Source organism: Rhinolophus sinicus, chromosome 14 (assembly GCF_057876585.1).
Source record: "Rhinolophus sinicus isolate RSI-liver-muscle chromosome 14, RSI-T2T, whole genome shotgun sequence".
NCBI classification, from domain to species: Eukaryota; Metazoa; Chordata; class Mammalia; order Chiroptera; family Rhinolophidae; genus Rhinolophus; species Rhinolophus sinicus.
The window spans coordinates 84,651,696-84,776,879 of record NC_142514.1 but is presented as its reverse complement, the minus strand read 5'-3'; the positions used below and the strand labels follow the sequence as shown (position 1 = coordinate 84,776,879).

The 125,184-nt window shown below is 39.1% G+C and overlaps 2 protein-coding genes across 2 annotated transcripts; one reads left to right on the top strand and one right to left on the bottom strand.

The window, feature by feature from the left end:
- Positions 1-7,497: 7,497 nt before the first annotated feature.
- Positions 7,498-92,212, bottom strand: ELOVL2 (ELOVL fatty acid elongase 2). The gene is made up of 8 exons (XM_019752346.3): positions 92,091-92,212; positions 34,289-34,352; positions 29,364-29,551; positions 18,029-18,106; positions 14,106-14,277; positions 11,379-11,503; positions 10,762-10,896; positions 7,498-8,513 (listed from the first exon to the last, which is right to left on the bottom strand). The coding sequence occupies exons 1-8, from the start codon at positions 92,091-92,093 to the stop codon at positions 8,385-8,387; spliced, it is 894 nt and encodes a 297-aa protein (XP_019607905.1). The 5' UTR covers positions 92,094-92,212; the 3' UTR covers positions 7,498-8,384.
- Positions 92,213-98,667: 6,455 nt separating this feature from the next.
- On the top strand, positions 98,668-99,180 carry LOC141572404 (small ribosomal subunit protein eS17). Its single transcript, XM_074337112.2, has one exon. The coding sequence runs from the start codon at positions 98,709-98,711 to the stop codon at positions 99,114-99,116; it is 408 nt and encodes a 135-aa protein (XP_074193213.2). The 5' UTR covers positions 98,668-98,708; the 3' UTR covers positions 99,117-99,180.
- Positions 99,181-125,184: the final 26,004 nt, after the last annotated feature.

Genomic DNA, 125,184 nt, shown 5'->3' with positions numbered 1-125,184 from the left:
GGGACAGCAGCAGTGCCCCCTCATGCAGACCCCGCTGACTGTCCCACCCTTTGGCCCATGCCAGCGGTGGATCATGCTCACCCCCTTTCTGACTCATTCCTGTTGGGCACAGCCCCAGACCCACCCCAGTGGACTCCGTATGAGCCTGTGGCCTCAGGCACCTCCGTCATTTCCCATCTTCCCCTGTGCTCTAACCTCCCGTCCTCCACAGTTGTTCTTCCCAATATTTACTTCCATCTTCATGTTCCTTCCACAGCAGACTATCTCCTGGATTTTGTACTTTTAAACACGATCCAGTGGCATGAACAGCCCTCCTTTCTGTTCCTCCCTCCCAGCCCCTTGGCTCCTTCCTCACCCTTCCTGTGACAAGAAAAGATTGAGGCCAGTTCTCTTCAAGGTTCAGGGCCCCAGTGGGCTGCTTTCAGCGCGGGATTTGTTTGAAGCCATAGAGACTATAGGGTGATTCAGGAGTGATTTGTGTTCTGAGTATCTTTCCTGTGGAAACAAAGGCCAGATCCTTGGCCTCAAGCTGCAGGTTCATTCAGACTTTTCCTTCAACTATTCGAGACACCCCCTCCCTCTCCCCTACCTCCCACAGGGACACTCATTCTCTCTTGCTCACTCACTCACCTGTTTTAGCAACTACTGTAGCCATTCCTTCAGATCCCCAGTTCTTAGACATTATTTTCATGTGGCTTGATTTTTTTTTTTTTTTTTTTTACTTTTCATTCACTCTCAAGCCCCCTGCAATGTGCTAACTGCCTCCCCTTGACCAAACCTAATGCCTTTTGTTCCATAGTTGTCTACCTGACCTCCATGGAGCATTTGATGTAAGTATTCTCTCTTTCCTTGGCTTCTGGGACACTGCTTTCTCTTCTTTCTCTGGCTGCTTCCTCAGCCCCAGTTTCTGGTTAATTCTTTGGAAAGTGCTGCTGGCTTTCTCGTCTCTTTCTCTCAGCTTCCTGAGCCTTAGTGCATTTGCACGTGCCCATTAGACAAGCACCAGCTGCAATTGTGCACGCACCTGAGACTGAACGTGCCCACGACTAGCTCATCCTGGCTGCTCCTGCCCGCCCCAGTTCAGACCCTCCTCTGCTGAGCTCAGGGCATCCCCATCCACTCCTGTCCCTAACTCAGAATCTTAACTTTGCCTCTTCCCCCTTCAAAGTTTTGTGGCATCTCCAGAGCAGTAAAGTCTCCTGTATGATCTAGTCTAGATTTCCCCCAATCTGGGGGTGAAATGCCACAACGGTGCTTCTACCTGGCTTCTCCCCGCTCTTCTCCTTTCCCCAGTAACCCTAGGTCACCTGTCCACAACTCCCATCTAATGCATCATTCCCTGCTGACTACCATCATGGCTCCTTGTTAGCCTGGCACTCAAGGCTGTCCATGTTCAGCCTCATCTTCTACCCGTCACCCTATCCTGAAGCCTCCTCTTTACTGATAGAGGTTTCTGGAATGTGCTATGAGAGCTGTGCCATTATGCTGCTCCCTAGCTAATATTGCTGCTCTACTGGAAGCACTCTTCACCCAATTCTGCCCCTAGTGAGCCCCTAAATGTGTTTTAAGGCCTAGCTCTGGTTCTGTTTTCTTATATACAGTCCTCACCACCTCCCAGCTCAGGTCACAGCTGACCAGCCCTCCTCTGGGCTTGCTCAGTGATCACCTCTGAGCTCACACTTAGCTTGTGGGGTGGTGATGGTTGGTTTATAGGTCTGCAGCCTGGCCTGCTCCCCATGTTCTTCTCAAGCATGCCTCACCTTTATGCCGTAGCAGAAATGGAAGATGACCTAATTAATTCACAATCACAGGAGGAGACATAAACAAGAGAACCTCCAGGCTCCTTCAAGTTCCCAGAAGCCAAAGGACAAGAGAATTTTGAGAATGAGGCTATTAACCCTTTTGTGTGGCAATGAAGTCAAGAAAGGTAGGAACAAGTCCTACCTGGGGTCTTGGTCATTTCCCAAGGAGCGTGTGACAGTCAATTTTAAGTGTCAACTTGGTTGGGCTGTGGTGTCCAGTTGTTTAGTCAAACACTAGTCTAGATATGTGAGCTATTTTGTAAATGTGATTGACATTTAAATCAGTAGGCTTTGAATAAAGCAGATTACTCTTTATAGTCTGGGTGGGCCTTATGCAATCAGCTGAAGGCTTGAGGTTGCCTGAAGAAGCAATTCTGTCTCAAGATGGCAACACGGAAACCTGTCCTGAGTTTGCATCCTATTGGCCCACCCTGAAGATTGCGGGCTCAAGGCTGCATTATCAACTCTTCCCTGAGTGTCCAGCCTGCTGGCTTTCACTAGATTTCACACTTAGCAGCCTCCACAACTGGTGAGCAAACTGCTTAAAATAACTCTCTCTCCATATCTATTATCTATATCCATCTATCTGTCTGTCTGTCTGTCTATCTGTCTATCATTGATCTATCATCTATCTAGATTTAAATAATAGAGATATGGATATATCTTTTTCCTTCTGTTTTTCTGGAGAACCCTGGATAGTACAGGGTGTCTCTACGCCAATATAACTGAGACCTCTCCCAGGAGCCTAAGAAATGAAGCATGGTGTGTGTATGGCAGAAAAGTGGGTGGGTAGAGGGTCACGGTGGTGAGACATGGGCAAAAAATATGAGTCCAGAATTTCTGTGCTTTTTAGAAAATAGTATAAGCAGTAAATTTCCAAGGTGAAAAAACTCAGCTTTGCATTAGGTCAAGGATAGCTGTAAAACTTATTTCCAGAGGAACTGAGATTTATTAAGTAAAAGGCCCAGATGTTCTTGGTCAGGCTTTTAATTTTCTGGGAATTTAATAGTTTGATTCTTCTGTTTATGATATAGTCGTTATGACTAACCAGATAATGGAGAGACAGATGCTTTTTGGACTCCTGAAGACTGGTCACTATTGGCCGAAGCCCTTTTTACTGGGAATTCAGGTAATGCAGGAGCTTGCCTTTCGGTTTTTCCATTGGGCACTAGATTTCTTTATGTGGCACAGGCATTTTTGGTTGTTATAATAGGCTATATGGTGGCTTTGGAATGTGTTGACTTGGCTAGGTGGAACTACATTTCTCAGAATCTTTGCTCCTTTACGTTTCTGGTTAGAAAGGACCACAGAGTCCAGTGGGTGATTTGGAGGGCACAGTAATGAGACTGCCCCTTTGTAGCACACCTGAGTTGTTGCTCATCTGCTGACTAGACTCCATGCTGTGGGGCTGCAGCTGGGCCTATGGCTGGTACGGCTTTCCCGAATCTTCTGTCAGCTCCCTTTCCTGGGCCAGATGTGTGTGTAACTCTGGGACATGGGCCTGTGGAATGTCCTTGAGCAAAGTTCCTGCCTCGTCTGTTTGGAGAATTTCTCACCCATTAAAACTAAGCTCAGCCACTGCCTCCTTCAGGAGTTTTCTTGGTAAGCTGATTTCAATATTTTTATTTTATAACTAAATGTTTCTCCATCTATTTTACTAGACTATGAACTCTAGGGCAGATATTTCATCTGGGTCACTTTTGTTCTCTAGTGTAATACACAGCCTTGGGCAAGGTAGATTTGATGAATTTTTCAATTAAACTTTACTATTTCCATAGTTTATCAAAGCCCACAGGACTAAACTAGCTTAAAAAAAAAAAAAGCTAGTTCTACACAAAGTACATTAGGTAGAGTGCTTAAGTCCTTCAGAGAAATTTGCAGCTTCTAATTTTGTTACTAAGGTCACAGCCAACAAGAATGTTAAGTTCATCTCCCTCTTAATATATATATGACATCAACCTGGGAAAAGTGGTTTTCCTTTTGGTGTTCAGTGCTCAGGAGTCACAGAGTCACATGCCTTTAGGGGGTCAGCTCGGTTCTTGGGCTCAGGGCAAAGGCTGAGCAGTAACAGTGGCAAATACAAGAGGCCCCATCTCAAGGCTACAGACTGTGGTGCACAAACACATGCGCCAAGAGCTGGGGGGTTGGGGGGCACCGAGCATAGCTGGGCCTGGCCTGGGTGCCAAATGTGATGTGGCCTCAGCCGCTGTCCTAATGGGCTCCCGGTGGGTTGCTCCTGAGTCATAATGGCTGCATTTACAAATTGCTCAAGGAGGGTGTGCATTCCAGATTTACTTGTCCTTTTGGTGTCATTCCAGTGTTCTCTCAGTACAGTTTCTTGAGACAGAAAAATGACCTACAAATCAATAGCTTTTACTCCTTTTTCCCCCCCATGACTGAAAGTCATGTTTTACTGAAGGTCAAGGGATATTTAGGTGACTGTAGTTAGTCTTGCAAGAGTGATCATTTCTTTGCGTGCCCTGGAGTGGAAATCTTCCTTAAATACATGAATGTAATTTGATTTTGAAGAAAGTCTGCTGTAATAAAAACACACACTGAACTTTATACAGATACTAAGTCACTTATTTGGGTGAACATTTATCATGTATAAACAGCTTTTGATTTGCAACAATAGTTCCAAGGCCTTGCCATAGAGACATAGGATTTATCTTTTATTTTTAAGCACAAAGTTTTAATGACTTCGGTCCACTGACTTCAAAATAATGCAAGTCCTGAAGGTTAAAAGGAAGCTCTTTAAAATGTCTACTCTTCTCCTCAAATTCTATCCCCCACGCAGATAAAATAGTTTCTCTTCTTCAGTGCTACCTCCTACTCCATTTTCTTCCTCTCCTATTCCCTTTTCCCTTCCTTAACATATCCTGCCCCATCTCCATTACTATCCAGGAATTTAAGCAACTTCATAGGCAGACTTCGAGCTCATCTTTCATAGCTTTCTGTGTCTTACTCTCCTTAACATCACATTCAAAACTCTACTCTCTACATTGACACAACACTAATCTGTGGTCCAGCCGCACAATCTTGAAAGTCTCTCAGGCTTCACCAGGTCAAGTCTCAGCTCACACACCCACACCTGAGCTGCAATAGCCTCCTGCCTGTCCAGGTCTCTGCAGAGGGAGAGTCCGGGCCTCAGGACCTCACACTGCGTTTGTGCCTAATACAGTCTCCTCAACGAATACGTAGGCATCGTTTGTTTGTTACAACTTTTATATCCTCTGCTATCTAATTGGTCTTCAATTTTTCTTGTGAATGATCATTTTCTGAAATAGTTTAACTTGCTATATGAATACTCCGTAAAGGTAATAATGTTACATAAAACCTCATTGCTTTCTGAAATAAGAAAGAATTAAACGTCTGAAATTAATTGCTAAAATATTACTTTATTGTAAAAAAAAAAAATCCTGAGTAACAATAGGTCATTTGGAATCTCATGGAGACACACATTTTAATTTCTTTGAACCAGATAAGAAAAATCACAATATGCTTTACTTTAGTGTAAAAATCAGTTTATTATACAACAATCATACAGAATGCTTTTTATCTATCTACAAAGAAAAATGGCTTCTCCTGCCTCCCTGGCCACCCCAATCATGATACTATGTTCTTAAGGTACAAGTACTTTCAAAGGAAAACCAAAAAAGTGATATCCTTATTTTCCAAATAAGGAAGCCCCCAGAAACATCATAAAATGATAGGGAACTATTAGAAAGAACCAGAATGGTCTCTACACACAAAGTGCTGTTCTACCCATCACAGTATATGTCACTTTGCTTAAAAATAAAAATAAATACCTTCTTGATGGTGGTGGGGAGCATTTCACCCCCCAAATGCCTAAATAGTTCAATATATAATTTTGAAGGGTTGAAAATTTCTCTCTGTTTAATTCCATTAAGTAAAAATTCTATTTTGTTAGTTTAAAAAACTGGGGGAATTATTAACAGATAGTCTTATGGTTTCATTTAAATGTTTTCATTCTTATGAATAAGAAGACTTTTGGGAAAAACTTTTTCCATTTTTCGTTATAGATTATATAATTTTTTTTTATTTTACAGTTTTGTTTTAGGAAAATCACATAAGTAGACAGTTTGTTTTTCAAAGTTGTAACACTTAATGACAGGTTAAAATATTTACCTGATTCATTTTTTGTGGCTAAGATTTCTTAGCTCTGTGTCTTTTTACCAGCCCTTGAATGGTTTAAGGCGATTAGTGTTTTATTAAGCTTCTCTAGAATTAAAGACCAACTGGAAATCATCCTCAAACCTTTAAATTGAGCTTGAAAGTGTAAACTACCCAAGTTTTCGCCTTTGATGTGGGAGGTTTCAAGCTGCTCTGTAAGTAGAACTCCTCGGCCTTGGCATTCTGCTGAACGACGGCTTCCCGCCTTGCTCTGTGACAGCAAGCCCATGAAAGCGCCCAGGATGGAGGGTATGGTGCCGACTGGTGAGACTCAGGGACTCACTGACAGTTACGAATAAGCTGAATACAATGAATGACTAGTGATGTGTCTTCTGAGTCTCATTTTTACCTGGATTTTAGCCCATGTTTGGGACTTAAAACTGAACTACAGTCTAGTTGCTCCAAGGGCTTTCTCCTCACTCCAAGGTGTGTTTGTCACAGGGGAGCAGTAACGGTCGTGCTTGAAGCTAGCCCTTGTTTTATGATGAGTTTCTAGGGGAGAACAATACTTACAGCAATACAGTTATACAGTTATAATGTGACGAAAGTGGGGATTAAGCACCCTGGCACAAGTCAGTTTTAGAAAACTATCTAGAAAAATAAATCCAAGAATAAGTGGGCATCAGACAGAGATGTCTGTCCAACAGAACTGGATCAACTCCTGCAGAAGGGAAGTTACAGGGCACAACACTTTCATCATGAAGACTAGTTTAGGATCAGTCACCGTTCAAAAAGTGGGCCAGAGTCCTGAGTGGGTAGTTTACATGAAAGAGAAGTTAGAAAAGTCAGGACATTGTCAGCGTACATGTCAGTACAAAAGTCAGTGTGGTGGTTTTTCTTTAAATAGAAAAAATAATTTGAAAACTAGACCTCAGGGGGCAGAAAAGGCACTCCCAGGCATACTGGGACATGCTGGGGCGGTGGTGACAATGCCTTTCTGGCACTTAAGCATTCGGTATCAACATTATGACCTAAAAACTTATTTAAAAAAGAAGGGGTAGGGTATAAATGCTTTTAGAGGGTACAAGTCATCAAATCTTCAGAAGCTTTTCTGTTTCCATTTTTGGTACAGTATAATAGTAAGTAACAGTCCCACCCTTAGGGAGAAAGGAAATACTCATTAATGCCTTCCTCTGCTTTTGTGCTTGATTCTCAGTAGATACAGGTTGTGTTACCAGAGCAGCGAAAGGATGAGCTGAGTTTGCGCAATCGGCACTTTTTAGTGCACCTCATGACCAGCTCACAGCTCAGCGTTGAAATCTTTCCACAGTCCTCTAATTTTTCCTTCCAATTTTCAAAAACTTAACCCGCAAAGAGTGATAGCAGGGATTTGGGAACAATATTCACACACAGGCTCACAAGAACTAGTTGACAAATTCAATGTCTATCTGCCCCGATTGCTCTGTTAATTCTGATTTGTAAGTATCCCAGTGGCGTATTATTCTAAGGAAAATGGCAGAGGGGGCGTGAGTCCTTGTTCAGAAAGAAATGAGCAGCCAGGTTGAGATTTTGCTTTTTAATACTGAGTATTGTGTCTGTCTATTATCTTAACTGGGGCAACTGAACACAAGAGGTAGATGTGAATAATTAAAGAAACCAAATTAAAACTGAGGAACAACTCCTATTCAAGACCCCTGAGCTATGAGGGTTTGGCAGAAGATTTTTTTTTCTTAGAAAAACTAATCTTCAAAATAAAACAATACAAATTTCATTACCATATCACTAAGTTGAGAATTAGGAGTGGCTATTGGAATTTGACAGACTCTAAGAGACAGAAAAGTTTTGCTACATTTACCATTTATGATGCCATTCTAATATTTTCTGGGGTTGATTCCTACCATGTTTCCCCCCAAATAAGACTGGGTCTTATATTAATTTTTGCTCTGAAAGATGCATTAGGGCTTATGTTCAGGGGATGTCATCCTTAAAAATCATGCTAGGTCTTATTTTCAGGGAAACACGGTAAAGGAACAAAGGGACTAATTACTTTATACACTGACAATTATTGCTTAATATAGATTAGAACATACCCTGTATTTAGAAGATAATTAACATTGTTTTAAACATTTTAATGTTAACAAAACTCTTAACTTTTAATTTGAAGACTTGCTGTGAAAAACAATGCTTCATGTTTCCTGGCTTTGATGTATATAAGGCATTGTAAAGACAGTTTTTGGTGAGTGGTTAAGTTTGGGGGGAGGGAAGAGGAGGGGGGATGGAGAGAGAAATTGTACCAGTTCTGAGGTCTACAGAGTTCAGCCTCACCTCAATGCTAACAGAAGCATTCAGTTAACAACCTAACAGCAAGATATTAATACATTCTGGGTACAAATGATTTATAAACTCAAAAGAAATTAGTTTATGCTAAAACATATGTAAACTCGATGTTTACTGTGCTTTCTTGCTTATTACTACTCCGTTAGTTGCAGTGATGTAGGCTTTGGAAAAACCATTCTTAACTTGTTTCCCTGCTGGTGACTCTTCCATCTCTTTCTTCATTGGCTTTTTTCGATATGTCTGTTGGATGTGTATAGTTTGAAGAGAAAAAGAAAGAAAAAAGGATTCTTTAATAAGACCTTGTCTTTAACATGGCATATAGTATAAAACAGTGCATGATTTTCTTGGGTACTGAACTTTCTAATAAAAATTCTTGTTTTTAATATGACAACTTTTAAGCTTCTGGTTAAAAAAATAAATAGGGTAAAAACAGGACATGTGAATGAATTTCAATGAAAGATTGTTTCTTTCACCTTATCTATAATAGGATAGTATTTATATGTTATATATTATGGAATAGCATTCAATTTATTCTGCATTAGTTGCTTACTTAGAAAGGATTTTTTTGAGCTTTTTTTCAATTGAGGTATAATTGACATACTTTAGTTTCATGCATACAACATAATGATTTGATGTTTGCACATACTGCGAAATGATCACCACAGTAAGTTAACATCCATCACCACATTAGACATTTTTCTTGTGATGAAAACTTTTAAGATCTACTCTCTTAGCATCTTTCAAATGTGCAGTACAGTATTAATAACTATAGATACCTCTCATTACCATGCTATACATTACATCCCCATGACTTATTTAAGGATAATTTTTAAAACAATTCCAGTAAAAACAGTGCTGTTATTTTAAAAGTACTAGTACCTGGGACTTGGGCTTGATATGAGTTTTGGCATATCTTTGCTATTCTGACAAAATACCTGATCTCATCTCATTTTTACCTTTTTAAAAAAATTTTTTTTAAAGCAGTGGTGTTAAGGGTTAAGACTAACAGAATATATTCACCTTTAAAGGACTAGATTCAGTTGACCCAACATGTAGGGTTAAAGCTGTGAGTGCCACGTGCCGACCCCTGCTGGGCTATCTGCTTCTCTTCAAGTGCCAACAGTAAATGACTCCCTTAGCTTTCTTTTAACATTCAGCTTTTATTCCTTTTTGTGGCTTTGTTTGGTTCTATCAATGGTTATTTCTTTAGAAATTCTCAAAGGAAATGTTTATCTCTTATAAAAGACAAAGCCTAGCCAGTCCAATTTCAGAAACACAAGAGCTGAAAAGCTGTCAAAAGTTCAGTTCCCACAGTTGTACTCTGTATAAAACCACTATGGGTTGACTTTCAGCAAATGCAAACTAAAAAATCAGAAGGCACTTGTTGTTTGTCTGAAGAAGAAAATGCAGTTGAATACAATTTCAAAAGTATTGTTTTGAATAGAAATGTACGTTCCCATTTTTTTCATGAAGCTTTCTATGTCTCCAGCCCACAAAGGAGAGCAATTTCAAGTCTACATCTACCCGAGGCCTGTGCTGTTACAGCTTTCATCAGTTCTTGTGTAACAGTTGCTCTGAAATTGTATTTTGAAACTCTCTCCCATATAAATTGTTAATTAAAAAGAAAATGATGGGAGGCTGGGTGTCTCAGTGGTTGGAGTGCGGTGCTCACAACACCGAGGACACATGGACGAGTGAAGAGCAATGGCCTGAGCTTGGAGCTGGGCCACCAGTGGGCAGCCAGTTGGCTCTGGTTGGAGCACGTTGCTTATAACACCAAGGTCGCCAGTTCGAGGCCCATATGGGCCCATGAGCTGCACCCTCCATAACTAGATTGAAAACAATGATTTGTCTTGGAGCTGAGCTGTGCCCCCCCACAACTAGATTTAAAAACAAGGACTTGACATCCTGGAGAAACACACTGTTCCCCAATATCCCCCCCCCAAAACAACAACAACAACAACAAAAACACTTAAGAAAAAGTCAATGGGAACTTTCCACGCTGCTTTGCCTTAAAATAATTTTTTTTTTCCACATTATCAGTGAGTCTACAACATCACAGTAGCTGATGTGGAAATAATTTTTTAATCTTAAATTCATTTAGCCCATGTTTTTCTCCATTCATATAAATTTCCTGGGTCTGCTTACTATACAGTGTTTAACTTTCGGAATTCAGACCTTGGTAGCATGGTACAAATATATGATACCAGTGCATAATATTTCCGATAAAACTTAATATGCAGGCATTGAGAAATGTTGAACAGAATGGCCACCAGACTGTTACCAGTGGTTATCCTCTGAGGAGGAGGACCTCCTTCGGGAGAGGAGTTGGAAATGCAAGTTCCACTTTTTACTTTGTGCACCTCTATCACTGGAATTTACCAACAAGCCTGTGCTATGTAATATTTAATCGGTAAAATTAAACACATATATAATGCAAAAGTGCAGTCTACTAGGCTTTACTGCTGACGACTGACATTTAACTTACCTGGAAATAAAAATTTAAGAAGAGGATGACGAGTGTAAGCATGTAAGAAGACTGGAAGATGAGGCACCCAAAGGGGAAGCCACACGGTTTCACAACGGCGCTCATGGTATGCGTGATGGTGAGGACGAACTGCACCTGGGGGGGCGGCGGGAAGGGTGTCACTGAGCGGGACGCGGCCGGGCACACAAAGCCACTGCCAAGTTTTATGCTTTAGAAACCAACTACTCCTACTCCCTAAATTTTGCAGGAATAAAACAAATAAGAAAACACCAAAGCAGCGCACTATCCCATCCAGAAATTTTATTTAAAATTATATGAGTAAGTAGTTATAATTGCTCGTTAATTTTCTCATGGAAAAGTAGTTGAAATGACTTAGATAAAAATGATTTAACATCAACATTAATTTTAAAAGTATTCGTCTACATTTCAAAACAAGGAATAAGCTAACTGCACAGAGGACATTTTAACACATGAGGTTTCATTTAGGGGTAAAAATAGGCATCCTCATCACACATGGAAAAGCCTCTGGCCTCTGAGAGGGCTGAGACTGCTTTCCCCGCCCACGAGAACATTTATGAGCTTCCCAGGGAGAAGAGCTGAAAGGAGGGAGAACATACCAGTTGAGCCTGTGTGAGATATTTCTTCCACCAAAGGTACTTGTGCATTGATGGAAACACAGACAGTCCATAGTAGGAGTACATAAGAATGTGGATAAAACTGTTCAGAGTGGGTCCAAAGAAACCTGTGAAAGTACCATGTAAAAATTAATGCTCTTCTAGAAAGTAAGACTGTTCATTCTTTGTCCAGTGAGGTCCTTCCTGTGTGTCATGAGGACGATAACAAATATGGCACTAACAATCACACGGATGCACTCACCCCAGTTACTGGGCCATCGCTCCAGGATTCAGCAAATGTTGCCTAGACAGAAGCACTAACCTGGGACAGTGTTTCAGTCAGTGCCAAGCACACAGGTAACTCCTGATGTGCAAAGCTTTTACTGTTCCTTTAACTCATTACTATCAGCTAATTGGGGAGAAAAAGAAATGTTAGCTTAAAGCCGATGGCAGAATTTCTTTGAGAGGTGTCTTTGCTTTAGCTAAACCTTTGGTGAGCCATTTTGATTATAGAAAGAGAGCCTTCAGTGCATAACTGAGGAGCGTGCTCAAGAGTCAAGGAAAATAAGCTGCTCTTCATAATTATGTAAATAAAATCTATCTACAAGAAACCTAGGAGCCAGGATGCTGGGGAGGGTGAGAGAATATGGGGGGCTGGGAGGAGAGAAGGGCTGGCAGGATGAGAAAGGGCTGGGACTGAGGAGACTGGCCAGAGAGACCTTCCCAGTAGCTGGCCATCTCATGGACTGAGGACAAGGGACATCTGAAACCTAGTTGTAGGGTATTTGCTGTGCTGAGCTGTGCTGGGGCATTCCTCCCACCCGTCTTCATGAAATCTCCCCATAACTCAGCGTGGGTGAGTGGTGTTTCAGGACCCCAGGGAAAAAAGATGAAATTCTATGTTGGGTCAACTAAGGGTTGGAAAGACAGAGCTGCAAGAGGTAAGATGTCAGAGACAGATTATTTGTTGGAAACAGGGAACTCCCTGTTGAGGATTAAATCACTAAACATGGCAAGTGCCCGTCAGCATTCACTTTGTGTTGGGTACTGTTGCCTGTTAGCTTGGGATGCAGATGGCTGGCCTAGGAGTAATCAGTCCTTGAAGAGACTGCAGCTAGAGGAGCCCTATTAGCTATGGACCCCGGATACGTTACTTTGACTTCGGAAATTTTGATTTTCTCACCTGGAAAATGGGTATAATAATAATTACCTCTTAAGGCTGTGGTAGGATAGGGATAACATAATACTATATAAACTAAATTAAACATTTGCTGGCTAATTAATCAATTTAAATTCTCTAGCCTGGTTTTCCAATCCTAGATTAGAGATCTGGATAGATAAATGAAAACCAATGAATAGGAAACAAAGGAATAACGCCATGCATCTAGTGAGTCCTTAACAAACACTGGCTGAAATAACTGGTTCGGGCACTTGAATTTATATAAAAACACAAATACGGTTCAGAGTACCAGGGAGCACAATATTAGTGATTTTTTTTTTACCTACCTGAGTTTTCATTTCCATCGATTAATGAAAAATGAGTGGTTGCTGCTTATAATCTAGACTGAATAGAAATTGTCACACATAGTATTTTATTCATAGGAAATTTCCTTACATAGTGATTGAGAGTGACTTCTAGATCCTTAGTAATTTGTAATGAAACTTGAAAATCACAAAAATACTTAACCTTGATAACCGTCCTTTGGTGTTGATTATAATCTATATATTGATAACAGTGTAAGTCTATTATTGTCTTAATAACAAAACTAAAGAGACTAGATTCTGTCAGGCTAGGAGAGATGTGAAAGGCGTCTCTTTTTGCCCACTGCATTTCTTGATATTTCCTTCTCCACACTGTAGTTTAAATTTGCATTTCACCATCACTGATAATTCCAAATATCCTTGGTGTTTCAAAAAATGTCATTTCTACAAGATCCTAAATCCTAGGACAAAATCATTTTGACTTAAGATTTCACAGCTGTTCTGATTTTTCAAAAGTATTTTTAGATTCTTGGGTACAAGACAGTATCGAATAGAAAGTACTGTTCTCTGTAGCTCAGTGTTTCTCAAACTGCAGGTTGTAATGGACCCGTTAGTAAATCAGTGCAGTGAGAGTTGTCATCAGCTTTTTGAAAAAGTGAAAGAGAATGAAAACTAACAGTGCCTCATACAGAGCCAGGCTAAATACTGTCTCATGAAATTTTCGTTTCATACAAAATATATACATATGAGGGGTGCACTGGGTTGTGATGTATAAAAATATATTCCTTATTGTAGTTCTTAGTAAAAAAAAAAAAAAGAAAAGCCACTCTTCTGGTGACTTTAATGTGACTTTAATTTTTCAGAATGGAAAAAGAAGCCCTAAAAGTTGAAAGGACACCATCTGCATCACAGCCAAGTAGTGATTGTGGAAGGTGCTGTATTTCTCCAGCCCCAGGCGTTGGAGTAGCACTGCTCCTGTGGGGATACTGCTTCTGGCCACAGGAAATGCGGCGAATGGACAAGAAAATATTTTTAAATTTTAAAGTAATACTCTGATTCTGCCAGTATCAAAGACCATAAGCTAAATGGCCCCTGGCCAACCCGTGCTTCCCGGTGTGACAGAGCAGGCTGTGCGCTATGCGCTATGCGTGGCCTCCCTTCCCGCTCTGATCTGCTCAATACAGGAGACCCCTGAGGGGACTTGCAAGATTCATTACACAGAACTGACAAATTAACAAAATAACTTACTTTGCCCACAAGGTATCCAGTTCAAAACACACCACCAGATGTTAAACATAGAGGCATGATGGTATACATGAAGGAAAGTAATCTGACCAGTTTTTTTCCGCAAAACAAAGAAAATTGTGTCCAGGAATTCTATTAATTTGGAGAAGTAGTACCACCACAACACCTTGGCTACCTGTAAGAATCGGGAAAAAGAAGAGGTGAGCACGGAGAACGCCCTCGTGCTGCCCTCCCTCTCAGCATCCTGCCTGTCCTGTGCTTCGCTGGTGGCGTCTGTCTCAGACTACCGACAAAACTCGTTTTTCCTTATTCCCAGCAGCCCACTCTACTCTAGTGTTATCTTTCCAAGGTACATATCTGATCAAGTGGCTCCTCTGCACCTACAGAACCGAGTCCACGGTTCCGTGCTTCATGCAGGATGGTCCTTGGACTTGTGCTGGCGCCGTTCCCACCCTCCTCCCAGCACAGCACCCGGCACCCACGTGCTTCTCAAGTGGTGTCTGCTCACTGTCCCTGAGCCCTGCTGCCGCTGTGCGCTCTGCCTCTGCACACTCTCCTCCCTGCGTCCAGCACTCCTTTCCTTACCTCCCATCTGGCACGTTCCTAGTCATCCCTTATGAACACTCCCCTTAAAGACCACCCTTTCTCTGGAACTCTACCCAACCCTCTCCTTTCTGAATCAACCACTTCTTCACTTATATTCATTCCCAAATTGCTTTATGCCTCTATTTTAATACCCATAATGTAGTTGGTGTTATGAAAATATCTTTTCCAACAGATTGTAAGTCACTTGAAGGCAGAGACTGCCTCACCCTTGCTCAGTGCCCAGCACTCAATAAAGCACTACGGTTTGTTACACTAGATTTTTATTTTTCTCTATTTCTCCAATGGACGTGTTTTGTCTCTTAAAATTATACTACCCATGAACAGCCTGTGACTACTTCTTTCGTGTCTCTTCCTTAGAAGATTAAAAATCAAGACGCTCTGCTTCCTCATTGACAGTAGGTCATGATAACCACTTCCATTCCCTCCTAAGTCCTTAGCACTAACATATAAACATAAGAGAAGACACTATGTAATAGGAACTTTAAAAACCAGAATATATGCTCTACTGTCTACTTCTCAAGAAGATAAGGTATAGTGGCATCCATCTTAACATTTAAGGGAATAAACCTTCAAAAATATTAAACCAAAAAACTATTAAACCATAAATACATACATACATACAATGACCTTTAGAGAATTGTACGGTATCCCAAAGTGCACTGGTCTATGATAATATATTAGAAATACAATGGATATAGAGAAATCTATATGTCCTACTTTTTTGTATGTTTACTTTCAAGATGTTTTAAAAACATACATCTTAAATATTTTAATGAAAAGTTTCAATCATCTTCTTTATTAATAACCCATGTTTTTTAGTATGGGAAATTTCAAACATTCCACAAATGCAGGGTGAATAAGTATAATGAACCCTCTGGTATCTATTGCTGAACTTCAAAATTTTCAATATGATTCCAACTTGTTGAATCAATTCTATTTCCCACCACTTTTTTAGGGGGAGTGTAGCATATAAAAAAATCCAAAGTATTGTATTATTTTATCTATAAAAACTTCTAATAAATAGGGAGACTTTTTTTTGTTTGTTTTAACATAACAACCATGACATTATCTAGTAAAATTAGCAATTCCTCAATACTTTCTAATAGCCTAGTCCATGTTCAAATGTCTCAGAAATGTCTCTTTATAAATGATTTGTTTAAATCAGGATACAAACAAGGTCCAGCTTGCATTTGTGATAATGGTTCTTAAGTCTTTTCTAATCAACAGCAGCCCCTCTCCTTGCTCCCCTTTTCTTTCATGTCTTTTATTTCTTCAAAAAGCTAGATCAGTTGTATAGAATTCCACTATTATGGATTTGGATGACTATCTTCCTACCATGTTTCCCCGAAAATAAGACCTAACCGGACCATCAGCTCTAATGTGTCTTTTGGAGCAAAAATTAATATAAGACCCGGTCTTATAAGACCCAGTATTATATTATATTACATTATATTATATATTATATTATATATTACATATATTATATTCCCGGTGTTATATTAATTTTTGCTCCAAAAGACGCATTGGAGCTGATGGTCCGGCTAGGTCTTATTTTGGGGGAAACATGGTAATGTTATTTAACTTTTCTATCCCCCGCATTTCCTGTAACTAGCAATTAGATTTAGAGGCTTGATTAGATTTAGGTTTAAAAATACTTCATAGGTGGTTCTGTGTACTTCCTATCACATCACATCAACAGGGACAGAATTGCTGATATTCATGAATACCCAGTTCAGGTGTTGTCAGTCTAATCCAATCATTATGAAATTTCCACTCAACATTTACCCAGTAGTTTTAGCATTTACAGATCACTGCTATCTAGATCCTTTATTTCACTAGGAGTTGCAAAATGGTGATTTTTATTCTTATTTACGTAATTTTTTTCTTGAGAGAAGAACTGTTCCTCTTTGTCCATTTGGAGATTCACATATGAAAGGCAAAAAAAAAAAAAGTTTGCTTCTTTAATTTTAATTTTTTTTTTTTTTTCCTAGAATGAGTTGGTGTTCTAGCAACTTTCAAAGGGTAGCCATGAGTTTTCTTTTAGGATCATTTTAAATTTGTGCTTTTAAAAATAAACTTAATACATTTCTATCCACTCCAGTCACTACTCTTTTTGACAATCAAATTGTTCCATATTTAGCAGTGGGAGCCCCTTCAAGGTGGCTCTTACAACTTTTTCTCATGATCCTAGCAGTCTTGGATAGTTCCCTTGTTTTCTGTCACAAGAAGTCCTAGATTCTTATTATCTACATTTCCTACCCAAACCAGGAATCAGCCAATTCTCTAAGAATCCTAATCTCCTAGGTGGAAAATTATGGTATTTAGAGAACACAATCTTGGGGATTCATTGCTCACTGTACTGGGTTGTCGCAGACTAAGCCTTTTTTATAGAGAGAGCTAAAAATAACACGTTTGTTTTAGAAAGAATAAAGTTCTGATATTTCCAATTTGAATCTATGATTACTGGGTTTCATTTAACTTTTTTATTGATAACTCCTTTCTTGTATGTTCAAATATTAGTCATGATATTAACATTATATACTTTATCCTACAGTGTACCTGTTGTCTCAATAAAAGCAATACCAACATTTTTATTAATAGCAACCAAAAAAATTACTGAATACTGTTAAGATATACCTCACTACGGATGTCCAGTCAGAACACTGTTTTAATGTTACTTGAAATAATTCTTTGTGTGGTTATGTCACCAACTTAATATATAGGTATATTCATTTATTTTGGTTTATTTTCAAGTTTTTTTGGGGAGGCTGCCCTGCTTTCTTTTTAGATTTAATTTTCTTTTATAATTATGTAAAAGACTTAATGGTTCCCAAATCCATTGTAAGACAAGGCACATTCAGAGAGTTTAGCTTCCATCAGTGTCCCCTCTGCCTTGTTCCCTGCCCGAAAAGGAAATCACTTAGTTAACTTTTGATTTACTCTGCCATTGTATCTTTTTAAAACCAAAAGCAAATACACACACATACAGTATTTATATCATTTCTTGCACAAAATGTACGATACTATTAAAACTGTCTACACAGGTTGCTTTTTTTCACATATCCTGGAGATGATTCTGTAACAGCAGAAATCTTCCTCATTCCATTTTGAAAGGGATTCATTACATGGATATCCGATGGTTGATTCAGTCAGTCTCCCATAGTTGGACATTTGGAAAACATTTTTGTTACCATTTCTATTAGAACAGGAATCCCTTTCTTATCTAATCCCAGCCCCCACCCTCATATCTAGAAAGAGAAAGCTTTCTCCTTTCCAATGAGAAATAGTTACAGGTGGTTGACTTGCTTCTCATGACTCACCCGGGTATCGGCTTCTCCTGCACTGGCAAGATTCTGACACTGTAAGTTGTAGCCTCCTTCCCAACTGGACAGAATAAGCTGCCAAAGAAACAAGAAAGAGGGGAGGGAATCAACACAAGAATTTGGACAAAACTAAATTTCCCATCCATATTTCTAACTGGCATCTATTCAAGGTTTGAGTAGAAACTTCCCAGAACTTGACTTGATCCCGCCCTCAAACATTTATTATCAAAGGATTAATTCTTGCAAAGAACTGATATCAATGGTTATATTCCTTAATTAATATAATTTACTTCTAACCTTTTTTCTTTCTAAATTAAATCTAAAAGAAACATGATTTAGCTATGTTTTGAGGAACAAAATATTTTATGTTAGTAACTATCTAGTTATATGTTTCTATCAGTAAAACGTAGAATTAAATGTAAACAAATGTGAGGAAACTATACTAAAATTTTAATAATACTTTATATTGGCTTATACATAAATATTTCTCTTATTTATGAAGTACATATTATCATTTTTTTCTTTTTTTAATTAAAATTTATTGGGGTGACAATGGATAGTAAAATTACATAGGTTTCAAGTAGGCAATTCTGTATTACATCATCTATATATCACATTGTGTGTTCACTACCCAGAGTCAGTTCTCCTTCTATCACCATATATTTGACCCCCTTTAACCTCTTCTACTGCCCCCCTCCCTCCTTATCCTCTGGTAACCACTGAACTATTGTCTGTGTCTATTAGTTTTTGTTTCTTTATTTGTCTGTCTTGTTCATTTGTTGCTCTCAGTTTTATATACCACATATCAGTGAAATCATATCGTTCTCGACTTTTTCTATCTGACTTATTTCACTTAGCATTATAATCTCAAGATCCATCCATGTTGTCCCAAATGGTCCTATATCATCTTTTCTTACCGCTGAATAGTATTCCATTGTGTATATACACCACAACTTCTTTATCCATTCATCTATCGAAGGACATTTTGGTTGTTTCCATGTCTTTGCCATCGTAAATAAAGCTGCAATGAACATGGGAGCACACGTGTCTTTATGGATAAATGTTTCAGATTTTTTTTGGTAGATACACAGGAGAGGGATTGCTGGGTCATATGGCAATTCTATTCTTAATTTTTTGAGGAACCTCTACACTGCCTTCCATAGCGGCTGCACCAGTCTGCATTCCCACCAACAGTGTATGAAGGTTCCTTTTTCTCCACAGCCTCTCCAACACTTGTTACTATTTGTCTTGTTGATGATGGCCATTCTGACTGGGGTGAGGTGATATGTCATTGTGGTTTTCATTTGCATTTCTCTGATGATTAGTGATGCTGATCATCTTTTCATATGTGTATTTGCCATTTGTATGTCCTCTTTGGAGAAATGTCTCTTCAGGTCCTCTGCCCATTTTTCAATTGGGTTGTTTGTTTTTTTGTTGTTAAGTTGTATGAGTTCCTTATATTTTTTGGATATTAGCTCCTTATTGGAGGCACTGTGTGCAAATATCTTCTCCCATTCAGTTGGTTGCCTCTTTATTTTGTCAACGGCTTCTTTTGCTGTATAGAAACTTTTTAGTTTGATATAGTCCCATCATTTATTTTAACTTTCACTTCCCTTTGCCTTTGAGGTCAAATTCATAAAATCCTCTTTGAACCCAAGGTCCATAAGTTTAGTACCTATGTTTTCTTCTATGCAGTTTATTGTTTCAGGTCTTATGTTTAGGTCTTTGATCCATTTTGAATTAATTTTGGTACACGGTGACAGATAGCAGTCTAGTTTCATTCTTTTGCACGTGGCTATCCAATTCTCCCAGCACCATTTACTGAAGAGGCTGTCTTTTCTCCATTGTATGTTTTTGGCTCCTTTGTCGAAAATTACCTGTCCATATTTATGTGAGTTTATTTCTGGGTCTTCAATTCTCTTCCATTTGTCTGTGTGTCTGTTTTTCTGCCAATACCATGCTATTTTGATTATTGTTGCTCTGTAGTACAAGTTGATGTCAGGGGGAGTGTGATACCTCCAGAATTATTCTTTTTTCTTAGGATTATTTTGACTATTCAGGGTCTTTTGTGGTTCCATACAAATCTGATGATGTTTTGTGCCATTTCTTAAAAAAAAATGCCATTGGGATTTTTGATGGGGATTGCATTAAATCTGTATATTGCTTTGGGTAATATGGCCATTTTAACTATGTTTTTTATTTTTTTATTTTTTGTCTTAATTGGGGAATATAGGGGAACAGTGTGTTTTTCCAGGATGTCAAGTTGTTGTTTTCAATCTAGTTGTGGAGGGTGCAGCTCACTGGCCCATGTGGGAAACGAACCAGCGACCTTGGTGTTATGAGCACCACACTCCAACCACTGAGCCAACCGGCCAACCACCACGGCTCAGCCCCAAGCTCAAGCCGTTGTTTTCAATCTAGTTGTGGAGGGTGCAGTTCACTGGCCCATGTGGGAATCAAACCAGCAACCTTGTTGTTAAGAGCTCGCGCTCTAACCCACTGAGCCATCCGGCCGCCCCTATGTTGACTCTTCCAATCCATGAACACGAAATGTCTTTCTATTTCTTTGTGTCTTCTTCAATTTCTTTTTAAAATAACTTATAGTTTTCAGTGTATAGGTCCTTCATCTCCTTGGTTAAGTTTATTCCTAGGTATTTTATTCTTTTTGTTGCAATTGCAAAAGGAATTTTTTAAAAAATTTCTTTATCTGAGATTTCATTGTTAGTAGATAGGAATGCAATGGATTTTTGTACATTGATTTTGTAGCTGTCAACTTTACTGTATTCGTTTATTGTTTCTAATATTAGGTTGGTTTTTGCAATGTAACCTTTTAAACCGTAATTACTTTTGCACCAACCTAATAGCTTTTTGTGGAGTCTAGGGTTTTCTATATAAAGCACCATGACATCTGCAAAAAGTAACAATTTAACCTCTTTATTCCCAATTCAGATGCCTTTTATTTCTTTCTCTTGCCTGATTGCTCAGGCTAGGACTTCCAATACTATGTTGAATAACAGTGGTGATAGAGGACAGCCCTGTCTTGTTCCTGAATGTACAGCGAAGGGCTTCAGTTTTTCACTATTAATTATGATATTAGCTGAGGCTTGTCATATATGGCCTTTATTATGTTAAGGTATTTTCCTTCTATACCCAGTTCATTAAGTGTTTTAATCATAAATGGATGTTGTATCTTGGCAAATGCTTTTTCTGCATCTACTGATATAATCATGATTTTTGTCCTTTATTTTATGTGATGTATCACATTGATCAATTTGTGTATGTTGAACCAGTCTCGTGCCCCTGGTATGAACACCACTTGGTTGTGATGAGTAATCTTTTTAATGCATTGTTCTATTTGATTTGCTAGAATTTTGTTTAGAATTTTGCATCTGTATTCATCTGAGATATTGGTCTGTAATTTTCTTTTTTTGTGTTATCCTTACCAGATTTTGGTATCAGGGTAATGTTGGCCTCATAAAATGAGTTAGTGAGCTGCTTCTTCAATTTTTTGGAAGAGTTTGAGGAAGACAGGTGTTAGATCCTCTTTGAATGTTTGGTAGAACTCACTAGTGAAGGCATCTGGTCCTGGACTTTTGCTTTTGGAAAGGTTTTGGATGACTGATTCAATTTCCTTACTGGTGATCAGTCTATTTAGATTTTCCCATTCTTCGTGATTCAGCCTAGGAAGGCTATATGTTTCTAAGAACTTTTCCATTTCTTCTAGGTTATTGAATTTGGTGGCATACCGTCCTTCATAGTATTCTTGGATGATCCTTTGTTTTTCTATGGCATCTGTGGTAACTTCCCCTCTTTCATTTCTGATTTTGTTTGTCTGGGTCTTTTCTCTTTTTGTCTTAGTGAGTCTGGCCAAGGGTTTGTCAATTTTATTCATCTTTTCAAAGAACCAGCTCTTTGTTGCATTAATCTTTTTTTCTATTGTCTTTTTGTTATTTATTTCATTTAGTTCTGCTCTGATTTTTATTATTTCCTTCCTTCTGTTGACTTTGGGTTTCATTTGTTCTTCTTTTTTTCTAGTTCTTTAAGGAGTAATGTGAGGTTGTTTATATGGGATTTTTCTTCTTTCCTGATATAGGTCTGTAATGATATAAATTTCCCTCTTATTACTGCTTTTACTGCATCCCAATAATTTTGATAGGATGCATTTTCATTCTCATTTCTTTCTATGTATCTTTTGATCTCTCCTCTTATTTCTTCTTTGACCCAGTCGTTTTTTAAAAGCATGTTGTTTAATCTCCACATTATTTCTGGTTTTTCCTTTCTTTTTGCAGTTGATATCCAATTTCAAAGCCTTGTGATCAGAGAATATGCTTGGTGTGACTTCAATCTTCTTACATTTGCTGAGGCTAGTTTTATGTCCCAATATTTGGTCTACCATTGAGAATGTTCCATGTACACTAGAAAACAATGTATAGTCTGATGTTCTAGGATGAAGTGCTCTATACATGTCAATTATGTCCATTTTGTCTAATGTGTCATTTAGGGCTGATATTTCCTTATTTATTTTGTTTGGATGACCTATGCATTGCTGTCAATGATGTACAGTATTTAGGTCCCCTACTATAATTGTGTTTTGGTCAATTTCTCCCTTTAGTTCTGTTAGTAGTTGTTTGGTATATTTCGGTGCTCCCTGACTGGGGGCATAAATATTGATGACTGTTATGTCTTCTTGTTGTATAGTCCCCTTTATCATTATGAAATGTCCATCTTTGTCTCTTGTTACCATTTTTTATCCTGAAGTCTGTTTCATCTGATACCAGTATGACTACACCTGCTTTTCTCTGGATACCATTTGTTTGTAGTGGCAATTTCCAACCTTTCACTTTGAGTCTATGTTTGTCCTTGTAGCTGAGATGTGCCTCTTGGAGGCAGCATATGGTTGGGTTTTGTTTTTTGATCCAATCTGCTACTCTGTGCCTTTTTATTGATTTCAGTCCACTTATATTTAGGATGAGACTTTCCTTTCATTCTATCTTTTGTTTTCTGTAGGACAGTGTCTCCATTGTTTCTTTGCCTTTTTGTTGCTGTCTGTTATTTTAGTGTGGTGATATTCTATGATTTTTTCTTCTGTTTCTTCTTTTTTTATGTTATACATTTCAGTTCTGGATTATTTTTGACTGGTTACCATTAAGTTTTTGCAAAAGAAAGTTTCATATTTACAGTGGCCCTTTTTCTTGAGCATGCTTTTTATCTCCGTTCCCCTTTGCAGGTTCAGATTTTGTTGTCACAAGTTATCTTTACTTTTGCTGTGAGTTGATTTCTGAGTTACAGTAGCAAGTTGTCTTTTTCTTCTTTTTCCCTTTTTTTAAAAAAAATGTTTTCTTTATCCTGTATGGTATGCGTAAGTGTATAGTGCCCTGTTTTTTGTAGGGGTTGCCATTTCCTGCTTCTGTCTGCCTGTTCATAATATTACTCATGGTTTTGTATTATTTTGATTTTTTGTTTTAGGTTGAATAGCCTCCTTCAGTATTTGTTGTAATGCAGGTCATGTATTAGAGAAATCCCTCAGCTTCTGTATGTCTGGAAAGGTAATTATTCCTCCTTCATATCTAAAGGATATCTTTGCTGGATATATTATTCCTGGCTCATCATTTCTCTCTTCCAATAGTTTGAATATTGGATTCCACTCCCTCCTGGTTTGTACAGTTTCTGCTGAAAAATTTGATGATACTCTAATGGGCTTTCCTTTGTAGAGTACCATCTTCTTTTCCCTGGCTGCCTTGAGAATTCTTTCGTTATTAACTTTTGACAGCTTCAATACAGTGTGCCTTTGAGAAGGCCTCTTAGGATTGAGGTAACTAAGTGTTTTATTTGCTTCTTGGATTCAAGGATCCAGTTCTTTCCACAAGTTTGGGAAGTTCTTGTTGACTATTTGTTTGAATATACTCTGTTCCCTTCGCCTTTTCTGCTCCTTCTGATATACCCATTATTCTTATGTTGCTCTTTCTGATGGAGTCAGAAAGTTCTTGTAGAGTTCTTGCATTTCTTTTAATTCTCAAGTTTCTCTCTTCTTCCATCTGTGTCATTTCCAATTTTCTGTCTTCGATGTCACTAATTCTTTCCTCCATTTGGTCAGCTCTATTACCTAAGCTGGCTATTTCATTCTTCATTTCTTTTATTGAGTTCTTAATCTCCAAAATTTCTATTTGGTTCTTCTTTAAAATTTCAATCTCTTTGGTAAAATGTTCACTTTGTTCTTTGTGTTTTTGAGTTAATTAAACTGCCTGTGTTTTCTTGCATCTTGTTGATTTTTTTCAGAACTGCAATCTTGAATTCTCTGTCATTTAAGTCACATATTTCCATGTCTTTAAGTTCATTTTCTGGAGATTTTTCACTTTCTTTCTGAGCTGCCTTGTTATCTTGGCTATTCATGGCAATTAATGATTCATTATTTCTCTTCCTGGGCATCTACAGGAGTGGGTTCTGCAGCAAGTTGATACGAAGAGGTCTTTCTTTTGCTTTCCAGTAGGTGTTTGTGGAATGTTTTCTCTCCCCCTGCAGCCTTTTATTCTCTCTCATGCTGTAGTGTTGTATTTTCTCTTGCACTGTTACAGCTTCTCACATGATGGGGAGGGGTTCCCTGGAAGGTGGGCTTCTCCTCTGTGAGCAGGTCGCCTGGGTCTCATGGTGCCGCCTCTGTGGGAGGATAGAGATCTGAGCTTCTGAAGTCCCAATGCTCTCCCTGCAGCCCGAGGCAGAGCCTGTGTGTCTCAGCACTCTGGTTGCCCCTGCAGGGATCTATCCAGAAAGGTGGGCGCGGGGCACGCTGTGAGAGGTGGCTTTGAGCAACGGTGACTACCAGTCCACAGTTGTCTTGCTCCTACAGTTCCTTCCCTTTTGCCGGAATTAGTTATGCTGTGAGTCTGTGGCTGCAGGGCTGCAGTTCTCAGGGTTGTAAATATTTTGTTTAATCTGACTCTGCTACCGTTTCTTCTGGAGCCTGCTTCTAACCCTGGGAGGGTTGGGGGGTGGGGAAAGCTCTGGGAGGGTTGGGGATAGGCAGTCAGGCTCCATGTCTGTTTTGTGCCTGGCAGTGAGGGCTTAAACCACCGTTCTCACTGTTCCATATTCAGTCTTTGCTCCAAGGTCTATGCTACGAGCACTGAGTTTAGTGGTATTATATGCTGATCCCTCAGGCGGGACTATGGGCATAGGGGGTGCACTCGCAGCCTGGATTCTTCCCTCTCTTGCGACTGCTCTGGATGGCAGTGAACTCTGGTGTTCTTATCCGGCAACTCACCTCATAGTCCATTTTCCATGTAGCAGCCAGAATGTATTTTAAAAGGGAGATCATATCACTCCTCTCATTAAAATCTTCCAGTGGCTTCCCATTATACTTAGAATAAAAGCCAAATGCTTATAAGGCCCTATGTAATCTGCCACCTCTCCACCTCAGCTTGAATCATTCTCTCCTCCGTCTACTGTGTTTGAGCTATGTTTTTTGTTGTTGTTGTTGTTGTTTTTTTTTTTTTTAGGGTCCTTGAACACCTCAAGCTTGTCCTGCCTGCCACTTTATACTTGCTGCTCCTTCTGCATGAACACACTCTCCCCAGATCTTTATATGCCTGGTTTGTTTTTATCATTCAGTCTCAGCTCAAACATCCCCTCCTTCAAGAGGCATTCTTGCCGCATACCAGCCCATCACTCTCCATCGCACTAGGGAAAGGCTGTGTTCTATTAGGTTGGTGTAAAAGTAATTGTGGTTTTTGCAATTTTTTTTTTAACCTTTTAAACTGCAATCAATAACTTTTGCACCAACCTAACAAAATCCAGAATAGAGTCTGACATTGTATAGGTACACCATACCTACTTGTTGAAAGAGTTAATAATTTAAGTGGTAATTTCCTGGACTCAGCAAACATCGGGCCAAGGCATAACAAGTTATCAAGGTTAACTCAACCTATCACTCGCCTGGTGTCTATTAAACATACCCCAAAAGCGCTAAAGGAAAGACCTTCTCCCTGCCCTAAAAGAGGCTGCAATCAGAGGAGGCTAGGAAGGCCATCTACAGTAGCGATTTTGAACCAAGAGATGTAAAAGTGTGAGAAGAAAAGAGGTGGATAACATTCGTAGAAGGGAATGGGCTCAGCGTGGATGTTCTTCCTAAAAGACAAACCATTTACTTGGTTGTTCACACACTAAACTGTTGTCCTTGTTCCGGCTGATGGTGACTAATATTCCCTTTAGAATGTACAAAGCCTTTCGCACTTACTAACTCCTACGCATACCGTTCTGTGAGCATCTCAAGTACAGAAACGCTGCCTCTCCACCTCCGCATCCCCAGGCTTGGTAACCTCCACAGCGCCTCCGAGTGCTCACTGTGTGTTGGCTGAACAGAACCCATTAATCCTCACATCTGACTGAGTTCAGAGGGCAAATACCATATCTCCATTTCAAAGATAAGTTGCCTAAGGTTCAGAGAGCCTAAGTAACTCCTCTGAAATTACAAAGTGACAGAGCTGACACATGAATTCAGATCTCCTGACTCCACTACACCAAAGCTTCCAGCAGGTACTGGAACTTTCAATGTAGTTAGACCTTTAGGCTGGCCCTTCCGATGCACCTGCTACTTCTGACAACGAGCCAATGTTGAGTATCTTTCCCTTTGTTATACAGAGAAACTAATTCCATAAATTACTATCTCGCCAGCTCATCTAGTGACCTAAAATTCACTTAGTAAAAAACCTAAAATACAAATTCCCCTTTCAGAGTCACGTAAATTAGTGAGCTCACCTATGTGTACGATTTTAGAGCCACTGGCATGGCTTTTCTGACCCCAAATCCCATTTCCTGCACTTTGATGCCTAAAATTCCATTATTAGTGTTTTATTGCAGTCATTTTAGATAATGGTTGTTAACAATTACTAGAATGCTGCATATTAGACTAATGAACAGATTGAACTCTATAGGAGAGACAACCTGTATTTTAGGCAAGGATTTACGTATTTATTTTAGAATTCAAGGACACCAGGAAGGCAGCTATACTTGTGCCATTAACAGCCATTTGTAATTTATATGAATGATTTTATCCTAACTTTTCCCTAAAAAATATTTTGTTCTCTCTCTCTCTCTCTCCCCCCCCCCCCCCCCCCCCGGTGGTTCTATAGGCTCGAGACTTTTTTGTCCCTAATAAAATTACTTGGGTTTGACACTTCACAAAGGAATGGAGAGTATGTGATGTGATGAGGGCAGCTAGAACTGAGCTGGAATGTCAACTCAGACCTCTAAAAGTCAGTCCTGAGAAACAGCTATGCCACAAATATTTGTATTTCAGTCAAACGAACTGCAGTGGTATTTAATTTTAAAAATACTCTGTTATTTAATAGCTGTCTATTCTCAGGCAAATCATGTAACTTTTCTAAGTCTCAGTATTATTATGTGTAAAAGGAGAAAATTATTATTATTAGTTTCAGGTTGCAAAACAACAATGAGTAGACATTTACACCCCTCACACAGTGATAATCCCCCAAGTCTACTACCCCTCTGACATCATACATAGCTATTATAATACCATTGATTATAGTCCCTATGCTGTACTTTATATCCCATGACTATATATATATTTAATTACAGTTGACATTCAATATTAGTTTCAGGTGTATAGTGCAGTGGCTAGGCATTTATATAATCTATGAAGTGATCCCTCATAAGTCATCTGACACCCTACATACCAGTAGTCTTTATAACATTATTGACTGTATCTCCCATACTATATTTCACATCCCCATGACTATTTTATCACTACCAATTTGTACTTTCCTAATCCCTTCATCTTCTCACCCACGCCCAATGCCCCTCACATCTAGCAACCATCAGTTTGTTTCTTTTTATATATGAGTCTATTCTTTTGTTTGCTTGTTTATTCTGTTCTTTAGATTCCACATATAAGTGAGATCATGTGGTAATTATCTTTCTCAGTCTGACATTTCACTTAGCATAATACCCTCTAGGTCCATCCATGTTTTTACAAATGTTAAGATTTCATTCTTTTTTATGCCAGAGTAATACTCCATTGTATAAATGTACCACAATTTCTTTATCCAGTTGTCTATTGATGGGCATTTTGGTTGTTTCCATATCTTGGCTATTGTGAATAGTGCTATAGTAAACACAGTGGTGCCTATATATTTTGAATTAGTGTTTTGGATTTCTTTGGGTAAATACTGAGGAGTGGAATTGCTGGGTCATAAGGTAATTCTAGTTTTAATTTTTTGAGGAACCTCCATTCTGTTTTCCATAGTGGCTGCACCAATTTGCATTCCCACCAACAGTGCACAAGAGTTTCCTTTTCTCCACATCCTCGCCAACGCTTGATGTTTGTTGTTTTTTTGATGAGTCACGCTGACAGGAGTGAGGTGGTATCTCATTGTGGTTTTTATTTGCATTTCTCTAATGATTAGGGACGTTGAGCATCTTTTCCTATGTCTAGTCGCCATCTGTATGTCCTCTTTGGAGAAATGTCTATTCAGGTCCTCTGCCCATTTTTTAATTGGATTGTTTTTTTTTTTTTTTTGACATTGAGTTGTATGAGATTTTTATGAATTTTGGACATTAACCCCTTATCGGATGTATCATTGGCAAATATCTTCTCACATTCAGTAGGATGTCTTTCTGTTTTGTTGATGGCTTCCTTTGCGAAAGGAATTGATGTAGTCCCATTTGTTTATTTTTTCTTTTGTTTCCCTTGCCCGAGAGGGATATATCAGTAAAAATGTTACAAAGAGTAATGTGTGAGAGTTAACTTCCTATATTTTCTTTCAGGAGTTTTATGGTTTCGGGTCTTACATTTAAGTCTTGAAATCCATTCTTGTATGTGGCATCAGAAGGTGGTCCAGTTTCATTTTTTTGCATGTATTTGTCCAGTTTTCCCAGCACCATTTATTAAAGAGACTATCTTTACCCCAAGGTAAATTTTGCTTCCTTTGTCATAGATTAAATGACCATATAGGCACGGATTTATTTCTGGACTCTCTATTTTGTTCCATTGATTTATGTTTCTGTTTTTATGCAAATATAAGAGGATAAAATTATAACATGTGATCTTTAAAGGCCCATTCAGACCTAAATTGTGATTTTAAATTACAATGAAAGATCAGGGCTAAAGAAATAAGCCTAAATTAGGATTAGAAAAATTCAAATTAGAAACAAAGACTTCTAGGGCTTTTGGAAGAAATAATATCAAATGCTGGAACAAGTTCTTGGGATCTTAAAGAACAGGACTGATAACAACTTTGGATAGTTTCAGTGTGCCAGATTTAATTGCTTTTAAAAATCTCTCAATTATGGACTCTAGCTTAGCTACATAAACACTTACCTCTGCCAGCATATACATGGAGAGAAGTGTGATTCCAAGATTATACAAGGTGAGGATTCCCCTCAGGGAAAGGGCATGTCTGTTCTTCATATATTTGTTACCCAGCCATATTGAAAGTAGATACAAGACAGTAAGAAAAAATGTAGGAAGGTAAGAGTCCAACATGAACCATCCTCTGACTCGAGAATCTGAAAAGAAACACATACCGTGGGAATCCTGAAGAGTGACACTTCTGTATGTTATAAGATACTGGCACATATATTTTATTTGTACATACGAAATACAATAGGGAACATAGGACACAGCATTAAGGAAGCTAGATTTGGATTATCATTCGGAAGAAGAAACCAGTGGGGGCTGGAATGGTTAAAGAAGGTGTCGTGGAGCAAACAGCTTAAGCTGAACCCGGGATGACAGGAAAAGGTAATGAAGGTGGAAAGTAACAGTTCTTGAATGTGTACTTTGGAATAATTACTATATTTATTTGCTCTAACTCAGTAACTGTGAAGTAAGTATGTTATGCCATCTTATGGATGAAAAAAACCGCTCACAAAATTTTAGTAACTTGCAAAAGGCCATAGAACAGTCGGCTGCAGAGTCAGAATTTGAATTCACATCCGACTCCCGGCCATCATACCTTGCTGCTGCTTCCTGTGAAGAAGTTTCACGGAGACAGGATAGAAAGCAGATTAATACTGTAACCTAATTCCTAAAACCCACACTCCTTGGAATTTGCCTGGGATCATTGTGCAGTAAATCAGGAATGGGCTTAGAGTTCAGCTGATCCCACAGAGCAATGGGATTTCAGCGTGGCATGCATGAGAGCTGAAGACCGTGGAGGCAAAGCCTTGGAGCTGACGATGCAGAACTGAGAGCAGAAAGTAAAGCCAAGGACCCAAACCTGCCCAAGGACTAGAAGTACAAACAGCCAGGAGGCCAGAACCTAGACACATCAAGTGTCCCTTACTCTGGACAGTGAAAATTTAAAAACCTAAATAAAATACACATAATCAATTTATAATATAATTAGTAACACCTGAAAAATAACTGTAGGCACAAAATGATTTTTGTTCTCTATTTTGCTTTCTTTTGTTGTTGTTTAAATAAACGTAATGATTTGGCCTAGAATTATAACAACTGCATGCTGTGTTTAATCTCCATAGAGTTGTAAGAGCTGGCTCCTCCAGAAGATAAAGCCCTTTTCTTGATCTCTGTGGTTCTTCCAGGCTGCCTCTCTTTCTGCTCTACTCTACCCCATCTACCCCCAGCCTCTCTTTAAACCACTCCACCTACCGAGTGCCATTTCTAAGAAAAGGGTCTTCTCAAGCTCTGCCCATCCCTTCCTCTGTAAACTTCTCCCATTTGTGATAGAGACAAGAAAGGTAAGAAAGGAGCATTCATGTGACTAAGATATTACCTTTCATACAACTAGCTCGTAACTATCTGTCATGAAAGTTTGTGCTATGGGCCACTTCCTAATGTTTATCTCCTTATTGAAACCTTCCTCATCTTTTCATGCCCAGGTAAAGGTACTGCCTTTTGAAGGGAGCCATTGCCTACTGCTCTTCCCAACTAGAGCTCCTCATCAGCATAACAAAATAATTATCATTTTACAATTTATGTTATTATAGCTGTAATATTGTTATTATAACTAACATTCACTGATCACTGATTCTGTGCCACACACTGTTCCAAAGCCCTTTACATGTATTAACTCTCAAAGCAATTTTATTATATGGGTGGTATTATTTTTAACAGCTTTATTGAGGTGTAATTGATACACAGAATCCTGCACTTACTTAATGTGCACAGTGATAATTTTGGACATATGCAAATACCTGTGATGCCGTCACCACAGTCAGAGTAATAGACATACAGGTCATATTATCCCCAGTTTATGTTTGAGAAAAACTGAACCACGAAGTGTAAAAAAAGTCAAGTAACTTGTACTAAACTGCTACTCTACCTCCTGTTATGCTGTTATGGGTTGAACTATGTTCCCCAAAAGATATGTTCAAGTCCTAACTTCTGGAACCTATGACTGTGACTTTATTTGGAAATAGGGTCTTTGCAGATGTAATTAAGTTAAGATGAGGTCATGTGGGTTAGGGTGGGCCCTAACCAGGTGACTGGTGCCCTCATAAGAAGGAGATTTGGATTCAGGGACACAAAGAGAATGTTATGTGAAGACAGAGGCAGAGATTGGAGTGATGCATCTATAAACCAAGGGCTGCCAAAGATTACTGGAAACTACCAGAAGTTAGAAAGGCAGGGAGAACAGTTTTCCCTAGAACCTCAAGGGAGCAGAGCCCTGGTAACACCTTGATGTCAAATTTGTAGCCTTGAAAACTGAGAATAAATTGCTGTTATTTTAAGCCAGGCGGTTTGTGGTACTTGGTTACTGCAGCCCTAGGAAGCTAATATACATGGTTAACTTCATGGCTTTCCAATTGTTTCACATGCTAGTTTTACCTTCCCAACTATGGTATAAGCTCCATGGGACAGAGAGTAAGCCTTACATTTCTACTGTCACTTAGAACTAGTAGAGCACCTCAAGGTCTTTTTTTCCCCTTATGTCATGGTCCTGTAAATATTTGCTACAATTGTTAGGGAGGATCATAATGATTCTAACCAAAAGACAGGAACAAATACTTGTAACAAGATTATTATCTCTGGGACTTGAGAAGTGTTAGCTCTGCATCTGTGTCAGGTATTCGCCCAGAACAATATCCCCTGATGGTATTAATATGGGATAGATAAAATCAGAAAAGGCTTGAGGACGTCGGGAAGCTGACTAGGGGGCTGCCAGTCAACTTAAGCTTGAGCCACTTTTAGGAAGGTGACAAGGATTCATGATGGCCTACATGCCAGACTATCTGTCACTGTGGAGGTCACCTAGTCCAGCTGTCAATTATCCATCTTACAGTCTCTTTGCTACAAAGGAGACATCCAAAAAATGGCCAAAGCTGAGTAAACAACTGCAATCATATCCTTAATTGATCCCATGTCCACGTTATTCCAGATCATGGTGATGTTACCGACGGCAAAGTTCAGTGGGAAGCTGGCTCAGAGAGACTGTTACTTAACTCTCCAGTGGAAGTGCCAAGCAGAAAGCCACAGTCACCCAAACTCCCTCCATGCCCAAGTTAGGGTGTTACAACACTGCCTGCTGGAACTGGGAGGCAGCGATCCTATGAAATGAAGTGGTTACGAGATACAGGTATCCCACCCGGCCTATCCCCCAGGATCACCACAAAGATAAAAAGGGAAAAAAACAAAACAAAGCCAAAGACTACATGAAAGTATTTTTTAAAAAGCTCTGCTGAATCACAGACTATTGTATTAACATTATGTAAACAGTCATTCACTTAGAATGACTTAGAATAGTTTATGGAGCCTGTACAGAAAATGGAGAGTGGTCTAAATAATCTCTAAGTGATTCTGTTTAAAGATCTTGAGGAAAAACGAAAACCTCATTTCTCTCCTCCCCCCACCCAATAATGCTAAGGAAATAACTTGTATATTTTTCGCAGCTTTGTGAACCTTTAAGGCTCAAATGAAACAAAACATATTGCTTAGAATGTATTCATTCATTTGCAAAATATACAGTGCCTAACCTGTTTCTGGAACTGTAATAAGCCCTGGAGATATAGTCATGGTTCCTGCCCTCATGGGAGAAAGAGCCCTTCATGACAGGAAAGTATATGAAGGAAATAAAGAGAGGCTGAAACAAAGAATAATAAGGGGGCTACTTTAGAGGGCAAATTCCCTGACATCTTTGCTAGAGAAAGCCCACCTGAGAAGGTAACATCTGAGCTGATACCTGAAGTATAAGAAGGGGCTCACTGTATTGGGGGATGGAGTAGGAAACGGTGGGAAGGAATTCCAGGCTCAGCACATGGAAGAATTTTATATACTATGTTTCTCCAAAAATAAGGCCTACCCCGAAAATAAGCCCCAGTTAAGATCATCAGCCAGACGGATGCATTTAGTACGTTATAACGATGTTCCAGAAAAAGATGACATGGCTGTATTTGAATAAATGTAGATTGTTGTACATGAAAAAATACGCCCTAATGCATCTTTTTGAGCAAAAATTAATATAAGACCCGGTCTTATTTTACTATAATATAAGACCAGGTCTTATAATATAATATGATATTATAATATAATATAATATAATATAATATAATATAATATAATATAATATAATATAATATAATATAAATAGTAAATATAATATAATACCAGGTCTTATATTAATGTTTGCTTCAAAAGACGCATTCGAGTTGATTGTCCGGCTAGGTCTTATTTTCGGGGAAACACGGAAGTACTGAGTTGAGCGGAAAGAGTCATTAAATACACATCAATTAGACATTGAATCAATTGGCACATAGCAGTAATCTAAGTGACTGGTGGTAGAGGAAGGATCGAGAGACTCAGTGACCGAGAGTTTAGGAGCTCAACCTAATGGCTCCGGTAGGTACAGCTCACACATCTTTAAAGATAATTTGTTGAGACACATAAGGGCAGAAAGACTACATATGACTGTGCATGTGAGGAAGGCCGAGGGTGAAAGGGTGTTGGCGAGAGGAGCAGCAGCAGCATACATTCAGATGGAAAGCTACCACCTCCTTTGGTAGCCAGTTTTTGGTAACTTTGGTAGCTGGAGAGGCACCAAAGGGAAGTATGGCACTGCATTCTATTCCTGCTTCCTGCTCCCAGACCTGAGTCCCAGGAGGCTGAGCAGGAGAAACGAGGCATTCTGGGTGTTCTGCGAGAAGGCTAGCAAAGGTGAGGGATGTGAAGTCTCTAAATGTTAGTTAGGTGCCATACTATTTTCAAGACACCACAAGTGGTATCACCCTCTTCTATAACTAAATGCGGTGTTCCTTCCATATTAAGTTCTTGAGGAGCTTACTCACCTCGAGGTCCAAACATGTTGTCCAAAAAAGCATTGACTTCATCATCAAAAGCCTTTAGATGCTCCTGAAAAGTTAAAGAAAAAAATGATTTAGGTGGGTTTTTTTGGGAAACTTAAACTACTATCAACAATGTTGAGTTGACAGAATCCCCAGGCGTCCTAGCTTCAAGGACTTGGACTGCAAAGACTTAAGGAAAGTGAACCAGTAAATGTAGCCTCCCCTCTCACAGCTTGCAAAGATTTGGAAGGAAACAATTCCTCTTTCATTTCCTTAGGCAAAAGTACTCCTGACAAAACAGGCTTGGTACATTTAAACACTGAAGGGTTATTGACCTTAATTCCATTTCCTCTAAAATGCTTAGAGGTATAAGCATTTCCATAAGCAACTTCTATTGCTGCAGTTAACAGGAGTTGCGTGCAAGCAACAGGGAAAGTCTATTCCTGCAAGATAAAATGTAAGTATTTAATGAAAATTCGGTTGAATTGTATCACAAAGCTGACCTTAAAGGGGACTTGTTTTTCAAATAAGGAAATTAAGCATTACAGCTATTTTTTCCATTACCTTTATATTTTGTTTGTTTTCAAAACTTCTAAAAAATACATTAACATCTATTTAATATTACAGTGAAGAGTGTGCTGGGGTACATGAGATTACTGCCACTTTAACTGAATTCAGATTGGGATTGAAAAATCTGTGCCAACAATCTTAAGGTTGATAAAGGGGCTTCTGGCTCTTGCTTTAGCTCCTATTCATGCTGGTCTGCTACTGTACAGCTCCAAATACCTACTAAGGTGTTCCCTACCCCTGTACAAAGGTCTAGAACACCCCCTCAAGCAAAGCAAACAAGGGGCAGGGCACTCCCCAGTGTTCCTAGGACAGCAATCTTTGATGAGGATTTCGGGAGCCTAAGAAGTCCATGGGGCCTAAGAAGGTCATAGAACATTCTCTATAATCAACAGGACGGCAGTCAAAAGCATCCCATTCTCAAAGAAAGTCTAAGTGCCAAAGAGGAGAATTAATTTACTGGCATCTGAAGAGAAGATCCACATGTTCGGTGACTGGCACACACTATTCCTTATTGGTGACTTTGATTTTAAGAGAAATTTCAAGGAAACTTAGGTCTTTGGGAACTTTAGGAAGGAGGATGAAGATCAGAGACTAACATTTATTAGTAACTACTACTGCTGGCCAATGTATTAGGAACTTTATTCTTTCATAATATCTCTATAAAAAGTATTTGGGCTAAATTAAACAAAGCTTGGAAGTTTTTAAATAGTGTTTCATCTTTGCTTTCTATGAAGGGCATCTCAGGACACCTCCAGATTTGAGAAAGGTAAGTTACCTAACATCTCAGTGTGACAGAATGTGATTTTTGTTGCCATTACAATAGAGCAGCTCTGTCTAGATCTCTCATTCTGAGCAAAATATGTTAACCTCACTGATGTCCCCACCTTCATAACAAATACCAATGAAATGTCTTTCATTGCCACACCCACCCATAAATGTTTAAACTTTTCAGTTTGTTTACTAAGGTTCAAAGTCCATTTTCCAACATCTGTAGATCGAAGAACACTCTAAGTAAAGGTCAGAAAGTTTGTATTATTTCTATCATCTCACAGAAATGTAGTCACAGTGGAAGAAGAGCAGAAAATAAAAGAGATGAATGAGAAGGGGCATTCCATTCTTTCAGTCATTAATTTACTGATTCATTAACCAATTATCTGAACATTACTATGTGCCAACACCATGTTAGATGCTGAAATACAAAGTCAAATGAGACATGGTCATTATCTTCATGTAAGTTAATAGAGAAGTAAATCTGTAATTACCTAGTGTCTTAAATATGATGAGAGAGATTTACAGGGATATGCTATAAGAACACAGAGGAAGGAAATATTCAGCCATAAAATGAAGGAAATCTCGCCACTTGTGACAATATGGATGGACCTAGAGGGCATTATGCTAAGCGAATAAATAGAAAACAGAAAGATAAATACCATAGATCTTACTTATATGTGGAATCTAAAAACAAACAACCAAAACCCAGAAACAACAAAAAAGCCCCCCAAAATAAAAACAAACTCAGATACAGAGGATAGATTGGTCGTTGCCAGAGGCAGAAGGGGTTGGGGGCAACCGGTGAAGGTGGTTGAAAGGTACAAACTTCGAATTATAAAATAAGTAAGTCACAGAGACATATAGTAGAGGGACTACAATTAACACTGTGTTGTGTATTTGAAAGTTGCTAAGAGTAGGTTGTAAAAGTTTTCATCACAAGAAAAAAACATTTGTAACTATGTATGTAACTGGACTTATTGTGGTGATCAATTCGCAATAAATAAAAACATCAAATCATTACGTTGTATACCCAAACAGACAGACAAAAAGAACACAGAGGTAAGAAATGTAATTTAGATCACTTAAAAAGAGGAGCCCTCTGAGAAAAGCTGCTGCTGCTGAGTGCTGAAAGACCCTAGGGCACCATCTGGATGGAGAAGGAAAGAGGGCTTTTAGGGGAGAAGGGTCAGCATACGCGAACACACTGAGATGGGACACTTGGGAAATGGTCATGGACAGGGTCTCTAGTGACCTGTATGACAGATATAAAGCCAATGCTGGGAAAATCAGAAACCTGACTTCTGGATTATCTAATACAGTTATTAAGGATATAATCTAAAAAGACAATGAGATCAGAAAAACAAATCAAAATTTACCCTAGATTAGTAAAATGTAAGTACAGGTTTGGGTAGTGTTAGTTAACTAAGGATGAACGCTTAGCAAACAATGATAGAGCAGAGCGTGGGTAATGAATTAATCGCTACACACTGGGTTCTATATATGTAAATGCAAAAGCATGCTGGATAGTTTCTCAAGCCTAACACCATAACCCAGGAACTAAGAAAAACCAGCTAACGACATGCAGCACTTCATTCATTTAATCAGCATCTTTGAACAGCTACTGTGTACGTAATATTTTGTCAGACATGAAGAAAGAAGGGATAGAGTGGCTGACTCAAAAGCTTATAGACAAACTGGGAAAGTCAGAAATACAAACAAAGGCAAACAGAAACAACTGAGAAGAAGGAGATACACAGAATTGCTACAATGATGGAAGATACAGTAGGAATGAGGACTTACGATGGGTTTTTAAATGGTTAGAATTTGCACAGATTAGAAGACAGAGGAATAGTCCTGCCCTTTGACCTGCCAAGGGGGTACACTCCTGAACTTCCTACGTTAGAGGGCCCCACTCTGGTCATCCTTAGGCTATATCCCGCCACACAGGGGAGAAAAATCCTGAGACAAGGGAATGCCTGCCTATGGCCACAGTTTCCCCCTCCAGACTTTGTTCAAAGTGCGCTGGGCCCCAGAATTCTCTGCCAAACAATTCTGAGCCCACTTCTAGGACAGCTTCAGGGATTTCTCCTTGCCCACATAGTCAAGTCCACGTTCTATGACTTTGAATTTAACCTGTGGGTGTGTATAGCAGTAGCTGAAGGACGGAAAGACTGGAAGCAAGTAGGGCCTTATTTAGTTGTGTATCCCTGATTACTTACCACATCTGGCAATAATGTAAATGGTACAACCACACTGGAAAACAGTTTAGCAGTTTAATAAAATCATAAACATTCAACTACGACCCAGCAAGCCACTCTGGGTATTTACCTAAGAGAAAATAAAGCATATACCCACGCAATGACTTCTACACAATTACTCATGGCAGCTTTATTTGTAATAGCTAAAAAATGGAAACTTTCCAATTTCCCATCAACAGATGAATGGATAAATTGTAGTATAGCCATACAATGAAATACTATTCAGCAATATAAAGGAACGAACTATTGATGCACACACAATGTGGACAGATCTCAAAATTATGATGCTGCATTAAAGGAGCTAGACAAAAAAAAAAAAAGAGTACATACTATTTGTTTCTATTTACACAAAACTGTAGGAAATATAAACTGATCTATGTGACAGAAAGAAAATCATGGTTGCTTGGGGACTTCAGGGAAGGGAAGCAGAATATCCTTAAAAAATGAGAGTGAAATAAGGATATTTTCATATATGCATAAGTGAGAGAATTTGTAGCTAGCAGAACTGCACTACGAAGTATGCTAAAGATCTTCTTCATGCCAAAGGGAAATGATTTCATATGGAAAGTAGCATTTACAGAAAAGAATCAAGAGCACAAGAATGGATCTAACTGAACAGCCATAACTCAGAGCAAGCTGGCCTCCACCCATCTCATCACGTCTCCGGTAACTGCCATCACCACCTGTCCTACCACGCTCACCTTTACCACCAGGAGCCATGTTGCCTAACACCCAGGTGGTGTCCTGCACCTGCTCCTTCACCTACCTGGTCATGTGACACAGCTCCCAACACTAGTGGACTAGACCACCATGCACTCCCGTCTCAGCTGCCATTTTCTGACAATACTTGGGAAACAGGAGCCATGAAGGGCCCACCTAGGTTTTTGCCACCATGAAGCTGATTGGGACTCCCACTCAGCCCTAACTGCATTAGTTGGAACTCAACATAAAGTGAAGGCATCTCAAATGGAAGGTCATTTCCTGGTCTGTTCTTGAAGGTACAAACCCTGTGCTCATTGTGGGGATGGCCTCAGCCTGAGCACCCTGATAACTCAGATTTTCTTCAGCAAAGGCAGTCTTGCAATCAGAATCATTAGCACCACGATTAAGCAAAAGCTGAGATAGGAAGCAAAGCAGAAATAAACCCCACCAACAAATCTCTGCCTGAATTTTCTCTGATCTCTAAATTATGACTCTAGATTTCCATTTTTTTCCTTCCTTTCCTTTTCCCTCTTTTCCCTCTTGTTACTTTCCTTGTTCCCTTCCTCACCTTCCATTCCTTTCTCTCCTTCCTCCTTCTCTGCACTTCCTTCATTCCAACTTTTCCCTTCCTCCCTTCCCTTCCCCATTCTTCCTTCCCTCCCTCCTTCACTCATTCCTCCTTCTTGGCATTCCTTCCTTTATTTATGTTTAAGGCATTTTGTAGTTTTCAGTACTTACCTACCATGGTCATTATTTTCTATAAAAATCTAATGACCATGGTGTTTGTCCTACTTTGTTCATATAGTTTTATAGAACATTTTAAAGACCCTTATTTATTAGAATAGCTATTTCCTACCCCCAACTCCCTTCCTCACTGCTTTCTAAAATGAGCAAAAGACAGTAAGATGACAAAACTGACTGTTAAGCTTCAGAGAAGACATAGTATCCAAATCGTCTCTCTCTCTCTCTCTCTCTCTCTCTCTCTCTCTCTCTGAGAAAACTAAATCTGAAGTATTCAATGACAGCAGGTCAGGAAATGGTGTCTGACCAGCTAAGGAATATATCATATTTCAGACTAACCAGACACAACTCTGAAAATTTCCCAGGAACCTCAGGGCAAGGCTGATTTATACAGGCTGAGACAAGGAGATGGCATGTCCCCTCAGGCACGAGGGACACAGATTAGAGTGCCATCCCACACTGTCCTCCATGCTGTTCCCAGGGCTCAGGATGGCTTTGCAATGTTGAAAGCTCTTTTGCACACCCTAAGGGACTGTTCCCAGCCAGTCTCTCATGTATTTGAAGAGTCTAAATGTGTTCACATTTGTGAACACAACTAGAAGGTTTAGAGGATGGCTAAAGGGAGACAGAAAATTCTTTGGCTTTCATGGAGCTACCGTCACACAATGGGTACGTATGCATATTTACACCGATACCTCTACATGCCCTCGAGAGGCCTACCCATTCAGAATCTCCACCCCCACGACGATACTCCAGAGGGAGTAATACACTAAGCTAGGTAGCCCACAGCAGCACACAGCAGCCCATGGCGGTTCATGCCAACATCCGGCTGCTCACGGCAGCCCAGCTCCAGGGAGAGTCGTTGTTCACAATCTTAGCTGTAGAGGGCGCAGCTCACTGGCCCATGTCGGAATTGAACCGGCGACCTCAGCATTAGGAGCACGGCACTGCAACCACCTGAGCCACCGGGCCAGCCCGACAATGGTTTTTTATACCTTCAGACTGAAAGGTTTCTGAGCTGGGATAGCAGAGAAACGGCTCTTTGCAGAGCTCATGCTCATGTTCTTGTGCTCTCAGAACACGAAATTGACGAATAGGAGCTGATTATATTTGCATTATTAGCATTCTGGGTAACCCTGACACTATAGGACAGTTTCACTCAATTGAGGAAATGAAAGCTCTTTTTTAGAACAGGAAACATGACTGCAGTTTTGTCTGTCTCCCTCCACACTGTTCTCTATCTCATTTCATTCAGTGTCTGGTCAAATGGCAACTCCTTACATGTTTCCCTGATCCATCTCTCATGGGCCTAATTACAAAGGAGAAGAAAGCATCTGCTTCATGCTGTCCTGGCCTGTGTACAGAATCATTCTCCATTTCCTTACCTACTCTTCTTTTTCCTTATAGCACTATCATTATACAAATTTTCACTGGCTAATTAATTTGTTTATTATTTGGGTCCTCTACTAAAACATAAGCTCTAATAGGCCATTTTATCCTCAGTTCCAAAAACAATGCCTGCCACATACTGGGCGCTAAATATTTAGTGTATGGATTAATGAAACTCTCATTCCTCTAAACCTTTACAGTACTCGATACTTATTTCATATTTATTGCATTCCTGGCTATATTTTAATACATGTGATCTGGTTTCCAATACCTTTTGAAAGAGCCTTAACACTCAATACTCAGTATATCATCAGGGTCTACTGGACCCAATTTTATTTTTTGACTTTCTGTTTTTGAAGTTTTATTCTCCCAAAGAGCAAAGAAAGACTGTTTATATATTATTAAAGTAGAATAAAACTCATTCTATCTTACATGAGTTAATATAATGAGTCCAGTGGACTCTTTTATAAATCTAAGATACACTACGGGATCTTAGTGGACTTATTTTTTCTATATCTTAAAATATTTTTGCTATTTAAACAACCCAGGAATTATACCATCAATCATTTCAAATTATGCTAAAAAAATACGAAAATGTAAGAATGACGGAATTGCCTAGAAGGACAATGTAATAGTCAAAGAAGCCATCACTATTACATTATCTTTCATTTTTGTTATTACGTTACCCAAAGTACAGCATCATGCTTTAAGAAGACATAGAAGTTTGGAGACATCGTCTCTATAGCTTTTTTTTTTTTTTAATGTACACTAAATCTTTTTTATTTATTTATTTATTTATTTATTTAGATTACTTTCAGGTGAACAAAACAAAGTAATACTTAGACGTTTATCATTTATATCCTTCACACTGTGTCAACCCCCTCCCCCCATCCACTATCCCTCTGACATCGCACACAGCCATTACATTTCCACTGTCTCTATTCCTGATGCTGTACTTCGCTTCTTGTAAGTATGTATATATACACACACACACACACACACACACACACACACACTTGTAGTCGACATTCATTATTGTTCAGCTTCAGCTTCAGGTGTACAGTGCAGTGATCAGGCATCTACCTCATCCCTGAGGTGGTCTCCCTAATGAGACAAGTGTCCATTGGATATTCTACAAAATCTTTACAACATTATTGATTACATTCCCCAAATTAACTTTCGTAACCCCGTGGCAATCTTGTGGTTACTAACTGCTTTCTAATCCCCTCACCTTCTCCCTTATCTCCACCCCCCCACCCCATCTAGCAACCCTCAGTTTTTCCTCTATGTCCCCAAAACTGTTTCTGATTAGTTTATTCACTTATTCTCTTCTTTAGATTCCACATATAAGTGAGATCATATGGTATTTGTCTTTCTCTGTCTGACTTATTTCACTTAACATAATGTTCTCTAGGTCCATCCATGTTGCTGCAAATGGTAAGATTTCCTTCTTCTTTATGGCTGCATAATACTCCATTGTATAAATGTACCCCAGTTTCTTAATCCAGTCATCTACCGATCGGCATTTCGGTTGTTTCCATGTCTTGGCTATTGTGTATAGTGCTGCAATAAACATAGGAGTACATAAATTTTTTTGAATTAGAGTTTTGGACTTCTCTGGATAGATACCTAGGAGTGGAATTGCTGGATCATAAGGTAGTTCCATTTTCAGGTTTTTGAGATACCTCCATACTGTTTTCCATAGTGGCTGCACCAATCGGCAATCCCACGAGCAGAGCACAAGGGTTCCCTTTTCTCCACATCCTCACCAGCACTTGTTGTTTGTTGATTTATTGATGATAGCCATTTTGACTGGGGTGAGGTGGTATCTCATTGTGGTTTTTATTTGCATTTCTCTGACAGTTAATGAGGTTGAGCATTTTTTCATATGTCTGTTTGCCATCTGTATGTCATTTTTTAGAAAAATGTCTCTTAATGTCCTCTGCCCATTTTTCAATTGGGTTGTTTGTTTTTTTGGAGTTGAGTTTTTCATAAATTTGTGATATTAACCCCTTATCAGATATGTCATTGGCAAATATCTTTTCCCATTCAGTAGGGTCCCTTTTTGTTTTATTGATGGTTTCCTTTGCTTTCCCACATGTTTATTTTTTCTCTTACTTCCCTTACACGAGGAGATATATCATTAAAAATCTTACCCTGGGTAATGTCTGTAAAGTTTCTTCCTATATTTTCTTCTAGGAATTTTATGATTTCAGATCTTACAATTAAGTCTTTAAGCCATTTTGAATTTATTTTTGTATATGGTGTAATTAGGTGGTCCAGCTTCATTTTTTTGCAGGTGTCTGTCCAGGTTTCCCAGCACCATTTATTGAATAGACTGTCTTTACGCCACCGTACATTCTTGCTTCCATTGTTGTAGATTAAGTGGCGATATAGGCATGGATTTATTTCTGGACTCTCTATTCTGTTCCATTGATCTATGTGTCTGTTTTTATGCCAGTACCATGCTGTTTTAATTACTGTAGCCTTGTAGTATAATTTGATGTCAGGTATCGTTATACCTCCCACTTTGTTCTTATTTCTCAAGATTGCTGAGGCTATCTGGGGTCTTTTATGGTCCCATATAAATTTTAGGATTATATGTGCTATTTCTGTGAAAAACATCATTGGTAGTTTGATAGGAATTGCGTTGAATATGTATATTGCCTTAGGCAGTATGGACATTTTAACTAGATTAATTCTTCCTATCCATGAACATGGTACGAGTTTCCATCTATTTGTATCTTCTTGCATTTCTTTCTTCAGTGTCTTATAGTTTTCTGACTACAGATCTTTTACTTCTGTGGTTAAACTTATTCCCAAGTATTTTATAGTCTTAGAAGCAACTGTAAATGGGATTGTTTTTTTAATTCCTCCTTCTGATGTTTTATTATTGGTATATACAAATGCAACGTATTTCTGAACATTAATTTTGTATCTTGCTACTTTACTAAATTCATCTATCAGCTCTAATAGTTTCTTGGTGGAGTCTCTAAGGTTCTCTATATATAGTATCATGTCATCTGCATATAAGGACAATTTTACTTCCTCCTTACCGATTTGGATGCCTTTTAATTCTTTTTCTTATCTGATTGCTGTGGCTAGCACTTCCAGCACTACGTTGAATAAAAGTGAAAAAAGTGGGCAACCTTGCCTTATTCCTGATCTTAAGGGGGAATGGTTTAGCTTTTCCCCATTGAGTATGATGTTAGCTGTGGGTTTATCATATATGGCCTTTATTATGTTGAGATATGATCCCTCTATTCCCACTTTCTTAAGGGTTTTTATCATAAATGGCTGCTGGATTTTATCAAATGCTTTTTCTGCATCTATTGATATGATCATGTGATTTTCATTTTCCATTTTGTTAACGTGGTGTATCACATTAATTCATTTGCGCATGTTGAACCACCCTTGCATACCAGGGATGAATCCCACTTGATCATGGTGCATGATCTTTTTAATGTATTGCTGAATTCTGTTTGCTAATATTTTGTTGAGGATTTTTGCATCTATGTTCATTAGAGATATCGGCCTGTAGTTTTCTTGTTTTGTGGTGTCTTTGTCTGATTCGGGGATCAGGGTGATAGTGGCTTCGTAAAAAGTGTTTGGGAGCCTTCCCTCCTTCTGGATTTTTTGGCAGAGCTTGAGGAGAATAGGTGATAATTCTTTTTTGAACATTTTGTAAAATTCACCTGTAAAGCCATCTGGTGCAGGGCTTTTGTTTGTTGGGAGATTGTTGATTACTGATTCAATTTCCCTGGTGGTAATCAGTCTATTCAGGTTTTCTGTGTCTTCTTGAGTCAGCCTTGGAAGGTTGTATGCCTCTAGAAAATTGTCCATTTCTTCCAGATTGTCAAATTTGTTGGCATATAGTTGCTCATAGTAATTTCTTAAAATTTTTTGTATTTCTGTGGTGTCTATTGTCACTTCTCTTTCATTTCTGATTTTATTAATTTGGGCCCTCTCTCTCTTTTTTTAAATGAGCCTGGCTAAAGGTTTGTCGATTTTGTTTATCTTCTCTAAGAACCAACTCTTGGATTCATTGATCTTTTGTATTGTTTTTCTGGTTTCGATTTCATTTATTTCCGCTCTGATCTTTATTATCTCCTTTCTTGTACTCCCTTTGGGCTTATTTTGCTGTTCTTTTTCCAGATCCGTTAAGTGTGAAGATAAACTGTTGATTACTGATTTTTCTTGTTTCTTTAGGTAGGCCTGCAATGCTATGAATTTCCCTCTTAGGACTGCTTTCGTGACATCCCATAGATTTTGGGTCATCGTGTTCTCATTTTCGTTTGTCTCGAGATATCTTTTGATTTCTTCCTTGGTCTCCTGGTTGACCCATTCATTATTTAGTAACATGTTATTCAGCCTCCATGAATTGGTGTGTCTTTCAGTTTTTTTCCTGTAGTTCATTTCTAATTTCATAGCACTGTGGTCAGAGAAGATAATTGGTATGATTTCAATTTTCTTAAATTTATCAACACTTGTGTTGTGGCCTAACATGTGATCTATCTTGGGAAATGTCCAATGTGCGCTTGAGAAGAATGTTTATTCTGCAGCTTTGGGGTGAAATGCTCTAAAAATATCGATTAAATCCAAGTGGTCCAATGGGTCATTTAAGGCTGTTGTTTCCATATTGATTTTCTGTCTGGAAGACCTGTCCCTTGTTGTCAGAGATGTGTTGAAGTCCCCTACTATGATAGTGTTACTGTTGATCTCTGTCTTTATGTCAGTCAATATCTGTTTTGTATATTTAGGTGCTCCTATGTTGGGTGCATAGATGTTTACTAGGGTTATATCCTCTTGTTGGAGTGATCCCTTTATTATTATACAATGCCCATCTTTGTCTTTTAATACGTTCTTCATTTTAAAGTCCATTTTGTCAGAGATAAGTATTGCAACCCCAGCTTTTTTCTCATTTCTATTCGCATGAAATGTCTTACTCCAACCCTTCACTTTCAGCCTGTGTGTGTCTTTTGATCTGAGGTGAGTCTCTTGTATACAGCATATACAAGGGTCTTGCTTTCTTATCCACTCAGCCACCCTATGTCTCTTGATTGGAGCATTTTATCCTTTTACATTTAAAGTGATTATTGATAAGTACTTAGTTATTGCCAGTTTTAAATTTGAAGTTAGATTGTTTTAATCTTTCTTCCATTTACAGAAGTCCTTTTAGTATTTCTTGCAATGCTGGCTTGGTGGTAATAAATTCCTTTAGCTTATTCTTTTCTGGGAAGCTCTTTATCTCTCCATCAACTTTAAATGATAGCCTTGCTGGATAAAGCAATCTAGGTTGTAGGCCTTTGTTTTCCATCACTTTGAGTATCTCCTGCAACTCCCTCCTGGCCTTCAATGTTTCTGTAGAAAAGTCATTTGATAGTCTTATGGGAGTTCCCTTGTATGTAACCCTCTGTCTTTCTCTTGCTGCTTTTAGGATTCTCTGTCTTTAACCTTTGCCATTTTAACTATAATGTGTCTTGGCGTGGACCTGTTTGGGTTTATCCTGGTTGGAACTCTCTGCACTTTCTGGGCTTGTATGTTGGTTTCCTTCATCAGGTTAGGGAAGTTTTCGAACGTTATTACTTCAAATATGTTCTCAATCCCTTGCTTCCTCTCTTCACCTTCTGCTATTCCTATGATGCGCATGTTGTTGCGCTTGATGTTATCCCATAGGTCTCTTAAACCATCTTCATTGTTTTTTATTCTTTTTTCTTTCTGTTGTTCTGTTTGGGTCATCTCTGCTAACTTGCTTTCTAAGTCGCTCATTTGATCCTCTGCTTCATCGAACCTGCTGTTAATTCCTTGAAGTCAGTTCTTTATTTCATTGTGTTTTTTATTTCTAACTGGTTGTTCATTATGATTTCTCTATCCTTCTTCATGTCGTCTCTAAGCTCCTTAAACATTCTTATCATCAGTGTTCTGAACTCTGTCTCTGATAGGTTGGTTACCTCTGTTTCATTTGGTTCCATTTCTGGAGGTTTCTTTTGTTCTTTTATTTGGGACATGTTTCTTTGTTTCCCCATTCTGGCTGCATTTCTGTGTTTGCTTTGATGCATTAGGTGATCTCCTAGAGTTCTTAGTTCTTGCTGGGTTACCTTATGTAGTATGTGTCCTTTATATTTGACTTGCACTATTTCGTTCTTCTCATCTGCGTGTGCTCCAAAGGTGACTCTTGTGTTGTGTATATTGTCCTGTTAAAGAAGATCTTTAATTGCTTTTCACTTGTGAGTAGGTGGGGTTAACTCCTAGGCTTACTAGTTGTGAGACTTGGCTCTGCCCACCACAAGGTGTTCTGCTGCGTGAGGGTTGACCACTTAAATGTGGTTTGTCTTCTATGGGCTCTTGTGCATGTAGAGAATTCCCTCTGGGTGTGTCACTTATATGTCAAACCCGGTAGTACTCTGGTTTGGTCTGGAGTTGGCCTTGGGTGTGTTGAATCTTGTGCCTCTTAAGCTGTGCCCTAGTGTAGGGCAATTTCAGAACAAAGCAAATCACCAAGCACAACAACAACAACAAAGAAAAAATCAAACACATTCTCATGTAAAAAAAACTGCTAACCCACACTCAACACAGGCAAAGATATCAAAGATATGAAAACAAAACAAAAAAACAGTGCCAGTCTTGGCTTAAGCCCACCAAGTAATCTCTAGGTTGTCCTCTGCTGTACCAAAGAGTCCTTTGTGTATTGTGCAGGCAGAGCCGGTCACCTGGTGCCCAGAGTGACGTTGGGACTGCAGATTTAGATGCGTGGGCCTGAGGGGTCTGGATGGTAGTTTCTACAAAGTCAGTGCAGTTTCTGCTCTTGCCTGCACATATGCGCACTGAGAGTAGCACCACCAAACCTGTGTCCAGTTCTCCTGAGTCTTAGGGCACTTCTTCCGTGTGTGTGTGTGTGTGTGTGTGTGTGTGTGTGTGTGTGTGTGACAGGTAGGAGATTTCTGAGCTGCTGAAAGCCCAGAGCTGCGTCTGCGCCTACTGCTGATCCCCGGGAGTGCCTCCGCAGTTGTAACTGCCCTGCCCTAGGCAGGCCAGAAAGGGTGGGGGCTGGGGATGGAGGGGTCTTCTCTCTCCCAGCCCAGCCGTGTCACTCTTCCCTCAGGCCAGAAAAGGTGGTGGCTGAGGGTGGAGGAGTTTCTTCTCTCCTAGCCCAGCAAAAATCACACTCTTCCCAGCCTCTTCCCTGGGTCAGAGCTGCAGGCTGGTCTTCCCAGAGCCTGAGCACTACAGCTCCTCTGTAATCTGACACTACGCCTCAGTTCAGGGGCCAGTTTAAGTCTCTGGAAGGGCGTTGGGGGGGGGAGGGTAGAATTGGGAGAGTGAAGCGAGGGGCCCAGGTATGGAGTTTGTGTCCTTTGCCCAATCTAGGGCCCAGCTGTAGGTTTCAGCTGAGGTTACTGCCTCAAATGCTGGATATGCTGCCCCTTCAGCAGGAGAGATCAGCTGTGGGATGCAGGTAAAGAGCCCACCTCCTGGCTTTTGTGTTCTCTGTTCCGTCCTGGGATCCACCTCGTCTCTGCAGCCACGGATGCCAGCCGCGACTCCCCAGCTGCCGGTGCGGGCCACATCTCCACTCCACTCCCTTCCCTCTTCCCCTGTTCGCCCAATTTTCCCACCTTCAAGCAATCCTTGCACGAGTCTCTCAGCTGTTCTGCGTGATGAGCAGAGAGTCCTTTGATGGGTTATAGATGTCCCGTTTGTGATAAGATCCGGAGGAGAACTCAAAAACTCCGTCCCGCTGCCGCCATTCCTATGACGTTACTCTGTCTATAGCTTTTTAAAGCTTTCATTGAACACACTTAAAGTTCAGAATTTTTCATGTTTTTAAACTTTAATGGTCATGCAAGTCTTGTTCAAGTATACGTTTTCACTCCATTGGTCTAGGGTGGGGCCTGAAGTCTGCATTTCTACCAAGCTCCCAAGTACTGTCAATGCTATTAGCCGACAGACCACACTTTGAGTAGCAATGATTTAGACCAGGGTCTCTTGAAATCTGTTTGGATTATCATCAAGCTGTTAGTTTTCTGATGTACTTTTATTATAAAAATACCACATACTGACTCATTTTTACAAATTGACCAAGTATTTTATCACCTATTCTTCCCTATAAAATTCAAACTTGCTTTATACTAATTACATCACCATTCATTTCGCAGGCATTTTACTAATTAACTGTCTATACAAACCCACTTAGACAGAACGTACATTGCTGTAAACAGAAATGAAATCACTGGTTTGGGTGTATTTTTCCTTACATTTGCTGTATCTGAATACAGTTTCCGGAAAGTGGCTTACTCAAGGAAGAGTACAGAAAGACTGGTGGCTTCTCCTGATCAGGATATTATATTTCTATTAAAGTATCAAAAGACTGCACTTGCACATTGCATCAGTTGGTTCTCGTCAACATACATCACCTGGTACTTTTCATGTTCATTGTTTTCCAATTCAAGTCCAACCCATCCTATACAGCTGATTTTTTAAAACTTAAATGGAATTTTAAACTTTCATCACTTTTGAATTTATACTCTTCATTTCAGCCCCACCGTTGCACTCTGATGAGATTATCCAAATTCCCAAATATATATTTGTTTTCCCTTTATGTTTAGTATATTTTAAAATTTTGGTACTGAGATTCAAATTACTACTAAAAAGAAGTTGCACAATATGGGTGTTATGGACTGAATGTTTGTGTCCCCAAAATTCATATGCTGAAGCCCTAACTCCCAATATGATGGTATTTGCAGATAGGGCTTTGTGGAGAGATATTTAGGTTTATATGAAATCATGAGGGTGAGGCCCTCATGATGGGATTAGTGTCCTTACAAGAAGAGACACTAGAGCAACCTAAGCATCAAGGTGGAATGAGAAGGCTCCTTTGTATCTCCCCTGAAATTTACAGCAAAGCAGACACTATCATCCAAAGAAGTTTCCTCTGCGCAACACACAAAGAAGCCTAAGAGATCCATGGGTACATTTGAAGGTGGGTATACTGCAATATGTAGGGGAGGGGGGACTGGAGGAAGGACAAGGGATGGTGTCTGTAGATGCAGTTCGGTGGTTGCTGGAGCCCAAGATAATGTGGTAGTGGTGACAGAGTTGGGGTGCAGCCCTCACACTCAGGTCCAGCGAAGGGTAAGAGGGGGGAAGTAGTGTCGAGAAGCTGGTCTCATCCCACTGCAGCAGAACCTGGTAGGATCAATGGAGATATCCTAATAGCACAGCAGTTATGGCGGCCATTAGTAACAAGGAGGCAGTGCTGCAGACTTGAGAACCCAGTCCTATGCCCCCACCCACATCCCCCACCATGGCGGTGGTGCTCTGAAACCAAGGCAACCTGGATGCAGTTGACACATTTACCACCCCGTCACCCAGTGATCAATTTCCACAATAGCAACACTACACCAACCAGCACACACTGCAAACCTGAAGACACAAGTAGTGCAGGAAAGACAAAACAAAAACTTGCGCTGTAGTGCCATCTACTGGAAAACAAAAGAAAGACCTCTAATTATCAATTATCAACCTGCTGAATTGTTAAAATCAAAATAGTATCTAAACAAACAAAAAGACTCCACTATCTCCAATGTGCAGGCAGAAGAACAATCCATTAAATACCACGAACAATGAAAATAACATGGAAACACTGAAAGAAAATGAAAGTCTCCAGAAACTGAAAGTCTCCAGAAACTAATCTCAAAGTCATGAAAGACTGATTTAAATGACAGAATTTAAGGTTGCAATCATGAAGTAACTCAACGAGATACAAGAAAACCCAGAAAGACAGTTCAATGAGCTCAGGAATAAAATCAATGAACAAAGGAATACTTTACCAAAGAGATTGAAATTATAAAAAAGAAACAAATGGAGTTGAAGAACTCAATAAATGAAATGACTAATGCATTAGAAAGCACTGAAAATAGAGCAGACCAGACAGAAGAGAGAAATGGCAAACTTAATGACAGAAATCTAGAAAAGACTCAGGTAAAAGAAGAGAGAGAACTAAGAGTTAGTAAAAATGACAGAACCTTATGAGAACTTTCTGACTCCATTAAAAAGAGCAACATAAGAATGGTGGGCATCCCAGAAACAGAAGGGGAAATAAGGAAACGGAGAGCCTATTGAAAGATATAATTGATGAGAACTTCCCAAACCTGGGGAAGGAATGGACGTTCAAGTACAAAAAGCTAACAAAACATGTAATTATCTCAACTCAAAATTACTTATTCTAAGGCACATTATATTAAAACTGTAAAAACTCAGTGATAAAGAAAGAATTCTCAAGACAGCCAGGAAATAAGACAGTACCCTACCAAAGAAAACCCATCATATTTAGAAACCCTATAGGCTAGGAGAGAGTAGAATGATATACTCAAATATTGCAAAACAGAAACTACCAGCTAGGAATAGTATATCCAGCAAAGTTATCCTTTAGATATAAAGGAAAAACAAAGGCTTTAAAAGACAAAAGCTGAGGGAATATGCCACTACAAGACATGCATTACAGGAATGTTTAAAGGAGCTCTTCTACCAAAAGCAAAAAGAGAAAAGTACACAAAACTTTGAGTAAGGTGACAGACAAAAGCAGGAAACTGCAACTCTATTTCAGAATAGGGTATTAAACACTTAATTATAACATAAAGGTTGAAGGGAAAAAAGCATTTAAAATAACTATAGCTACTGCAATTAGTAATGAACTTAAAACATAAAAAGGGGTAGTAATTGTGACAACAAAAATATAAAAAGGGGAGGAGGAAAAGAACTAAACTGTATAGTTGAATGAAGATGCAATCAGAAAAAAAAGAATTGTTTTATTAATGAGATGAGACATTTTACACAAACCTTATGTAACCACAAAACAAAAATCCAGAGTCGTGACATGAAACATAAAAAAAGAGAAAATGGAGAAAAACATCATATAAAACCACCAAAATAAAATAGCAGACAGAAACACAAGGGGAAAAAACTAAGAAGATACAAAGCAACCAGAAAATAAAAGATAAAATGGCTGTAGTAATCATATATCAAATCAATAATCACCCTAAGTGTAAATGGCCTGAACTCACACTCAAAGGGCACAGGATGGCTAGATGGAATTTTAAAAGTCCAACTAGATGCTGCCTTTAGGAGACCCACCTTAACTCCAAAGACAAACACAGGCTCAAAGTGAAGGATGGAAGATGACACTCCAAGCAAATGATAGACAGAGAAAAGTGACTGTAGCAGTACTTGTATCAGACATATAGATTTCAAGACAAAAAAGGTAACAAGAGACAAAGATGGACGTTTTATAATGATAAAGTGTACTATCCCTCAAGAAGACATAACATTTATTAATATATAAGCATGCAACCTAAGAGCACCAAAACATATAAAGCAATTATTAACAGATCTAAGAAGGAAATTGATAATAATAAAATAATAGTAGGAGACTTTAATACACCTCTTACACCAATGGATAAACCATCCAGACAAAGTCAACAAGAAAACAGAGGCCTTAAATAACACTAGATCAGGCGGACTTAGCAAAAATTTATAGAACTTTCCATCCCCAAATGACAGAATACACATTCTTATCAAGTGTAAATGGAATATTCTCAAGGATGGATCACATGTTGGGACAGAAAGCAAGTCTCAATTAATTTAAAAATCTGAAATCACATGAAGAATCTTTTTTGACCACAATGGTATATGAAACTAGAAATCAACTACAGGATGAAAGCTAGAAAAATTACAAATATGTGGAGATTAAACAATATGCTACTGAACTACTACTGAGTCAAATAAGAAATTTTATAAAAAAATCAAAAGATACATATAAGCAAATGAAAATGAAAATATGATGTACTGAAATTTTGGGGATGCAGCAAAAGCGGTACTAACAGGGATGTTTATAGCAATACAGGCCTATCTCAAGAAACAAGAAAAATCTCAAACAACCTAACATTATACCTTAAGAATTACACCTTAAGGAACCACAAAAACAAGAAAAAAAACAAAGCCCAAAGTCAGGAGAAGGAAGGAAATAATAAAAATTAGAGCAAAAATAAATAAAATAGAGAACAAAACGAATACAGAAAAAATTAATTAAACAAAGAGCTGTTTCTTTGAAAAGATAAACAAAATTGACCTCTAACTAGACTCACTATGGAAAAAAAGAGAGAAGACTCAGTAAATTCAGAAATGAAAGAGAATTTAAAACGAATACCACAGAAATACAAAGGAGTATGCAAGAATACTATGCAAGTTTCTATGCCACCAAATTGGATAACCTAGAGAAATAGACAAATTCTTAGAAGCATATAACCTTTCTAGACTGAATCATGAAGAATTGGAAAATCCAAATAGACTGATCACTAGTAAGGAAACTGAAACAGAAATCACCCTCCCCATCAAAAAATTCAAAAATCCAGGACCAGATGGCTTCACTGGTGAATTCTACCAAACATTCAAAGAAGATTTAATATTTATCCTTCTCAAAATATTTCCAAAAAGTTGAAGAGGTGAGAATGCTTCCTAACTCATTTTAGGAGGCCAACATTACCCTGATACCAAACTCCTCTCCCTAAGGAGCAATAGGTCCCAGCCCCACACTACGCTCCCCACCCTAGGGTTCCAGTACCAGGGAGAGAATTCCCCACAATTTCTGGCTATAAAAATGTGGAAATTTGTTGCTGAGTGAGATGGAGGGCAGCTGGAATCCCAGGCTCTACGCTTGAAGGGCCTGTGCACAAGCTTACTCACTGACAGACTCATTTGCTTTAACAGCCCTCAGGCAGCAGCATAAAAGGTGCGAGATACATATGAGGAGGAAGTGAATTGTTTGGCTTCAGGATAAAAGCTGGAGGGCAGCTTTCTCTCAGACAGAAGTGCTGGCAAAAGCCACTGATCCTTTGTTGAGCCCTCCCCCCAGCCAGTGTGCATGCACAGGTGGGTGCTGTATCTGAAACTCCATCAACCTGGCTAACACCAATCATCCTGACCTGGTGATTCCCTGAGACCCTACCCCACCCAACTTGCTGTTTTCAGTGGCTTTTCTATACAAATGGCCTATCTTGGCTCATGCTGTGGACTTTCCTAAATCTCTCAAAGGTTCACAAATACCAAACCAGCAGCATATTGCTTCAACATGCCCTGTATCTCTTGCTAAGCAGTCCCAAGCCCAATACTAGTGGCAGCCGGCCTCGGTTCACAGCTTAGCCCCTCCCAGGCACCTCCAAGCCTAGCACAAGTGGCACCATCTGCAGATCACATTCTAGCTCATAGCAAGTACCCTGGGTAGGGCACAGGCAGTGGCAGAACTTAGCCTGCAACAGAGCCCCTCCCAAAAGGCCCCAGAACCAACACACCTGCTGGCCAGCTTCAGACCACACCAGAAGACCACCCAACCACCTCCACAAATGACCCACCCAAAGGGCAGACTGGGCAGGCACTAGAGTCCTGCTACAGAGAATCCTGTTCCATAGGGCCAGCCCCTGCACAGCAGCTCCTCCACTAAAGTTATGGGCAGTCCTCACAACCCATCATGGAGGGTAAATCCCTTCTACTGATACGCAAACAGCAACCAAGACTCAACCACAACAGGAGGGAATACACAGCCCACACAGGGGACATACCTGGTGCATCCAGTTCAGGTAACCAGGGAGACTGCACCACTGGGACCCACAGGACAGCCACTACATAAGGCCACTCTACTAATACCAGGAGACATAGCAGCCCTACCTAATACATAGAAACAAACACGAGGAGGCAGCCAAAATGGGGAAACAAAGGAACATGTCCCAATTGAAAGAACAAAGCTCCAGAAAAACAACTAAACAAAATGGAGACAAGCATTCTACCAGATGCAGAGTTCAAAACACTGATTATAAGGATGCTCAGTGACCTCAGTGAGAACTTCAACAAAGAGATAGGAACATGAAAATGGAGATAGAAAACAAAGAACCAGTCAGAAGAGAAGAATACAGTAACTGAAATAAAGAATACATTAGAGGGAATCAACAGATTAGATAAAGCAGAGGATCGAATCAGCGATTTAGAAGATAAGGTAGCAGAAAACATCCAATCAGAACAGCAAAAAGAAAAAAGAATCCAAAAACTAAGGATAGTTTAAGGGGCCTTTGGGACAACATCAAGTGTACCAACATTAGCATCATAGGGGTACCAGCAGGAGAAGAGAAAGAGCAAAGAATTGATAACCTATTTGAAGAAGGAAGGACAGGAAACTTCCCTAACCTGGCAAAGGAAATAGATATACAAGCCCAGGAAGTGCATAGAGTGCCAAACAAGATGAACCTAGAGACCAATACCAGGACACATCATAACTGAAATGCCAAAGGTTAAATACAAAGAGAGAATCTTAAAAGCAGCAAGAGAGAGAAGTTAGTTACCTACAAGGGATCTCCCATAAGACTGTCAGCTGATTTCTCAACAGAAACTTTGCAGGCCAGAAAGAATTGGCACGAAATATTAAAAGTGATGAAAAGCAAGGACCTATTACCAAAACTGACCTACAATCAATAAATGTGATGCATCACATTAATGGAATGAAAGATACAAATCATATGATTATCTCAATAGATGCAGAAAAGCATTTAAGAATATACAACATCCTTTCATGATAAAAACGGTCAATAGTCAACATTGGATATAGAAAGAACTTACCTCAGCACAATAAAGGCCATATATAACAAAACCACAGCCAACGTCCTACTCAACAAAAATTTTTCCATTTAAGATCAGCAACAAGACAAGGGTGCCCACTTTCACCAGTCCTGTTGAACATATTGAATAAAGTACTGGAAGCCCTAGCAAGAGCAATCAATCAAGAAAAGAAATAAAAGGCATCCAAATAGCAGAGGAAGAAGTAAAATTGTCACTATTTACAGATGATAAATTTTATATATTGAAAATCTAAAAGATTCCACCAAAAAAATGCTAGAACTAATCAATGAATTCAGGAAAGCTGTAAGATACAAAATCAACATATAGAAAAGTTACATTTCTATACATTAACAATAAAACAACTGAAAAAGAAAAAAAGAATCCCATTCACAATAGCAACAAAACAATAAAACACTTAGGAATAAATTTAACGAAAGAGGTGAAAGAGCCATACACTGAAAACTACAAGACTTTGATGAAAGAAACTGAAGACACACACAAATGTAAAGATATTCTGTGTTCATGGATGAGAAGAATTAATACTGTTAAAATATCTATACTACCCAAAGTCATCTGTAGATTCAATGTAATCCCTATCAAGATCCAATGGCATTTTTCACAGAAATAGAAAACAAAATCCAAAAACTTATAAGAAACCACAAAGCCCCGAATAACCAAAGAAAAAACAAGAAACAAACAAAAGAACAAAGAAACAAAAAATGAACAAAAAAGCTGGAGTTATCACACTTTCTGATTTCAATGTATACTACTAAGCTATAGTAACCAAAAAAATATGGCACTGACATAAAACTAGATACATATATCAACAGAACAGAATTGAGCCGCCAGAAATAAATCTTCACATACAGAGTCAATTAATATTTGACATGGGAACCAAGAATGCTCAATGGGGAAAGGACAGTCTCTTCAATGAATGATACTGGGAAAACTGGATAAGCATATGCAGAATAATGAAATTGGACCCCTCAAAATGGATTAAAGGCTTGAACATAATACCTGAAACCACAAAACTCCTAGAAAAAAACATAGGGATAAAACTTAACATCAGGTTTGGTGATGATTTTATGGATTTGATACCCAATGCGAAAACAAACAAGTGGAACTACATCAAAGTATAAAGTTTCCACATAGCAAAGGAAACCATCAACAAAATGAAAAGGCAACCTATAAATGGGAGAAAATATTTGCAAGTTATATATCTACTAAAGGGTTAATATCCAAAATATATAAAGAACTCATAAATTTAAGGGCAAACAAAAACTCTGATTTAAAAATGAGAAGATCTGAATAGACATTTTTCCAAAGAAGACATACAGATAGCCACCAGGTACATGAAAAGATGTTCAACATGACTGATCATCAGGGAAATGCAAATCAAAACTACAATGAGATATCACCTCACGCCTGTTAGAATGGCTATTATCAAAAAGATAAGAAATAACCAGTGATGGTGAGGATGTGGAGAAAAGGGAACACTTGTGCACTGGTGGGAATGTAAAATGGTGGCGTCACTACGGAAAATAGTATGAAGTTTTCTCAAAAAATTAGAAATAGAACTACCCCTCACACTCCCTAACTTAAAATTATAGCGCAAAGCTACAATGATCAAAATAATATGGTATTGGCAGAAGAACAGACACACAGACCAATGGAATAGAATTGAGAGCCTAGAAATAAACCCACATATATATAGGCAACTAATTTTTGACAAAGGAGCCAAAACATACAATAGGGAAAGGAAAGCCTCTTCAATAAATGGTACTGGGAAAATTGGATATCCCCGTACAAAAGAATGAACCTAGACTGCTATTTGTCACCATACACAAAAATAAACTCAAAATGGATTAGAGACTTAAATATAAGACCTGAAACAATAAAATACATAGAAGAAAACATAGGTACTAAACTTATGGACCTTGGTGAGAGACTTTGGTGAACTTGACCCCAAAGGCAAGGGAAGTAAAAACAAAAATAAATGAACAGGACTACATCAAACTAAAAAGTTTCTGCACAGTATAAGAAACCATCAACAAAACAAAAGGCAACCAACTGAATGGGAGAAGATATCTGCAAACAATGGCTCCAATAAGGGGTTAATATCCAAAATATATAAAGAACTCAACAACAACAAAAAAACAATCCAATTGAAAAATGGATAGAGGACCTAAACAGATAGTTCTTCCAAGAAGACATACAAATAAACAACAGATATATGAAAAGATGCTCAACTTCACTAGCTATTAGGGAAATGCAAATCAAAACCACAATGAGATACCACCTCACACCTGTTAGAATGGCTATTAACAATAACACAAGAAATAACAAGTATTGGAGAGGCTGTGGAAGAAAAGGAACCCTCATACACTGTTGGTGGGAATGTAAATTGGTACAGCCACTATGGAAAACAGTATGGAGGTTCCTCAAAAAATTAAGAATAGAGTTATCTAATGACCCAGAAATCCCTCTTCTGGTTATCTACCAGAAAGTTTAAGAACATCGTAAAGATATATGTACCCCTATGTTCATTACAGCATTATTCATGGTAGCCAAGACATGGAAACAACCAAAATGTCCTTTGATGGATGACTGGATAAAGAAGTTGTGGTATATATACACAATGGAATACTAGTCTGCCATAAGAAAAGATGAAATATTGCCATTTGCCACAACATGGATAGATTTTGAGAGTATCATGCTAAGTGAAATAAGTTAGATGGAAATAGACAAGAACCATACAATTTTACTCATGTGGGATATAAAACAGAAAGCAACAAATGACAAAGAAATCAAACAAATTCACAGATACAGATAACAGTATGTTGATTACCAGAGTGAAGGGGGTGTGGAGGGAGGGTAGAAAGGGTAAAGGGGGTCAAAAGCTTAGTGACAGAAGGAGACTAGACTTTGGGTGGTGAGCACACTATGTAATACAGAGATGATGTATTACAGAATTGTAGATTTGAAACTGATATAATGTTATTAACCAATGTCACTCCAACAAACCTGATTTAAAAACAAAACAAAACAAGACACCAAACAGAACTACCATATAATCCAGCAATTCCACTCCGGGTATTTATCCAAAAGAAATAAAAACACTAATTTGAAAAGATATATGCACCCCATGTTCACTGCAGCATTATTTACAGACTGGAAGCAATGTAAATGTCCATTAGTGGGTGAATAAAGAAAATGTGGGGTGTGTGTGTGTGTGTGTGTTTGTGTATAAAAGGAAAATATTAAGCTAAAAAAGAAGAAAATTTTGCCATTTGCAACAACATGATGGACCTTGAAGACATTATGTTAAGTGAAATAAGACAGAGAAAGAAAAAGAAAAGACAAGTACTGTATGATCTCACTGATATGTGACATCTAAAAAACAAAACAAAACAAAAAGGAACACAGATGCAGAGAAAACACTGGTGGATGCCAGAGGCAGGGCGTGGGGGGTGGGCAAAACAGGTGAAGGAGGTCAAAAGGTACACACTTCCAGTCATAAAATGAGTAAGTCCTGGGGATGTAATGTACAGCATGGTAATTATAGTTAGTAACACTATATTATACATTTGAAAGTTACTGAAATAAACCTTAAAATTTCTCATAACAAGAAAACTACATGTGGTTATAGATGTTAACTAGACTTATGGTTATTTCACAATATATAAAAATACTGAATCATGTTGTATACCTGAAAATAATATAATGTTGTAGCAATAAAGAAAAAACTCAGAGCAAATTCTGAATAGAAGGAAACTTCTTTAATTAAATTGGAAAGATAAGGTACCAAAAACTGGCAGCAAGCATTTTATTTAGTGTAGAAACTTCAGATGCATTCTCTATAAAATTAGAAATAAGGCAAGGATGTGGACTTTCACTGCTATGTCTAATGTCTACTGAAGATACTGACTAACACTATGAAGAATGAAAGACAAAAGATGCAGGTATCGGAAGGGGAGAGATAATCTATTACTATTTGCTAGTGATAGAATCATCTCCCTAAAACAACCAAGAGAATCAACAAATACACTATTAGACCTAATAAGAATTCAGCAAGCTCACCAGACATGGGACTAAAAACCAGTAGCATCTCTCTACTTTAGCAATAACCAATTAAAAACCAATAGTAACAAAACTGTACATATGTAGGAATTAACCAACAATACATAAGTCCTTCATAGAGAAAACTTTAGACCTCTGTAAAGGACACAGGCAATGATATAACCACAAATGGAGAGACATTTTGTATTCCTGGCTTAATATTTTAAAGATGTCAATTCTCTTCAAGTTAATCTATATACTTAATACAATCCCTATCAGATTTTCAGTGAACCTAAGTACATAGTTGTCAAAGGAAATGAAATCTTGAAGAGATACCTGCGCCCCTATGTTCACTGCAGCATATTCACAGTAGCCAAGGCATAGATACAACCTAAGTGTCCACTGACAGATGAATGGATAAAGAAATTGTAGTATATCTATACAATGGAATATTAGTTAGTCATAAAGAGGAAGAAAATCCTCCAATTTTAGACAAATTGAATGAACCTTGACGGCATCACACTAAGTGAAATAAGTCAGGCAGACAAAGACAAATACATGGAATCGAAAAAAGTTGACGTCATAGAAACAGAATAGAGTGGTGCTGACCATGGGCAGGGGAATGAGGAAATAGGGAGAGATTGGTCAAAGGGCAAAAAGTTCCATTATAAGATTAACAAGTTCTAATAAACAGCATTGCGAATATAGTTAACAATATTGTAGCATATACGCATATTTACAAGTTGCTAACAGAGCAGATCTTAAATGTTCTCACCACATGCACACACAAAAGATAATTCTGTGAGGTAATGGAGGTGTTAGCTAACACTGCGGCGGTAATCATTTTGCAATATATAAGTGCATCAAACCATTACACTGTACACCTTAGACTTACACAATGTTACATGTCAATTACATATATCTCAATAAAGCTGGAAAAAACAGTAATCATCCCAATTCTCAACAGCAATTGGCAGTGTTTGGTTAAATCCTGAATCTCGTATTATATACTCTAGACTACCCAGATCTAACCTCCATCAAAAGATCAGGAACACCTGTAGCTGTCTACTCCACTATTTCTCTGTGTGTCTTTCAGAGATGCTCACAGGAAGATACAAGAAGGGTCATGTCTTTAGTTACTCCACTCTGCTTCATTCACTAACCCGCACCATGGGAATAAGGTGTCTGGATAACTGACCCATTTCCACACTAAGAGAAGGATTTTTCTTCAATCAAACAAGTAATCCCAGGAGGGCTGCCCTCGGTGGGTTTGCAGCAGTCTTTCCTCAGATTATTGGTCAGATTACCATTTTGTTAAAAGTAAAAACAGTACTTTTCCCTTAATAGGTTAAAATTATACAAAAATCACAGCCCCCAAGCAAGACTAGTCTAGTGACAACCTCATTATTTTTACCATTACAAGTGGTATTAGCTATTTTAATACAACGCCAATAATCCAGTACAGAGCTCAGAGGTGGGAAGTACCTTATCAGTGGGCTGCACTAAAACAGTCCCGACACATCCACTATGCGTTTAACTTCAATTCCTTAGCAGCCAACTAGATGCTGTGGGAAGAATTTGCATTATTTGGCATGAAATGTGAAGAATTTTTAAAAATCAAATTGTTAAATTCTTGGCTGACTGTGCCCAAACTCTGTGACCTGTCTCTCCTTGGATGCCGCACGCCCACTCTGTGCGCCTGGCACCTAGTGACCTGACGCCCTCAGCGCGTCACTTCCTCTCGTCCATCGCAGGTGTTCTCTTCTGCCTGGTGACTCCTAACTGTCTTTCGGTTTTCCCTGACCCCCTTTCTTCTCAAAAACTGGTCAAGAGCCTCTGTATCTGGCACACATTACGCATTCAATAAGCATTTGTCCAATACTTTCTGTAATAAATAAGTTTGCCAAAATCATATCAAGAATGGGGCTAGCAAACTTCAGGGGTCTACTTTTGACTTCTTTTTCTTTTGACAACACTTTTCTTTGACAGGTTTAGAGAGTTATCAGATTATGTATATACGAATATAAACATGGCAAGTAAAGTGTTGGGGAGCAGGAAGAGAGAACAGAGACTGAAAGAGCTCTGATAAAGCATCAGTACATTTTAAAGCAGAGGGATATTAAGACATCAGTAATTCCAAAATTGTAGAGACCCACGACTCAGCAGAAAGCAACTAGAAGAACTCTTAAAATATCTTTGTTTAGATTTTTAAGGGATAAATACCAATGTTTAAAATCACTAATTTCCGTGTTTTAAACAGTTTTCTAGTATACTACAGGGAGTACACGCCTTCAGTCGCTTGCTCTATCTGTACCTCCTGAGCCGTGCTGCTGGCTCACCTGTTGGCTTCACATGTATCTGCAGACTGGGCGGGGGGCAGTGGGGGGCAGCCCACTCTGCACCAGAACTCCGGCAACCACTTGGGAGGGAACCCAGCCCAAGGAGATGCATTGGTGGAGTGGTCAGAACTCACAAGGTTGTCCCAGTAACAAAGCTCTGGACACAAGAGCAGCAATGCTAAGGAGGAAGTCTGTTGCTTGGGATTCCTCATGAGTTCCCTGTGGGTAGTGCTGAAAAAGAACCAGGATGTCCTTAAATTCACATAGATATTGGGGTTCCAAGGGAGAATGCTGTGATCTCCCTAACCGACTGAAAAAGAAGAGACAGGTATTCTCCTCACCTTTTACACAGAATACTATGTGGAAGCTGGTTCCCAGCAGCCTCCGGGACACCTGATCTAAGTACCAGCGACCCCTCCAAATGCAGTGCTCAGCGGACAACCAGCATTACACAGATGCAGTGGTGGGTCCTTGGAGGATATAGAGGCCCCAGTCCTACCCAGCACATGGGGATCTGAGCAAGAGAAGAGCGCTGGCTATACTCACAGATGTCATGAGTAACTGACGAGAACTACTCATGAACAACCCCATGAAAACTCCTGAAACACCTGTCAGGGTACGGGTGCATGTCAGGGTAGACGACAGTAGAGGGAATCTGTGAGGAGCAGGGGAAAGAGAGGGTGAGACACAAACTGTATAGACACAAAGTATTGTGAACTGCTACTCAGACATGTATCTCTGGGGCACAGAATGGTCCCTGGTTAACAAAGATATAAGTATATCTGGTTTGTCAAGTCTCAAAAATAGATTTCAAACACTTAAAAAATATATTCACAAGACTTAAATGATTTGTGAATTAATTCATTGGTTACATAGGAATTTAACAAATTTAAAGAAACTGAAATTTAATTAAACAAATATACATTCTTAATAATGAATACTATTTTGAATATATGGCCTTCTCTCCAACGGTATGGAAATAAAATGCAAACACGTATTTCTTTCATAACATTATGGTCTCATCAAAATATATTGAATAACTTGCCTTAATTTCAAGTGAGTAAAAATGAAATCTGTACAGAAAAACAAAATGTGTCAATTTTACAATTAGAAAATAAAGTCATCCCATGCCTAAATAGTAAACATGTGAGGGGGTAAAAGCTAAAGCTACTAAGGTTGCAATTCAAGATATTTGGAACCACTATTACAACTTCTACTTCCACAGGAAGTAGTGAGTGAACACAAAACTCCGCGGAGATTTAATCCAAAGCTGGATAGCTCTATTCAGGACACCTTGGAACAGTACCAGTTTCTGAGTTTGGAGACATGGGGAAGAATAAAGCTCTTTCACAATTAACAACAGTGATGAAAGGAGATTCTGTTTGTATGTGCTCTGGTTATCAAGTACTGACCAGAGGGCAAGCAGCTTGGTTATTCTGCATGTACAAGTGGGAGCGTTTCGAATGGGAAAACAAAGGAAAGCTTTTAAAGATTTCTTGGAGAAAACATAGGCCAGGTTTTATTCCTAACTTTGTAAGCAATTATCATACCTATCTATTCTGTTTCTATATATTCTTTCTATTTCTATATATTCTAAAATATCTACAGTATTTCAGTATATTTATGGTGAAGCCAAAAGATGTATCCTTTTACTGCTAATACAGAGCAAGAGACAATCTGCGAGTCATATTGATAGACTATTCTACATTTTACTTCTCTCAAGCTATAAAACTAACCAATATGGGGGTTTATTGAGCATTCAGATTATTTCTCTGCTGAATAAAATCCTTATCACATACCTTTTTGTTTGGCAGTACTTTATCATAAAGTAACAGTTGATCCATACTCCACTACGCAGTCTCTTCTAAGAGGTAAAGGAAAATCATATCTTTCCCTTAGTATTTTAATTCAGATAATGTCAAATCAAATTGAGCATCATTAGCAGGCTCTAAGAGGGAAATAAATCATTAAATGGCAAAATGCAGGCTGAGCTGTATGTGAAAAAAAATGGCCTTTTTTGATGGCCACTTCACTTTTATGATGGTTAGAGTTTTACAAACTAATTTACAATATTTGAATCTCATCTTATTTTGAGCATCTTCTGAGATATCACCTTAACTCACCTTAATTAACTCATCAACATTCAATCATCAGCCCTATTGTGGTGTCCCAAAGCACTGGGCTGATGGCCAAACATAACTTTATGGGAGGGGGGACAGGAAAGAAAGAGGTGGCAAGTATTAATCTATTTTACAGATGATAAGAGGCAGAAGGCAAAATGATTGATTATAATTATACACCACATGTGACTAAGCTCATTGCCTTGGCCAAGATATTGTGTCAAAATAAAGAGAATTACGTAAACGTAAGTCTCTGACCCCCATTTTTAAAACTAGCATTGCATGTCACAATCTGCTCTCGGGGTTCCTCTTGAGCTACTGTTTTGAATTCTGCTAAATGAGCACTTTAATGAAATATTACTATCCTTTTTCTTATTGATAAATCTTTTCTACTCAGTAGAGAATAGTAAGAGAATTGTTTTCTCAATTTTCTTTAACGTGCTAAATAATAGAAGCTTCCAGTCCCCTCCCTAGTCTCCACCCTTCATCCCTGCTTCCAACTAGACGACTGTCCCATTCTTTGCCTATATAAAAATTTTGAACTTACTACTGGAAATAAATATAAAACACACAATAAAGTGATAACTATATTAACATATTTTTAGCTTATGTCTGGTACCAGTATCTGAAATATGTAGGACTGATGTATAATTTGGTAATGAACTAGGCAGACAGAACTGAAATCAGTGAAACAGAAATCTGCAGCCTTTTCAATTAACACTGAGTGGTTTCTGTTCGGTAAGTTAGGTTACTTCAATGATTTTATTCATTCAATATTTTTTCAGTTTCAACTGCATGCAAGCAAGTTCTTCTGAATGCTTATCTTCAGTGTAACTTTTTTTGTGTGTGTAACTTTTAATAGGGTAGACAAAATTTAAAGTGAATAAATACCTATTTGAAACAATTATAAATGTATCACAAAAATTAAAATGGAGAGAAGCACAACCATTTTAAGTTATATAAATAATTTAAGAGAATATTACCAAATTTTCTTTAAAAAGTATGTGCATTGATCTATTCTATCAGAAATGAATTGACATCTATAACACAAAGTGTGCTAATTGTTATTTTCATGATCTCATGATTGTGAAAATACTTTCTTGGCAGAAGTCTTCATCTAGTTTTAGCCTCTCTACACTCAAATATTATTTGGTTTTTTCCTTTAAATATAGCTTTTTAGAATTCTATCATTACAGAGAACGTTAACTACAATAGCAAATGCAGCTATAAATGGTTTATAGTGTTTTTCCTCCCAACCTCTAAGAAAGAAAGGATAAATTCAATAACACTAATGGGTAGTAACTCTGAGCAGGGGAAAGGGTGGGTGAGAAACATTCCTGAGTTTTAAGAAGATACTTGATGCAGATATGTTTTTAAGAAGATACAGTGGAAGTAGTAACTGGAACAGCTATGAGAACATGGCTTCCACTTTACTAGTGATCTCATTTGATTAGTGGTTCTAGTAGTTTCTCAAATCATGGCCAGAATTAGTCTCCAGAGAAGTAAAGACTTAAAGTTTACTGGTCTGAGTGTGTGAAAATAAATATGTGTTGGATTTGAATATATTAGAAAAGTTAAAGAAGTAGATGTTAGACTACGTGTTTTTTGTTTGTTTCTAAAAGGAAAAAGTCTCGCCAACTCATCTGCATAACCTTAAAATAGCTCTACCATTGAAAATATAAATGACTCCTGAGGCCAACTGCCAGCTGGGCCAAAATGTCTGATAATGCTGTGCCAGGGCTGCCAAGATATAAGTGGGCAGCACATGCTAGGAAATCCTTTGTGATCCTTTTTGGCTGTAACAGAAGGGACAAGGCAACTCTTATACATTAATCCTGAACTTGGGGATGAAGTATTATATTACAGATCTCTGGGACAGCCACCAAGAAACTGATTCTTACATAGAGAGACTCCTTTGTTTCACTAGACAAACTAGGAATTGTGGGAAGATGAAAGCTGTTCATTAGGATTTATTTATGTTCATTCTCATTAGAATAGAACTCTTAAGTCCGCCAAGAAACTTACTAGGTAGCAGCTGGTAATAATCAGAAGGGAAAACCTTACAATGGGGTGGTGGTGGTGGTGGTGGAGATGGTGGTGGTGGTGGTGGTGGTGGTGGTGATGGTGGTGGTGGAGATGGTGGTGGTGGTGGTGGTGGTGGTGATGGCAGTGGTGGTGGTGTGTGTGTTCCTTGCTACTTTCCCTAACTCTTTCCTTTGAAGGATTGAAGAGTAGTCTGATTTTCACCCACTTCTTCACTATAGCTTGCTGCTCCTTCAGTCTCTAGAACACTCTAATATAGGAATCACTTAAATATAATCACCGAGAAAGCTATATAACTCAATGACAGCAATGGTTATTTTAGCTTAGGATAAAACCTTGTAGAATAAAACATATTCATGTCCAACTCATAAGGGTAGCTTGTAAACACTTAGCGGATACCAGAATGTAAGATGAACTCAATGTTATATATATTAATTAAAAATCCTATTTAACCAAAATGGGCTTTCCCAATTCCATGGACTGTCTTTAAGGGAATGCCCAAATATTTAGCCATTTAGTAAAGATTACTGCTTCACTATAAAATTAATAATTTCAATAAGGCCAAAAACACTGGACTATAAATTAAGAGACCCAGGTTCTTGCCTTGACTTTGGAACTAACAAGTTTTATGGCCTTGAATCTTATTTAAATAATACAGAAAAAAATCCAAACCCTCTCTTCTTATGATGATTGAATGAGCTACTATTGACCATCATTTACCTAGAAAGATTTTATAAGATTTTATAAGACTTCATGGAAGATTTTATAAGTATTCATGGAACACTGACATGCCTCAAGATGTCCAACTATGTTTTAGAATCAGTAAAATAAGTATACCTACATGCTGTTATTCATGTGTAATTCCAACATGATCACTGGATTAATGATATGAAATTTTGTCTTTGGCCACGATCAACTCATATAAAAGAGGCTCTAGCTTTATATGGCTGCAGCACATGGAAAACTGAAGAACTAACAGGATTTTTTTTTACCACTTTATAAAGTGTAGCACTGTGGATGAAAAAGGGGCCACCAATTAAACCTGACAAGATCAGAGGCCTGCATAGTGGGCCTTACAAACCCAGAGACCAAGTAACCACACAGGGTGACCTGAACACTAAAATTCCTAACTGAAAGTGGGTCATGATGGGTAGTCTTATCCTAGGCCTGTAGCTTCCTTGACAAAGGTCAGTCTTTAATTTTGAAATTGTCTATTCTCTTCATGCATCTAAGATAACATACCTTGGAAATGTCAGATGATGTTCTTTTCCAGATCCCTCAAAGGCACAACCGTGGGCACCAGCGCACAAGACCACATTATCTTGTTGCCCACACATCTCTATGAGCTGTAAATGTTAACTATCCTGTACCCACCAATGTAAAAGAAGTATGTGTCTCTACATTTCATTTTTTATCCAATCTCAGAGATTTCCAGTTTTGCTTTCTCCTGCCTCCTTAATTTACCACCAATGAATTTCATGTAACCTTCCTTACATCTCCTCCTTTGATTCTATGAAACAAGCTGCAAAACTGCCATTCTCCAGAGTATTTTTCTCAATCCATTGTCGTCAGCTTGGGTCAAATAAACTCTTATAAGACTTTTTTAAGCTGGACATTCTTTCGTCATCAGCCTGATTTCATATGAACTTTAGCACTAATATATCTAACAGCATAACTGTCTTTCTAAAGAGTAACTATCTTTTCTTATATAGAGATCTCATATCTTTAGATAAAATATTTGAAAATATTTGAAGAGTTTTGATGTGCTTATGTGGGGACCGAGTCCCAGAGAGAGGTTTCCAGGCTCTCAGCCTCATGTGGAGGGGTGCTGACTTGGGTGCGGACACAGCCATCGCCTGTGACTGGTTGGCCATCAGCTATAACCAGTTAGCCAATATAACTGCCATGGCTACGCTGAAACAACTGCCATGGCTACGCTGGTTGGTTAGTTGGTTGGCAGGCAGAGAACCGGTCGGTGGATTGCAGATCATGTGGATTCTGCTTTGTTTGTCTCACCCAGCCGCCAGCAAGACTGGGGTGCAGGAAGACCCCTTGTTGGGGTACTGGTGCATGTTTGCTTTTGTGTCTCCAACCCAGCCACCAGCGAGAATATAGTGGTATGACTCCTGTCATGCAGGGTGTTATGCGGGGTCTCTGCTCCCGCTCCCCGCACAAGAACGCAGGATATGGTGAAGCCAAAAAGGAACACCCACGGAGCCATAGATAGGGGAGTCATACCACTATATTCTCACTGGCGGCTGGGTTAGAGACACAGTACGCAGGAGCCACACGATCCGCAACCCGCTGTCCACTTCTCTGCCAACCAACCTCACTGCTAACCGCAATCCGCACTTGCTGGCTTAGTCATGGCAGTTATATCAGTGGCTAATGGCTAACCAGGTAACAGCTGATGGCCAACTAGTCACAGCTGATGGCCACCTACTACCCAAGTCAGAGCCCTCCACGTAAGGCAGAGAGCCTGGAAACTGCTCTCTGGGACTCTGTCCCCACACTCCCCTATTTATGGCTCCGTGGGAGTTCCTTTTTGGCCTCACCATATCCTGTGTTCTTATCTTGGGGAGCAGGACCAGAGACCCTGCATGACAGCTTACATCTTCATTTCTTAAATTTACCCTTCTATTTTTTATGAAAAATGACTTAAAATATATTCAAGTAAAAATTAACATGTTTATGTATAAGGATTTCTTTCCCAACACGTAGTACCGTGTTTCCCCCAAAATAAGACCTAGTTAGACCATCAGCTCTAATGTGTCTTTTGGAGCAAAAATTAATATACGACCCGGTGTAGGGACAGAGTCCCCAAGAGCAGTTTCCAGGCTCTCGGCCTCATGTGGAAAGGTGCTGGCTCCGTTAGATGGCCATCAGCTGTAACTGGTTGGCCATTAGCCACTAACATAACTGCCGTGGCTACGCTGGCAAGGTGGTTTGTTGGCAGAAAAGCGGACGGCGGATTGTGGATGGTGTGGTCCTGCTTCCTGTGTCTCCAACCCAGCCGCCAGTGAGAATATAGTGGTATGACTCCCCTATCCATGGCTCCGTGGGTGTTCCCTTTTGGCCTCACCATACTTTGTGTCCACCCACCAAGAGCAGGACCAGAGACCCTGCATTACACCCGGTCTTATGTTAAAATAAGACGGGGTCTTATTGTGGGGACAGTGCCAAGAGTGCAGTTTCCAGGCTCTCACCCTCATGTGGAAAGGTGCTCACTCGGGTAGTAAATGACCATCAACTGTCATTGGATGGCCATCAGCTGTGGCTAGTTGGCCATCAGCTATAACCAGTGAGCCATTGGCCACTAATGTAACTGCTGTGGCTACGCTAGCAGAAAATGGGGGCTAGCAAGAAGATGGTGGCTGAGCTGGCAAGAGTGGATTGCAGTTAGCACGGTGGATTGCAGCTAGCAAGTGAGGTTGGTTGGCAGAGAGAAGCGGATGGCAGGTTGTGGATAGTGTGGCTCCTGCTTTCTGTGTCTCCAATCCAGCCGCCAGCGAGTATATAGTGAGTGGTATGACTCCCCTATCTATGGCTCTGTGGGTGTTCCTTTTTGGCTTCACCATATCCTGCGTTCTTATGTGGGGAGTAGGAGCTGAGACCCCGTACGACACCTTGCATGACACATGGCGCAGCGAGCAGGGTACGGTGCTGGCCAAAGCTCTCCAAAGGGCAGTGGAGCAGTTTGTGCGTATGAACACTCAGTCTCAGGAAGACCAGGAGGAGCAGCTGCCAGAGAGCTGAACCCATGTGGAGGGGTGGGAAGACGTGGATGGTTCCCCAACCAGCATAGGCCGGAGAAAGCGAAGGTCGTTGCGATCCTGTTGGCTGGGAAGTGCTTGCTGAGGCCCTCACCCCCAGGTTGGGGAGGACTTGGAGTCCTCGCCCTGCGGAGAGGGCACACATTGTAAGGCCAATGCACAGCCCTGGCGAATGACTGTGGACTATGGGGAATGGGCTCCATCCCTAACTTAATGGACCGCTTGACTGTTTGCTTGGGAACGTACCACCGCGTAGTGGAACTGGCGGATGTTTGCTTTTGTGTCTCGACCGGCCACCGTCGAGAATATGTGAGAACCCTGGCTGTGCCCAGAAAGTCTGGTTGTGCCCAGAAGGACTGGTGGTACCATGAGAACCCTGGTTGTGTCCAGGAAGTCTGGCTGTGCCCAGAGAGAGTGGCAGTGCCCAGGGAGGCCCTGACTGTGCCCGTGGAGACTGGTGGTACCCTAAGAAGCCCAGGAAGTCTGGCTGTGCCCAGAAAGACTGGTGGTACCCCGAGAAACTCTGGCTGTGCCCAGAGAGCCTGGCTGTGTCCACGATACTGCATTCACCTCCAGGATCCTCGCACAGGGCCCCTCGCAGAAGACGCTTGTTGTGTAGATTGTGAGGCGAGACCCTGTAGGGGTGGAGTGTGGGGACAGAGCCAGGAGTGCAGTTTCCAGGCTCTCACCCTCACGTGGAAAGATGCTCACTCAGGTAGTAAATGGCCATCAACTGTGATTGGATGGCCATCAGCTGTGGCTAGTTGGCCATCAGCTGTAACCAGTGAGCCATTGGCCACTAATGTAACTGCTATGGCTACTCTAGCAGAAAATGGGGGCTAGCAAGAAGATGGTGGCTGAGCCTGCAAGCGAGGATTGCAGTTAGCATGGTGGAATGCAGCTAGCAAGTGGGGTTGCTTGGCAGAGAGAAGCGGACGGCAGGTTGTGGATAGTGTGGATCCTGCTTCCTGTGTCTCCAACCCACCCGCCAGCAAGAATATAGTGGTATGACTCCCCTATCTATGGCTCCGTGGGTGTTCCTTTTTGGCTTTACCATGTCCTGCGTTCTTATGTGGGGAGCGGGAGCTGAGACCCCTCATGACACTTACATTAATTTTTGCTCCAAAAGACGCATTAGAGCTGACGGTCCGGTTAGGTCTTATTTTCGGGGAAACACAGTACTATAAAGACATAAGAATTAGCTCTACTTGGTCCAGAATTTTTGTTATGAATAGAAACATAGAAAGGAGAGGCAGAATGAATTTTAAACCTCAGATGAATCAAAGAGCAGCTTATTGGCTGCCAGAGAATCATAGACATCTAATTCAGCTTTCTATCCAAACCTGGAAATAATTGCTTTTTATAATAATTCTAATAGAAATTCACCCACCTTACTGGAAAAACTCCAGAGAAAGATTTTGCACTACTTTGCAAGGTAACACATTTTATTTTTAAATGTTCCTTGTTTTTTAGAAAACACTTCCTTTTTCTAGGCTAAAAATCTTCATTCGACTACCGTGTTTCCCTGAAAATAAGACATAGCTGGACAATCAGCTCTAATGTGTCTTTTGGAGCAAAAATTAATATAAGACCCCGTATTGTATTATATTAAATTGTATTATACAAGACCCAGTCTTATTTTACTGTAAGACCGGGTCTTGTAGTAAAATAAGACCGGGTCTTACACTAATTTTTGCTCCAAAAGACGCATTAGAGTGATTGTCCAGCTAGGTCTTATTTTCGGGGAAACATGGTATCACCCATCATGCCTAGTTCTTCCCTTTGAAGTCATACACAACTAATATTTTCCTTCCACATGGGAGCCTTTCAGATATTTGATGCCAGGCATCGTTGCACACTAAGCCTTCCTTTCCTAAGCTGAACTGCCTTAGTAAATTTATTTTCTGCCATTCTCCTTTCACTCCCTCACTCTCTTCCTTACTTTGACCTTTCCTGCTGCCCTTCCTCCCACTTTCCACAAGCATTAACTGAACCTACTAGGTATTAGACACATGTCCATATATATGACATGAGCTGTAGACCCTCACCTTCTTCAGAATTCTTTGCGGCATTTATTCTAGTTTGTCGACATTTTTTATTTTTTTAAATAGAGCTCTCAGAAGTGAACACTTTCAGAATGTGGTAGAACTATTACCTCTCTTACTCTGAAAGCTCTATTTCTATTGATAAAACCAATTCCTTTGCCCGTGCCCAGCTAAAAACTTTCCCGATACCACTCCTCCAAATGGGACTAATTTGGACTTTCTTGGGGGAAAAAAAAAAATCTACAGACACATGAATTTCTCTTCTATCAACCAAATGATGACTGTAGAGTTTCTTCATAACAATGTATAAGTTGCTTTGGTTACAGGCTGTCTTTTCCTCTTTGGGGACTTGGTTTTGCTTTTGACTTGGATGTAGCATTTAACTCCATAACAGATTAAAATAGGTCTTGTCCTAGAACATGGCACGCCTCCCTTGTTATGGCTGTGCTGATCAACTACGGCTAGATTGAACTTTCTGTTCATCTGACTCTTCTGTGTGGCCACTTTTTAGAAAGAGAGTTTATTGTTGGCTAGGGGCATGTGTGGACAAATAGGCTGATCTGTGACTGGACGGCTTTAGTTCAAAGTAACTATCTCCATCAGAAGAGTAGATTGTCTCCAGTTTGTAATCATGGTTGTAGGCTTTCTTTTCCTTTCTTTCTTATTTATTGATTGACTGATTGATTTAAAAAAAAAGAATTCTACCTCATTAGTTACCTATAGCTGCTTGTTTTTTATTTTTATTTTTTTCATTTTAAAATCAAGGAGTTCCTAATTTCAGAATTACTACAATGTTACTGATTTCTTCATTATAAAAACTACAGATGACAATAAAAATAGTAAAAATAAAAGCAACTAAAATGTGTTTACCAGGCCACTGTGTTTATCGGGCAGATTACATACTATTATTTCACTTTATTCTCTCAACTATAAGATTCTCTCAACTTGACAGATCAGGAAAGACTTAGAGAAGCAAAGCAACTTGCCTAAAGTCATAGAGCTAGTAAATGAGGAACCACCATTGCTAAAAAGGCTGTAGCTTCCTGCCACTCACTTCGGTGGTGATTATTTTTAGCTAATCCTTTGTCTTGGGTGTGGGAGGAGAGGTCAGTTAAGGCTATGGTTAAAACAGGTAGCATGGCATTCAGTGTGGTGCGTTGCAAAGAATGGGACTTTCACCAGGGTTCTAGTCTTAGTTCTGACTCTAAGTAGCTGCATAACCTTGGGCAAAACTCTGAGAAATATCTCTGAGCAATATCTTCATTATCTATAAAACGAGAAAAATAATCCTAACTTCACAATGTTGTGAAGCTTGAATGATTTCATATTTGTAAAAGTATATACAATAGGCCTGTATACTAAGTAGAAGCTTAATAGACAATCATTCATTCAATGTTCTGCATTTTCAAATCCCAGCTCAGTGTCATATCGTCATATCCTTGTATCTCCCACTGCCATCGTGCTTAGGAAATCTAAAGGCAGTGACCTTATATAGGAGACACAGTCCCTCCTTAATTAATGTTGTCTCAACAGTGATACCTTTTTAAAAAAAATTAGAAAAGGAAATGTAGTGGTGTAAAAGGAGAGTAACAGAATTCCAGCTTGAGTTTTAACACTGGGAAGGGGCTCAAGGGGGAAGGTCCAACATAAATATCCTCAAAGACAACACTGGATAAAGCAGGTATGAGAGAAGGGAAGGTGAGAGGATACAACATGCAGTGGGTTCAAAAGCCCTTCACAACTGACTTTTGGTCAGGAAACACGTCTCTATGGTGTGTAATTTGAGTTAAAATGCTTTCCTTATTCTTGCATGCTTCTTTCCCCAACTTGCCTCAGTTTCTTTATCTGCAAAAAGGAAATGACAGTACCAATTCCCAGGATTGCTGTGAGGCTGAGTGCATACAGGAAAGATTCTTACTGGTTTCTGAGACATAGGAAGAACTCAATAAATGTTATTAGTTGCTATTTTTGTTAGCATTTGGCTATTCTCTCCCTTTTCGCACATGGGGAAATATCCTTATTCCTTTCATTGATGTTGAGAATAACAAACAGGCCCTTCCACATTACGTCCTTTAGTTCTTGAAAACTGCACGGATGCTCAGCCTAACCTTGTAAAGCCTTTCAGACATTGATCCAGGCGGCCAAGAGGAAAGGATTAGGGTTTAAGAAAACAACAGAAGGCCCTGCTGCCCTGTGTTCTACAGCACATCTGTTCTACATGTGCTATACGTACCAGATCTGACTGGAAACGACTGCAGATCCCCAATCCAATACTGTTTTAACTTGAGAAAAAATGTAAAGGCATAAAATGTAGAGAATGGTAATATATCACACATGTTAAAGTTGTGTCACATTTGTTTCAAATCTTTTAAAATTAATTCAATAGCTATTTATTGAATAGACCTAATAGGTGCTGGGAACTAAGAAATAAAATATAACTGATAAAGTTGTCATTCCCTTGGCACATGTCCCTAATCCTGCGCCCTTTGTTCCTTCCTCAGATATAACCATTGTAATCAATTTGATGTCAAGCCTTCCTGTCCAGGTTTTTATATGTTTATATACAGATATTCACAACAAAAATAGTAGTTTTGCACATTTGTACATACATAAAAATTATATCACACTTTTCTTTTTGCAGCTTGATCTATCATGTGAATCTAGCAGATTAACTGTTAACAGCCGCGCATATTCCTTTATATGAATATTCTATATTGTTACTTATCCATTTTCTTACTGATGGATATTTTAGGTTGTTTCCAGTTTTAGCTATTACAAACAACATTGCTTTATACTAATGTTCTTGTGTTTGTAAATGAGAAATTTTCGGGGAATAAATCTAGTTGTACAATTGCTATCTTGTTGGGAAATACATTTTTAATTTTAGCAAAAACTACCATATTGCTATGAAAAAATTCATGGGAGCAGCTGCTCTCAGCATTTAAATTTTTGCCAAGTTCATGGGTGTGAAATGGTTTTAATTTGCATTTCCTTATTACTACTGCAGTTGTGCATGTCTTTAAATGTTTATTGGCTGTGTAGATTTCCTCTTCAGTGAACTGCCATTTAATAACCCTTATCCATGTTTCTAATGGATTGCTTATCTTCTGTCTATTGATGTATAAGTCATTTGTATATATAACAATCTATACTGCTATACAGATTGCAAATACCTTCTCCTAGTCTGCTGCCTGTTTTTTATTGTTGTTGTTGTTTATTTGTTTTATCTCTGCCTACGGTATCTTCTATCATCTCAAAATTTAAAAGTTTGATATGGTCAAACCTGTCACTTTTTATGGTTTGTGTTTTTTCAGTCTTGCTGAAAATACATGAGTATCAAGAAAGCCAATTGGTATAATGAAATAAGCAATGGAGTAGAAGATGAGAGACATAGGTATAAAGTGGGTCTGAATCCCTAAAATGTTGTATGATTGAATAAAGTAATCTCTGAGTCTCAGTTTCCTCAAACATGAGAAAGCTACTTTACACATTTGTCCATTTATCGAACAAGTATTCTTTGAGTGTGTATTATGTGCTGGCACCATTCTAGTGCTCAAATTACGGTGGTAAACAATACATATGAAGTTTTTGCCCTTATAGATCTTACATTGCAGTGGGGGGGATAAGTTATAACCAAGTAAACTAAGATAATAAAAAAGCAACAAACTAAATAACATGCAACTGAGATGACGCTGTGAAAGTGATCTGTAAATTAAAAGTATTATGTAAATGTATGGTATTATAAGTACCATCATTAGGGACATTGTGGAAAGTTCCTCTCATGTGGCTCATGAATTGAAGGGGGTGTACTTATTCTATTTTATGTCAAAATGAACTGACAGGAAGTCAAGCCACGCAAGACAAAACGTCTACCAGGTAGGAAAGAGTTTTACACTGGCGGGCATCACGGACTTTCACCAGAAACCCAGAGACGTCATTCCATTTGGTTCCAAGCACTTCTCCAGCCTTGCCTGGACCAGCCCTCCACGCAGCAACTGCACACCAGCCGGGCTGGTTTTCATTGCCCTCAGCATGTCCAACGTGTCTTCCGCTTTTCCCTTAGCCCCTTCTAACACTGACCCCTCCCTCTTAGATCACACAGAGTAACTTCCATATTGTCCACTTATTTTGGTTTTACCCAAACACTTAAATTTCTAATCAGTTTTCACTATTTCCAAACTAACAGGGAAAATGCAGGAAAAGAAGCTATGTACATATATGTATTCTCCTTGCTCATTATTTTCAATACAATAAACATATCCATTAATCTGCTCTATTTACAATTTTAGCAACTGAAACAATGATGATCCAGTGGGAAAGGCAGACAGTGGACAATGTTTTCTTGCAGGGTAAATATTTAGGGGTTAAGGGCTCAGATTAAGCGCTATTATGAAGCTCAAGACATAGGCAATTTGATATAGGCAGTTGGGCAAACAGCTAAGGTTTAATCTGATTATGTGGAGCTGTGATTTTCTAAAATCCTGATTCAAACCCATGAAACAATTTTCAAAATACATTGTTTTATAATATGAGTGAATCTATAGATGAGAACTACTCCATAAAACTGTTTTAAAACAAGCACAGTTTAGTTTTTCATTTCTCATTAACAGAACTCTTGTAGCCTAAAGAAAAAGAACAAAAAAAAAATCAGAGAATAAAATCTTTATCATTTTTTATTCTCTCCCGAAAAAGTCCTCAATGTGAAAACTAATATCCATTATCACAAGATTATGAGAATTTTTAAAAATATAAATACATATAAGGTTAGTCAAGTTAGTTAAAAAAAAAATCTCGGGGCATCCGGTTAGCTCAGCTGGTTAGAGCGCCAATGTGAGCTGTGCCCTCCACAATTAAACACCTTGGAGCTGATGGGTCCTGGAAAAACACACTTAGTTACAAACAAACAAACAAACAAACAAACACAAAAATCTCTATTCCAGGCATAGAGAAACAAGTTAGGGTTGTAACGATGAATATGATTAAGTTTCTATGGGTAATAGCCACCAGTTTTGAGTACCTACTACCAGCTAGCAGTATATTATGAGGGACTTTATATATATTATCTTATTTGACCCAATCTTTACTATGTGTTATACATATTTGATAGATGAGATAGAGAATTGAACTCAGGAGTATATGGTCAAAGAGAAGTTTTCAAAAATTGACAAAATGAAAATAAGTGAGAAGAACTGACACATTAGTTCATCCCCTCTATAATCTCCTTATCCAGGCTCTCCTAGCCCCAGATATTATGAAACCAGATTAATCTTGCTAAATGATGCTTTCATCATTTGACTCTCCATTATAGAAACCTGATTCACAAAATCAGGAAGAAAGAGCTTAGCCTCAGGAAGAAAGGTTCAAGATTTCAAAATCGAATTGATTCATACTATAATCCTGTTGGTCCATAGCCTTCACAAATTTAAAAAACATTTATTGAGCACCTAATCTATGCAAGGCTCTGTGAAAACATGGCTTTGTCCATAAATTGCTCAAAGTATAGTGTTTTTCAAATATATCTGTTATTGCTTTCTGGGTCCTTACCCACTTATTTCCATAAATGGAATGTTCTGTTCTGCTCAATTTCTACATTCTTCCCTTTTCCTACATATCAAAATCCACCTAGTCAAGATCCAGCATTGGTCCCAACTGCTTCATGAAGCACACACTAAGTATTTTTGCTAGAAAGTAATCCCTCATTCCCCTTGAGCCCTCCCCTTGAGCCCCTCCAACACTAGATTCCAAACCTGTGTGACCCTGACTCCTGGCATGCAGATTCCAAGGCCTCTCACTCAGAGATTCTTAGTCAGTAGGTCTCGCTTCTCCCAGTCTGGGAATGTGCATTTAAATATGCCTGCCAGCTCCTAAGTTCATGCTCCTTCCACCCATCCTCATTCTTAGACAACTGGCTCCTCTCACTGAGTTGACTCGTCTTCTGAGTACTCAGGCATCACGCAGACAAAATCTCGATCTCAGCTTTGTCAATCCTGATGATTTTGGCCTTCAATTACTAGCCACCCCATGGCCGTGATTTTAAAAAATGTGGTATTCAATGTAGAGAACATACCTCTTTCCTTCAAAAGAACCAATGCAAATTAGTTGGAACTATTAATTCCAAAGTTTTCACTAAGGACTTAAGATTATTACAGCCACTTATTCTATCCTATATGAAGCAAGCACTAGTAAGATTAATGTTCTTTTCAGAAATATATTACAACAAGGACATTTCCAGTTACTTTTCAAATCGTAAAAAAAAAAAAAAGATTCATGATCCAGTAAACCTAATTTACAAAAGGGACATGACAGCATTTTAGTAGCAGTGATAGGACCTTTAAGGGGTTGATGGAATAACCGTACTATTGTTTAATGGAGAAACATGGCTTATACAACACTGAGACTAGTGTGCTTGCTTTGTGCTGGTGAGTTTGAAACAGACTTCAGGCAGTAAATCTCAAAATAATTTGTGACACGTGCCAAAGAAAAGGGGATAATGTCCTCCTTGAAAATGCAAAGGAATAACAATTTCCCAGATTGTGGAGAGAGGGATGTGAAATAAATAGCATCTAAGTGCCATTTTGACTAGGTTGCCTCAAGGGAAAGTTCAGCCAACTGAGCATTTTTCTGACATCCCAAATCACCCTCTTTCTTAAATATAACTTCACGACTGACATTAAAACAGTCATGAAATCTGCATTTCCAAAAATCAAGGAAGCTGCCAGCTCCAAGAGAATGAATCTTCCCTGTAGCAATTTAAGAAAAGCCCCTAGTATGGGAACAGAAGAGGTCAGAGTATAGGCTTCTTCTTTCTTCCCAGGCCTTGGAGAGTACTGCACAGACTTCCTAGAGGCAGAGAAGAAAATGAGGGGATCAGAAATGATTTGTCAGGAAAAGTGAAAATGGCCTAATTTCATTTTTGCCTTCTGGACACCTTCTGATTTCTTCTTTAAAGGCTTGAGTAAATTTTTAATCTAACTCCTCAGTGTCAGAGTCAACGAACTTTGACCCTGCCAAAGAAATAAGCCCCTCCCCCAAGTAGTCATGATATCTGTTAAACTCAAAGATTCTATTAACCAAATTCTGCTTCACCATATAGAAAAATAATTTAAATCTTTAAAGTTTTAGAAATAAACACAAATGATGAACTCGTTATGAAACAAAAATTATGTGCAAAGCTACCATTGGTCTCTCTCATCAATGTCTTAACACTGCAGTCATTCTCTTCAGAAACAGTGACAACTTTACTTCCCCTGTAAATTAATTGTCTACTTATGTGTATTCCCTATTTACTCTACTGGTAGGTAAGTATGCTGTGTACATATGTTGTTAATGATCACCTCCATCTAAATTACACTTTCCCATGCATGCTCCATTTTCCATACTCGTCTATACGAAGTGAACCTTTTAGTTTTATATATTTAGTATGTTTAAACGTATAGATATATAAATACAGATAGATGCAGCCATCTATCTATTCTTAAAATTCATGGGAATGAAACTACATGGAAAAGTCATTCTGATTTTTCCATTCTCATTTATAATAATGGGGGAAGGTGCTATTGCTTTGATCACAGTTATACGAGAAGAGAACATTAACATTGGCTCTTAGATAAGGCTATATGGAATAGAACAGGTAATGTTTTTTGGCATCAGAAGGTTTATACCTGGTTTTGCTACCTGTAGTATGTGGCCTTGTATAAATCACTTATTGTCTTTGAAACTCTATTTTCTCACTGGTAAAGTAGGTACAACTGATACAAGACTTGCCTGTCTCAAAAGTTTTTTGTGAGTGTCAAAAGAGATAACATGTGCTCCTCCAGATCTTATCACAAACGGCACATCTATAACCCATCAAAGGACTCTCTGCTCATCATGCAGAACAGCTAAGAGACTCGTGCAAGGATTACTAGCAGGTGGGCAAACTGGGCGAGCAGGGGAAGAGGGAAGGTAGCGGAGTGGAGACACGGCCCACACCTGTGGCTGTGGAGATGCAGGGGATCCCAGGACGGAACAGAGAACACAAGCCCCAGGAGGTGGGCTCTTTCCCTGCTACCCACAGCTGATCTCTCCTGCAGGGGGCAGCATATGTAGCATTTGAGGCAATAATCTCAGCTAAGACCTCCAGCTGGGACCTACAGACAAAGGACACAAACTCCATACCTGGCGCCCCCCCCCCCCGTCCCCCCCCCCCCCCCCCGCACTTCTAATCCTACCCCAACCCTTCCAGAGACTTGAACTGGCCCCTGAACTGAGGCATAGTGTCAGATTACAGAGGACCTTTAGGGCTCAGGCTCTGGGAAGACCGCCTGCAGCTCTGACCCAGGGAAGAGGCTGGGAAGAGTGTGATTTTTGCTGGGCTAGGAGAGAAGGGATTCCTCCACGCCCAGCCCCCACCTTTTCAGGCATGCACGAAGAGTGTGACACGGCTGGGCTGGGAGAGAGAAGCCCCCTCCATCCCCAGCCCCCACCCTTTCTGGCCTGCCTTGAGCACGGCAATTACAACTGCGGAGGCACTCCCGGGGATCAGCAGTAAGCAGCAGACGCAGCTCTGGGCTTTCAGCAGCTCAGAAATCTCCCACCTGCCACACACACACACACACACACACACACACACACACACACACACGGAAGAAGTGCCCTAAGACTCAGGAGAACTGGACACAGGGCTGGTGGTGCTACTCTTAGTGCACATATGTGCAGGCAAGGGCAGAAACTGCACTGACTTTGTAGAAACTACCATCCAGACCCCTCAGCCCCACGCATCTAAATATGCAGTCCCAATGTCACTCTGGGCACCAGGTGACCGGCTCTGCCTGCACAATACGCAGGGGACTCTTTGGTACAGCAGAGGACAACCTGGAGATTACTTGGTGGGCTTAAGCCAAGACTGGCACTGCTTTTCGTTTTGTTTTGTCTTTATATCTTTGATATCTTTGACTGTGTTGAGTGTGGGTTGTCGGTTATTTTTACAAGTGAATGTATTTGATTTCTTCTTTGTTGTTGTTATTGTGCTTGGTGATTTGCTTTGTTCTGAAATTGCCCTACACCAGGGCCCAGTTTAAGAGGCACAAGATTCAACATACCCAGAGGCCAACTCCAGACCAAACCAGAATACTACAGGGTTTGACCTACAAGTGACACACCCAGAGGGAATTCTCTACAGGCACAAGAGCCCAAAAGGACAAACCCCATTTAAGTGGTCAACCCTCACACAGCAGAACACCCTGCAGTGAACAGAGCCAAGTCTCACAACTAGTCAGCCTAGGAGTTAACCCCACCTACTCACAAGCGAAAAACAATTACACATCTTCTTTAACAGGACAATATACACAACACAAGAGTCACCTTTGGAGCACATGCAGATGAGAAGAACGAAGTAGTGCAAGTCAAATATAAAGGACACATACTACATAAGATAACCCAGAAAGAACTAAGAACTCTAGGGGACCTACCTAATACATCAAAGCAAACACAGAGATGCAGCCAGAATGGGGAAACAAAGAAACACGTCCCAAATAAAGAACAGAAAAACCTCCAGAAATGGACCCAAATGAAACAGAGGTAACCAACCTATCAGAGACAGAGTTCAGAACACCGATGATAAGAATATTTAAGAACTTAGAGACGATATAAAGAAGGATGCAGAAATCATAACGAACAACCAGTTAAAATTAAAGAACACAATTACTGAAATAAAGAACTCACTTGAAGGAATTAACAGCAGGTTAGATGAAGCAGAGGATCGAATCAGCGACTTAGAAGACAAGTTAGCAGAGATCACCCAAACAGAACAACAGAAAGAAAAAAGAATAAAAAACAACGAAGATGGTTTAAAAGACCTCTGGGATAACATCAAGCGCAACAACATGTGCATCATAGGAATAGCAGAAGGTGAAGAGAGGAAGCAAGGGATTGAGAACATATTTGAAGTAATAATGTCCGAAAACTTCCCTAACCTGATGAAGGAAACCAACATACAATCCCAGGAAGTGCACAGAGTTCCAACCAGATTAAACCCAAACAGGTCCACGCCAAGACACATTATAGTTAAAATGGCAAAGGTTAAAGACAAAGAGAGAATCCTAAAAGCAGCAAGAGAAAGACAGAGGGTTACATACAAGGGAACTCCCATAAGACTATCAAATGACTTTTCTACAGAAACATTGAAGGCCAGGAGGGAGTGGCAGGAGATACTCAAAGTGATGGAAAACAAAGGCCTACAACCTAGATTGATTTATCCAGCAAGGCTATCATTTAAAGTTGATGGAGAGATAAAGACCTTCTCCAAAAAGAATAAGCTAAAGGAATTTATTACCACCAAGCCAGTATTGTAAGAAATACTAAAAGGACTTCTGTAAATAGAAGATGAAAACAATCTAACTACAAATTTAAAAATGGCAATAACTATGTACTTATACTCACTTTAAATGTAAACGGATTAAATGCTCCAATCAAGAGACATAGGGTGGCTGAGTGGATAAGAAAGCAAGACCCTTGTATATGTTGTATACAAGACACTCACCTCAGATCAAAAGACACACACAGGCTGAAAATGAAGGATTGGAGTAAGACATTTCATGCAAATGGAAATGAGAAAAAAGCTGGGGTTGCAATACTTATATCTGACAAAATAGACTTTAAAATGAAGAACATATTAAAAGACAAAGATGGGCACTATATAATAATAAAGGGATCGATCCGACAAGAGGACATAACTCTAGTAAACATCTATGCACCCAACATAGGATCACCTAAATATGTAAAACAGATATTGACTGACATAAAGACAGACATCAACAGTAACACTATCATAGTAGGGGACTTCAACACACCTCTGACAACAAGGGACAGGTCTTCCAGACAGAAAATCAATATGGAAACAACGGCCTTAAATGACCCATTGGACCACTTGGATTTAATCGATATTTTCAGAGCATTTCACCCCAAAGCTGCAGAATAAACATTCTTCTCAAGCGCACATTGGACATTTCCCAAGATAGATCACATGTTAGGCCACAACACAAGTGTTGATAAATTTAAGAAAATTGAAATCATACCAATTGTCTTCTCTGACCACAGTGCTATGAAATTAGAAATGAACTACAGGAAAAAAACTGGAAGACACACCAATTCATGGAGGCTGAATAACATGTTACTAAATAATGAATGGGTCACCAGGGGATCAAGGAAGAAATCAAAAGATATCTTGAGACAAACGAAAATGAAAACACAATGACCCAAAATATAAGGGACGTGCGAACGCAGTCCTAAGAGGGAAATTCATAGCATTGCAGGCCTACCTAAAGAAACAAGAAAAATCACTAATCAACAGTTTATCTTCACACTAAAGGGATCTGGAAAAAGAACAGCAAAATAAGCCCAAAGGGAGTACAAGGAAGGAGATAATTAAGATCAGAGGGGAAATAAATGAAATCGAAACCAGAAAAACAAAACAAAAGATCAATGATTCCAAGAATTGGTACTTAGAGAAGATAAACAAAATCGACAAACCTTTAGCCAGACTCATTGAAAAACGAGAGCGAGGGCCCAAATTAATAAAATCAGAAATGAAGAGGAGAAGTAACAACAGACACCACAGAAATACAAAAAATTTTAAGAAATTACTATGAGCAACTATATGCCAACAAATTTGACAATCTGGAAGAAATGGACAATTTTCTAGAGGCGTACAACCTTCCAAGGCTGACTCAAGAAGAAACAGAAAACCTGAATAGACTGATTACCACCAGGGAAATTGAATCAGTAATCAACAATCTCCCAACAAACAAAAGCCCTGCACCAGATGGCTTTACAGGTGAATTTTACAAAACGTTCAAAAAAGAATTATCACCTATTCTCCTCAAGCTCTGCCAAAAAATCCAGAAGGAGGGAAGGCTCCCAAACACTTTTTACGAAGCCTTTATCACCCTGATCCCCAAATCAGACAAAGACACCTCAAAACAAGAAAACTACAGGCCGATATCTCTAATGAACATAGATGCAAAAATCCTCAACAAAATATTAGCAAACAGAATTCAGCAATACATTAAAAAGATCATGCACCATGATCAAGTGGGATTCATGCCTGGTATGCAAGGGTGGTTCAACATGCACAAATCAATTAATGTGATACACCACATTAACAAAATGAAAAATAAAAATCACATGATCATATCAATAGATGCAGAAAAGCATTTGATAAAATCCAGCAGCCATTTATGATAAAAACCCTTAAAAAAGTGGGAATAGAGGGATTATATGTCAACATAATAAAGGCCATATATGATAAACCCACAGCTAACATCATACTCAATGGGGAAAAGCTAAAACCATTCCCCTTAAGATCAGGAACAAGGCAAGGTTGCCCACTTTCTCCACTTCTATTCAACATAGTGCTGGAAGTGCTAGCCACAGCAATCAGAGAAGAAAAAGAAATAAAGGGCATCCAAATCGGTAAGGAGGAAGTAAAATTGTCCTTATGTGCAGATGACAAGATACTATATATAGAGAACCCTAGAGACTCCACCAAGAAATATTAGAGCTGATAGATGAATTTAGTAAAGAAGCAGGATACAAAATTAATGTTCAGAAATACGTTGCATTTGTATAGACCAATAATAAAACATCAGAAGGAGAAATTAAAAAAAAAAAAATCCCATTTACAATCGCTTCAAAGACTATAAAATACCTGGGAATAAATTTAACCAAAGAAGTAAAAGATCTGTAGTCAGAAAATTATAAGACACTGAAGAAAGAAATGAAAGAAGATACAAATAGATGGAAACACGTACCATGTTCATGGATAGGAAGAATTAATACAGTTAAAATGTCCATACTGCCTAAGGCAATATACATATTCAACGCAATTCCTATCAAACTACCAATGACATTTTTCACAGAAATAGAACATATAATCCTAAAATTTATATGGGACCATAAAAGACCCCGGATAGCCTCAGCAATCTTGATTAATAAGAACAAAGTAGGAGGTATAACGATACCTGACATCAAATTATACTACAAGGCTACAATAATCATAACAGCATGGTACTGGCATAAAAACAGACACATAGATCAATGGAACAGAATAGAGAGTCCAGAAATAAATCCATGCCTGTATGGCCATTTAATCTACGACAATGGAAGCAGGCATGCACGGTGGCATAAAGACAGTCTATTCAATAAATGGTGCTGGGAAACCTGGACAGACACCTGCAAAAAAATGAAGCTGGACCACCTCCTTACACCATATACAAAAATAAATTCAAAATGACTTAAAGACTTAAATGTAAGATCTGAAACCATAAAATTCCTAGAAGAAAATATAGGAAGAAATTTCACAGACATTACCCAGAGATTTTTACTGATATATCCCCTTGCGCAAGTGAAGAGAAAAAATAAACATGTGGGATTACATCAAACAAAAAAGTTTTCACAGCAAAGGAAACCATCGATAAAACAAAAACGGATCCTAGTAAATGGGAAAAGATATTTGCCAATGATATATCTGATAAGGGGTTAATATCACAAATTTATAAAAAATTCATTCAACTTAACTCCAAAAAAACAAACAACCCAATTAAAAAAGGGGCAGAGGATATGAAGAGACATTTTTCTAAAAAGGAGATACAGATGGCAAACAAAGATATGAAGAAATGCTCAACCTCACTAACCATCAGAGAAATGCAAATAAAAACCACCTCACCCCAGTCAAAATGGTTATCATCAATAAATCAACAAACAACAAGTGCTGGCATGGATGTGGAGAAAAGCGAACCCTTGTGCACTGTGGGTGGGATTGCCAGTTGGTGCAGCCACTCTGGAAAATAGTATGGAGGAATCTCAAAAATCTGAAAAATGGAACTACTTTATGATTCAGCAATTCCACTCCTAGGTATCTATCCAGAGAAATCCAAAACTCGAATTCAAAAAACTTTATGCACTCCTATGTTTACTGCAGCACTATGCACCATAGCCAAGACATGGAAACAACCGAAATGCCCATCGGTAGATGAGTGGACTAAGAAACTGTGGTACATTTATACAATGGAGTATTACGCAGCCATAAAGAAAGAAATCTTACCATTTGCAACAACATGGATGGACCTAGAAAACATTATGTTAAGTGAAATAAGTCAGACAGAGAAAGACAAATACCATATGATCTCACTTATATGTGGAATCTAAAGAAAAGAATAAGTGAATGAACTAATTAGAAACAGTTTTGGCGACATAGAGGAAAAACTGAGGGTTGCTAAATAGGAGAGGGGGTGGGGATAAGGCGGAAGGTGAGGGGATTAGAAAACAGTCAGTAACCACAAGATGGCTCGGGGTTTTGAAAATTAATTTGGGGAATATAATCAATAATGTTGTAAAGGTTTTGTAGGGTATCTGATGGACACTTGTCTCATTAGGGAGACCACCTCAGGGATGATGTAGATGCCTGATCATTGCATTGTACACCTGAAGCTGAAGCTGAACAATAATTAATGTCAACTAAAAGTTTACATATATATATATGTATATGTATATGTATATGTATATGTATATGTATATGTATATGTATATACTTACAAGAAGTGGAGTGCAGCATTAGGAATAGAGACAGTGGAAATGTAATGGCTCTGTGCGATGTCAGAGGGATAGTGGTTGGGGGGAGGGGCGTTCACACAGTATGAGGGATACAAATGATAAACATCTAAGTATTACTTTGTCTTGCGCACCTGAAACTAATTAAAAAAAAATTTTTTAAATTAAAAAAAAGGGATAACGTGCTCTGAAGAACACTGAAGAACATTTAACTGAATAAATATGACATATTTTAAAACTTGTAATGTATTGAAGTGACAACTAAAAGCTCCCCAAAAATAATTATTCAGTAAATTCATGAATCATAGCTTTGTTTACATTACTATTAAGATAATTATATTAATATTAATTTTTAATTTTAGTAACAACTTAGTGATATAATTATAGATATTATGTGATTTTATTATATAAAATAACATAACCTAGCCCTGCCTACAAATTATATTATGAAATGCAAATATAATTATAGAAATGCATATATAAGAACTGATGATGGAATTATGGGTTTCCTTATTTAAAAACAATGGCATACCCTGTCCCCTTCCACAAACATGATTGTAAAGTATAAACATATTTGTAGGGAGTTACTCACATCATCATTTACTAAAAGGTTACACCGCCATATATGTATTGATGAAGCAGCTGTATTACCGAAATAGGCCTAAACTGAACTGTGATAAATTAAAACATTTTAAATGCATCAAAGAGCTATTGTTCTTTGAAAGAATTGTATTGTGGATATGTTTGCAAAGCAAATGTTTATTTTCCAATTTATCCTGTATGAATGGTAAATGGGATATAGGGAGGAAAGAGCACTGCACTGGGAACCAGCGTTCACTTTATCAGCAAACAGTCATTTAGCATTTACTGTATGTCAGGCATCAGCTTAAAGATACATCACTAAATAATGCAAACAAAAATCTCTATCCTCACGAAGTTGGCATTCAGGTAGGAAAGGATAAACAAAAATCACATAAGTAAATTATTAGATTATTCCAAGTGCTATGTAAATGAGTAAATACTTAGGTCTAAGTGTTATGAATAAAAGAGCAGTGTAAGGGGATCAGGTAAGTAAGTGAGGGCAGGTTCCAGTTTTCAATAAAGTGATAACAGCAGATCTAATTATGAAGGAATTGAGAAAACAGCCATACAGCTCCCTGGGGAAATTTCCAGCCAGAGGCAACAGGCAGTAGTAAAGGCCCCATTTGGTTCTGATAAAACAATCTTGCGAAAAATACCCCATTTTGTAGGTGAGTAAACAGTGTCTCTGACTTGATTTAAGGAAACAGAGCTAGTAACAAAGGCAGGACTAGACACCAGGTTTCTTGACTTGGTCTAGTGCCATTCTTCTGTTTTGTGCCTTTGTTCACGAGGCACAGAGAAAGTGCTCTGTTTCCTATAACGCACTGAGTAAAGGTAAAGTATCATCACTGTTGTGGTTGTTTTTGCTATTGTTATTATTAACCAGGTCCTCTGATATTTCTTGAAAGGTAAAAGCTCAAATAATTTTATTTTCCCTTCCCATGGTTTATTGTCTCCTTCCTTTAAATATTCTTCTTCTCTTGGATGGATCTCTTCAATATCAGATGATCAGTTAATTATATTTCTTTGGATATTTGATAAAGGAAAGGTGTTTAGCATAGGAAGAAGCTATAAAATAGAAAGGATTCATGACAACATGAGAAAGAGCTGACAAAAGAATGGAGAGAACAGTGATTGCAGGAGAGAAGTATATTTCTCAAGACAGACAGGCAGGCAGGGAGAGAAGAAGGGAAGTGGGAGAAGCTTTGAAACATTAGGGCTACAGCCCCCAGCATCAAGTTACTACACGAAAACGATGAATCTGGACTAAAAGAAACAAACTTACAATAAAAATGTTAAAAACAAAGAGACCACAAAAGAGAAAACCTGTAGAAAAGGCAAAAATAGTGGAAAAGGGGTTGGAGAGGAAAGGAGAAGACTTAAAGATATTTTCAAGTAAAAATATGAGAATATTCTACAATAAACAATACAAAAAAAGAGTAAGAATCAGATTTCAGACACAGTAGACTTGAGAGCTGGTGGAATTACTAACAGCAAAAGGGAACAGAGAAGAGAGTCTGAAAGATGAGCTTTATTTTCGTAATGCTAGGTTTAAGGTGGCAGTGAGGTTCTCACGAGTGGAAAGGGCCGAATAGATAAGATGTAAATTTGGAAGATGCGTATCATTTAGAACTGTTTTGTCCAATACAGTAGCCTCTCACCACATGTGACTATTGAAATTGTGGCTAGCCTGAACTGAATGTGCTATAAGTATAAACAGACACCAGATTTTGAAGATTTCATATAAAAAAAATGTAAAATATCTCACTAATATTTACATCGATTACATGTTGAAAAAATATTTGCATGGATTGGGTTAAATGAAAAATATTAAAATTAATTTCACCTGTTTCTTTTTACTTTTTAATGTGACTACTAAAAAATTAAAAATGACTATGTGGCTTGCGTTATATTTCTACTGGACACTTGACTGACATGAAGCAATATTAGAAATGTATTAGCGTCACATAAAGGGAACAGAACTATGAGGTTAATCACTGACATCATCCTGACATGTCTCAACTGAAAACAGATACGGGAGAAAAAGAACACGGCATTATAATGGTTAATATTTACTGAGCACTCTGAGCATTATGCTAGACACATTAAGTGCATCACCTTGTTTGTTCCTCCCAACAACCTTAGGAAACACTAGTCTTTTTTTACAAAAGAAAAGACTCAGGCCTAAAGAAGTTAATCTGCCCAAGGTCACACACAGTTAACTGTTGGCATCGGATTCAAACTCATGGCTGACCCAGATCTCAAGCTCTAAACTGTCACATCATCAATTCCACAACAATTTATACTCTGCAATTATTAAATTGTTAGTTTAAATATAACCATTTAAAAATCTAACAATTTATTAGAATGGTTCATTGTCTGAGTCAGTGATTTACCAGTGATGTCCTAATTTGATTCAGAGAAAATACAAATGTGTAAATTTGTAACTTTAGAGTTATGAGATACTGATGTTGGCATATTTTAACCATGCTAGGCCTTATAGTTTCCAATGCAACTTTTTGCCCTTTGCTAATGTCTACTCCTAAAAACCCAAACCTGTCAAGTGAGACGGTACAAAAGAGACAATTATGGGCACAACCCTGAACAGCAGGGCCCGATTTTCTGAACATACTTAGACATATGTCATGGATCCACTTATATTTTAAACACTCTCTTTCAAACTATGAAAGTACTTGAATCTCCCAAACTGTGATTTAAATGTTTTGGATGGCGCTGGATTAAATTGCAACCTTTTGTTAAAGAACTAAATATTAAACTTACCCAACAGGATACTTTAAAAATAGATTTTTGTGCTCCTTGAAAATGCAACACTTTCAAGGAATAGAAAGAAAAAAAATGGCTTGATATTTTGACTGGAATCATAACATAGCATAATCTCCTACAAATATAAATTGGGATCAAAAGAATTAGGTGTTTCTCATTTATGTTTGGTTGGTTTTAATTTCAAATACAAACTTATCTTTCCTTTTTGCCTTTAATTTCTACCACCTATCTTGACTAGACGGTAATCATGGAACCACTGAACTTGTATGTCTATAATTACATCATTTTCAGAAACTTGCCCATGTAAATTTTATCAAGCCATTTGGCTCAAATTATATAAAAACACTTCCTCAGGCTTAAAACATGGATTGCCATCAATTTACACTATGGAAATGGAAAAACAAAAGGGAATTTCAAGGGAAAACATTTGTTTTGGAATAAGACTAATTAGCAGAGACATCATGAGACATGGATTCAAAGGGGTGTCTCTAAACTGACCCACTAATTTATGAATTTAACCCTGAACCTGCTCATTTTTTTTTTTTTAATGAGATGACTTGTATTTGGACATATTTATAAAAATTGCGCCTCTGAAGAACCAAAGTTTCTGAAAAAAGCTTATCTAAATAGGAAGTATTAAAATTGTATAGGGTAGAGCTTATAAGAGTTTGCCCCTTATTTTGGCTCTTTTAGGTTAATTTCCATGACTCTTCCACCCAATTAAGAACTTATCCTGGACTTGTTCCCTTACTCATTACAATTCATAATAATTTGGAACAATGGTTTAGACTTGGAAGGAGAGAGCCAGGTAGCCCTTAAAATGCTTTGTCCACCCACATGCTAAGGTGACAGACCCAGGCATAACAGATGGCCACTCAATATTCCTATCACTGAGATCCACCAGATTGACTCCCTGCTTTCCAAGAGAATCCCTCCGCTCAAACTTCACTTGAGATTCTCCTCATTACAACTGTCAATTAGATAATCCTTGCAGTTGCCTTGCTGCTTCTCATTTCTTCGTTAGCAGAAAGTATGCTGCTTTATTGGGTTAATTTACAAAAACATTTTGAGTATTTACTACGTACCAGGCACTGTTGCAGTTACTAGAGGACAAAATGACAAAAATCTCAATCCTCCTGAAACTTACATTCTGGTGGGGTACACAGTCAACAAACAAGTTAAACAAAATCGATAATGTGTTAAATATTAGATACGGAAGAGGGGGAAAAAATAAAGCGGTCAAGGGGAATATGAACTTGGTGGGTGGGGTGGGAAAGACGGGAATTTGATCAAGTGGCCAAAAAGGCTTCACATACAATCAGGTAGATCGCGTGTATCTGAAAGGACAGAGAGGGCAAAATCTACGTAGGACTGATTAGTGTCAACTGGAGTGGGGAAAGGACCGGAGGTTAGCATATTTTAACCAGCCCTGAAGTGGAGAGTAAATCATACCGAAGGGAGGAGAGAAGCAAAAATAAAATATGGACCACTGAAGACATGTGGGCTTCACAGTTTGCCTAGGACTGACTGGTCCTTCGAGCATGGCACAACACACTCTCTTTTTTAGTCACAGATCCAGGCTCTGCTGCCAAAAGCCAGCCATGTGGATACGGACCCCGACAGACACCCCAGCAGGGACCTCCCCACCCCTCGGCCCCCAACAGAGCTAATGCCAAGCAGAAAGCGTTATAAATTCAGAATCGAGTACTGGCCTGGGAAACTGGAAGACAGAGTAATCGTTGGAAAGAACGCACCAGAGGCCCCTCCATCCCCGAACACAAATGGAAACGTACCCCCTGACACCACTATGCAAACCCAGGCAGGCACTGGCAAGCACACAAACACACCCCTGGGACTATAGGCACGGAGCAGAGAGGAGAGGAGGCGTGAATTCAACCGTTAGAGCCCAAACCCCAGAATTTCTCTACGCAGGGTCGGTACCGCGCGAGGGAAACGCCGTTCTCCACGCCAAGAGCCGGAGGACGGAGGGTGGGAGCGTGTGCGGGGGGCAAGGAGGCTGTGGGCAGCGAGCCCGCAAGCCCACCGAAGGAGCCGGCGGTTTCGTCGGGCATCCCTGGCGACGGCCGGCCGCGTGCATGCAACAGGGGACTGGAAGCGAGCAGGCGCCCCGTGGGGCCGGGACCGGACCGGACCCGGACAAAGTGCCTGAAACCCGTGGGCCCGGGCCCGCGCGTCCTCAGCCCAAACGTTCACCGCCCCCTCCCCAGGCCCGCGCGGGCCCGGCCCGCCGACAGCGACGGGTTCCAGCGGTCGAATCCGCAGCTCCCGCGCCGCCGCCCGCTCGGCCCCTTCCCGCCCAGCGCGCCGGTGGAGAAGAGAAAGAAAGAAAGAGCGGCGGCGGCGGTGCGCGGTCCCACTCACCATGATCCCGGTGGCGGCGGCGCGGCGACACAGGCGGGCGATGCGCTGTCCAGGGTAGCCAGCGTTCCTCTGCCCCGCGCTCCGCAGCGCCCGCTCTACTTACCCCCACCCACACCCACGCCCACACCCAGCGCGCGCACGCCGCCCGCCCGCGCTTCCCCGCCCCCTCGGGCTCGCGCCACTCCCGCGCGGCTCTCAGAGGCTCAGGGCCGTTTCGGGCGCCCACTGCTCTTCGCCCCCTCTCCTAGCCCGGGACACGCGGGACGCAATGCGAGGGGGGCAGCAGGGGCAGAGGCGGGACAGCCGAAGCAGCGGTCCCGTGCGGCCTCGTGCGCCCTCTTGCGGGAGCCCGGCTTCTCCTGCGAGGCCGTGGCGCCCCCTGCCGGGAGGGCGATGATTTGCAGGCTCAGCGGGCACTGTCTGCGCGCGGCAGCTCAACGTTAGCGGAGTCTCAGCGAGGACCCACCAGCCACCAGCCTCTGTCCTGGCCCCTGGACGCTGCGATGGCTGCCGAAGCAGAAGGGAGGGCCAGGGCACTGGTCCTGCTATTAGTTGGGCTCCGTGGCTTTCAAGCACACGTTAAACGGAGAATAGCTCTTGCTCATGCAGGTTTGCACGATGTAGGTGAATTAGATACTCGTATTAGGATCAGTCAGGTTCCTTCAGGGATGAGGTCGGGAGACCGATCATTTTGTGCAGGAGATTCCTTTTCTCACACAATGCTATCTCCACAGGATTTTATTCCAGGGGCTAATGCCACCAAAGGTCATTTAAACAATTATTTGTGAACAGAAAAGTATGGGATCTTAGATCCTGGGCTTTCAATTTTACTTTTATTTTTGTCGACCAAGGTGAAAGAAGTCAGGAAAAGCAGACTTGTGTATTACAGGACCTTTACTTGTTTTCTAGCATTAAAAATGAGTGCTTTTTTTTTTTTTTTTTTTTTTTTGATGTGGCCAATGTGGTTGACTGAAATGCAAGCAAAGTAAACACATTTATTGGAGTCAGAAACATCATATGTGGATGTTCTCAGAGGAACCTGCAACATAAACTGAGCATTTCACACTTGAAGTAATGCACATGTATATGCAGTTTTGTAAAGGAGTGGAGTGAATAAACAGAGATGCTAGGTCTAGGTCTTAATTATCATAAAATCACCTAATATTTAGAGTTTCCTATAGTTGGAGCGCTCATCAGATACATATGTATTTGCTTATAAGGGGTGGGTAACTTTAGACCACAAACAGGTAGGTATTTGTTAACCAAGTCTCATTAAATCTCATTGTCAGTGGGCTCGGCGGTCGGCCGTGTCATATATTGGTTGTTTGATATTGGGTTAGTTACCTAACGCCTCTGTGCTCCCGTTTCCTGATCTACAAAATGGAGATAAAAATAGCATTTAAACAACATATCATTGGGATTAAATTAATGTGAGTAAAATACTAGAAAATGTCTTGTGCAAAAATATTAGTTATTGATGTTGTTATTGATCTGATGCCTGTGGGAATTAGAAAGTGATATTCTATTTACTGCTGGCATGTTTTTATAAAAAGTGTCCATATGGCCAGAACTAAATATACAATTTGATGCCAATTCCATTCATTCATTCCCTTTGTTGATTCAACAATATTTGAATACATCCTATGTCAGGCACTGTGGTAAGAGCTGGGGATACAAAGATCTACACACAAACACGGCCCCTGCCATCAGAAAGTATGATGATCCATGTTATGACATCCAGAAACTGGAAGGAAATTCACCCAAATATTCACCAAATATTGTGTTTCCTGCCCCCTCCCCCCATAATGGTATTATGGAATGAATTTTTTCCTTTTATTTTTTCTTTGCATTTTCCAGATTTTTTATATGTATGATTTTATATTTTTAAAGCCATAAAATAGCTTCCAAATTCTTTGGATATTGAACTATAAAAATATGGGATCTGAATTTCACTGTATCTGTCATCTGATATAGGAGAATGTTAATTCTTAATCTAGATAGTGACCCTCAGACATTATTGTGTCTAAATTGCACCTCAGGATTTAATGAACTGCAGACACCTGGAACCCATCCAGGTGGTCTCAGGTGCAGATCAGGAAGACAAATTGTTAACAAGCATCACAAATGATACTGATGCAGACAGGTGGCAATGGGCCACATTTTGAGAACACAAATCCATCGTCTACTTTGGGAAAGTTTTTGTCTATTTTTTTTCTAACAACATTAAGGGGGAAAAAAAATGTGACAACTAGCCTCTAAGCATTCTGCTGTTTGCTTGCAGGAATTGTACCGTTGATGTCATCCATGTCTTGCAAAGCATACCAGGTTAACACATTAAAGGAACTCTTAAGCTTGGAATTATCTCTCTAGTTCCCCCTACCATTTAGCCTGATAATAGTTATTTTACATTTATCTAAACATACATATCAACCCACAGGGCCAGAAGTAAGTCCAAAAAATCACTTATATCTTATTTATTTCCTAAAATATTGTTTTATAGCTCTCCTTGTCACAATAAAGGTACAAAAGAGACAACCAGAGGGTATTTTTTTCCACTAATATTTCATTAAACAGAAAAAGGATGTGGTTCTACCTCTATAAACACAGCACTGGGATAGTACCTTCACATTCTAACCAGATAGAACATGAATTCCAACTTATTATCAAAAATATTTTAATATGCCATCAACATGATGTTACAATATTTTCTTCCTTTATTACTTGTTCTCTTGTATGAATTACACAAATACTGGAATCTGCTCATGTTTCTTAGCTGTAGGGCAAGCCTGCATTGAGCATGTGTATCAGTTAAAGTGCCACAATAACATAATTATAACCTAATCATGTCTTAGACGTCAGATTCTTTTTTTATGTATATATTTTATATTTTACAGGTGAAGAGAGTCTATCTCGGAGAAGTTAGAGATGACCGACAACTAATAGGTCACAGTACTGAAGCCTCATTTCCTGGCCCCTGTCGAGTGTTCTCATTGTCAGTACTACCTCTCCAGCCCTCTAGAAACAGACTCTGGAAGTTGGATCCTTTCCTTGGACATATACTCTGCCTTTTTATGTAAAGAAAACTATATATCTATGAGTTTAGAAAGGAAAAATAATAAAATGAAGAGTAAAGCTGGACAAGGTCACACTGGCACAGCTAGGTTACCTCCAACAAATTCAGTGCATCCTTTACTCAGTATTATCAAGGCTATGGATGTATGTAAAAGCTATATGTCTGTTTATCATTTGGTTGGAATGGAGTAACAAGTGGACAATCATTACTTTGTATCAGTCAAGGTAAAAAGAGATTTCTGTTCATTTACTTAAAAATGTTTACTGAGTACTATGTTCCAGTACAATGTTTTAGAGCAGGGGTTGGCAAACTACAGCTACAGGCCAAATCTGGCCAGCTACCTTTTTTTGTAAATAAAGTTAGAACACAGCCATGCTCATATGTTTACATATTGTCTATGGTGGCTTTCAAGCTACTACGGCAGAGTTGAATAGTTCTGCATGTGGCCTGCAAATCCTCACATATCTACTGTTTGGCCCTTTAATAATAAGGTGTGCCGATCCCTATAGAACTAGATATTATGAATAAGGCCTTGAAGAGTATAGATATATCCTTTTCTTTTGTGAAGCTTGCATTTTAATGGGAGGGAAGAAGACAATAAAATAATGTTAGTTAGAGAAGTGTCATAAAGAAATAGAATTGTGATAGAGAGTGAGTTGGTGGGAGGAGGCACTTCAATAGGATGGTCAGCAAAGGCCTCTGTAAGAGGATGATACCTGACTTGAGATCTCAGTGGCAGAACAAGCCAGCTATGAAACTGTGAGAAAATCCAGGGGATAGCCTTCTTCATGAAGAAAATATCAAATGAGAATTCTGAGACAGAAAAATTTGGGCTTATTTGAGGAACAGGAAGGTGGCCAGTATGTCTGGAGTGTGAGGCAGGGGTTGTGATTGGGTGCAAAGCCATATCCCCTTCACCTACTCTTGTATTTAGAGATCCATGTATATGTTGACACTATGGCCATTAGCCCTTGACTTGGGGCCTTACCTTTGAGGTCCTCAGCCCTAACGAGCCTGGCAGGACACTCTCATGTGATGTCCGCTGCTCAGCTGAGCCAACTCAGTTCAAGAAACGCTAGTTTCTTGGAGGAGCATTTGAGGTCTTGCTTCCCTGCTACACGCCGTCGGTTTGGGCTCAAATAAACTCATAAAAATTCAAAACAAACGTATTTGTTTGTACTATCCAATTTCCCAAAGTCTGGATTTTGCTGATGGTATCCCCAGGGTATAGGTTAACGTGCTCTGACCTCTTTTTTTTTTTTTTTTTTTGTAAATTTGTAACTAGCTCTAGAGGCTTGATCAGATTCAAGTTAGAATTTTTTTGGCAAGAATACTTCATAGGTGGTAGTGTGTGTTTTTAGCAGGAGGCACATCATTTCTTATTGTCACTCTTTTTGTGATGTTTAGGCATCAGCTGATGCTCATTGCCTACATCCAGTGATTCATTATGGGTTGCAGAATTGTGATATTCTAGCTCTGTCATTCCTGCTTCATTTATTAGCTAGAATATTTCCAGAAACTTCCCTTTATATACACTTTGATTAATTATAGCACAGTTCGCATAGGAAAGGCAGGATAAATGACAGTTTTAAGATGAAGAGTTGGGTCAGTAGCAATGTAAAAATTCAAGGAGCGAGTTGAAAATTTAGATATGGAGATAAAAATAAATAGGATTTGGAAATACTCAGGCTAACTGCCAATATCAACAATGCCACGTTAACTGTTGTTACCCAACTTGTTTTTTTACATGTACCATGTTCTATCTGGAAATAGGGTGATTTTCAAAGAATATTTTAAAATTTATGTAAGTTCCGAAAAGGAAAACAAAAAAAACCAAACAGTAGGCTTTATTTAATGTCATTGGTCCTTTTCAAGGGAATAGGTCAGAACTCAGGAGGGGAATAAGTCATGAAGAATTTTTTGGGTAAAATATTACTTGGTTCTCTTATTAAACTAGTTGGATAGAAAAGTACATATGACAATAATCCTGATATAATCTCACCATTCCATAACTAGTTCTTAAAGATAATTTATAATTAATTTAATTAAAAATACTTCATTTTACGTCAGAATTTGACTTAAAATGTTAATTCCAACTGCCTTTATAGTTTCAGTCACATAATAGACATTCAGTTTATATTTAAGTTTCTGTCACATAACAGACATTCAATTTATATTTAAGACAGACCTATCTTTTTTGTCCTATGTCACCTAAGGTTTCTGTGACATTCTCATTCTCATGAGAATCTCATTACATTCAAAAGTTTTTGAAAAGTATATTAATATTATTAATAGAGAAATGTAGTTCCTGAACAAATGCTAATTTAATGACATAATTTATATAAACATCATCATGAAAAAATGTGGTCATTACTATTTCAAGACCTTCACCATGCCAGCACTGAAGGGTTTACAAAAAAAATTGGGAAACATAGTTCCAGCTATTTTCTATTAAGAATGATGGCTACATCAGGAGTTTGTGTTTCATATGTTCTAGCCTTATCTCCACTTTTCTGATAGGGTTGCTGAACATGATCCTAACAGTGAAGAAACCTCACCATAGGGCCTGTTGAATTCTAATAATAGTTGCAATTCAGGGAACTAGAAATTCATTTCTAGGAAACTTACATATGTTAGAGCATTAGATAAAGTGTACGGCCAAGTAACATTTCTTTATAACCATTGAAAGTAGTAAAATGCAGCTCCTTTGCATTTTTCTCTTTTTTCTTTTTGTTGTTGTTGTTGTTTTGGGTCCTTAAAAAGACACATACTTCAATTCACCTGTGCCTATCCTGATCATTCTCCTATAGCGAAATTGAATGAAGTGCGATGATGCTTCCAAGTTGAACTTGTGCCCACCTGCACTTTTATGTTAAGGTCTGCAGCAGCCTTAAAAGGCAATACACCAAGAACTAGAATTCTTGGTGCATCACTTTATATCTAGTGAAACACTTTATAAATGCTTTATTTCTAGTGAAAGTCACTAAATTCTTGAACTTGGATCTACAGTAGTCATTGAGGACCCCACATTTGGAGGATGGCTTCTTTTACTGTGCAACTTTGGATTCTCCCTGCTCTCCCAACCTTCACGCCACCTCTAAACTGTCCAGCAAGTCGTGTATAGCTTTGGACCTTGTTAAATGAACTTCTGCTGTGGATGATATGTAACTTTATTCTCCAGACTAAGCTGAATTCAGAAGCCAGACTAGCATGCTGTCTTATAATAGTACTCAGAATGTATGAATAAATGCAAAGGCCTAACCGCCTGTTGAATTCTTAAACAAATAGTTTAAAATTAACTGATGTCATTTGGAACTAGCTGAGGAACAGGTCAATCGCCTTTACTCCACTTAGGAAAAAGAAAGAACAAATAGAGAAAACAAACAAACCCCAAAACCATGTTTTAATGAGGCCGGTAAAGACTAGTTATTCTGACAGAAGATGGGTTGCAGCCCCAAAATTTTAAATATGATATACTAGGTTAGTGCAAAAGTAATTGAGGTTTAAAAGGTTAAAAATAGCTCTTTCACCAGGGACCCGCCAAGATGGGCCGCGTTCGCACTAAGACCGTGAAGAAGGCGGCCCGGGTCATCATCGAGAAGTACTACACGCGCCTGGGCAATGACTTCCACACCAACAAGCGCGTGTGCGAGGAGATCGCCATTATTCCCAGCAAGAAGCTCCGCAACAAAATAGCTGGCTATGTCACACATCTGATGAAGCGGATTCAGAGAGGCCCGGTAAGAGGTATCTCCATCAAGCTGCAGGAAGAGGAGAGAGAAAGGAGAGATGATTATGTTCCTGAGGTCTCAGCCCTGGATCAGGAGATCATTGAAGTTGATCCAGACACTAAGGAAATGCTGAAGCTCTTGGACTTTGGCAGTCTGTCCAACCTGCAGGTCACTCAGCCTACAGTTGGGATGAATTTCAAAACACCTCGTGGAGCCGTTTGAATCTTCCTTCTGTGCTGTCATAGTTTCAATAAACCATGGACAACCTTAAAAAAAAAAAAAAAAAAAAAAGGTTAAAAATAACTGCAAAAACCTCAATTACTTTTGCACCACCCTAATAATAGAGACCAAGGGAGATGTACATAATCTCAGAGACCCGTAAAGGTCACCTGATAAAGTCTTTATGAAAAAAGAAGGTAATAGCAACTTGAATTCTTAGCTACTTCCTGCGAATGAGGAGAGCTGAGGAAATAAACTGTTAGCACTGAAACAGCAGAAACTCCTACTACAGTCAAGTTGTAGTGGGGTGGTGGTCTCAGACAGTCGTCCTTGTTAGGAATATTGATGGATATCTGTCTGCTCTCTATTTGTCTAGTAATATTATCTGGAACTCACTGATACTGATATTATCTATCAAAAGCCCAATTGGGGGTGGAATTTTTCACGGGAATTTGTCACTGTTGTAGTCTTATCTGAATAGTCTAAATCCATCCCTGCTTTAAGCCAAATCTTTAGAAAGCTGAGAACACGGACCAGATCAAATTGGCCCCTGACTAAATTGTTTGACTAAAAAAAACCTGGCACAGTACCATAATTTTAAATTAAGAAATACAAGCAGCCCTATGAAATACTTTTTATCTTAATGTAGCTAACTTTTAAATTTTATTGGGCCTACTAGAAGGAACCAGAGATAGACATGCTACAACTTATTTTTAAATGACTTTGGTGTGTATGTTGGTACTAGAATAATTTTCACTTGCTCTAGTTACTAAAATAATAATCGAAATGAATTCTAAGTGTTAATCAAGTAAGAAATACCTTCAGGAAAACCAAACCTCATTCATACATTCTTTACTCTTTCATTCAATCATTGGTCCATCCATCCATCCATTTATCCATCCATCCATTCAACAGGTTTTTCTGAGCACTTTTCATGTGTGTATTTGCCACAAACATACCTTCTTCAGTAAAGAATTTCTTCAAATCTTTTGCTCATTTTAAGTTCTGTTGGTTGTTTTTTTTCATTATTGAGTTTGAGATTTCTTCATATATTCTGGATATAAGTTCTTTATCAGATCTGCCTGGTGCATTTTCTTCCAGCCTCCATACTGTTTTCCATAGAGGCTGCACCAATCTGCAATCCCACCAACAGTGCACAAGGGTTCCCGTTTCTCCACATCCACGCCAGCGCTTGTTGTTTGTTGATTTATTGATGATAGCCATTTTGACTGGGGTGAGGTGGTATCTCATTGTGGTTTTTATTTGCATTTCTCTGATGGTTAGTGAGGTTGAGCATTTTTTCATATATCTGTTTGCCATCTGTATGTCCTTTTTAGAAAAATGTCTCTTCACGTCCTCTGCCCATTTTTTAATTGGGTTGTTTGTTTTTTTGGAGTTGAGTTGAGTGAGTTCTTTTATAAATCTGTGATATTAACCCCTTATCAGATATATCATTGGCAAATATCTTTTCCCATTCAGTAGGATCCCATTTTGTTTTAGCGATGGTTTCCTTTGCTGTGAAAAAAATTTTTAGTTTGATGTAATCCCACATGTTTATTTTTTCTCTAACTTCCCTTGTGCGAGGGGATATATCAGTACAAATCTTACTCCAGGTAATGTCTGTGAAGTTTCTTCCTATATTTTCTTCTAGGAGTTTTATGGTTTCAGATCTTACATTTAAGTCCTTAAGCCATTTTGAATTTATTTTTGTATATGGTGTAAGGAGCTGGTCCAGCTTCATATTTTGCATGCGTCTGTCCAGGTTTCCCAGCACCATTTATTGAATAGACTGTCTTTACCCCACCGTACGTTCTTGCTTCCATTATCGTAGATTAAATGGCCATATAGACATGGATTTATTTCTGGACTCTCTATTCTGTTTCATTGATCTATGTGTCTGTTTTTATGCCAGTACCATGCTGTTTTGATTACTGTAGCCTTGTAGTATAATTTGATGTCAGGTATCGTTATACCTCCCACTTTGTTCTTATTTCTCAAGATTGCTGAGGCTATCCGGGGTCTTTTATGGTCCCATGTAAATTTTAGGATTATATGTTCTATTTCTGTGAAAAACATCATTGGTAGTTTGATAGGAATTGCGTTGAATATGTATATTGCCTTAGGCAGTATGGACATTTTAACTATATTAATTCTTCCTATCCATGAACATGGTACGTGTTTCCATCTATTTGTATCTGCTTTCATTTCTCTCTTCAGTGTCTTATAATTTTCTGACTACAGATCTTTTACTTCTTTGGTTAAATTTATTCCCAGGCATTTTATAGTCTTTGAAGCAATTGTAAATGGGATTGTTTTTTTAATTTCTCTTTCTGATGTTTTATTATTGGTATATACAAATGCAACATATTTCTGAACATTAATTTTGTATCCTGCTACTTTACTAAAATCATCTATCAGCTCTAATAGTTTCTTGGTGGAGTCTCTAGGGTTTTCTATATATAGTATCATATCATCTGCATATAAGGACAATTTTACTTCCTCCTTACCAATTTGGATGCCTTTTATTTCTTTTTCTTGTCTGATTGCTGTGGCTAGAACTTCCAGCACTATGTTGAATAGAAGTGGAGAAAGTGGGCAACCTTGCCTTGTTCCTGATCTTAAGGGGAATGGTTTTAGCTTTTCCCCATTGAGTATGATGTTAGCTGTGGGTTTATCATATATGGCCTTTATTATGTTGAGATATGATCCCTCTATTCCCACTTATCATAAATGGCTGCTGGATTTTATCAAATGCTTTTTCTGCATCTATTGATATGATCATGTGATTTTCATTTTCCATTTTGTTAACGTGGTGTATCACATTAATTCATTTGCGCATGTTGAACCACCCTTGCATACCAGGGATGAATCCCACTTGATCATGGTGTATGATCTTTTTAATGTATTGCTGAATTCTGTTTGCTAATATTTTGTTGAGGATTTTTGCATCTATGTTCATTAGAGATATCGGCCTGTAGTTTTCTTGTTTTGTGGTGTCTTTGTCTGATTCGGGGATCAGGGTGATAGTGGCTTCGTAAAAAGTGTTTGGGAGCCTTCCCTCCTTCTGGATTTTTTGGCAGAGCTTGAGGAGAATAGGTGATAATTCTTTTTTGAACGTTTTGTAAAATTCACCTGTAAAGCCATCTGGTCCAGGGCTTTTGTTTGTTGGGAGATTGTTGATTACTGATTCAATTTCCCTCGTGGTAATCAGTCTATTCAGGCTTTCTGTTTCTTCTTGAGTTAGCCTTGGAAGGTTGTACGCCTCTAGAAAATTGTCCATTTCTTCCAGATTGTCAAATTTGTTGGCATATAGTTGCTCATAGTAATTTCTTAAAATTTTTTGTATTTCTGTGGTGTCTGTTGTCACTTCTCCTCTTTCATTTCTGATTTTATTAATATGGCCCTCGCTCTCGTTTTTCAATGAGTCTGGCTAAAGGTTTGTCGATTTTGTTTATCTTCTCTAAGAACCAATTCTTGGATTCATTGATCTTTTGTATTGTTTTTCTGGTTTCGATTTCATTTATTTCCTCTCTGATCTTAATTATCTCCTTCCTTGTACTCCCTTTGGGCTTATTTTGCTGTTCTTTTTCCAGATCCCTTAAGTGTGAAGATAAACTGTTGATTAGTGATTTTTCTTGTTTCTTTAGGTAGGCCTGCAATGCTATGAATTTCCCTCTTAGGACTGCTTTCGCACATCCCTTATATTTTGGGTCATCGTGTTTTCATTTTCGTTTGTCTCAAGATATCTTTTGATTTCTTCCTTGATCCCCTGGTGATCCATTCATTATTTAGTAACATGTTATTCAGCCTCCATGAATTGGTGTGTCTTCCAGTTTTTTTCCTGTAGTTCATTTCTAATTTCATAGCACTGTGGTCAGAGAAGACAATTGGTATGATTTCAATTTCTTAAATTTATCAACACTTGTGTTGTGGCCTAACATGTGGTCTATCTTGGAAAATGTTCCATGTGTGCTTGAGAAGAACGTGTATTCTGCAGTTTTGGGGTGAAATGTTCTGAAAATATCGATTAAATCCAAGTGGTCCAATGTGTCATTTAAGGCCGTTGTTTCCATATTGATTTTCTGTCTGGAAGACCTGTCCCTTGTTGTCAGAGATGTGTTGAAGTCCCCTACTATGATAGTGTTACTGTTGATGTCTGTCTTTATGTCAGTCAATATCTGTTTTACATATTTAGGTGCTCCTATGTTGGGTGCATAGATGTTTACTAGGGTTATGTCCTCTTGTCAGATAGATCCCTTTATTATTATATAGTGCCCATCTTTGTCTTTTAATATGTTCTTCATTTTAAAGTCTATTTTGTCAGAGATAAGTATTGCAACCCCAGCTTTTTTCTCATTTCCATTTGCATGGAATATCTTACTTCAACCCTTCACTTTCAACCTGTGTGTGTCTTTTGCTCTGAGGTAAGTCTCTTATATACAATATATACAAGGGTCTTGCTTTCTTATCCACTCAGCCACCCTATGTCTCTTGATTGGAGCATTTAATCCGTTTAAATTTAAGGTGATTATTGATAGGTACATACTTATTGCCATTTTTAAATTTGTACTTAGATTGTTTTCAACTTTCTTCTATTTACAGAAGTCTTTTTAGTATTTCTGGCAATGCTGGCTTGGTGGTAATAAATTCCTTTAGCTTATTCTTTTCTGGGAAGCTCTTTATCTCTCCATCAACTTTACATGATAGCCTTGCTGGATAAATCAATCTAGGTTGTAGGCCTTTGTTTTCCATCACTTTGAGTATCTCCTGCCACTCCCTCCTGGCCTTCAATGTTTCTGTAGAAAAGTCATTTGATAGTCTTATGGGAGTTCCCTTGTATGTAACCCTCTGTCTTTCTCTTGCTGCTTTTAGGATTCTCTCTTTGTCTTTAACCTTTGCCATTTTAACTATAATGTGTCATGGAGTGGACCTGTTTGGGTTTATCCTGGTTGGCACTCTCTGCACTTCTTGGGCTTGTATGTTGGTTTCCTTCATCAGGTTAGGGAAGTTTTCGGACATTATTACTTCAAATATGTTCTCGATCCCTTGCTCCCTCTCTTCACCTTCTGGTATTCCTATGATGCTCATGTTGTTGCGCTTGATGTTATCCCAGAGTCTCTTAAACCATCCTCATTGTTTTTTATTCTTTTTTCTTTCTGTTGTTCTGTTTGGGTGATCTCTGCTAACTTGTCTTCTAAGTCACTGATTCGATCCTCTGCTTCATCTAACCTGCTGTTAATTCCTTCAAGTGAGTTCTTTATTTCAGTAATTGTGTTCTTTAGTTCTAACTGGTTGTTCATTATGATTTCTACATCCTTCTTTATGTTGTCTCTAAGCTCCTTAAACATTCTTATCATCAGTGTTCTGAACTCTGTCTCTGATAGGTTGGTTACCTCTATTTCTTTTGGTTCCATTTCTGGAGGTTTCTTCTGTTCTTTTATATGGGACATGTTTCTTTGTTTCCCCATTCTGGCTGCATCTCTGTGTTTGCTTTGATGTATTAGGTAGATCCCCTAGAGTTCTTAGTTCTTGCTGGGTTATCTTATGTAGTATGTGTCCTTTATATTTGACTTGCACTACTTCGTTCTTCTCCTCTGCATGTGCTACAAAGGTGACTCTTGTGTTGTGTATATTGTCCTGTTAAAGAAGATGCGTAATTGCTTTTCGCTTGTGAGTAGGTGGGGTTAACTCCTAGGCTGACTAGTTGTGAGACTTGGCTCTGTTCACTGCACGGTGTTCTACTAGTGAGGGTTGACCACTTAAATGTGGTTTGGCCTCTATGGGCTCTTGTGCCTGTAGAGAATTCCCTCTGGGTGTGTCACTTGTAGGTCAAACCTGGTACTACTCTGGTTTGGTCTGGGTGTGTTGAATCTTGTGCCTCTTAAGCTGTGCCCTGGTGTAGGGCAATTTCAGAACAAAGCAAATTACCAAGCACAACAACAACAACAACAAAGAAAAAATCAAATACATTCACATGTAAAAACAACCGACAACCTCCACTCAACACAGAAAAGATATCAAAGATATAAAGACAAAACAAAACAAAACAAAACAAAACAAAAAGCAGCGCCAGTCTTGGCTTAAGCCCACCAAGTAATCTCCAGGTTGTCCTCTGCTGTACCAAAGAGTCCTCTGTGTATTGTGCAGGCAGAGCCGGTCACCTGGTGCCCAGAGAGAAGTTGGGACTACAGATTTAGATGCTTGGGGCTGAGGGGTCTGGAAGGTAGTTTCTACAAAGTGAGTGCAGTTTCTGCCCTTGCCTGCACCTATGTGCACTGAGAGTAGCACCACCAGCCCTGTGTCCAGTTCTCCTGAGTCTTACAGCATTTCTTCCGTGTGTGTGTGTGTGTGTGTGTGTGTGTGTGTGTGTGGCAGGTGGGAGATTTCTGAGCTGCTGAAAGCTCAGAGTTGTATCTGCCACTTACTGCTGGTACCTGGGAGTGCCTCTGCAGTTGTAACTGCCCTGCCCTAGGCAGGTCAGAAAAGGTGGTGGCTGGGTGTGGAGGAGTCTCTTCTCTCCTAGCCCTGCAAAAATCACACTCTTCCCAGCCTCTTCCCTGGGTCAGAGCTGCTCACCTTTCTTCCCAGAGCCTGAGCACTAAGGCTCCTCTGTAATCTGACACTACTCCTCAGTTCAGGGACCAGTTTAAATCTCTGGAAGGGCGGGGGGGGGGTGTAGAATTGTAAGAGCGGGGGCCCAGGTATGGAGTTTGTGTCCTTTGTCGACCTAGGCCCCAGCTGGAGGTCTCAGCTGAGGTTATTGCCTCAAATGCTGGATATGCTGCCCCCTTGGCAGGAGAGATCAGCTGTGGGACACAGGGAAAGAGCCCACCTCCTGGCTTTTGCGTTCTCTGTTCAGTCCTGGGATCCCCTGCATCTCTGCAGCTGCAGATGCCAGCCGCATTTCCACTGCCTCACATGCTGGCTGCATCTCCACTCCGCTCCCTTCCCTCCCCTGATCGCCCAATTTTCTTCTTATTTTTTTAATGAATTGTGCTCTTGGTGTTTGTTGTGTATAACAAATATTTGCCTTCCCAAAGTCATAAAAGATTTCTCCCTATATATTTTTCTCGAAATTTTGTAGTTTTATGTTTTATGTTATTGATAGGTCTCTGTGGTTCATTTTTGGTTAGTTTTTGTACTAGGTGTAAGGGATGAGTAAAAGTTCTTTTTTTTTTTTTTTTTTTTTTTTTTTGCATATGGAATTTTTCCAGCACCATTTGTTGAAAAGATTATCTTTTTACTTTTGAGTTGACTTTGTACCTTGGTCAAAAATCAATTGACCTTATGTGTATGGGTCAATTTCTGGACTTTCTATTCTGTTCCATTGATCTAAGTGTTTATCTTTTCACCAATACCAGACTTGCTTGATTACTGTTTCTCTAGGATAAGTCTTGAAATCAAGTTTTGTAAGTTTTCCGCTTTCTTTTTCAACATTGTTTTTGCTATTCTAGCTTTTCTGCTTTCCATATAAATTTTAGAGTTAGTTTGTCAACATTCCACAAAAATTTTTACACAAAGTTTAACTGGGATTGTGTTGAATCTCTGGTTCAAGTTGGGGAGAACCGATATTTTAATAATATTGTTTTCCAATCCATGAACTAGTATTTCTGTCCATTTATTTAGATCTTCTTTGACTTCTTTCACCAGTTTTTGAGTTTTAACTATACCTTGCATATATCTTGTTAGATTTATACCTAAGTATTTAATGTATTTTGGTGCTGTTGTAAATTATTTTTTAAAATTTCAATTTATGATTGCTGCTAGCATATAGAATTACCATTGATTTTTGTACATTGATATTCTTTCTTGTGGCCTTGCCAAACATTTATTAGTTCTAGAAGCCTTTTTGTGGATTCTTTGAGATTTTTCCACATATACAATCATATCACCTATGAATAGACACAGTGTAATTCTTTCTTTACCATCTGTGACTTTTTTTCTTTCTTCTTCTTTTTTAAAATATAAGATTATAAAAATCTGCTTTGTTCTGTGCATATGGTAGAAAAAAGAATAAATGCCAAAATATTAACATTGTTCACTGATATTTGGAAAAGTGATACCTGAAAATTCAGGTTAGAGGCTTCCAATGTCTTCCATCTGCCCAAAAAAGCATGCTATAACAGAACTGAGAGAAAGGTATTTTGTTTTGTTTTGTTTTGTTTTTACCCATCCTCCTACCCCCATCCCCTTTGGCAAACATCAGCTTGTTCTCTTTATCTATGGATCTGTTTCTGTTTTGTTTATTTGTTTTGTTTTTTTTAGAATCCCCATATAAGTGAAATCATATGGTATTTGTCTATCCCTGACTTATTTTGTTTAGCATAATACCCTCTAGATCCATCCATGTTGTCACAAAAGGCAAGATTTCATTCTTTTTTATGTTCCTATACTAATGTTCCATTGTATATATGTGCCACATCTTCTTTATCCATTCGTCTATCAATGGACACTTAGGTTGCTTCCATATCTTGGCTATTGTAAATAATGCTGCAATGAACTTAGGGGTGCATATATGTTTTCAAATAAGTGTTTTGGGTTTCTTTGGATAAATACCCAGAAGTGGAATTGCTGGGTCATGTGGTAGTTCTATTTTTAATTTTTTGAGGAACCTCCATACTATTTTACATAGTGGATAGCCATTCTGACAGGTATGAAGTGGTATTTCATTGTGGTTTTAATTTGCATTCCCCTGGTGATTAGTGATGTTGACCATTTTTTCATATGTCTGTTGGCCATCTGTATATTCTCTTCGGAGAAATATCTATTGAAGTCCACTGCCCATTTTGAAATTGGATTGTTTATATTTTTGTGTTAAGTTGTATGAATTCCTTATATATTTAGGATATTAAGCCCTTATTGGATGTATCATTGGCAAGTACCATATTTTGCTATGTATAATGCACTCCCATATATAATGCGCACTCACGTTTTTGGCCCAAACTTTCAGAGAAATAATCTTTAGTTTTAATTTTTTAATTCAAATATTTATTTATTCAAATTGTTTATATTTAGGTACTAGTTTTTTGTGTTATAAAGGAATTTTAGCATTTATTTTTTAACATATTATAGTACAAGAAATTTTATGTAACAAATAATTATGAAACATAAGAACAGATACAAGGTACAAGAAATTTTATGTATTCGTAACAAATTTACGTTACTTACGAATGACAGAAGGCCAAGAACTCTGCATGCTGCAAATTCATTGTAAGTTCAACAAAACTGATTATTGTATTCCAGGGTATTATTTTACATATGGATATCATAATTGATTTCTAGAGTTACACTTTTAACATACGCATAAATAAAAGAACTAAAAACATTTATATAGACACAGAATTAGTACTACCCATGTATAATGTGCATCCTTATTTTACCCTCACAAATTTGGGCAAAAAAGTGTGCATTATACATGGCAATATGGTATCCTCCCATTCAGTAGGTTGTCTTTTCATTTTGATGATGGTTTCCTTAACTGCAAAAACTCCTTAGTTTGATGTAGTCCCATTTGTTTATTTTTCCTTTGTTGCCCTTGACTAAGCAGACGATCCAAAAAGATATTGCTAAGTTTGCTGTCAAAGAGTTTACTGCCTATGTTTTCTTCTAGGAGTTTTATGTTTCAGGTCTTAAATTTAAGTCTTTAATTCATTTTGAGTTTACTTTTGTATACGGTGTAAGAAAGTGATTCAATTTCTTTTTTTTTTTTTTTTTGCATGTATCTATTTAGTTTTCCCAACACCACTTATTGAAGAGATTGTCTTTACCCATTGTATATTTTTGCCTCCTTTGTCATAGATTGACCATATAAGCAAGCATTTATTTCTGAGCTTTCTAGTCTATTCCATTGATCTATATGTAAGTTTTTACGCCAGTACTGTACTGTTTTGATTACCGTAGCTTTGTAGTATAGTTTGAAATCCAGGAGTATGATACCTTCCACATTGTTCTTTCTCAAGGTTTCTTTGGCTATTCTGGGTCTTTTGCAGTTCCATATAAATTTTAGGATCAGTTATTCTAGTTCTGAGAAGAATGCCATTGGTATTTTAATAGGGATTGCTATTTTCTTTCCTTGATTAATTACTTCCAATATGATGTTGAATAGGAATATGAGAACAGTCATCCTTTCCTCATTCCTGATATCAGGGGTAAAGCTTTCAGTCTTTCACTATTAAGTATGCTGATGGTTGCAGGGTTTTTTGTAGATGTCCTTTATCATGTTGAGGAACTTCCCTCTTTTCCTAGTTTGCTGAGAGTTTTGTATTTTTCTTTTTAAATTTTTTTTATTGGGGAATATTGGGGAACAATGTGCTTCTCCAGGGCCATTGTCCTTAAATCTAGTTGTGGAGGGCGCAGCCCACTGGCCCATGTGGGAATTGAACCGGCAACCCTGTTGTTCAGAGCTCATGCTCTAACCAACTGAGCCATCCAGCCACCCCCAAGTATTTTTTAAAATAATTATTATAAGTAGATATTGAATTTGGTCAAATGCTTTTGCCACATTTATTGAGATAATCATGTGCTTTTTTTCTTCTTTAGTCTGTTGATGTGGTAAATTTCATTGACTAATTTTTGAATGTTGAATTCACCTTTCATTTCCTGGATAAAGCTCACTTGGTCATGATGTATTATCCTTCTTATATATTGCTGAATTCCATTTGCTAATATTTTGTTAAGAATTTTTTGCATCTATGTTCCTGAGATTTATTATCCTGTGGTTTATAATACCTTTCTCTGATTTTGGTGTCAGGATAAACCTGGACTCAATAAATGACTTGGGAAGTCCTCCCTCCTCTTCTATTTTCTGTATGGGTTTGTGTAGAATGGGTACTATTTCTTCTTTAAAATATTTGTAGTACATACCACTGAACTAATCTGAGCCAGAACGTACTTTATCACTTTATCAGAAAAATTTTAAATATGAATTCATTTTCTTTAATAGACATAAGACCACTCAGGTCATATATTTTTCTTTTTCTTTCTTTCTTTCCTTTTTTTTTTTTTTTTTTTTTTTGGCGTGAGCTTTGGTAACTTGTGTCTTTCAAAGAATTTATTTATTTTATCTAAATTGTTAAACCTGTAGGCATAATGTTGTATATCAAATTACTTTATTGTCCTTTAAATGTCTGTAGGATTTATAATGATGTTCTTTACTTCATTCCTAATACTTTATTCCTTATATCCATGGCAAGAGGTCTATCAATTTTATTGACCTTTTCAAAAAAATCAGCTTTTGGTTTTATTATTTTCGCTGATGTTTTTCTTTTTTCCGTTTCATTGATTTCTGCTCTTCCTTTGTTATTTCCCTCCTTCCTTTGCTTTGAGTAGGTTTATTTTTCTTTTTCCAATTTCTTAACATAGAAATTTAGATTATTGATCGAAGATTTTTTCCGATGTAAGCATGTAATGCTATAATTTTTTCTCTAAGCATTGCTTTAGCTACATCCCGCACATTTTTGTGTGTTCTGATTTCATTTTTATTCAATTCAAAATATTTTTTACTTTTCCTGTGATTTCCTCTTTCACTCATGTATTATTTAGTAATTTTTTATTTCCAAAGATTTTAGTGTTTTCCAGATATCTCTTTGTTATGGATTTATAGTTTAATTCTGTTATGGTTAGAAAACGTACTTCACATGGTTTTAATTCTTTTAAATTCGTGAGAGCAATACCAAATAAGGGTCTATTCAGTTAGCCCAGGATATATGGCCTATCTTGGTGAATATTCCATGTGTACTTGAAAAGAGTGTATATTTTGCTGTTGTTGGGAGGAATGTTGGTTTCACTCAATGTCGGCTAAGTCAAGTTGGCTCATAGTATTAAGTCTTCTGCATACTTAAGTTGCCCTACTCTTTATTTAATCACAGTCTACCTTCAAATAATATACTGACTCTCACATATTATAAGCATGTTATAACAGTATACTTCCAATTCCCCTCTATTTTTGTGCTGTTGTTGACATACATTTTTCTTTTATATATACCATAATTCTACAGTTCTACAATTTATTGCTACTATTTTTGCTTTAGACAATCAATTATCTTTTAGAGCAATTAAAAGCAAAAATGTCTTTTATATTTTACTTTCAGTTTAATCATTTCTGGAGATCTCCATTTCTTTGTGTAGATCCACCTTTCTGTCAAGCAACACAACCCTGTAGAATTTACTTGACCTTGTCTTGTGGTATAGGTCTCCTGGTAATGAATTCTCTTAGTGTTTTGTTTGTCTCAAATTTATGTGAGATTTAAAATATTTTGCCTGTGGTAAAAAGGTGTCTAAAGATGAATGCTGTCAGTTCCTCTTTTCCCATAGGTATATTAAGAGGTGACATCTATTTCTCCTCCCTTTAAACCTGGACTCATCTTGTGACTTGCTCTATCCAATGAATATGGCCAAGTAATCCTGTACCAGTTCTGAGTCTAGTCTATAAGAGGATTGGCAGCTTCTGCATTTGCTTGAGGAAACCAGACTCCTGGATGTAAAGAAGCTCAAGCATACTGTTGAATTATGAGACACCCTGTGAAGGGAAAACAAAAAAAGACACATGGAAGAATACCAGGCACCAGAGATGTAAGTGAAGCCCTCTTAGATCTTCCATCACAGCCCAGATATCTGCTAAATTCATGTGAGAGAGTGACCTCCACAGACGAGCCTTATCCCTGCTCCCTTCCCAACCCCATCACGCAGCGATGATAAAAGTCATACAGATGTTTATTCCATTTAAAAAATGTTTTTACATTCTCAACAGATGATACACCCCCTTGTTGCTTGCACCCAGATAGAATCACTCCTTCTCCACTGATGTGCCACTGAATAAGAAAGAAAACTTAAAATCATATAGGGCTAGTTTTCCTACTTTCTAGTAATTCAGGATTATTAGTTCTCCACTAGCTGATTGTGTGGACTAGTAGTAATAATTTTTCTATGTACATTCAACTAAAATAATTATATTGGGGCAGCCGGATAGCTCAGTTGGTTAGAGCGTGGTGCTGATAACACCAAGGTTGCCAGTTCGATCCCCGCATGGGCCACTGTTAACTGCGCCCTCCTTAAAACAAAAAAGAATTATATTAAACATGGTTTATATCTCCTCTCCAGTTACACTCACCAAGACTTCAGATATTCAGGATCTGCTAACACTTTTATTTAGTTGAAAATAAATCTTGCATGTTATCTCCATTCAAAGTGTATTGTGGCAGAAGAGAGGAAAGGTCGTTTGATCCTTTGTTGAAACTGAGTCGCTGCTCTGGCCACAATCCCTTAGCTGGTTATGCACACAGAGGGCCAGAGCATTGTGTCTGGGCTTAGTGAGATGAAATTCTCTCATGAGATGGAATCAGAAGCCTGCAATTCAGCCTTAGGGAAAACAAAACTGGCTGTGATAATGTGTTAATTAATGGGATTATCTAGGGACTTTCAATGTTTTATTTACTACCTCTAGCTCCTTCTCAAGGAAGGTTTCAAGAGAAACTTGCTATTATCAACCCGAAAAGGCATATAAGCATACATGCCTCACTCACTTGCATCCATTCTATAGCATGACAGAAATGTCCTCCCTCAAGCTAGTAACTGGGAGATAGAGTAACGGATAAGAAGACAACTTCCTGAAATACATACAAAAATAAAATACCTGCTGTCAGAAAGTCTTTACTAAGGATATGAAAGATTGAATCATTGTACTTCAGATGGAATAAATAAGATTTTTGTCCACTGACCGATATTGATTATTCATGTCCACTTTCTTATTCCCTGGTTTCTGTGAATGTTGGCTTCAGATAGCCAAGTGTGTTTCTGGACTTACTCTAGGCTGGAGAGTTTTGCTGCCTTGTTCAAAGATAATACTCTTTAGCCCAGGTTATGTCCATATCCAGTGACCGGATAAGGGAGGATAGAAAGGCCCAGTTCTCTGGACCTGACTGGGGACCACTCTGAAGGGCCATCCTACCCCCAGAGCACCCCATCGGATCTAACGAGTCCTTTTCCTGCTGCCCAGTCCTTCTTCCTTCCCTCCCTCACAGATGGTGATTCCCAAGAGCCCTGCTCAGGAAATTTTGTCCATCTCAGAGACTGTTTCCCAGGGGGCAACTGACGCATAACAAATATATTCGGATAGCTGAATATTTATGGAAAACTAAAATTTGAAATGAATGGAACTGCCATGCACCAATTTTCCAGCTATAGCAACGATCAACTAACAGCCAGTGTTTGTTTCATCTAGACCCCCACCTGCTTACCCCAATCCTACCCGAACTTATTTTGAAACAAATCCCAGATATTGTAAATTTTAATCTGTGAAAGTATCAGGAAGAATTTCTAAAAGATAAGAACTCTTTTTAAAAAAAACCATAACTGCAATACCATTATCACATCTTAAACAATTAATAATTTCTTAATACCAACAAAGCCAGTGTTCAGTGAGTTTCAATTAGGATCTATGTGAGGTCCCCTATATTATAACTGATTGACATCTTTTAATTCTTTCTTTGTCTATAGAGTCTCTGTCTCATCAGTTGTTAAACAGTATACTTTGGGACTTTTATGATTACTGTGCTTGCAGTCACAAGAGCTTGTGGGAATGCATATGATACTAACAATACATGCTTTTTGAGGCCTTTTTATGAGCCAGGCACTGTGGCAAGTGCTTGGCATATACTATCCCATTTCATCCTCACAACAACCCAGTGAGTTAGGTATCGTCAGCCCCATTTTATAGACACAAAGCTGAGGGTTAGGGAGATGAAGTAGGTTGCCTGGGAACACATAGTTAATGAGAAACGGAGCTGAGGTTCAGAACCACATCATTCTGATTCCAAAGTCCATATTCTTAACATCCAGGCTACGTTGTCTGGGAAAATGCATTAGGAGAAATTAATGCCATCCTGAGTGTGGGCTTTATTATTCTTGGTACTTTTATGGATGTCTGAGGTATTTCTTAGGTTAACGAGGGAAATTGAATGCCATCATAAAATGTCCGTGTAATCCATCTAAATCAACAGACGTGTATTGAGCACTTTCTGTGTACACAGAACTGGATAGGAGCTGGTTAAATTAGCAGAAAAACTATATTTGATCACTGCCTTCCAGATGCTCACAATCCAGAGGTTGGGATGAAGGGAGACAGATACACCAGCAGATACAATGAAAAGAGGATGGTGGTGAGTATTATCATAGAGCTACTAATAAAAAACAATGCAGAACAGAGAGAGAAAAAGAATTCTACTTTGGGGGGATTCGAAAATACTCTCGGAGAACATGGGAGCTTCAAGGCCCTTGAATGATGAGGGGGACGTTAGCAAACCAGGTGGAGGTGGAGGGGAGTGAAGATGATGAGTATTGAAGTGTAATACCACATTTTAATGAAGTTTATTTGGGGATTCTCTTTCTCAGTGTTGATCTTGTGGAAATGCAGACAGCATTCCTTGCAGCTTTCTCTACAACTCAGCAGCCTCCACCAGAGGCAGATGGTGCAGCTAACTCCTCACCTGCCTCCACTGCTGTTCCAGGCAGGATCCAGGTTGAGGTGGCAGTGGTTAGGGCATACTGACCATGCACAGTAGCTGCCAGTTATCTCTTTGACAGTCCCTGTCAAAAAGCCCAGGATCATCTCTGGATTACTAGTGGCCATGGTCCCTATGACCCCTGCTGCCATTTATCTCGCTTAGCTGGCCTGCTTCTGACCTAAAGTTTCCTTTGGCTTTGTGGAGGTCAGGCAACGTGCCAGCTCCACCTTGGCAGGAGAGCCTCAGTTCCCGAGATAACCAGTGTTGTGCCGCTCTGATTACAACCTGATTACAACCCTGGATTGTTCTTGGTGAACAGTGTGGGCTATCACTGCAGGAGGTGGTCAAACCCTACCCGTAGCTTAGCGACAGATCTATCTGCAGTTCCTTTTAGGTCTGTTACATTAAGAAAAGAAGCTCTTCTTTCCAGTACTTAAAAGGACTACTCCATTTTACACCTGTATTTTAGAAACCTGTTTCTCTGGCTTTATGAGGTTAAGAGAAAAGGGAACGCTGAGCGATAAATTTTTCATTCCTATTTTGTCACACATCAGCTGTAAAAGCTTAACCTCTAGCTGCCTGACCCTTCGTATCTCCTTACACATATAGCAGTTATTGTGTTCTCAGAAAAGATAAACAGGTTTTAATATTAATCAAAGCAAAACCTAAGTAGAGAAGTAAATCTGCTATCCATCCCACCACTCCAAATTATATGTAGCAATGAATGTAAAAACCAAAAGCAAAATATTTTAATTATCCATGCTCACAGTGTTTACAACCAAGGAAGAAAGTTGAGTTAATAATATAGCCTACAGACCATTACTTGGAAGATATAATGATAACTTCAAAATCAGTGTTGCTACACATATATCAATTCCAGTGACTTTCATTATTGTTACATTTGTATCGGGTGGTAGTTACTAGGGCTATCCATCAGATATTTCTGGTTTTCCTACCAGATGCACGATAGTATTGCATTTCCAGAACGCTACAAGTGAGGTGTGGCCATACGATTTGCTTTCGTTAAGAAAATGTGAGTGGGACGTCATAGCAATGGCGGCAGCGGGGCGCACTTTTTGAGTTCTCCGTCGGATCTTATCAGAAACGGGAAGCTTATAACCCATCAAAGGACTCTCTGCTCATCACGCAGAACAGCGAAGAGACTCGCGCAGGGATTTCTTGCAGGTGGGGAAAAATTGGGCGAGCAGGGGAAGAAGGAAGGGAGTGGAGCGGAGACGCGCCGCACCTGCGGCGGCGGTGGGGACGCGGGTTGGGATCGCGGTCCACACCTGTGGCGGTAGAAATTCGGCCCCCACCCTCGGGTTGTGGAAATCTGCTCCGCACCTGTGCCTGTGAAATTCCAGCCCACACCCACGGCTACAGATACGCAGGATATCCCAGGACGGAGGAGAGCCCGGAAGCCACGAGGTGGGCGTTTTGCCCTGCGTCCCACAGCGGACCTCTCCCGCTGCAGGCGCAGCATATCCAGCATTAACTTCAGCTAATAACCTCAGTTGGTCCTTGGGCCGGACAAGGAACACAGACTCCGTGCCTGGGCACCTTCCCCCGCTCTTCTGACCCTGCCCCCGCCTTTCTAGAGACTTGATCTAGCCCCTGCACTAAGGAGCAGCGGCAGATTACAGAGGCGCCTTGGAGCCCCGGCTCCGGGAAGACAGGCGGGCCCAGGGAGGAGGCTAGGAGCTGGGAATCTTCCGCCCCCAGCCACCACCTTTTCTGGCCTGCGGGAAGAGTGTTAAGACAGCGGGGCTGGGAAAGAGAAGACCCCTCCTTCCATCCCCAGCCCCCACCCTTTCTAGCCAGCCTAGAGCGGGGTAAACACATCCCCAGCTGCAGAGACGCAGGGGTTCCCAGGACAAAAGAGAGAACACAAAAGCCAAGTGCCAGACTCTACTTTGCGTCCCAGAGCAGACCTCTCCCTCCCGCAGAGGGAGGATATCTAGCATTTGAGACTATTAAACTCCATACCTGGGCCCCTCCCCCCGCTCTTCCAATCCTACCCCCACCCTTCCAGAGACTTAAACTGGCTCCTGATCTGAAGAGCAGTGTCAGATTACAGAGGAGCCTTGGGGTTTGGGCTAAGGGAAGACTGGCCGCTGGCTTTGGTCCAGGGAAGAGGCTGAGAAGAGTGTGGTTTGCCCTGGACTAGGAGACAGAAGACTCATCCACCCCCAGATACCACCGTTTCTGGCCTATGGGTGGGGTGTGACACAGCTGGGCTGGGAAAGAGAAGACCCCTCTTTCCATCCCCAGCCCCCACCCTTTCTGGCCTGCCTAGGGCGTGGCAATTACATCGGCGGAGGCACTCCCAGGGATCAGCAGTAAGTGGTATATACAGCACTCAGCTTTCAGCAGCTGAGGAATTCCCTGCCGGCCACACACACACACAGGGAAGAGGTGCCCTAAGACTCAGGAGAGCTGGACACAGGGCTGGTGGTGCTATTCTCGGTGTGCATATGTGCCGGCAAGGGCAGAAACTGCACTGACTTTGTAAAACCTACTGTCCAGACCCCTCAGCCCCACGCATCTAAAGCTGCAGCCTCAGAGTCACTCTGGGCATCAGGTGACCGGCTCTACCTGCACAATACGCAGGGGATTACTTGGTGGGCTTAAGCCACAACTGGCGCTGTCTTTTTTTTTTTTTTTTTTTTTTTTTTTCTTTCTTTTCTTTCTGTTTTGATTTGTCTTTATATTTTTGACATCTTTGCCTGTGTCGAGTGGGGATTCTGTGCTACAGCAGAGAACAACTTGGAGATTACTTGGTGGGCTTAAGCCACAACTGGCGCTGTGTTTTTTGTTTGTTTGTTTGTTTTTTGTTTGTTTGTTTTTTGTTTGTTTGTTTGTTTTTGTTCTGTGTTGATTTGTCTTTATATTTTTGACATCTTTGCCTGTGTCGAGTGGGGATTCTGTGCTACAGCAGAGAACAACTTGGAGATCACTTGGTGGGCTTAAGCCACAACTGGCGCTGTGTTTTTTGTTTGTTTGTTTTTTGTTTGTTTGTTTTTTGTTTGTTTGTTTGTTTTTGTTCTGTGTTGATTTGTCTTTATATTTTTGACATCTTTGCCTGTGTCGAGTGGGGATTCTGTGCTACAGCAGAGAACAACTTGGAGATTACTTGGTGGGCTTAAGCCACAACTGGCGCTGTGTTTTTTGTTTGTTTGTTTTTTGTTTGTTTGTTTTTTGTTTGTTTGTTTGTTTTTGTTCGGTGTTGATTTGTCTTTATATTTTTGACATCTTTGCCTATGTCGAGTGGGGGTTGTCGATTGTTTTTTTACATGTGAATGTATTTGACTTTTTCCTTGTTGTTATTGTTGTGCTTGGTGATTTGCTTTGTTCTGTAATTGCCCTACCAGTGCCCAGCTTAAGAGGCACAAGATTCAACATACCCAGCGGCCAACTCCAGACCAAGCCAGAGTACTACCGGGTTTGACCTACAAGTGACACACTCAGAGGGGATTCTTTACAGGCACATAGAGGCCAAAGGGCAAACCACATCTAAGCGGTCAATCCTCACGCAGCAGAATACCCTGCGTGGGCAAAGCCAAGTCTTACAACTAGTCAGCCTAGGAGTTAACTCCACCTACTCACAAGCGAAAAGCAATTAAGGATCTTCTTTAACAGGACAATATACACAACACAAGAGTCACTTTTAGAGCACACGCAGGGGAGAAGAACGAAGTAGTGCAAGTCAAATATAAAGGACATTTATTATATACTAATCCAGCAAGAACTAAGAACTCCAGGGCACCTATCTAATACATCGAAGCAAACACAGAGAGTCAGCCAGAATGAGGAAACAAAGAAACATATCCCAAATAAAAGAACAGAAGAAACCTTCAGAAATGGAACTAAATGAAGCAGAGGTAACCAAACTGTCAGAGACAGAGTTCAGAATACTGATGATAAGAATGTTTAAGGAACTTAGAGAGGACATCAAGAAGGATGTAGAAATCATAACGAACAACCAGTTAGAACTAAAGAACACAGTTACCGAAATAAAGAACTCACTTGAAGGAATTAACAGCAGGTTAGATGAAGCAGAGGATCGAATCAGCGACTTAGAAGACAAGTTAGCAGAGATCACCCAAACAGAACAACAGAAAGAAAAAAGAATAAAAAACAATGAAGATGGTTTAAGAGACCTATGGGATAACATCAAGCGCAACAACATGCGCATCATAGGAATACCAGAAGGTGAAGAGAAGAAACAAGGGATTGAGAACATATTTGAAGTAATAATGTCTGAAAATTTCCCTAACCTGATGAAGGAAACCAACATACAAGTCCAGGAAGTGCAGAGAGTTCCAACCAGGATAAACCCAAACAGGTCCACTCCAAGACACATTATAGCTAAAATGGCAAAGATTAAAGACAAAGAGAGAATCCTAAAAGCAGCAAGAGAAAGACAGAGGGTTACATACAAGGGAACTCCCATAAGACTATCAAATGACTTTTCTGCAGAAACATTGAAGGCCAGGAGGGAGTGGCAGGAGATACTCAAAATGATGGAAAACAAAGGCCTACAACCTAGGTTGCTTTATCCAGCAAGGCTATCACTTAAAATTGATGGGGAGATAAAGAGCTTCCCAGAAAAGAATAAGCTAAAGGAATTCATTACCACCAAGCCAGCATTGCAAGAAATACTAAAAGGACTTCTGTAAATAGAAGAAAGACGAAAACAATTTATCCACAAATTTAAAAATGGCAATAACTATGTACTTATCAATAATCACTTTAAATGTAAATGGTTTAAATGCTCCAATCAAGAGACATAGGGTGGCTGAATGGATAAGAAAGCAAGACCCTTGTATATGCTGTATACAAGAGACTCACCTCAGATCAAAAGACACACACAGGCTAAAAGTGAAGGGTTGGAGTAAGATATTCCATGCAAATGGAAATGAGAAAAAAGCTGGAGTTGCAATACTTATCTCTGACAAAATAGACTTTAAAATGAAGAAAATATTAAAAGACAAAGATGGACACTATATAATAATAAAGGGATCAATTCGACAAGAGGATATAACTCTAGTAAACATCTATGCACCCAACATAGGAGCACCTAAATATATAAAACAGATATTGACTGACATAAAGATGGAGATCAACAGTAACACTATCATAGTAGGGGACTTCAACACACCTCTGACAACAAGGGACAGGTCTTCCAGACAGAAAATCAATACGGAAACAACAGCCTTAAATGACACATTGGACCACTTGGATTTAACCGATATTTTCAGAGCATTCCACCCCAATGCTGCAGAATACACGTTCTTCTCAAGCGCACATGGAACATTCTCCAAGATAGACCATATGTTAGGCCACAAAGCAAGTCTGGATAAATTTAAGAAAATTGAAATCATACCAATTGTCTTCTCTGACCACAGTGCTATGAAATTAGAAATGAACTACAGGAAAAAGACTGGAAGACACACAAATTCATGGAGGCTGAATAATATGTTACTAAACAATGAATGGGTCAAACAGGAGATCAAGGAAGAAATCAAAAGATATCTCGAGACAAACGAAAATGAAAATACAACGACCCAAAATCTATGGGATGCAGCGAAAGCAGTCCTAAGAGGGAAGTTCATAGCACTGCAGGCCTACTTAAAGAAACAAGAAACATCACTAATCAACAGTTTATCTTCACACTTAAGGGATCTGGAAAAAGAACAACAAAATAAGCCCAAAGGGAGTACAAGGAAGGAGATAATAAAGATCAGAGCGGAAATAAATGAAATAGAAACCAGAAAAACAATACAAAAGATCAATGAATCCAAGAGTTGGTTCTTAGAGAAGATAAACAAAATTGACAAACCTTTAGCCAGACTCATTAAAAAAAAGAGAGAGAGGACCCAAATTAATAAAATCAGTAATGAAAGAGGAGAAGTGACAACAGACACCGCAGAGATACAAAAAATCCTAAGAAATTTCTATGAGCAACTGTATGCCAACAAATTTGACAACCTGGAAGAAATGGACAATTTCCTAGATGCATACAACCTCCCAAGGCTAACTCAAGAGGAGACAGAAAACCTGAATAGACTGATTACCACCAAGGAAATTGAATCAGTAATCAACAATCTCCCAACAAACAAAAGCCCTGGACCAGATGGCTTTACAGGTGAATTTTACAGAGCGTTCCAAAAAGAATTGTCACCTATTCTCCTCAAACTCTTCCAAAAAATCCAGAGAGAGGGAAGACTCCCAAACACTTTTTACGAAGCCACTATCACCCTGATCCCAAAATCAGACAAAGACACCACAAAAAAAGAAAACTACAGGCCGATATCGCTAATGAACATAGATGCAAAAATCCTCAACAAAATACTAGCAAACAGAATTCAGCAATATATTAAAAAGATTATACACCATGATCAAGTGGGATTCATCCCTGGCATGCAAGGGTGGTTCAACATCCGCAAATCAATTAATGTGATACACCACATTAACAAAATGAAAAATAAAAATCATATGATCATATCAATTGACGCAGAAAAAGCATTTGATAAAATTCAGCAGCCATTCATGATAAAAACCCTTAAGAAAGTGGGAATAGAGGGATCATATCTCAACATAATAAAGGCCATATATGATAGACCCACAGCTAACATCATACTCAATGGGGAAAAACTAAAACCATTCCCCTTAAAATCAGGAACAAGGCAAGGCTGCCCACTTTCTCCACTTCTATTCAACATAGTGCTGGAAGTTCTAGCCACAGCAATCAGACAAGAAAAAGAAATAAAAGGCATCCAAATCGGTAAGGAGGAAGTAAAACTGTCATTATATGCAGATGATATGATACTATATTTAGAGAACCCTAAAGACTCCACCAAGAAACTATTAGAGCTGATAGATGAATTTAGTAAAGTAGCAGGATACAAAATTAATATTCAGAAATCAGTTGCATTTGTATATACCAATAATAAAACATCAGAAGGAGAAATTAAAAAAGCAATTCCGTTTACAATTGCTCCAAAGACTATAAAATACCTGGGAATAAATTTAACCAAAGAAGTAAAAGATCTGTACTCAGAAAATTATAAGACACTGAAGAAAGAAATGAAAGAAGATACAAATAGATGGAAACACATACCATGTTCATGGATAGGAAGAATTAATATAGTTAAAATGTCCATACTGCCTAAGGCAATATATATATTCAACGCAATTCCTATCAAACTACCAACGACATTTTTCACAGAAATAGAACATATAATCCTAAAATTTATATGGGATAACAAAAGACCCCGGATATCTTCAACAATCTTGAGAAATAAGAACAAAGTGGGAGGTATAACAATACCTGACTTCAAATTATACTACAAGGCTACAGTAATCAAAACAGCATGGTACTGGCATAAAAACAGACCCATAGATCAATGGAACAGAATAGAGAGTCCAGAAATAAATCCATGCCTATATGGCCACTTAATCTATGACAATGGAAGCAAGAATGTACGGTGGGGTAAAGACAGTCTATTCAATAAATGGTGCTGGGAAACTTGGACAGACACATGCAAAAAGATGAAGCTGGATCACCTCCTTACACCACATACAAAAATAAATTCAAAATGGCTTAAAGATTTAAATGTAAGATCTGAAACCATAAAATTCCTAGAAGAAAATATAGGAAGAAACTTCACAGACATTACCCGGAGTAAGATTTTTACTGATATATCCCCTCGCGCGAGGGAAGTAAGAGGAAAAATAAACATGTGGGATTACATCAAACTAAAAAGCTTTTTCACAGCAAAGGAAACCATCAATAAAACAAAAAGGGATCCTACTGATTGGGAAAATATATTTGCCAATGATATATCTGATAAGGGGTTAATATCACAAATTTATAAAAAACTCACTCAACTCAACTCCAAAAAAACAAACAACCCAATTAAAAAATGGGCAGAGGACATGAAGAGACATTTTTCTAAAAAGGACACACAGATGGCAAACAGACATATGAAGAAATGTTCAACCTCACTAACCATTAGAGAAATGCAAATAAAAACCACAATGAGATACCACCTCACCCCAGTCAGGATGGCTATCATCAATAAATCAACAAACAACAAGTGCTGGCGTGGATGCGGAGAAAAGGGAACGCTGGTGCACTGTTGGTGGGAATGCAGATTGGTGCAGCCACTATGGAAAACAGTTTGGAGATATCTCAAAAATCTGAAAATGGAACTACCTTATGATCCAGCAATCCCACTCCTAGGTATCTATCCGGAGAAATCCAAAACTCCAATTCAAAAATCTTTATGCACTCCTATGTTTATTGCAGCACTATACACAATAGCCAAGACATGGAAACAACTGAAATGCCCATCAGTAGATGACTGGATTAAGAAACTGTGGTACATTTATACAATGGAGTATTACGCAGCCATAAAGAAGAAAGAAATCTTACCATTTGCAACAACATGGATGGACTTAGAGAACATTATGTTAAGTGAAATAAGTCAGAAAGAGAAAGACAAATACCATATGATCTCACTTATATGCGGAATCTAAAGAAAAGAATAAGTGAATGAACTAATCAGAAACAGTTTTGGAAACATGGAGGAAAAACAGAGGGTTGCTAGAGGGGCGGGGGGGTGGGGATAAGGGGAAGGTGAGAGGTTTTGGGAACGTACAGAGGGATAGTGGATGGGGGGAGGGGGGTTCACACAGTGTGAGGGATATAAATGATAAATGTCTAAGTTTTGCTTTGTCTTGTGCACCTGAAACTAATTAAAAAAAAAAAAAAAAAAAAAAAAAAAAAAAAGAAAATGTGAGTGAAGGTAATGGACACCACCTCCAGGCAAGCTTTGAGAGCCGGTGCATGATGGCCCATGCTTTTCTTTCCCTCTGTCATGGTGAGTCACCGGGGACTTTCAAGGTGATGGCTCCTCCATCAACCTTGTTCCTTTCATCATAACAACACTGGGCAGAGCCCCCAGCCAACTATATGATGGACATGCAGTAGGAACTAGAAATAAATCTTTGCAGTTTAAGTTACTGAAACTGAGGTTGTTACTGCAGTGTATTACCTTGCCTTGCTTGACTGGTACACAGAGTTTCTCAAAGGTTTCTGAGGGTTAAACCATAGAGCCTCCAGATAAGACTTTATATCTAAAATAACCTTTTATATCTCAGAAATGTTTTGGCTTGATGAATGTGATAAAATACCCTCTACGAATTTGAGGGACTAATGATAGTTTTGCCAAATTTTCTAAAAAGGCTCATTTTCCAATCTTCTGGTAATTTACATAACATATACTATATACAATATGTAATATGGCACCCCACAACAGTATTTTTTCCCCCAAGCACATTAACTAAAAGTTTTACAAAGTGATAAGGCAACATGGAAGAAATTGCCCTTGTACGTAAGATGTAATATTAAAAAGTTCACATTTTAAAAACATTGGTTCTAAGACCTCCTATGCCCATATTTTATAAGATTAGCCCTTTTTAGATATACTTGCTGTAAGAACTTGACAATCGATACTGAAGACAAATCTATTGAACTAGGCAAAATTTTGCTAAACTCCCCTACGCCAAATGTGTGTTTTAGCACTCTCTGCTGGGCAAATCAGGTGCGCCTCTCATAAAAATAAATGATTCCTGACAAAGGGAGTTTTTTGACTTGTGCTTTTCAAATACAGGATCCGGAGGCTGTCTTATTTATAATTTGTTCTAAAAGAAGTTTGTCCTTTAAGCAAATGCTTCTGACAAGCTATTTATCTACCAATGGTATTTGTCACCTGCAGATCCTGTAAAAGAAGAAATACAGATGCCCATGCAGTCATTAACGTATGCGTAATTTACACATTCACAATGTAAAACTATACTTAGTGAAAATTAGAAATTTGTAATACCCCGCTTGTCTCCCTCCCAACACACCCCTATGCTCACACACACATACGCTTAGCAGCCTCCAATCTCTCTAAAATGTCTTCTGAGTTATGCATCAAATCTCAGTACAAATCATGACATTCCTAATCATTCATTCAACAAACTATGTGACAGGCATAAGTGTTAAGGGCAGGAATTCTATTTTGAGCTAAATAGATGTTAAATCTGTCTGCGGGGAGTGTACAATCTTATTAGGGAGCCAACTTTCACCAGATAAAGAGATCAATAAGTGTCTAATTATGAGCTGTGAGATGTGCTTTGAAAGGGTACCGTTTTATGTGACTATGAATCAGAGACCTCACTTAATTGGGCTAAGTCAGAACGCAGTAACTGAGCTGAGATGAACTGAAATTGATGGACAGGCACTAACCAGCTGAAGAGCTGGGTGGACTGCAGGAGGAACAGCATTCCAGGTACAGAAAGCTACAAGTTGAGAGGCAGCAGGGTGGTTCCCAGAGTGAAAGACAGTGAGGTTCCAGTGAAGAGATCCAGGGAGAGAGGGGAGCGAGGAGAGGCTGGGCCAGACCAACGGGCTTTGTGAGTCAGAAAAGGGAGTTTTGCCCTCATATGCAAGAATGATGGGGGTTGGTGCCAAGGGGGCTGGGTAGATGCTACCCAGGGTAGAGGCAGGTAGAGGCAGG

Bases quoted from the DNA above. Each gene is read 5' to 3' on its own strand.
- ELOVL2 (XM_019752346.3), bottom strand. The intron at 18,107-29,363 runs GTAAGTGTTTAT...TTTCTTTGGCAG, and splicing joins CCATGTATATGCTGGCAGAG to CTTATTCTGTCCAGTTGGGA. The intron at 8,514-10,761 runs GTAAGTTAAATG...CACATCCAACAG, and splicing joins TCTTAAATTTTTATTTCCAG to ACATATCGAAAAAAGCCAAT.
- LOC141572404 (XM_074337112.2), top strand. From the start codon at position 98,709: ATGGGCCGCGTTCGCACTAAGACCGTGAAGAAGGCGGCCCGGGTCATC.